Source organism: Strongylocentrotus purpuratus, unplaced genomic scaffold, assembly GCF_000002235.5.
Source record: "Strongylocentrotus purpuratus isolate Spur 01 unplaced genomic scaffold, Spur_5.0 spur5_scaffold_7, whole genome shotgun sequence".
Taxonomy (NCBI): domain Eukaryota; kingdom Metazoa; phylum Echinodermata; class Echinoidea; order Camarodonta; family Strongylocentrotidae; genus Strongylocentrotus; species Strongylocentrotus purpuratus.
The window spans coordinates 14076383-14206382 of NW_022145613.1; the positions used below are offsets into that span (position 1 = coordinate 14076383).

A 130000-nucleotide genomic window follows, 5' to 3' on the forward strand; every position below is an offset into this window, starting at 1 on the left:
TCAAAACAAAATATTTCTCAGTTTCTCTACTCTTTTTCTTCTCATTTTCGCCATGCTAACGGGGGAGGGGCACATGCACCCATGCCCCCATACCCACTCACTGTCAAGCTCAAACATCCATGAACGACATCAGTAAATTAATACCAAACTCTTTTCCTAATGTACAATAATTGTAACGTATTTCTGTTACGAGAAGCAGAAAAGGAGAGCATAAAAACTAAACCCATTGACCGACAGAAGTATTCTTGTTAAACTACAGGATCACTAAAAATTTCATTTTTTTATTTTTTAAATCAAGGTCCATTTCTACATCAATACCATTATTTAGCCTAAAGTTCCACTGACATCAAATACAAAATCTTCAACAACAAAAACAACAAAAATAATTCCCCAAGGCCAAACCTAAATATGAATTGAGTAACGTTAAAACAGGCTAAACAATTTTAAATGCTCATGTGACGTTAAATTGGCGACAAAGTTTCAGTTATTTGACACGACAATTATTATGAAGGGCAGGAAACTGCGATGTTGTATTTCAATTGATTCGAAAATGATTGATTTTTAGCTGTGTGTATCGCGCTGCCTGTCAATTTGTGCGAGGGAATGGACGAATAAAATAGCACAATATTATTCCTTTGTATTTTACACGCCCATCTTTTGCTCCTCTCTTCAATTATTGGTGTTAAGTGTATCATCGATTTTGTTGGCTGACGAAGATGTATTTCCATTTCTACATTTTTTATTTTGGCTCCTAAGGCCATCAGAGAAACGGTTCGGTGTATCCGGTAATGAATTAAATCTATCAAAGAATAAATAAACCATTCTTCTTTTTCTTCAAGGGACTCTGAGGCACCTAATAGAGGATCAATATCTATATCAATGTCATTCATAAGCGAGGAAGTTGTATTTTCAAGATCAATACTCGCTGCTGACAGCGCTGCATCGTTTGCTGTTTCCGTTCAGAAGTTAATACAATAGCAAATTAAGGATCGTTTAAAGAACGTTTATAGACAAAAGGAAAATTATTAAAAGGAGACGTGTACAATATATGAAACGTACAATTAAGTTGCATTTTTTCTCCCTTTTGTTTGGACATGCATTCTTTAATTATTCAGACATTATTTTTATTATTTCTATGTACATCACTCAATTTCGTTTATATTGCTTTCTGCATTTGTACAAAATATTTCATTTATATATTATCATCGTTATTATCATTATTATTATTTAATGATGATGATGATAATGATGATAATAATCATCATTGACACAATCTTCACCATTACCACCATCATCATTATTGTTATCATCATCATCATCATCATCAAAATCACCATCATCATCATAAGTATCATCATTAGGGGGCGATAGCCCGCAAAAAAAGATCTGTGACAAGGAAAAAAACCTGGAGAATATTACTTTTCCAAGTGGCCTTTTGGGGAGCTGACATTGCTGCCAGGTGTAATTTGGGTACATTTTTCTTTTATTTATATTTTATTAATTTGTGTACAGCTAATATGGTTTTCCACATCGACTTTTGCCGGGGCGTGCATTGCTTTCTGCGCCCCCCCCCCCCCCCCCCACCTCCTCCCCAACCCTCCCGCCACTGAATCTGCCAATGAAGTTACATAATATTTACCCATCATAATGCATGGATATAAACTTCATTCTTTTCAACTCTAAAAAGCTTAATGACATCTTTCTTTTCATAGCTTATAAGTCAACTTTAGTTTACATAAGTACAAATAGGAGAAAGTAAAATGATTTCAGCTCAGCTGGTTTGATTAGCGAAGCATCATTAAAACACTCAAATGAAGGGCAAGAAACAAGTCACCCATTTTCAGAAGTCGAAAAGAAACGAAATGTAAAGAGAACAAGACGGAATTAAATATCTAGTCAATATTGAAGAAGTGCCTTCACTTTTGATTTGCTAAGCCATCAAACTTTGATGTAAAGCGACATTTCTTGAGGCGCTAAATCTTTCACTGTCCTGCCCGATTTCCAATCGAAAGCGGCAAAAGAAAATGCAGCGAAAGACAGAGAAAAAAAACCGGGTCGAAAACACGAAATTAAGTTTGCAAACATTACGGAAGATTGAAAGAACAAAATCTCTGTTTACCCACCAAATCAAATTCAACTAAATAAAAATTTTCTCCTAGCGGTACATGCTCGCCCGATCCGTGTGAGTTTTTACGCAGACGACATGCTCTGTCTGACACTTCAAAAAACAGCAAAAGCGCGGGAAAATATGAGGCGGGAATATAGCATCCCTATCTTTCCTTTTTGTCTGTATTTTTATCTAACGATGCGTTCATCCATGAACTGTAAAATATTCGGTAAAAGCGTCGCCTAACACCATCTCAGAAATTGCCGCATAAAAGCATAATGTCAAATCTGTATTTGTTTTAACTATCTCAATGAAGCGCATAAATCTATACCTGGGGCAAGGAACCTTCATATATATCTAATAAAATGATCGCAAGCTCCGGGAGTGATGTTCGTAGAAGTTTTTCTTTTCCCTGCAGCGTTACTGTTTTCTTGAAATGAACTGTTTATTTAGTCTGCGTAAAAGTGCTGTATTGCGATCGATGTATGGAGCTGCTTCGCATCATCTTCAATATTTGGAAGAACTTCCTTTTGTTTTTACAAAATGTTCTCGTCAAAAGAAAACGGAATGGTCTTGAATGTATTCCTCGCATCATTGTTATTCCCTTTAATGATTAATCATAATATTGTGCAAAGGAAATCAAGTACGTTCCCTGACCCATTAATTTCTTTAATCATGTTAATTTTCATAAATAGGAAAACAAAAATACATTATAGAATAAAAGTATTGAACAAACAACGACATAGAATACCATTCAGGCATAAATATGTTGTCTTCTGCAATTATTGTCGTTCAAAATAAGGAAATAATTCGATCGATAAGCTGAACATAATTATTTGTTTCTTTTTTTCTCTCTTCTTCTATAACTTATCAGGGGTTATCCTTGTCTACCAGGCATGAGAACGGCATTGTCGTTTTGCGGGGAATTCTGGCAAGCTATCTTGTATACAATAAGGCTTGAACGAAACATGAGAATTAAATAGGCGAATACCATCCCCCCCCCCCCCACATGCTTTTTCCTTTGATCTTATTTCAATTATTTTGGGAGAATACAAAATAATTGATCTTATTGATCTTATTTCAATTATTTTGTATTCTCCCAAAATAAAATCTCTGTTTTTGGGGGTTTTATTGTTTGTTTGCTAGTTTTGTTTAGTTTTTCCTTTTTTTGTCTTCCTGTAAACTCCTGGTCACGTCTAACCAATAGATGGCGACACCTCCTCTCATATTCTCTTCCTCTCGAATAACCTTTCGGATGACAGGTATAAGTATTAGATCATCTTTCATCCCATCTCCTCTTATCTTGACACTTTCCCCAATTTTTATCCTTCAGTAACAACCCAGCATGATCCCACCACTGAATTTCCAACAAAGCTAATCATTATTTTACCCGGCCATTGACATTGACCTAAATGGATTGTACAAGTAATAAATCAAATTAAGATCAATTCACTGGAAACAGATCTACATTAGAATATCTTCACTTGAAATATGACTTTTGGTTGTATACGCTTGATGGATATGTTTTAATCAATCGAGAAAATATTGGCACGTGCAAGGTTGATCTTACTTTGCGTTCGCACTCGGGTTGTTCACGGATGAGTGCTGTTTCCATTGAGTGTCATACTGTGAAAGTCTCATGGCCACACAGATGTGCAGAAATCAACATTGATAATAACAGCTCACCTCTTCCCTTTTCTCTCTCTCTCTCTCTCCCTCTCCTCTCCCTCTCTCCCTTCTCCTTTTTTTTCTCTCTCTCTTCCTCCCCCCTCTCTCTCTCTCTCTCTCTTTCTCTTTTTTTATTTTGAAAAATCTGCAAGTAAGGGCACCTTTGCATATTAAACATGGTAGTGGTTCGAGAGGGGGGGGGGGGAGGGTGAAACCTCTCACCCCCCCCCCCCCTCCCACCCCCAAAAATAAAATCTCGAGGCACATGGTAGAAAATAAATGTGAGAACTCTCAAGCACCAGCTCCTGACGTTGTGATGTGTATTTTCCAAAACACGAATTAATTTAGCACCAAACTAAAAACACACATATTTTCTACTCGATGAATCATTATTTCAACATAGAAATCAAACGAAGTTGTATACTCACTTCTTTGGCATGATAAGCAGTGTCTCTTTAACCGCGTCGACTGGAGATGCGGGTTATGGGTTCGAACCCCATGCAGTATAACATTTAGGCCTACGTCCTGAAGCACTACGTTTTATCAACATTGCTTCCCTCCACCCAGGTGGCACATGGCTACCCATTAGGATGCGAAATCAATGTAATTATTTTGATCAGCCTTGTGAGTGCCTCAAGATCATCTGTCTGGAATGCTTCCCAGGAAGTGGAGAAAGTGCGGTCAAGCCTGGATCCGATGACTGGGGAAATAATTCAGCGCTTATAGACATCATAGATGTATTAGGCCGATATAAGTCCTTAATCATTGGATGCTAGTTAAAGAGTCATGGGCATTCTATCATCCAAAAGTGAGTCAAAAACATCGCAAAATGTAGACCTTGGAAAACATATAAAAGCCAGTTCATAGTTGCAGTCTTAGCATGAGCAGATAGGCCTATACAGGCCATTGCAGACCAAATTGTGAAATAGACGGAGACAAAATACTGGATACGTAATCATGAAAGTTATGTAATCATAAGCAGTGCGCTCCATGATACACAGGTGGAAGTAGTCTTTGAAAAGGGGAATGTAGCTGTGGCCCATAGCTTTACGCGGGGCCCCTTCTGGTATCGATTGCGTAATGTTGCATATAATAAGCACTAATGATCTTTCGATTTTGCGCTCTTTCTTTGCCGGTGCTCCTTGTTTAAAAAAAAAAAGTTTTTTTTCTTCTTCATTTTATCCCTCTTGATACAGAGAGATGTTGCCTATTATGTTGGGCCCCCTCTCCTGTCAGGCAATGATTTTTTTTTTTCATTCGTTGCCACTTTTCGGTTATTTGTTTTCTTCTGTCACCCCTCTCCTCTCCCGATCTCCATTGTGTCCACTTACTGTCCCCCCCCCCCCCCATCCCCCTGCCAGTGGTAATTTGAATTTCCAAATTTCGAGAACAAAAAGAATAACAATTAGTGCTCACTACCTTTCTTCCCCCCCCCCCCCCCCTTCCCCTTTAGTCTTCTTTCTTTTTGCCCCTTTTCGTTTGTGTTCCCCCAACTCCCGCCGTATATCATAGTGATGATATATCGTAGCTTGTTACACTATTTTTTGTGTGTAATGTCTTTTTTTTCCTTCCCATATCTTGTGATTTCAAGTAGAAAAAAAATATAACAGTAATCATTTCATCTAGTCGGATGCCTAAGGTTCCCATAAACACGGTCGACGCGCAAAGCATGTAACAAGCCCGACCATATAATTTCGAACAGACATGAGAGATATTTCAACTTGCGTTGGGCCTGTAAATAGGATACCCGCCCCAACCTTCAATCTAAAGGGATTCCGCCTACCCTTTTTTTAAATCCATTTCTGAGTAAATGTTCTGTAATTCAATTATTGCCCATGTGTATTTGTCCATTTTTCTTCTCTCATTAGCTGTGTACTTCTTTTTCTCAAATGAATTGAGAGAAGAAAAAAATGAGTAGGACATTATGTAGCTGCCATTTTCCCTTATAAAATTAGTCAAGATCTATCCTTCCGTTTCCAAAGGTTAATCGCTTGATTATACAGTAATCAATTCCATAGATGGCGATTAATTTAATTAAATTGCTCAACTAAAATTTTTCCCCATTTGTCCTTTTATCTTATTTATATTCTTCCAGAACGAGCATTGGTGTTGAGAGAACTGATGGAATCGTTAAAATAAAATTGATTACAGTCGATTACGTTTGACTTGTATGCCATTACTACGAGAAGTCACGATCTTGGATCTTGGATTCTTTTCCTCCTAAATACTCCAAAGAAGAGTTTTGACTGGAGGTGCATGGTGGAGGGTGGACGATTACATTTTAGAAAAAAGTTCTTTAGTAACTGCATTTTTAAATGAGAGCGGGGAGGTTTGGTCGATGGTTGCTTGTTGTAGGTTGTTCCATGTCTTTACAGTCCTTGGGGAAATATGAGTTGGCATAGACGTCCGAGTTGGTGTGGCGAATTTCAAATTGGTTGGAGTGTCCTAGCTCGTCCACACCTATGAAAATGGTTTGAACAAACAAAATAATGAATGACCGAAATTCCCATAATCCTATTTTTAGATGACAATCAGCAATTTATTGTCACCTAAAAGTCGGCTTATTTCTTTCAAACGGAAGACTCAGATAATTATGATTTTTTTTCTTTCTTCTTTTTTTAGCTTCATGAAAATTTTGTTTGAGCGCCACCTATAGTTTACTTTTGTACATAACCATACATGTTTACATAGCAACCCAGCTGCCAAGCTATACCGGTGTTAGCAACGCGTGTGATTGTGAATGAGCGATTCGCTCATGTAGGATTTCCCCTGCGACGACGTGCGTGTTGTGTATTCGATCGTGTGTTGTGTTCGCTTAGGATTTTAATACACAGTCAACCACATAAGAGATAACGCGGAAAAGCAATATGGCTCTCCCATTTTTACCGGGAAATTCGTTCACAGACCCAACGGTAAGTGTTACTTTAGTGTAGAATAATGTGTCTAATGATCTTTCATTCATTTTCTCTACAAGTGTTAATTTTTCAGAATGATTTGGATGAAAGTGGACGATCAAATTGAGAGGGGAAAATGTTGATTGTTGTCATGTTGAGTCTGAAATTCTGAACGATCTCAGATTCACCCGAATCACAAGCACTGTGTTTAAATACCTGCATGTGAATTGTGATGTTTAGTCTCCTCGATGATTGGAATGAAATCATTGTCACATGATTGATGAAGGGTAGTGTGATCGAATAAGTGATGATTACGATAAATTATCAAAACAAGGCTATTTTTGTCTCTTGACGAGTCTTGTGACTGTTGAATGACAGTGTTGTGTGTGCAAATAAAACTTCGCATGTCATGTCAGTTGATCATGTAATTGATGGAACTTGTGAGTAGACCTAGATCTAGATGAAGATGATCTGAATTCTGATCAGCAACAGCAATTTTGTTTTTGTCACCGGTTTGTTAGGGGGTGGTTCGTTCTCCAAATAAGCATCTTTAAATCCCGGCCCCCCCACTCAGAGGTCGAAATGACCGCATGCGTGTTGCCAAAATGTCCGGTAAAGGGGTACTTTTCGTGCGACAAAGTCCGGCCCGAGAATTGTAAAAAAAGGGGTGTATTTGACTTTTCACCCGGAGATTTCTTTAAAAAGGGGGTGTTTTTCTTTTTTTCTCTCATCTCTTTGGACTCCTGAGAAATTATTCCGAATTTAGGGGGGTACATTGAGCATTTTTCCTGATTTAGGGGGGTCTCCAAGGCAGGAAAAGCCCGCGAAAAACCCGCGAAAGGGGGGTTCGGAAATGTTGGCAGTCCTCAGATAGGGGGTGCTTTCAAAAAGAGGGTACGAGCATATGCGTACCCTAAATAACACTGAGTGGGGGGGCCGGGCTTTAAATGTTCCTACAAATCCTATTCCTAGATCTAACTTTAATCCTAGATCTACTTTATATTTAAAGTTTAAACTCGCATCTACAAACAAAGTTTTGATTCATCCAATTCAATTGTGACTGTGTTGTGATCAGACATTTTTTAACTTTGAATTTTGAGATCACATTATAATTGATTCTGAGTCTCAAATTCTAACATGCATGTTGATAGACCTAGATTTTATTTCAAGTTACTCCATCATACAATTGCAAAAAATGCTGGATCAAATATCACATTCCTGCATGTAGTGTGCATGTAAAAGAGCTTTAAATGTGTAGAGTTTGGACGCCATGTGGCTTTACAACTGCAAGCAGCTGTAAGATCAACCAACCTCATTATTTTATTCTCTCCCTTCAATTGCACAGCAACGCAAATTTCACAGATCCCAATCCCTCGGTTACAAGAACGGGTATGCCCTCCCAGCGAGGCCAGAGGTCGGTATCGGAGGTGAACCCCTAGAGGTCAACCAACTCACACTCTCAGAACTTGACGAACTGAACAACAAGAGACCCACACTGACCTACGGCCAAGCCAAGCAAGCACCACCAGAAGATTTTATACCAGCACATGTGGCTTTCGATAAAAAGGTGAGTTTGAGCAGGAGTTATGTTATAGATTCTAAGCAGTTGGGTGTTTCATGGTCCATGTTCAGAGTGAATCTTAATAGGAAGATGAGTGCTTTGCTGTGTTAAGACAAAATTTAGAATTATGCAGATCATATACTCTAATCATGTTTTACATGTTAGATTGTATCTGTTTAGGATGCAAAACTATCAATATAAACACAAAGCACTGTAAACTGTTAAATCTGTTATCTAGTATTTTTGAAGAGTCTCTAGAATTTTTCCAGGTTTTTATCACAGAAGAAAAGGTGTACCGGGTATAAAAAGTTTACCAACATACATGTATATCTCTCTTTCTTTAAAAAAAAAGTATGCTACAAGTGCTCATAATGTTATATGACAGCATGTATCAATTTTTCTTTTGTTTAAGTTTAGCAAATTATCTTTCCCTACATGTCTTCATAAGGACATGAGGTTTTCATGATTTACTTAATGTCATACATGCATATGATTTCTATTCTAGGTACTGAAATTCAATGGATTCTACAAGCAGACCGTCCATGAGTCTCCCAGCGAGTACTTCCGCGTCCGTCCCGTTATCCTCTACTACTACTTGGAAGATGACAGCATCTCCGTCATTGAACCACACGTGGAAAACAGCGGCATGCCTCAGGGCAAGCTCATCAAGCGCATGAGGTTGCCCAAGAACGACCAGGGCGATCACTGGCACTGGAAGGACATCAATCTCAACATCAACGTCACCTTCTATGGCAAGGTCTTCCACATCACAGACTGTGATAGGTGGACATCGGTAAGTCTTCATCCATTTGGGCCATTCAGTACAACATATCTGTTTGAAGCAAAAGATTTCTTTTTCTTCCTCTTCTGGTTTAAGGGATAAGTAGCCCATCACAAAGATGAAATGAGGATTACAAATGGTGTGAGGAAGACAAAATGATTTTTTTTTTTATAGTGGGTTTAATGCCCTCCTAGAAAAATCGACGATATCATCATTTAATGATGTTTTGCTCTGTATCCGTGCAGGTGTCATGACTTCACAAGTAGTGTCTAATGGGATAGGTTTGTTTGTTTGATATCTAATGTATTGTCTGAAAGGATACAGGTTCAAGCCACCTTACCACCAGTAGGAGTTTATTTTTACATGTAGAATGTTGAAAGTGGGCATAAAAAAGGATTTGTTAAGGTGTATTTATAATTGACTTTTTGAAGCCTTAGATAAGTTGTGGTTGTATCCCTTGGAAATATAGATTAATTTATTAGAATTGTCTGCAACTCTTTAAAATATTATATTTGCAGCATGGATTATTATTCACATCTTTGTGGCTGCTAAAGTCTTTAATACAAATTCCCCACAACTTTCCTATAAATTCATGTCATTTATCTATTGGCAAGTCTAAAGTGTGCACCAAATGAACATCTAAATCTCATTTTCAATCTTATATTGAGTATTACATTGTGCATCACATTGTGTAAATACTATGATTCTATAATTAATCTTCTCTATACCATGCCATTTTTCTCTTCTTGTAGGACTTCATGGCCAGTGAAGGAATTGAGCTGAACGCCCCTGTAGGTGCCCCCACCGACCCCTACACGGACTCCCGCAAGGAGAAGTCTGCCGTCGACGCATTCACCACTCCTAGTACTTTTGACAAACTCAAGCAGTTCCTAGATCTAGATCGCAAGGTATGATTGCACCCTGTAGTCCAACTTGTTTTTTATGTCACGTTAGATGCAACATCATAGTCTTGTTTTGAAGGTGCTATTTCATATTTGTTGTTTATGTACATGTATTACCGGTATGCAATATCCATTTAAAGTGCTTGGAACATCAAGATGACCCACAAAAACAAAGATGCAATAACTCTTACACAATTTTTTTTTTTTTTTTTTTGAGGGGGGGGGGGAATATTTTCTTCAAGTGGGTTTGTTATATGCGCTCAGACAGCAAAGAACTACAAAAGAGGCAAATTTCTCTTTTAATTGGCATGATAGTGTTTTTGCATGACACTTTCCACAGCAGTGATAGCAAAACGCTTTGTTGACCCATTGCTTTGAATAGAAGGAGGTGGAAGAATCCTGTGTGTAAGCGAATGAGGAATAGGTAAATTCAGTAGTCAACCGGTTAATAGAAATTAACCTGAGAACATGTGAGAGATGGTTCAGACTGTTTTCAATGCACTAATTCTCAAACTCCATCAAGAGCCTGCCAAGAGCTTCATTCCCTCAAAAAAATCTTTGATCACTCATTTCTACAATTGTCACACATGTATAATCCACAGGTTCTACGGTTCTTCTGCGTGTGGGATGACCGTAGCAGTATGTTCGGTGAGCAGCGCCCATTCATCATTCAGTACTACCTTGTGGACGACACGGTAGAGGTCAGAGAGGTCCACGACCCCAATGACGGCCGAGATCCGTTCCCTCTCTTCCTCAAGCGACAAAGGGTGCCCAAGGACCGTGACAACGTTGACTGTGAGTTTTTCTATTCAGTTTGTCTGTTGATCAAAGGGGTGCTTCAACACAGGCTTAATTTTGTTGATTATAGAGAGGAAGGGTTATGGTTGTGATTTAAGGTTTAGGGTTAGGTATAGTGTTAGGTCCAGGGTTGAAGTTCAGAATTTGATTAGTGTTCAAATTTGACTGCAGTGCAATTGTTGCAGGAGCGTGTGTGATAGACATAAATTATAGAATTCATGCTCAATACTCACTCATCAAGCATTATCCCCCTCCTCATACGTTGAAGTGAGAACATGATAGACATTGAATGTGTTACATGAGATGGTAATATTAGGTACTTATCCATAACACATGGCCAAACTGAGAAGAAATAGGGAAAGATTTGTAGAAATATAATTTTTCAACTGATTCCTGGCCATAGTTTCACCCCTTTTCCTCAGAGTCTGATTGAAAAATGAAGACCTTATCCCCAAAATTCTGGAACATGCATGCATTTTATCAGATTTTTTTTTTTCTACAGCTTTTTATTAACTTCATTTAATGTGGATATGATTTGAGTTTGACATAACACACATTTCCATAGACTTCAGATAAGGTTGTTTCAGGTGTTTCAGATGACTTTGTATCCTTCTTCTTTCCTGCTTTCTCTCCCTCTCGAATGCATATCACATTTCATTCCATTTTCTGTTTTCTCTTCACAGCCTCCTTCCGTGCCGTCGTCATGGAGCTCTCCAACCACGAGATCAAGGACTGGTACAACCCGCCAGACTTTGGTATCGGCAAGACCGTCTTCATCTACAACAGGCCATTCCTCATCTACGATGCCGATAACTTCACCAAGGCCTACATGCAGCAGAACTACGGAGTCCAGGGATCAGGCCCCATCAAGGTCTCTACAGAGGCACGCAATCTCGCCAAGATGGTAAGATCCCTTGATAATGTCTCCCTTGTGACGTCGTGATGTTTATGCAGGGATGCCCGTTTTTCAGGCCATAGCCTAATTTCAGACCCTGAATCCTCCCCATTCACAATTTTTCAGGGTTCATATTGGACAACATATACAGGACTCCAATATTCCAGAGTCACTGTTCATGCCTGGCACATAAATACCGGATATGAACAAATGGTGTCTAAACCTTGCGAAAACATAATCCAGCTGATAACTTGAATATCTTCATCTGATAAAATGATTTTGTACCGTTTCTTTTGCTCAGGATCTGCCGCCGTACAACGGATTTGGTTCGTACGAAGACTCGCTGCAATCCTGCTTGTCCCTGGTACCCCAGCCTCCCAAGAAAGACTTCATCAAGATGCTGGAGAACGATCATAAGATTCTGCGATTCGAAGCCATCATGGTAAGTGAACGTTCATGTACAGTCAAACCTGTCTATAGCGACCGCCCAAGGGAAACACATAAAGTGGTCTTTGTAGACAGGTTCCTTTAGTACATGTCTCAATGAGAAACCATTTTCAAGGGAAACAAATAATGTGGTCTTTGTAGGCAGGTGGTCTTTGTAGACAGGTGGTCACTAAAGCAGGTTTGACTGTATTAAAAATGTCCTTTGGAGAGATTCCTTCATCTACATGTACTTCTACTTAAGAAGTGGCAATGTATTGATGGTCAACCCCGTGATTATCAGATTATCAGATTAAATGAACAAGAAATCTTATCTGGATCATGTGTGGAATTCTATACAAATAGGAAAGAGACTTCTTCCCATGATTCTTTTCCAATTGCTTAATCATTTATTTAATGTAATATAAAAGGGGGAAAAATCCTAGTCTTTCATCACCAAAATTATCATATTATGTCTGCATAAGTCATTTATGAGCTTTTTAAAACTTGTAATCGACCAGATTTCAATGTTTTCTATGACTGTGAACAAGACTTTATTGATAACTTGAAACCAAGGCGATGTACAAAAGAATGTATTCCTTTTGCCATATGTACCTAACTGTGTTGGCTTCAGATTCGATTTTGATCATCGTTTCCTCTTTCCTCTTTGTCAGGATTCTGTGCGGCCCGAAGACAAGGGTCGTCGGTTCATCATCAGTTATCGTCTGGCCGACGACATGATCAAGATCTTTGAGCCTCCCGTCCGTAACTCTGGAATCATCAGCGGGACATTCCTTGAGAGAACGAGAGTGACCATGCCAGGCTCGACACCTGAGAACCCTAAATTCTATGGCCCACAGGTAATTGATTATTGTGTTACAGAAGGCTTCTGATTTAATCTGATGTTTTTGTATTGATGAATTTCATTAAAGACTGCCTGTACTAGTTTGGCCAAGAATTAGGTCTCCCTGTGAGGTCAATGACAGGTGGTTATCTAATCAAATCAGCTTTCAATTAACATTAAAAAAAGGGGATCATGAGGGACTAATGAGTACTGCTTAGGCATTGTTTGTTATATAGAGGGTGCAAGTAGCTACAAGTGTTGCAATTCCGCTTCAAAGTTCAGTAGTTTTATTTGTTGTGTCATTTCTCACATGGCATCTCCTGTCCCCTTTGTCTAACCTATAAGCTGCCTTTGATCTAGATAAATCATAATTTACTGCAACAGTAGGGCAATGTGGTGTAGTGGTTCATTTCTTTCTTTCTATTAATTGGAAGTCCTAGATTTAAACTTGGTGGGTAAGTCTGCTACCGATGCCCCAAGAAGAAATATTTTACGTAGAGTCTTCTCACATAATCTGGGAATAATAAGAGGGGCAGGCAGCGCTGCAACCGCTTTCCTGGAGCCAAGCTGACTCCAAACTGATTGAGAAGTCACAAAATATTGGCACTTTTCTAGGTTTTGCATGGTCTCTTGTCAGCCTCAATGGTGCGACTTGGGATATATACAATCTTTCAATGGATTCCAAACTTAACAGGGCTTCATGTCATCCATGTTAAATAGAAAATCAAGGAATTCTTAAAATTCTTATTCGGAACCATGTCGTCCTAACTAATTTCCATCTCTTTCCATGTTCATCGATCAGGACCTCACTGTCGGCTCCTGCCTTGAGGTATTCAACCACCGGTTCGTCATCACCGACGCCGACGACTACGTACTCAACTACCTGGAGGCTCACAGGCAAGACTTCCCAGGCTGCGAGAAGACCATACACAGTATCCAGGCCACCAGGGCCATGGGCCTGCCCAACAAACCACTCACCTTAGCATCGCAGAAGGGCGCCCCCATGACTGTCCAGAGAACGTAAGTCAACTCCTGGCTTTTTTGCAGGTTTAAACACACTTTTGCCCAAAGGCCTATGAATTTAAAGCCACACTGTACTACTTGTAGCTACTTGCTCCCTCTATATTGAAAACAATTCCTAAGCAGTGCCCTTTGGTTCCCCATTGTCCTCTTCTTCTTATGTTACTGAGAGCTGAGTTGATGAGATAACCACCTATCAGTGATCTTGGTGGGTGGTCTAATCCCTCCTGGCTAAACTAGTATAGATGGGCTTTAAAGTGTCTAATTTTCAAAATAATTGACAAATTGCTAGACATTTTCCCTCGCCAGAATTGCCATATTTTGTTATGTATGAGGAACCCAATGGCCTAAATACTGTGGACTTGCCCATTTCATTATTACCATTCTCATCCTTGTTATAATGGCATGTATACTGAACCTGCACATTATCCTCAAACCCTTTCCAGGCCCAACGACCTGAAACGACTCCTGGCAGAGGTCAAGGGTCAACTCCGCAAGGACAACTACATCAACTTCACCTCCTTGACCGAAGCGTTCCTGCAGTACGACCGTGATCGTTCCGGGAACATCGACGTCAACGAGCTCAAGGCTGCCTGCCACAAGCAGAACCTGCCCCTGGACGATGACGTCATGCAAGCGGTAAGAACCTTTGTCAGGATTGTGGGATGTGGAATCAGTCTTGAATAGTTTTTCATATATCTTTAGTTTACCCTTACCATTAGATTGGGTTTCTATGAGGGAAATTACCTGTCTTGCCACCTTCAAGAGATCCCTCAAAACCGACCTTTTCCCCAGTGATCTATGTGATCTCTTTCCTGTGAGACTGTACATTTTTTGTCCTCTTTTCATATATTTGTATCTGTAAGTGCTTATAATACTTATAATATGGTTATGGTACTTATAATTTTTAGCGCTCCTAGATATTCAATATTGTTATTATTACATTCAGTTGTTGGTGGATCTAAATGATTAAGGGTGATCCTGAAAGTAATTAAGGTATTGTCATTGTGTATGGTGGCCAGTAGTGCACTTGTAGTCATGGAAAATAGCCTAACTGCTATGACTTTCTCTCTGAAGTTTTATTCTTGATGCTATTCATGATTAAATGATTACATGTTTGTCATTCATACTTTTCATGCTAATGGTTGATTATTATTGGTAATAACCAATCATCTTATTCCCTCTCTTTTTCTTCCCAACAGTTGATCGCAGAGTGTGGTGACGAGAACGGCAGAATAAGCCACGCAGAGTTCATGAAGTTCTTAACATGGGACTAAGGGCAACAAGCCAATGGAGAATCCACACTGTCTTGACCGTTGTTCCACAACCCGACAGGTTGATTGCAAACCTTAAGAGAAACACCCCGGGATAGGATTGTGGACAAGCTATGAAAGCTATGAAGCTAGAAACACTTGTACAACACTATTTTAATCCGTTTACAGAAAATGTTGACATAAGAATGGTGACACTAAAACTACATAAAAAAACCACTGGAGTATACAAGAAAATAATTGTGCACAGTGATAAATCAATATACATGTAGGAAAGAAAATGCTCAAACTTAGTTGCATGTTGTTAAATATTGTACAAGATGAACTATTTTTCCTCATGTGTCGTTATATTCCTCACAAAAAAAAGTCATCTGTTGAACCTATCAGAGACAAAATTGTTTTTCTTTGCAGCTGTGAGCTCATGATAGTTTTCTGTTTTTGTGTCTTAGAAAAGAGAGCTATACATTCAAATCAGTGACATTATCTGTGTACAATGAACAGTGGAATTCAAAATCCTATCTTTTTCTGCATGAAATTAAAATCCGTCCTTTGTACTTAAGTTTGTGTGTCTTTTTAGCATTCACAGCATTTTATGTAGCAATAAACACAACCTTTTCCATATGATGCAATGTATGAACTGACTTTTAAGAGTCAGAATTACCATCTATGCTAGCCTTGACAAATTCCATCCATTTCTTCTTCAGCTTGCGTTTTTTTTACTCGCAGTTGTGCCGTAGAAAAGAAAACTATGCATCAAGATATCACTTTCTGCAGACAATGCAAATTAATATATAGTGCAACTTCTACTCCAAATGATGAAAAAGCATGTAAATAAAAAATCTTCTTACATTCTTTCATCAGCACATGGTTTGCTTTTTGTCTTCAGTCAAAAACAAAAGATCTCCAAGAAAGATCACTTTTAGAGCAAGAAAGATCACTTTTAGAGCATGAAATATGTAATATTTGTAAATAAATTCTGAAACTATTGCTATTTACTGTGCAACTTATTGTGCATCCGAGTAAAATTAAAAGCGACCAAGTTTCAGAGTAGTTGTATAGAAAGAAAAGAAACTTCATGTTTGACTATTTATGCAGCACTTAATTTTTCATAAAATATATCTATTCTTATCTATTAGCGTATCAATTTACTTCTTTGTCATAGAAGTGTTAGTAATAAATTCTATTTTGTGAATATTGGAAATGACTGTACATTGAATTTTAAAGATATTGTATCAATAAATTGTACATGATGCTGTATTGTGTAATTCTACCTGTCTTCCCTAGATTTCAATATGCCATGTACCGTGATGTAGAGGAGATTTTGTTCATATAAAATATCATCAGGAGCTTTATACGGAGCCAGTAGAAGACAGAGAGAGAGAGAGAGAGAGAGAGAGAGAAGAAAGGGACAAAAAAAAGAGTGGAAAGACACACACCTGGGGACAGAGAAAAAAAGAAAGGGACACAAAAAAAAGTGGAAAGAGAAGGGGAGAGAGAGACAGAAAAAAAAGAGTGGAAAGAGGAGAGAAACAGGGAAAAAAGGGGACAGAAAAAAAAAGAGTGGAAAGAGAAGAAGAGAGGAAAAGAAAGGGACAGAAAAAATAGTGGAAAGAGAAGGAGAGAGGGAGAGAGAGAGAGAGAGAGAGAGAGAGAGAAAGAAAGAAAGGAACAGAAAACGAGTGGAAGGAGAAATATAAATAATATCAGTTTTCTGAAATGACTAAAAGAATTAACAAATAATGAAAGGAGGGTTGATTCAACTTCACATTGATTATAGGAAAAGACAAAAGAAAAGGGATGAAAAACATAAAAAGGTGGCAGAATACGGTTAGCTCTTGAAGGAGGTAAATAGAAAACAATACAAATTGAGAATGATTATGATACAAGATGGAGAAAGGATGAAAAAGAGACAAAAAACAAGGACAAGGTAGCTAGGTATGGAATAGCTGAGAAAACATTAGAGGGCAGTGTGGGAAAAATGAATGAAGATGACTTGGTACACATGTATTAAGCTGAAAGAAGAGAAGAAAAAGAAAGATGCACTAAATCTATGTACATGCTCAAAATGGTGAATTGGTCATTTGACAATTATATCATACCTGGGGATTGCCGTTTCCTGATTGCATACTAAGTATCAAGTTCATTTTTCTTCTAAGTAACGTCTCCCAAGTGGGCTGTAATCAAGATATGAAGTGGTTATCAGTCGTGTCTTGGTTTTGTTGTGGCTTGGTTGAAAATGTTCATCTACTGTAATTGGGATTCAACTTTGTCCATCATGCTGCCAACCCCCACCCCCTACCCCTTATTCAAACTTCTTGCAAAGTCCCTGCACTCCATTTAACTCTTTTGTACAAGCTGGATTTCATGAACTTCTTTTGAAGGAAGAGAAACAATTATCTGATCATCCACACAAACAGAAACTTCAGGACTCATGAAATTTGATGGAACATTTTTTTGTTTTATTTATGTTTTATTTATGTTTCATTACTCGCCCAATTACAGAATGTAACAGCAAGATATCATTAATAATATTAATAATACATACATACATACATACAGAAATCAAAGAGTAAAATGCATTCACGGTGACAATCTCATTTGTCAAACATAGATTCCATTTTTTCCCCATTTTTTTCATATTTTTTTTCTTCAAAATCATTTGCACTTTGCAAATAAACATAAAATCATGAAAAAAGAAATCAATACAATTATATCGACATATATTTTGATTTCACAAAATGAGTTAGAAGATTCTTGTTCTCAAAAGAACATGATGGGACATAGAAACATTGAACAAACAAAAAACAAAAAACAAAGAAATCTGTATGATACAAATATTTCATATAATTATTCACATAAGTTTCTCTCTGTACAAGTTTTTATATGTGGCCTCTGCCAAAAAACAAAACAAATGTTGTTGTTTTCTTTGATGCAAAATTAAAAATAAACATAAAAAGAAAAGCAAATGAGCAAGTTTTCTCTGCTAATGCAATACATCGAGATGAAAATCTAATTTCCAAAACGCAATTTGCTAATACACGTAGCTTTATACTGATTATCAATGAAAACACAATATACTATAACGGAAGTATGTACAAGCAACACAATGTCTAGCCTAGGCCGTAATTTCCTTAGAGCGCCTTTTTATCTGTGTATATACATAAAAACACACAACACAAATAAAGCCATATCCATGTTGGAGTTTAAAGAGCAAAAGTAACTTTTAAAGCAAGATGTTATCAAATCTTTAAGTGGGACGAAACTTAAATTATTTTTAAAATGAGAGCAGCCGCACTATTGGATTTTTGGGGCACGAACAAAAAAATAATCGTTGATGTCTACATGTAGGAAATTATCAGTTGCTTGATTGCTGTTTTATCACGTTTTCTGGGTTGTAAAAAAAACTTCTAGAAAAAGAAAAGTCATAATGATAATGCACGCACATATAGTCACTATGCAAAAGGAAACATCACAACCTCTGAAACTGTCAGTTATCTCAAAAATAATTCTGTGGGATAAGCATAAGCTCCATCCATTACAAAGATTTTCAGAGTCTGTGCAGCAGTGTGTATTAAAAAAAATTGGCAAATTTCTCCTTGCAGTAAGACAAAATTTGATCATATAACTATTCAGGTTTGAATTGTCATGAACTAAAAACAAATAGTCTCCCGTTATTTTTACTGTCAGTATAAATCACTTCTTTTTACTTGTTATCGAAAAGCAACGACTTCACTGTGGTACAAGATTTTGGTATACCGGTATTAACTCTTCAAAACCAGTTTGAATTTCACCAATTATCGTAACTGATATTATACTTCTACATGTGAGTGCATCCACACAAAACAAGGACACTTAGAAAGAAAAACTTGCTCTCGATTCATACAATACATACTGTTCTTTCAAAGTGATATTTTACAATTTATCAAAATGTGCCCCACTAATTGGTCATATTTGGTGGGAAGCTTCACAAATAATGTCAAATTCGCTCTCTTAGTTGAACATTTTCCATCTTCTAAATTTTCTCTTTTTTTTTTTTCAGCGACAGCATTTCTATAGAAAACGTGTAATGCAGCAGTTTTCAGAATGATGTGAAAATTTTGAATGTCAATTTAAAAAAAGGAAAATTTCTATGAGTCTTGATCAAAAACTTAAAATAAATGAAAATTGGCCATTCTTAGCATGAGATAATTTCTAAAGAGTTGATAGAAATAAATCATGATTTAATACCTACAAAAATAATGTGATAATGTATCTAAAAACTCATGGCAAATCCATAAACAAAATACTCTAATAAACTAATTGAAAAAAAGGAACAGGGGTACTGAATATCATTTCAACGTACATTGTGTCTTGCATGACCGAGTGTTAAAATTGACCAAATTATATAAAATATTATTAAAAAATAGAAGAAATAAAATGGAAAGAGATGTCAAAATCATTCTATTACTTTTAGAACTAAGATCATAGACTCTACCTCCTGATATTTGGAGGAACTTGCACACAAAATTCAGAAGAATCTACTGCTGAATCTTCCGTGATAAATTACACGGATATCTTTACTTCTCGGCAGAGTTTTTGGCATATTTACAAAGTATAGGGTGAAAATAATGACAACAACAAGAACAAAGAGATAACGTTGGAACATCTTGCAAAACAGAGAAAATTAAATAAAGAGGAAGAAATAAAGATCTTTCATCAAATTTCTGCTTCATTTTTTTTTTTTTTTTTTATACTCTGGATAATGCAGGGAAGCAAGTAGGTGGAGGATACATGCAGAACACATAATTAGTTTTGTTTCAGCATTTTAATTCACTCAAAAAAATATCTGAGCATTCAAAAACTCTCTCTATCTCTCTCTCTCTTTCCCTCTCTCTCTCTCTTTCCCCCTCTCTCTCTCTCTCTCACTCTCTCTCTCTCTCTCTCTCTCTCTCCGCTCTCTTTTGACCTATATATTTCTCTCTTCCGTTCATTAGCTCATCCACAATCAGTCTCATATAAAACATTGAAATAATTATATATTCATATATTCATATTTACAACCATGTATATAATCATTCTGTACATCCACCTGTGGAACACAATCTTGGTGCAAGAGAAGAGAAGAGGAAGAAAAAAAAGAGGAAGAGATGTAGAAAGAGCGAGAGGGAGAGATGGGGAGAACAGGAAGGAGTTTACACCATCACTCTCTCTCCTACCGTAATTCATTATCTCTCAAGTTTTTGGAAGAAACTATTCTTCAAGAAATTCATATTCAGGCTTCCCTCCCAAATTAAAACAAAACTTAGTGAATAGAATAATGATCAAGTTTCCCTAAATCAAACCATTCATCCGAAACCAAGACTCCCTTTTAACCGAGACAACAAAGGAAAGACAAAATCAATTTGAAGTCATTCAAAATTGATGGATATTTAAATACCCAAACAAACAAAGAAATATATCTATTTGTTGGTGGGTAATTCCAGCAGATAATGCCCATCTCTTATGGTCTCATAGACTCAAAGAAATGGTCACATTCTACTACATTCCAAACATCATATTGATTTATATCAATCAATGTAATCATGTCTGAATTCAAAAGTGTTCTAAAAGTCCCATAAGTTGAGAATTCAAAACAAAAAAATACAATTTCACAATCTTTTCCACATTTTCTTTTCTCTTTTTGTTTTCATTCCACGAGAGAGAGGGTTATATTTTTGTTCCCTGAGATCATCTAACCTCTCTTCATTAAATTTCATAAACATGTACAACTTTTTCAATCAGCTTTCATGTTTCTTATAAGAGAACTTTTGGGGTTTACATCTTCTTCTTCGATCATTAGTTCATGCCTGTATTACTTTGTAACTCGTATTTTCTCATGTTTTTGAAAAAGGAAGATAGCTGTACAGAAAAGCAGAGGAGAGTAATACGGTACGATAGAATGTACGTGATGTGAATACACAATAAAACCATTTGAACTTGAAACATCTTCAATGCTTAATGTAAAGTGGATTTTGCTTTAACACGCAGTGCTGGATGAAATAAACAACATCCATGGCTCCAAGTCATAACCATCATACTAAACAAATCAAGTTAATATCGAAAGAGTATGATGGTTGTGTTCTGTGTATTGTACTTGGTGGTATAACAGGTTCCTTTTTAAAAGTAGGATTTGTAGGTGATAAGATGAAATGTCATACCCGTTGCCAACCTTCGGAGGTGCGTTCATACACAAATTGCTACTGTGGTGAGAAGTGAGGGACTATGCATCAAAACATTTCACCAAACAGCATGTCGTACTGTTGTGATCTGTGAAACATTTCTTTTTCTCTACTCAAAAGTCTATACATCTGGCTGTTTCCGATATATAGCCTACAGGGTTTGAGAAAATGCAGGAGTCGACGGGTTAAGAACCACAGGATTAGATGAAACAAATCTTGTGAAGAAATCTCCATGTTTTGGATAGATACTGGAGAATTCAGGATATAATGATCGATTCGACTCTTTTCTTTTCTTTTTGTTCATTCAGAAACAGTGGAGAATCTAAAATTTAGTTAGTTTTGTATCCATGCATGGTGAAGGGCAAGTGAAGGTTACAAGCAGCTCATGGTATACGATACACACGTACGACAATGATTGTGGTTTGCAAGTCTTGATGAATGGAATTAGGATGGGTTTAATATCAAAACCATCTGTGGAACGATGAAGCTATTATAGAGCAGTCTCAATCTAAGAGCAGTTTCTGAAGTAGGCTGCCCTTTCCATCCGCATCATGGCCACCCATCTGCAGAGAGAGAGAGAGGCGATGGAGGAAAGGAGAGAGAGAGAGAGGGAGAGAGAGAGAGAGAGAGAGAGGGAAGAGAGAGAGAGAGAAGAGAACAGAGAGAGAGAGAGAGAGAGAGAGAGAGAGGATAGAGGAAGAAGGAAAGAGGGAGGGGAAGATGGTAGAAAGCGAAATGAGAGAAAAAAGGGAATCCTTGATTAGGACATGTTCATCACATGATCTGAATTTTCTAATGTAATTTAATAATAGTTATAACATTGATAATACTCTTAATAATAAGATTTTAATAGAGATTTTTTCAAATATATTTAGAAGGAAAATAATCACAAATAATACAGTACTATTAGAATTCAAAGAGAGTAATAACCCGAAAATGCAATTTTTCAAGTTTTGGAAAATAGCAAAATATCTAAATGCTGGCTCTGCTTTTGATGTAACAGGGATGAGGACAGACAAATTCCCCAAAAGGAGGAAGATTAAATAGGGTCCGCAGAAAACTTAAAGGTAAAGACCAGTATTGGAAACGCCCCAATTTCAAAAAATGAAATGGAAGCTCTTATTACCAATCATGTGAAAGAATATGTTTTGACTAATAAATGATGATAAAAAATTTGCCGGGAAACCGCCTACTAATTGATATATTTGGTAAATTAGTTTATCTATTGGACTGTGAGAAATAAACGCACGTGTCGCGCACGTGTGAGTAGTCCCATTTACATCTTTCTGTGAACAGTGCTTGTAACTTTACAAAGACTGGGCCAAATTTCTTATCATTTTGATGATTCCAGAACCTTGCAGTACACACCAATACGTAAGCTAGATGATCAACCTTTTCTGATCGATTCCACAACATTTCTTTCACAATGCAATTGCATGACCATAACTGGTCTTTATCTTTAAGAATACATATATGTAACACATTTTCCATGCATTTAAATTCTAAATTTGGGATTAACATTGGTCAGTTGAGAGAAAAAAGGTAGTGAGGTCTATGCTAAATGTACAATTAATGATAATCTGATATTTTTTTTTTCCAGTTTTTTTGTCTGTCTTGAAATCTTGAAATAGGCGGAGAAATCTCATCCCTGATGTAATCAGTTGTCTCCCACAAGACAGGACATCAGAGGTTGTAACCATCCTAACTATGCATTCAAAATTGTCGAACAAATAAAGCATCACTGCTCATATAGAGTAACGCATTCATGTATAAGTTGGTGGGTGTGGGTGTGGCATGGCAGGTCATTCAGGGGGGGAGGGGGGCATCATCTTACCTCATCACCTCCGTTTGGGAATCCTCCTGGCCCCTGTCCTGGCATCATACCCCCTGGTCCCCCCGTCCACCGGGGTTGGCCCCTCCTACCCTCTGCCTGAGCTGGTTGCGGAACAGGTTGGAGGCACGGGTGGTGGCGTCAGGTGCGTCCTTGGCATTGGAGATCTCAACAAATTCCTGCTGGAATAGACAGTGGATTTAATGTATCCATCTTCAAAACAATGTATACAGCTTACTTGCTATTCAGCAGAATGAGTATTAGGCCTTTAAAAAAGATGTTGTATTGCCCTTTAGGTGCCAAAACATGGGTCGGTCGGTCAGAAATCTTTTTTTTAAAAACTTTTTTCCTTTCCCTCTTTGGGCTTATATTTCTCAGTTTTGAATGCTTTAAAGTTATCGTTTAACAATGTTAAATCTGAGATGCATGGCCCTAAGTGTTATCAGTGTCTGTGATTTGGTGTTATATTGAAGCCAACAAAAACTTCAAAATGATCAAGAAGTGCCTCAAAAAAGTAAAAATCTTCTAGTGACCTGTTTTAACATACCCGGTACTTGTTTTCCCCAATAGACTGTAGTGTTATAAAACCGTTGGGAGAAGGGTTTTTGAAAATTCTAATTCTAATCATAAATATCTTGATAATCAGACAGGTGATCGGCTTGTAAACGTCATGGGATTCCCGACTGACCTAAAGCTTCATAATTATGATTGAGGCATGAGCTAAATCCAGGACTTTGTTTCAGAATCTGAGACAAAGATACCCAATCCCTTTAAACAAATCCCTGGCAAGAATCCTGAGTGTCATCCTCAATGTCACACTGTTATTACCTGATATCTTTTCCTGGCATCCTGCCTGGCCTGGTTCTCTGCATACGATGAAGAGGGGCCACCTTGACGTACCGGTCCAGTGCTGTCTGGCTGGCTGACGTAGCTATTGGTCTGCTGACCTTGACCGGGACCGGGACCCATACCCTTGCTTGCTTCCATCCCAACGTTCTTCTCATCCTTGTTGTAAGCTGAACAAGGGAAAAGAGAGGAGGAAATATTACTTTTTTTTAAATACCAGTCATGATTCGGTTGGATGTATCAAGCAGTGTTTTATGTGCTAAGTAAGATAATAACCTTCACATTGTTAAAAAAGATAAAGGTAAATAATTTGCAGATAATCAAATGACAGGGCATATGGAGCTATTAATATCCCCCCCCCCCCCCAAAAAAAAGGGTTTTTTTTTGGTATACCTGTTTCTATACAAAAAGTTCACAGGCTAGTATCTAAGAATTTAGTTGTACATTCATTTTCCATTTTAAATACAATTTTTACAAAAATGTTATCACATATTTGATCAAAAGCTATGACAGGTTATTACATTAGTACATTTTTTTCTTCAGATGCTATTACACATCACGTCATATATCATTATCACTGTTACAGTATAGTGTTATATTATTCACTCAAAATCATTTAGGGCAGAGCATGTAATTAAACTTGCAGCATAATTATGTGTGACATGACGTTTTATTCACCAAAATCAAAGGAAATTGAACCTCCCCTGCCCCCCCCCCCTAAAAAAATAATAAAAAAGAAAATGAAACACAATTATTTTGTGTGACATAAGGTTTTATTCACCCAAATAAGATGAAATAAATCCTCCCCAACCCCCTAAAAGAATTCATGAACAAAGTCAGAATCTTTCAAAATATTCCTATAAGTGCGACTTACATGGATCAAGAAGTTCCATGGTAATTCCAAGCATATCGAGGTCTGGTGCGGAGGGTGTCATATTATTAGCCCCTGGTCCAACTGGTCTGCCCATGTTCCCTGTTGTTGCTCCAGCAGGCCCAGGATTCCCCCTGTAAGCCCCAGCACCACCCATGTGACTCGTCTGCTACGAGGAGAGAGAGAGAGAGCAGGTGATAGAATTCATTAAAATGTTTAAAATTACCTTGCCTGGGCCATATTTCTTATCATTTTGATGACTCCAGAACTTTGCAGTACACACCAATACTTCCACACCGTTTCTTTCACAATGCAATCGCATCAACTCTATCTCCAAACACTGAAACATTGAAAGTAGTTTGGTAAACTTGAAGGTTTGAGAAAACAAGAGAGGGGAAGAAGATGAAGAGAGTATAATAAAGGGACAAGGATGGAGAGAGTGTCTATTTCAAAAATTGGGTTTATATTTCTGACCAGATACAGATGAAGGAATAAGAGAGAATAGTAATGAGCACATAACATGCAAAACAGGGAAGGGAAAATAATGAAAGGCACATAAGATGACTTGCAACATTCTTGATCAACTAATAGTAATGGGAAATTTGATAAAACCAAATCGGACACTTCACATTAAAAATGATCACCATTTTCTAGTGTTTCCATCATGAGGATTTGGATTAAGGATATGAAATTAGGATTGTCAACGGGCTTATAGTAAAGTTCAGTTGTTAATTGTACAATGATCCACATTAAAGCCCTTCTGTACTAGTTTGGCCAGGGGGGAATTAGACCTCCCTGCATGGTCACTGACGGTTGATCATCTCATCAAATAAGCTCTCAATTAACATAAGAAAAAGGGGACCATGGGGGACCAACGGACACCGATTTGGCATTGTTTGCTATATAGAGGGCTCAAGTAGTTATAAGTAGTGCAGTGCAGCTTTAATATAGCTCCTACAAAATAAAAGTACTACTAACAAAATAAATAAATACCTGTCCTGGGCCACTGGCAGTCGAGGGGGCGCTGGTCGTCGACGTCACTGCCATAGTCTTCATCACCTGCTGCTGTTGTTGCTGCTGTTGTTGCGGTTGTTGTTGCTGCTGGTTTTGTGTGGTGGGATGTGGGATTTGTTGTTGCTGTGTTTGTTGCTGAGGGTTCGCGGAACTGGTGGTGGTGGGCGGGGTCGGGGTGTTGCCATTGTAGCTCATACTGGCTAGGCTTGGGAGGTTGATTGGGGTGGGAATGGAGGTGGGAACTGGTAATCCCGGCCTTATTCCGCCACCAGCCTGTTATGCAATCACAAGGAAATAGAGCACTTAATAAATTGACAACATCAAGTACATACATTTTCAGGCATATGGACTTTAAAAAAAGGTGCATGTTAATTGGCATTTTGAAAAAAAGCCTACAACTTTGAGTGAGTTGAGATAAAAATAGGATTATTTTGAAATGTAGACAAGTTATTTTTTTACAAAGCACATTCTTTGACATTCCTTGACTGATACACTGGCTAGCTATATGCTCCCTTATTATTCAAATCAATTAATTAAAATTTAAATAAATTTGACCAAAGCCTGGCAATAGACACAGCATTGTAAATGCAATGAACTATATAAAAAATGTTTTAAAAAACTCTGTAACTGAATACATTTGGCCAATGCACATCTTACTGTGTGTATGTGTATGTTTTTAATAAGGTACACACAATAAGTAACACAAAACCAGGTACACAGATAGGAGATGGAAGGGTATGAAAGTCATATTAGCTGTAGCGGCATTGGACAGAAGAGAAAGGCAAGACTAGATCAACATGGCGATCACTTTACCTGAGTTGTAGTCATGTTTCCAACTGGTGTACGCCGATTCCTAGCAGAGCTGGTTAGTTCCATGTTGGGCTGCATACCTCCGAACATGTCAGGTCCCATACTGCCTTGTCCCATCCCCTGTGACATGCCTCCCGGTGCCATGTTTCCCGGTGCACCACTCATCTGCTGCTGGTTCATTCCTGGAGGTACCATTCCCTGGTTACCGGGGGTGCCTTGGTTGGGGTTCATCTGACCATTGTTCCACCTCATGTTGCCTGGTGTTCCCGCCCCGGGACCGGTGGACACCGGCATCTGCCCCCCTCCACCTGCCATCTGGCCCCCCTGCATGCCCGCTATACCGGGAGCCATCCCCATCGAGTTCGCCCGTTGGAGTTGCGGTTGCTGCTGGAAGGGTTGTCCGTACGGCTCTGGTTCCATGTTGCCCGGTTGCGTCATCTGCTGCGGCATGCTCAGGCTTCGGCTCAGCATATGTTGCTTCATCCCCATGGCGCTCATGCCATGCCCCTGGTTCAAGTTCGGACGGGGGATATTGGGGTTGATCCCCGTCGGCCTCATGCCCCCCATGCCGGGATGCTGGTTGGGGTTCATACCCATCGATCCCTGGCCTGGGGGCATCATGTTACCCATGCTACCCATCCCTGCAAAGTCCTGGGGGTAGTTCTGCCCCCCTTGGTAACCCATGTGCTGGCTTTGAGGAGGCATCATCTGGCCAAACGACGGTTGCCGGAAGTCAGCACCTGGTGTTCTGTGGGGGTACTGCTGGGGACCACCACCCATTTGATGCTGCCCCATTCCTGGTCCTCCACTCATAGGATGGTTCATCTGGTTGGGGTACATCATCTTCTGTTTCTGGGGCTGGACATAAAAATGGAGAAAAATGAAATGATCACTTTCAAAACATATTCATATTTATTTCCAACAGGAAGGTAAACAAAGATATTACATTTTTTTTTTCATACATAATTCATTTTTCTGGAAACTATACAAATACACTATGCACATAATAAAATTATTACAAGAAATTCTTTATTTCTGAGGAAATGGGGGGGGGGGGGGTCCACTAAAAAGCAGTGCTTGTAGTTTGTGGATCCCCCAAAAAAAATATATATAATTGTTATAAATTTTGCCCATGAAGACTTAGAAAACACAAGAAAATATTACAACAACAACAAACAACCACGAAACGAGCAAGGAGAAGTAAAACAGATAAGAAGAAAAAGGGAAAAGGGGGAAGAAGGAAGAAGGAAGAAGCAGGACATATCTCTTGATATAAAATAAATATAAAAAATGGTCATAGAACAAGCATGAAGTGCAATGTTCAGTCCTCAAATTGATCTTTTAAAAATCATGCAATAACAAAAATTTGCTGTTGGGCAAACACTCTCCTGAATATAAAATAAGCAGAAAACACGTAAATCCATAGATTTTCATCTCTACAGAATTTTCTTCTTTTCTATTTCTTTCTAAAATCTTCAGTGAACATTCAATTTCAGATATGTATAGGGTCATGCCAAACAACTCTGTTTACATGAAGGCTCCCTGATACAGCTACCTCAATATGAGGGGAAATTGTTCAACAGAAGAGAAAAGTGAGAGATTTGTAACATGCAAAATCTCACCTGAATGCTAACATTAGGTGGAACAATGTTGTTTGAAGAGAATTCACTACTGTACACAGGTGAATCCATCTGAATAGAGTGAAAAAGGAAAAATGAAATGATTGGGTTATAATAGATACTCAAAAATAAATCCCCTGACAGAAAAACATGGAGTTTTAAAGTAGCTGAAATTAAGGATATATTTGAAATCATAGTTAGTGGGGGTTCGATATAACTTGTAAAATGAAGGAAACAAAAAGAGTGGAAATATCATGAAGAACAGGACAATGTAAGAATGATGAGGTTTTTTTAGTAATTGCTCCCAAAGTACAATGATGGATACAGTAAAGAAAGGAAATATAATGAGATTTTCAACAATCCAAGAATTTATCTTTCTCTACTAATGCTTCTCAAATAAGAATGGAAAAAAATAAAATGATTTCCTGAACCCCTAAACCACCATTTTTTAACTTTACCACCACAATTACCTTTAATCCCCCTCTTTTAAATTCTACAAGTTCTTACTTGATAAAGTTCAATGACAAATATTATCATTTTTTTAATTATGAAGCCTCTATGAATTATCGTAAGTTTCTGTGGCTTTTATGTAAGTGTGAAGAGTTATGAAGAAAGATAATAGATGTCCCTAATCCACCAGAATATAGCCCTTCACCACTACCCCTAACTTGACAGAAAATGGCAGAAACTTTTCAGCTCTCAATGCCATCTATAATCACTTTTTTGGTGGTGGTTGCAACTTTTCCCGCGCCACCGACCTGTGGTCCTGAAAAGGTCTGTTGTTGCTGTTGCTGGTGCAGCATGATGAGGTTCTTTTGTTGTTGTTGCTGCTGCTGTTGTTGCTGTTGCTGCTGTTGTTGCAACATCCTTTGTTGTTGTTGTTGCTGTTGCTGCTGTTGGGCCTGTTGCTGCTGAAGCATTTGTTGTTGCCTTTGTTGTTGTAAGTTCCACATCTGCAACAAGAGCATGACATAAAAAGACTTGTTTTTCTCGAAAGACAAATCTTTGCTTCCTTCGCTTTCATTAAAGCCATTTCCAAATAAATTCTTAAGCAGCCTTTCTAGAAAAACAGCAAGTGAGTATACTAGTCCTCGGTTCCTACTTTGCCCTTCAAAGACACTAAGAAATGAATAAACATACACTAAGAAATTCTATTTCTATTGTAGTTTCAAATGAGTCTCTACTCGGTTTAAACTCATTATTCTGGAGCTCAGTCATCAAAGAACATGAATATTATCCAAACAATTTTTTTAAATAATATGAAAACTGTTCTCTAATGAATTAAAAAAATAGCCATGTGTGAATGCAAACACTAATGAACCTTATACAGTCAAACCTGCTTTAGTGACAACTTGTCTACAACAAGTACATTTTTTGTTTCCCTTGAAAATGGTTTCTCATTGAAACATGTACTAGAGGAACCTGTCTACAAAGACCACCTGTCTATAAAGACCACTTTTTGTGTTTCCCTTGGGCAGTCGCTGTAGACAGGTTCGACTGTTGTTTTAAAAGAATCCCCACCACTACCAAACCAAACTAACCTGTTGCTGTTGTGGCTGCTGTGGCTGCATCATCTGGTGCTTCTTGGTCTGCTTGAGCATCAACGCAGCTCTCAGCTGTCTCTGCCTGGATGGATACATCCCTGGTCCCTGCATAGCACCACCAGGTCCACCAATGCCCTGCCCCATGGCATGTTGCTGCTGGCCTTGTTGCGGGGGCATCCCGTAATTCCCCTGCCCCATGTGCGGAATGTTCGTTGGCGTCGGATACCTTGGTCCCTGACCCTGCGGCCCACCCATCATCATCCCTGGCATGTTCTGGCCAGGCATGCCCATTTGTTGTTGGTGCTGTTGCTGTTGTTGCTGCTGCTGCTGTTGCTGCGACATACCCGGTTGTTGTTGCTGCTGGGACTGATACCCTGGCATGCCTGGGTTGGGGCCGCTCATCCCTGGCTGGAAGCCTCCTTGCGGCATGCCTGGACGCCCCACACCCGGCTGAGTCAACAGATCTGTGATAGGTGACACTCTGGTGTCCATGGTGCCTCCTGGACCCTGTCCTTGAGGACCTGGTGTACCATGCTGGCCAGGATGTTGGCCAGGATGTCCCTGCTGATGATGCTGCTGCTGAGGTTGCTGTTGCATTCCTCCAGCTGCATCCGTAGCTCCCATGCCCCCAGGGTTCAGGCCAAAGGCATTCTCAATCTCTGGCAGCGGAATTTGGCTGCTCTTCAAGAACTGCTCAAACTGTTCAAGGAGTTTGACATCATCTTCAGACATGGGTGGCTCTGGTGTCAACTGTTAAAATGAGAAAAAAATGAAACATCATCAATCCACACGTTACATTATATCCAATGGAATATCATAACACAATTCATTTCATAAAGGGAACATACAGGTACATAAAAAGAGAATAGACATAAAATTACAATATAGGCATCGAATTCAAAGAAAACAAAAGATGTTTTCATGGGACAGGTATTAAAAGACCTCCAAAGTAAACATCAGTCACCCTAGCAGACTAGCACCTCCTGTTCCTTCATATTTAATAAAGGAATGTGCCAATAGTAGATAGCTCAAAAAGTACCCCCAAACTGTTCAAGTGTGAACAAAAATTCCTGGAAACCAGTGAACAGGAAGATAGTCACTTACAGCTTGCTGTTGAGAATTTTGGGATTGCTGCTGCTGCTGCTGCTGCTGTTGTTGCTGTTGTCCTCTCAGCATCTGTTGGGCCGCCATGCTCTGAGCAGCTGTCATCCCACTGTCCTGTGGTGCTGTCTGGTTGGGAGGAACCATCACGTTGCTCGTAGACCTAGGCACCTGAGACTGCGGGCCCCCTGATTGGTTGTTTCTTTGATTGGGCCTACCTCCCTGACCAGGCATGCCGGCCATCATGCCCTGCTGCTGCTGTTGACCGGTCATCTGTGGAGGCATACCGGCGCCGCCACTAGATGGCATCTGGTTGCTCTTGCCATCCTTAGTTTGGAACGGTGGTCCAGAGCCACCATGTAAGTTGGGCTTCACTTGAGTGTCGCTTCCCTGCAGGGACTCATTACCAGAGTTTTCAATCTCTCTCAGGAGTTCGTTCATGGCACTGTGCTTGTGCGGGTCGTTGTCTTCGAGCGTCTCAAAGGCCAAGATCAACTGCTTCATGATAGCATCAGGGTCTTCCAAACCCTCCCCAATGTCCCCACTAACACTGAGACCAAGGCCACCATCCTGTGAGGCAGGCATGTGGGGTTTGGTCGTAGTCACCGTTGGGCTGGTTGTGGAGTCCTGAGAACTCTTCCCTTCGACGTCTCCTTTCATGCCCTTAACAATGTTATTCGCAGAGGAATCATCATCCATGAGGAGTTGTTGCAGCAACACATACTGTCCTTTCTTTTTCTTCTGCTGGGTCGCACTACCACCACTACCACCGCCGCCACCTCCCCCACTACCACTGCTGCTTGTACACTGTCCCCCATTATTGTTAGATTCTGGATCTGGATCTCCTTTCTTCCATATCGTCGTCGTGGAAACCACTGTACTACTCACAAACTCTGGCTGCTCTTTGGGCAAGAGTCCGGTGCCAAACATCATCTTTTTGTTTCCTTCTAATAACCCGCCGAGGATCTTGGGGGCTTTCTTTTTATTTCCAGGCTCATCCTCGCCTTCTTCAGATTTGGCCTTCTGCGGAAGCACCTTGACTGCCTTCTCCATCATGTTGCGTAGGGAATTGTTGTCCAGAACTTCATCGTTTTCGGGGAAGCGCTTGGTGGTCTTCTGTGTGCCGGGAATTGCCGATCTGTTTTTGTTGCTGTCAGGATCACCTTTGGTTTCTGTGAGGTAAAGATTTGGTTCGTTATCACATAACAGCCAAGACTCAAAGACTGGTATTACAAAATAAGTATTTGTTGGTTCGTTACCGATTGCAGATAAGAATAAAATGCAAATAAATGACACATGCATAACAAGCAAATATCAAGGGATACAGATATAAATTCTGCATAATTATACTTGTAAAGAAATTTTACTTGCAGACTTTTCAAAAGACTTATCAGCTTTTACAGAAAACTGCTTTAACTTTATAAACCCAAGCCAGACAACATGGAGCAATATTTTGTGTAGATACATTACATGGGAATTTAATGCAATTCTGTTTATTGTTCTTGTTTTACCTAATTGATATATTTTTTCCCTAAGACTTTGAATACGGAGCAATTCAATAAAGTTATATTCATGTTGCCAGACATTTGATTGGGTCAAGTATCTTCTGTCCACTTGTTGTAACAGAATAATTGCAGAAAGGACGCTATCTCTGCTTCATGGCACAACTTACCCTCTTTCTCTTTCAGAAGATCTTGCAGCAAGTTGTTATCCTCCTTGCTATCTCCGTCCTTCTCGTTGGTATCAGGGCTGGGGTTCAGACTACCGGTATCGTCCGGTCTATTATTACCTTGAGCTCCTCTTGAAGGCCCACCGTTATTCATCATCTTGTACACATTCCCTTGGTTATTTTCTGGCAAGAACACGTCATCTGTATTATCCTGGTTGCCTCGAAGGCTACCTGTAGTGGCGGTGGCAGCTGGCGGCATCTTGTTGCGCTTGGTCATGTCGCCAGGACCACCGTTGGTGCCGGGGGTGCCAGCACCTCCACCACTACCGCCTCCTCCTGTGCCTCCGCGATTGAACATCATGTTGGGGTTTGTTCCCCCAGAAATGCCTCCTCGGTTATAGAGAGCATTGTCCGTCATGACCGGGCCCATGCCGCCGGACATTTGATTGGAGTTGTAGTTCATGTTTCCACCACCAAGCATGCCTCCTGCCGCTCCCCCTGCCCCTCCTTGTCCGCCATTCATGGCCATGTTGCCCCGCCCCATCATGTTTCCAGGATTGAGGACACCACCGTTACCACCGACTCCTGCACCTCCTGCTGCACCTCCAGGTCCACCAACTGCCCCTGCGGGACCCCCACCACCAGCGACAACACCCCCAACAGCACCTCCACCACCAGCAACAACTCCAACAGCACCCCCACCACTGCCGTTCCACATGCCGGCCTGGGACTGTTGCTGCTGTTGCTGCTGCTGTTGTTGTTGCTGCTGCTGTTGTTGTTGCTTTTGCTGTACTAAGTTTTTGAGTTGCATCATTTTCTGATGAGACATCCCCTGTCTCTGGGTGGAAAACACTTTTAACAAGTGGTCTGTGTTCATGTTGGACATGTTGTTCATGTTCGTCATATGCGTTGCAGGGTTGTTATTTGTTGAAGGTATCGAAGTCACCGGTGTGCTACGGTTTTGGTCCATCTCTCTGTACACAAGAAAGACAGAAATAAAAATATAATTCAACAGTCCTGTATCACTACACACACATATGAAAAATAAAAAATGATGAAATATTTTATTGTGTGTTTATTGATCGTGATAAAAGTGTTATGATGCTTGGATATTATTGAGCCATCAAGATCACAAAATTTATCAACATAATTCAAATATTAGGCGAATGGAGCTCCCACTTTAGGAAATTTTGGTCCCCTGGTGTTTAATAAATTGTATACTTCCTTATTGTCAATTAAGTTATTTTATTGTTAATATTACTGTATTACAGTGGAGCCACTCCTTGAAGTTGATGAGTTCAGTGTCGGTCTTCTTACATGATATATAACCTTGATGCATGTCAGGGTGAGCCTTAACTGACTAGAGTGAGGCATTTGTGTTGTGCTGTTTTGTGTTGTGTTGTTTACCTTTATTGTTACCTTTACTGATATGATATTATTGTAAATATGTTATGTCATTGAGTTTTATTTTCAATTCAAAAGAAGAAAAAGAAAAATCTCTATCTCACTCACCTCATGATGGTGTGGGCACAGACGATGTACTCAAGCTGACCTGAATGGTGGTGTGTGGTGTAGAAGGACGTCTGGACGTTCACCCAGTTGTCCTTGTACAGCTGGAACTTGTACGTGGTCATCAAGCTCTTCCCTTTCTCCATGGCTACAAGAAAAAAAAATTGAAGGATTAACAGGATTCTGATGCTCTTTGTGGAATGCTTATGCATACCTACCAACCTTTCACGGCAAAAATTAGGAATCTCTCAAGGCAAATTAGGAGTACAGTCTGTAAAAGTATTTTGTATACTTTACTCAGAGAATTTTTGAGAAAAAGATAGGAATCTAGGGTTTAAAACAAAAGCTTGAAGGCCAAAATATAGAAATCACTCCTCCAAAATAGGAATGGTTGGCAGCTTTGCTCATGAACAAACAGAAAACACAGGATTTTAGATCCTAACTAAGAAGATGAATTCTTTTTAAAAATTGCGCTTCAAAATGATAATGAAGTGCCTCAAAAATGTAAAAATCTTTGAGTGACTGGTTCTACCAATAGACTGTAGTGTTATAAAAACCTTCAGGAAAACGAAAAATGAAATTTCGATTTCCAATCATAAATATCTTGATAATCGGTCATGGCATTCCTGACATGACTGACCTAAAGGTTTATAATTTTGATCGCAGCATGAGCTAAATCAAGGATTTTGTCTCAGAATCTGGGGCAATGTTACCGAGTCACCTAAATAGTATTTCCACCAAGTCTGCATGCACATGGAAACCGACGCCCCACTCCCTGCAACCAACCCCACTCACCTTCATCGATGCGGTTCTTGAGTTCCGTCCTTGAGCTTGCGTGGCAGAACTTGAAGATGGTCTGATGGAGCATCTCCTCCTGGGTGAAGGACGGCCCTTTCACACGCGACAGGTCGGCCGACTGGATCACATACTCCAGACTGAGCTTGGTCGTGAACTCCTCGATGTTGTCAGAGATGGAGGCGTTGTGCTCCTCCGGTAAAGCACGTCTTGCGATGCAGAAGAGGTGCACTGTTCCTTCTGTGAAAGAGAAGGAAACAAAACGTTTAATTTTCAAGGAAATAGTACTGTTGCCTCCTCCGATTATATATTTTAATATTATTTTGACCAATTCCCATTCTCTTCATTTCATGGTTCTTAATATTTCATACATTTACAAAAGAGGTGCACTGTTCCTTTTGTAAAAGAGAAGGAAAAGAAAGTTCAATTTAAAGGAAATAATATTGTCGTCTCCTCCAATTATATTATAGCAAAAAAGTTTGACTGTTCCCATTATTTTGCATTATGAATTTGTTGTGAATATTTCATGTACCTGAAAGTTCCTGGTGGTACAGTACTTGCACAGCATATTACAGACATTACAATTACCAGTGTGATTAACACTAGTATGATGGCATCAGAAATACAATATGCCACTCCCCATCTTTTCCCAACACTCCTCCTTCTCCTCCTCCTCCTCCTCCTTCCCCCTCCCTCCCCCTCCTCCTCCCCTTTGCCATGCTTTCCATACATACCTGCATCGTTATTTGACGAGTTGCTCTCCTTATTGATAGCAGGCTTCAAGATGGCAGTACACATCATGGTATCGTAGCGCTCTGCTCCAAGGGACTCGTCGTTCTCCGGTTTCACCTGCATGCGGCACTTGAAAGAGCGGTTGCGGCCACATTGAGGTGTGCTGGCTGCATCTGGAGGCCAGATGCTCGATGTCGCTGTTTTTTACAAGACCAGAATGTCACCAAACGTGAAAATACAATTCAACTACTTTCAAACAATATACAGTCAAACCTGTCTATAGCAACAGCCACAAAAAGTGGTCTTTGAAGACAGGTGGACTTTGTAGACAGGTTCCTTTAGTAAATGTTTTTTCAATGAGAAATCACTTTCAAGGGAAACAAAAATGTGGTCTTTGTAGACAGGTGGTCACTAAAGCAGGTTTGACTGTACTTGATAATGTTTTGATGGTAGCACATTGTTATTCATATATTTATGTATCAGATTCTACAGTTTCAATGACTTAGTATACATGGTTTTAACCATTGTTATCTATCTGTTTGCATTTCTATTTGTATTTGAAATCAAACCACAAAATTTGGTCGCAATAAAGAAATTAAAACAACAGTGTCAACAATTGTTGAATTGCAACTTTGAATCACAACACAGACCTCACTCTTAACGGCAGTGGAGATCCAATGAATTAAGCATGGTTGGGAGATTCCTCTGACTCAAGCATGAAGCATTGTGGTTTGGAAAGTTAATTTACATGGGAAAATCTGACATACTCTATAACAAACTCTCTGTCTGGTCCCAAGCATGAAGCATTAATTGTGGTTTTTGAAAGCTAAACAGGTAAATCTGACAAGCACAAGATTTTTGGTAAACAAACTCACTCACTGCTGTCAGATACACAGAAATATGATGTAATGTGTCTTTTTTTGAGGGTCAACAAGAGGGGAACGCAAAATGCGGAAAGAGAAGGACAACTTCTGGAATACTAATCGTGAGCTAACTCTGGCTGGGGTATTTGTATACATACACATTTACAGGTTGTACCAAAAATCAAATTGAATTGATTGGGTTAGAATCAACGTGGCAGGCATGTACTCACCTGTACTTGTTGAAGGGTGCAGGCACTTGGTAAAGGGATTGTGATCTCCAACATGAACATAGCTGTAGATGGATGTTCCTATCAGGTCCTCCTGTTTAGAGAAATCAGAGGGAAAAAAGAGAAGTAGAAGGGGAAAAGGGCAGTTAATACCATGTATAAAGGTTACAGAACACTGTATCTATACTGCATTTTCACCTCTTCGTTCTAGCAAACTTCTAGCACAGGACGTGTGTGCAAATTTTTAATTCACCCTTGGGCTAGCAATTTCATCTGTTTGAATCCATAAGGGCGTTAATATATATATATACAGTGCGTCCCAGAAAAAACGAAACCAAGAATTATCGATATTTTATCATTACTTAGTCACATCTATAATTAATAAATGACACATATTTGGAAAGCTTAGATCCTCCTCTTTCATTTGATGCAACTCACCTGATGCATATTTCATGCATGAGTGATTAAAATGAATTTGAAGAGAGGAAACCAAAAAGTCATTTGGTGGACGATATCTGAATTTCAAAGGGAAAATCACATTCCTAGAAAGTTGAGTTTCTGCCTTTTCATATGACACCTCAATCACGAAAAATGAGCCAGGAATAACAAAGTTCTGTATGTTTAAAGTAGTGCTTGCATTTCCATAATTGTATCAAACGAATTCGTTTTCACTGGGAAATGTGAAGCGTATTACAATTTATGTTAAATGTATCACAAGAATTTAACACTGCAAATGTAGATCATTGTAGTAAAAAAAAATTAAAAATAATAACACCAAGCGTTCTCTTTAATAACTAACTGTATCACAAGAATTTGACAATACAGATATAGATCACTGTACAATGTAATGCATACATGTATGATATGACATTTGCTTGTTTACAAAAATGATGCCTTATTTCCTGGTGAAACTGGCTCTATTTCAGTTTGTTTTGTCAGGTGATGTCACCTAAAATACCTGCATCAGAGAATCCGGTTTCATTCCCTGCCATTCTCATGTTATAACGTGATACACAAACCAGACTCTCAAGTGGCCAATTGATCTAATTTATGACAAAATAACTTACTGCAATGTACCATGATTACAGGTATGTACATTTAGGTTGTGGATATTCTGTACATGTGTGCATAAAATGAGATCTAAATAGTGCAATATTGAAAAATTCATTAAATGAAAGAAAGAAAGAATGAAGAAAGATAAAGAGAGAGAGAGAGAGAGAGAGAGAGAGAGAGAGAGACTGAATGAATGAAAAAAGTAATGAATGAATTAAACAGATCCTACTGTATGAGACAGAATGTAGTGATTGTTATCATACATTGTTTCTTTATATAGTACTCCTTTCACAGCTACCCCTCCCCCCCCCCCCCTCCTCCACCCTCTCCCCTCCCCCAAAAGGAGGACTTTGAAGTTGTCATTGACGGTGACAGAACCTGTAAAACTATTCTATCCTAGACCCTACCATATTTGATCAGCATTTAATTTCATTGCGGCACGATCAAAATCATCCTCACAATTCCATCATGTCAATAGCGTGCACCGATTCTCTTATGTACCAAGTCTGTGACCTCCATGTACACGTACATGAACATGTACTTGTTAGATAACTGGTGGGCAAAGTTTAGAGATAAAGTACACTTTAGTGCCATTGAACATGGATTCATGTATGCATAGTGAATTATTTATGTGCATAGACAGATTACTCTAAATGCCTCTTCATCATGCGTTTAAGAGTTGATTGATTGTACTGTGAACATGTGAAGGTAAAGGTACCCGCATGATCAGAGAACAGACTTGAAGGTTGATTCAATATCAGAGAACTTATAATATCAATCAATCTCATCGTTCCTTGGCAGACAAAACCAATTGATTATGAAGTAATGAGATAGCCAAGGCTAGACACTTACAGAGTCCCTGGTATTATGGGCCCCTAAATTCGAACTCTGAACCCCTAGAAATGTTTGATTTAATCAAGGGCCCTATGCAATAATGTCAATTCAGTATTAATTTGTTTGTGTCCATATTCAGTAGCCTATACAACATTTCTGAGAGAGGAAAATCATAATTATCATACTAACGAGTATCTGCAATTACATGAAGTACCCACTTGACACAGGCTTCAATATACAATGCCATCATATTATTTCACACTTACATGCATGCACTGTAAAACAGCCAAAATTAAAATTTACAGTTTAAATAATTAATATGAAATATGTAAGCTGGTAATGCAGACAAATGGAATTAGTTTGAGGAAAAAAAGCGATGGAGACGGACAAAATCAGAAAATCCAATCTGACAACTCCCATACTCTGATGAGTAATGTTCATGTATTATGACCACTCCTACACAATAATTACAGCTCTTCAACTTCAATGCAAGATTTAAAGGGAAAGTCCACCCTGACAACATTGAGTTTGTTTCTCGATAAAAGCAGAAAAAAATGAAAGAAACCAATTAATCACAGGACATATGATGATTCTCAGTATAAAGCTAATAAAGAGCTACTTGTACGGGATTACAGACATGGTAAGTTGTTTCAATCTTGAAGAACTCTGAAATTTCATAACTGTTTTTCTTTGATGATTTGCTTGATTGTCGTCCCGGCTTTATTTCGTGTAAGGATATTGCTTCACTTAATGGCTGCTGGGACAACAGCACCACTGCGCCTAGAAACAACGTATTGGGCGCATTATAAATGTGATCTATTATTATAATTAGTATTGTTTTAACCTGACTGCTATCAAAGTAAGTGAAAAACCAGGGGACTGACAGCTTTAAGTCCTCTCAGAGGGAATTGGTGATAAGCATTAACGCTATACCAAAGGGCATTAGTGCATAAACTTGGTTTCAAACCCGGGACCTAATGGTTATGAGACCACTGCTCTCACACTGAGCCCTCGCGCCTTCTTTATCAGGTATTTTCTAAAAACTTTCACTGGTCAAGTTGGACACCAGGGTGGACATTCCCTTTAATTTCTGACCTAGTTTCCAGTATTCAACGATGAGGCCTGCATTCCCCTGTCCGTGCTGTCCATCTAATCCTCCTCCCTCACTATAAATCAATATCGCAAGACTTATGCAATGGCTTTCATTCTACAGAAAATGACAGCTTAATGAATTGCATTATTTCTCATTCTTTCCTCGTTTCGCACAAAATCATTACACAACATTGCAAGACTTATGCAATGGGAATCAAATACCATATTTTTCATTCCATAGAAAATGACAGCTTCATGAGTGTATTAGGTACATGTAATTCTCCTTCTTTCCTCGATCGCAAAAAATATTCGACAATTTGTGCTTTGGCTCCGTAACTTTTAATAATGCATTTCTTTTATGGAAGTGACATTATTTTAAAATGCAGCATGTGGCATTATCCAACTCTGAATGGTAAAGGCCATGGAAATATTGGACGAGAGAGCAGATGTACCCATTTTCAATTCAGCCTTATTTAGATGTAAATAAGGGATCAAGTTTGGAGCTCTTCATCAAATAGGAGCACAAAAATAGTATCATGTTCCACTCCTTTTGGGTCATTTGAAATGAGACCGAAATACTCTTAAACTACACATAGATTTTTATCCTGATGAACATCTGCCTTTTTCAGATAATTGACAACACTCTCTGCACTATGAAGATATGTCTAAAAAAACAACTTTTAACTTCATGAAAGGAAGATGAAATAGTTTATGCTAGGTTATTCAAAATTGTGTTCTTCTTTTGGCTATAGCGTTTCCATCCTTGGATGAAAATCAGTACTGCGGGTCCTCCTTAAAAAAAACAAATTTATCAAACTTGTGCACCCTTTTCAGCCGTGAATCATATTTAGTAATATTGAGGCCATGTTGTCTCCAGAACTCAACGGCTGCGTTCTCATTGCTCTAAGCCACCATTGACAGAGAGCATTTCCTCTCCGCATATGGAGGAGCTAGCCGAGGAGGAAGTCTGCGCAGGGGCCGTTCGTTAGCGCCGCGCAAACTTGGGATGCGGCCCACTACGTGTCAGCAAAAATTACCTTCCCCGATCTAATAAGACTCTTGCTGCACCGACCGACCGGGAAGGTCGACGTGCGGCGGGTATTTTTAGCCCAGAACTTTTCTCCAGGCCACGAAACCCAGGAAGGGGGAGATATACTTCGACTAGTGTCGAGTCAAAATCCTCTGAAAAACACAGTTTCTCCTTTCCCTTGGCTTTGGTATTTACTGAGTAGTGTTCACTGTTTCCTATATCTTGCCCTAGATACAGTTTAAATATAAAAGAAGAAAAGCGATGAATGTCTAGTGCACTTGTTGTCGCCAAAGACAATAAAATTTAAAGAATCTTTTCCAATAAGTTGCATCATCATTCCTGTTTCTCCTTGTAAACAAGCTTTTAATATCATTAAAAATTCCTGCAATGTGTTTACATTATAAAATCTTCAAGAAAATTACAACAGGATATTCCACTCAGTGCTCGAGAGTCTTAAACATAAACCATTTTGGTTCTCTGTATATCACATTCTGACCTTACACCAAAAAAAACATTTAGAACAAAAAAACATCTTGAACAAAACATCCAGGCCACAATAAAACATCTTGAACAAAAAACATTTTGACCTTACACAAGGGACAGTTGTGAAAAAAATATTTACATTTTTGGATTCTTGCCATACGAATAATCTCAAAACTAGAAATTGCAAGTATCGGTTCATGGTTCCTGAACATGCAAAGCTTCTTCCCCAAGCGAGACATTCTTGAGTTTAGCGAAACTTTGTGGGATGTTTTCAAGTGGTTTGAACCTCCTTAAATCACATCCATGTTTATGTTGTTGACCCAATTTTGATTTCTCCTCATAATTAATGACATGTAGTGTTTTGAAACCAACTGAATTGCAGGCTTGACCACTTCAAGCAAACAATATCAAGAGTGTAATAAATCAAAACTGACTAGTTGCAAAACAACACATTTCAATTTCTTAACTTCCTTCATACTTCATGAGTGTAAAACTAACCCACTGTATATTAAGCCATAACTAGACTAGAGTCTATGGAAAATGTGCGTTACACCAAAATCATAAATAATGTATCCACCTATTGACATGCTGATCAGTGCTTCAGTGAAATGGAGGACCAAGTTTACATTGACATACAAATGAGTAAAATCAGTAAGTTTTCTTCCAGGTTAAAGATCGTGATATTTGTTGTAGTGTGAACACGTTTGACAAATGTCTCAATCATGACTTTCTTCCCCCTCCCTTTTGTCACAGGACAGGGGCATCCTGAATAGGTTATTGACCACAGGCTAGTCTACAAATCCATACCTTACTATTATTATGGAAGTGCTTGTACAAGGTGTATAGTCTGTCGTTTTATGTGCAACTGACCTCACCCCCCCCCCCCCCCCCCCCATCTCCCTCTTCAGACAATTTCTAGTTTTTAATCTCTTTCTCATGTTCTGCCTCAGTTTCACTGTGTCCCTGCCCCCCCCCCCCCTCTCTCTCTCTCTCTCTCTCTCTCTCTCTCTCTCTCTCTCTCTCTCTCTCTCTCTCCTCCCCTATCTCCCTCTCTCCTTCCCCTTGCCCTCTGTTCAACTCTTGCCCACTCTCTCTTAAATCCGTCTCTCTCCAAACCTTTCTCCCACTACCATCCATCTATCTCTCACTTTCCCTTGTCCCGTCCTTTCTGTTGCTTCATCAATCTAACCAGTTCCTTAACGTTTAAAATGCCTTTTCTTGTTACTTTGTGAAGTCTTACAAAATGTAGAGTAATTTATTTTTTGCTGTAAATTCTTGGTCATCACGACTGGCCATAATCACTACATGGATTCCAATTTATAAGCTAAACGAAGGACAAAAGAACTTGTATGATTTATGAACGATTAATACTGTTCTAATATCTTTGATATCGAGCAGGTCTGTATTCATAGACTAAACTCTGCAATCTCACTCAAATACCCAAATGCTATGTGATGCAGATCAAAAGTAATCTTTGACAACTGATCTTGAAAGTCAGCATAGACTTCCTGTCAATTCAACAAACAAGGGTTGTATACAAACTCATTTTTGTGGATGATTCAAGATGATCCTCAGTTTCTGAGACCTTAAAAATGAAGATGTTTTCCAACGAGTTTGTATCTCAAATGAAAAAAGGAGGGTATTTCTATTTCAAATAATCAGGTGCTGGATTGCCGTAGGACATGGCAATATCAATATGTATCAAAATACTAGGGATTTTCTATTTCAAATTAATTAGGTGTCATGTTTGATGTTGGGCTTGTATTATCCAAAATGATTGAAAATGATTAAAGACTTTCCTATTTTATACAAATGAGATGTCTTGTTGCCAACAAGGTGTCATAAAATATGAACATGCCAACCTTTTGTTTCCTGTATCATCCCTCTCCCCATTTGAAAAAATAATTTATCATTTTATCTCCCTCCCTCCCTCCCTTTCTCTCTCTTTACACTGTATTGCTATTTATAATACACTCTCCCTCTTGATCTTTTCCTAACTGGAAAACTAATTTTACATTTTATCTATTTCTCTCCTTTTAAAACCCGTAATGCTCTTTTGTTCCTCCCACTTTTTCGCTCTGCACACCTCTGTTGGCATCTCTCCTAGATCTAAAATGATCTGCCATTTTGTCAAGGCAAAGTAAAAGTAGGCAGTTCTAGGCACTAGTGACTAATTCATTTTGTAGATGCTCTTGCATGAGAAAAGATTTTCACGCTGCATGAAAAAATGTAGGCACAAAGAGTTCATATGGAGCAGAATTCAAATTACACAACTATGGCACTTAGATCATGTGCAAATTAAAAGCTTTCACTGAATTGTATCAGAATTGTGACTTTCAAATAAGTGTATTTTAAAAGTTGGGGGTTACACTTAAATGCATCAAAGCCTATCAGCTTAATGACACCCCTCCCCCCCCCCCCCTACCCATCACCACCACCCCACCCATATTCTGTTGTCTATCTATCCATCTATCTATTTCTGTCTGCGTCTCAATTCCTACCCCAGCCTCCATCTCTACCCTTTCTATGTGTGTGTCTGTCTCTCTCCCTATCTCTAGATCGATCTCTCCCTGCTTGTCGTCACCCCCTACCCTCGGGGGGAAGCCCTACAGGTAATGTGTAACCTACTGCCCCAGGCCACAAACACATACACTGGAACACCCAGCAACCACGTTTTTTAATAGACGCTCTTTTAAAAGGTTTCCTTTAGCCTTTTGCATGCTAGCAAAACATACAGGATGAAATATGATTGTACAGTCAAACCTGCTTTAACAACCACCTGCATATGTATATAAAGACCACATTTTTTGGTTTCCTGTGAACATGGTTTCTCGTTCAAACCTAAGAAAATGAACCTATACATAAAGGCCACCTGCCTATAAAGACCACTTTTCATGTTTCCCTTGAGCGATCTTTATATACAGGTTCACTGTACAAGAATGATGTCTGTCTGGTGCTAAGAGGGCATTAACTTGTGTGTCTGTTCTCGTGATGTCCTTGCTACATACATGATTATACAAGTACACTTAAATGTATGCATTGCCTCTTTCGTGGCTTGTGAAAGTCATAGAGTACCTTTAATACTGAAGCCCTAAAAAAAATTGCACTTCAAAATGATCATGAAGTGCCTCAAAAAGTAAAAATGACCAGTTATACCATACTCATTTCCCCCAATAGACTGTAGTGTTATAAAAACCGTTGGGTAAAAGGTTTTTGAAATTTAGAATTCCAATCATAAATATCAATCTTTATAACCAGACAGGCGATAGACTTGAAAAAGTCATGGGATTCCTGACTGACCTAAAGGTTTATAATTATGATTGCAGCATGAGCTAAATCCAGGATTTTGTTTAGAATCTGAGACAAAGATACCCATTACCCAATCCATTTAACATGCATGCCCCATCCAGGGATGCAATTCTACATTTTGTGGTTTGCATTCGTATTGGATTATTGATCAACCATATGCTTTAGGCCCTTTTTTTTTTACTACAAGATAGGAAATGATCTCTGATCTCTCAATGCTAACGGCAGCTGAGCTAAAGCCACAGCATTGTCTTTTATAAACAGTCAAGTACAGCTAAATAAAAATTACATGAATTTCATCGTGTTTATAGGGTTTCTGGACAATATTCTTATTGGCAATTCAGGCATTTTCAGTAATAATGATAACATGCTAAAGTTTACGACAAAATATAACATTTGCACAAATCTAGCAAGAATGAACTTGTTGCAAATATGCATCACTTTGGCTGCGTTTATGCTTGATTTTGAAGGTAGAATGAGCAATCTGAAACGCTCATCGTAAACGCTCATCGTAATCGCAGTTCCACGGTGTACTGTTTATGCTCACTTCTCTGGCTCCTCCAGGCAGTTCTCCCTGTGTGGCCTTAATTGGCCTTGCAGCTGGATTCGCAACCTGCACTGTGCATGCTACGTAGACCCACTAGAGGTCAGTGCGTTGACCCCATTTAAATGCGTTTACAAATCGTAAACGCATCTATTTGTGAGTTTACGATCGGCGATCATGATCGCCGTTTTTTCGGTGATTCTACAAAAGTGAGCATGGACGCAACCGTGTTTTAAACTAAACGCGTAACAGATGCCTGATTCTGGCCAGAAAAATTTAAGCATAAACATGCCCTTAGACTATCATTCAAAATTATTTTCTTTTCTTTACAAGAAGAGATTGTACATGTACATGTAGATGGGTAGGGCAATGATGAAGGGAACCACGAGGATGATGATGTCAATGATAATGATAATGATGATAATAAGGATGATGAGGATGATGGAGAAGATTCCACCAAGAAAGAAATGAAAACAAGAGTGGGAAACTTTTTTTTCTCTCACTTCTATTGAAGACATACCAAATGAGAAAGTGCTTTAGAAAAATGGTAAGAAAGATTACCTGTTGATAATTGAGATAACTGTTGACATTCTCCGTCACATACTCAATCTCTCCCTGGCTGTTAACCACAAACAGGAACCCATCTAGTGTCTAAAGATAAGATAAAGATAAAAAGTACACTTTCAATTGCAATTTTACATCAGAAGTAAAAGCACAGATATAAAAGCTGAAGACATAAGATCAATAGTAAGATGGTACATTGTAATTCAAAGCTATATCTAAGAATACAAAGATTAAACAATTTAAAAGACAGATTTTGAAAATCAGACAGTTATTGAAATGTAAAGCCACATCTCAAAAATAAAACACAGATATGGAAGTGCATGTCAGATTGTCCAATATTTCATTAATCAATAGTTATAAATTTGCACAGATCACTTCAGGTGTTAAAACACGTCGCTCAGTTCAAGCACAGGACTTTGCAGCGTAATCAATTCACCTGGTAAAGGTCATTACTAACTTCCCCCCCCCCCCCCCTCTCCAGGCACTCCTTACACAATGGCAAGCAATGTTTTTGGCAGATGTACCTTACATAAACATGATACAGTTGAAATCTAATTTAGTGACCATCTGAATACAAAGACCACAAGTCCACCATGACCAGTGGTCTTTATATTCCCCTTGAAAAAGTATCAAATTAAGAAGTTTTGCCTGGGGAAGCTCATTAACAATTCTACCCTCCCCCTAACACAATGGTAAAGCAATACTACTGGTACAAGTATATGTATCCTATGAAGACTTAACACACTGAATTCTCCTTTAGCAAAGCACCTTTTCAGAAAGACCACCTTTCCAGAAAGATCATTTTCGTGTTTCCTATGAAAAATGTTCATTATTGAAAACAGACTGGACATAAAGACCATCTACTACTAGCCTGTAAAGACCATCTACTACTAGCCTGTTAAGACCACCTGCCTACAAAGACCACTTTCTTATCTCCTTAGTGTGGTCTTTATAAACAGGTTTTCTTGTACAGTCAAAGCTGCTTTAGTGACCACCTGTCTACAAAGACCACCTGTATATAAGGACTACATTTTTTGTTTTCCTTGCAAATGGTTTCTCATTGAAACATGTACTAAAGGAACCTGTCTACAAAGACCACCTGCCTACAAAGACTGTTTTCTTATCTCCTTAGAGCGGTCTTTAAAAACAGGTTTTTGCTGTAGTACCTACCTCTAGTAGAACACTGCCCAGTGAGTCCCCTGAAGGAACGCCTGGCTTGCTGGAGGATACATGGCTATGCTGTACCTCTTCTCCATGTTCAGCATCTACAAATTAAAAACATTGATACAGTGAACAAAACTGAATTTACAAACTTTGTAACAAAAATTACAAAATCAAATAAAAAAAAATATGTAAAAACAAAACATTACAAATTAATTATGGTTAATTTCTTTCTATGTCATAGGCAGAAAATCGGGCCTGAAATGCGGGCCTGAAATGCTATACTAAGCAGGTCTCATGGGGCCCCCTCAACCCTGTCACACCACACTATCTACTGGATCTTCATCACCACGATGGCAAGGTGTGGCCTTCAAGGTATATCAAGGTATCAAAGTGTAGATAAGATGGCAATTTTATTTTGGTCTTTGGAGAAGTTTGTATGAATTGTCATATTTAATCCAATACAATATGTGCCCAAGCAGCCCAACTTTAAAGTGACTCTGTAACATTGTTGAAGGTTGATGAAAAAAAATTGCTGAATTTTTGTATAAAATGTTACTTACTATATTCGTTCTACCATACTATCCCTCTGACATGCAAAAAAAAAAAAAAATCTCAAACCACAAAGATATCTATGGTTTTCTTTGAAGGCATCGATGTGAGGCACCCTCTAACAGTGATTAACAGTAAATTCTTCCAACCATTTTTGAATTTTCCCAAACGTTTTTCCATGAGAAAAATACATAAAACAGGCTATAAAAATCTGTCAGCACTTAACTGTCTGGAATGGAATGTAGAGCCATTTTATTGCTTTTTGACAATTTACATTCACCTAAAATATAATTAAATTGTCCTTGTCTTGATGCTGAACAGGCTTTGACAAGTAGCAGAATAGAAGTAGAATAATATAGTTGGGAGAATTAAGGAATCGATCAGATCAGTTTTTCCCAATTTGTACCACGAATAATGATCCGTTTTCACTCAAATTTTCAGATTATCTTTAATTGTACGTCTAGCATTGAAGTCACTACCTTAGCACCACTATCTCTCATCTGAACAATGTTACAAAGTCCCTTTAACATTTGGAAGCAGTGCACTAAAAAATGTAACTGTTGAAAGTGAACTAATAGCAATGTCTGTAAATTTGGTGAGAGTATCAAATGTCCATACAACACAAAGCACACATGTATACCATGTCGCCGTTCTTTCTTAAGTTTTTAAATAACATGATAGGATTCATTTCATCTCTAAGTAATCACTACTACTATCGTCTCACCCTGTTGCTGCTTGATGCGTTTAATCTGACTGAGCGTTTCCTGTAAGAGGGCGCACTTGTCTGGCTTCATATTCAGCGACTCCGGGTTGCTGAGGCTCGCCGTGATGAGCTCGTACAGCTCCTCTATGTATGAGCTCCGCTTCTCGCATCGCCGCTTGTTTCCAGGAAATCTGTCACTGACAAAAACGGACTTAACATCAAAATATGCTCCCATGGTTTTTAAACGAAATGGTCCTCATTCATGACGGATGTTTATCTTTATTCATGATTTTAGTCTTTGTACGCTTAGAATTTAAAGTCATCGAGCCCAATGATACTGTATATACTGCATATGCTCATTCCATTCCACAGTGGGGGTTGGAACCAGATTTAAACCATGGCTTAGACTATATTGAAATTTAAACCTCCTTTGTAAAGTCTGGCCAAAGACTTATCAACTGAACTTGATAATACTATTCAAGAGTACAAAAGTATTTAAAAGAGATACATCAATATCACTCTTTCAAATGTTATGATCTTAGAAAATACAAATTTAATTTTTACCTGTTTATAACAGATTTCCATTATAATTTTGGGCACGGTTCTAATTTAAATATGGAAGGTTCTCAAATCTATAGAAATATATTTGTTTGATGGCATCTATTCTTGTGAACAGATTTCCTCCTATTTACATGTACACCACCCCATTTCAATAGCCAAGAGTGGAAAGGGCTAATATCAGTTGTTGTTGTTGTGTCCAACAAACTTTTAACGAGATTTATGGTTGCGACTAGTAATCTATTAGGTAGAAGCATGCATAAAAATATGAATTCATTTGTGAACTGGCCTCTTACATGAACATATGTTACAGCCTATGCAGTAACCAACGCCAGATGGAGAGATACTGGTGCCCTTTAATAGCCTTGACCACTTTCAACATCGCTACAACAGATTGTTAGAAATGATTGTCACCACCATCAACACCTTCCCCCCCCCCCTCCCCCACCTGCCTCCATCACCATCATCACCTGCATAACCACTACCATTCATCGCTATGGCGACCAACATCCAGCCTCCTAACTCACCTGGAGCCCTTTTCAGGGTGCTTGCGTTTGACTGACGAGTTGTTCATCTTGCTTCCGGGGGTTTAACTTGCGCCTCCGGAATCAGCTAGGCAACGGTGGATTGCGAGAGAATAAGATTTGTATCGACCAAGAATGGTACAGACCTGCAGGGTGATGGGAAGATGGGAGTGGGAAAAGAAAGAGAACATGGATGACTTCATGTGACAGAATATTCAAATTGCTTGTTGAAAGATGAACAAAGAACCTACGGTAGGGATAAAGGATTCAACATCAGCACAAACATTTTATTAGGAGACACTCCTGACAAGGAAAGAGATATAAAGTGGACACTTGTTGAAAATTTCAAAGAAATATTAACAAAGAGAGCAGCTGTCACAAAAAGTATCATTTTGGCTTTTATTTAATGCACTTTGCATTTTTTTTTTAAAGATATAGAAAAATAAACACATATAGCTCTGTTAAAGTACTATTGCATACATGTAGAATTAAACTTATTATCATCATAAATATAAAGGAATGTATCAAATACATGTACATATACATGTCTAGGTGCATGGATGCTGCAAAACCAAGTGTGAGAAACTATGAAGCAGTTGATCAGTTAAAGTTTGGCCTCGATCTTAAATTCATAAGGAATAAAGAAAGAGAGAGTGATTTTTGCAACGTTTGCAGAATTGTTCTACCTTCCATTTACATGATGATCTATCTAGCAGCTATATGCACTGTATCCTTATTGCCCTAATAAAGATTCACCCAGTATTCAAGTTACATCAAAATTAAGCAACCACATCTCACATAGAACATCTCACATAGTGCACTCACATTACCGCAAAACCACAAGAGTGATTTACACCCAATAATTCCGTGGGCACGCTTAGAATGACTGACATTTGACATTACTAGCAAAAGGAGAAAATAATAGAAGATGCTTGATTCTGTTCGTGATGACAACCCTCCCCATCTCACAATCCCAAATCTGTCAACCGTTTTTTAAAGTGACGGAGATAGAAGTATTTACTCAAATATGGAGTCTACAGATGTTTCCTACATAGTTCATGTCACAAGGGTCTCAACAGATTTGCAAGTTAATAACACAACTCAAGAAAGAACGCTCTTCATATGTAGTGTACTGAACAGTACTACAAACTTCCTTGATTTACACCCAATAATTCCATGGGCACACTTAGAACAACTGACATTTGACATGACTAGCAAAAGGAGAACATAACAGAAGATGCTCGATTCTCTCTCTGATGACATCCCTCCCCATCTCACAATGCACACATCCCAACTCTCAGAACCCTCTCTTTGCAGTTTTTTAAAGCGACAGAGATGAAACACATCTTGGGGGAAAGTGGAAGTATATATACAGTATGTATAAATATGGAGTCTACGGATGTATCCTACATTGTTCATGTCACAAGGTTCTCAAAAAAACACTCTTTACGTTTATGGTTTCAAAGTTCCCGGAAATACATTTTTTTTTTTTTTTTTAAGTATCTAATATTTGAAGATTTCATGACCATACTCTTTTATCATCTTCATACTGATAGTTGGGTCTAAAGCATGTTTTCAGCAATTGCTACCAACTGCACTGCAATAATAAAGGTCGCCAAACCATATCATGGAGATCTTTTATAAAGCATGCGTTGCCATGGTATTAGGCCAAGGTCATGCCTCATTTCAATGCTTTTCACATATTTTTCACAAATCAATATTTTTGATCTGCATCAAGTAGTGCAGATACCAATCAAACTATCAATAGAGTATCCACCTCCAGTGCAGAATCGCACAACTCTCCTCATGAAGCCTGGACAAGGTGCAGAGTGCAAAAATGATGTCAATGCCATTCTCATGAACATGTAAAATAAGTCCAGACTCAACCATCTTCCATGGTGAATGTGAAAGGGGCCATTTTTTGGGATGTCCATTTGGAGCCAGAAGGGCATTATCTCATATATGTTTATACTTCAATACAGAGTTAACACTTCTCTCGCTCTGAAAAGTTGATTTGATATTCCTGTATATATCATTGTGTGGCTGGTAGAAGGGCTTACAGGCACAAGATGGGCGTAAGGACGTTGTGTTGTTCTGCCAACTAAATATACAATAGTATACAATAGCATACAGTATGCACCATCTCCACTCCCTGGGGAGTATTCCTACCATATGCTCACTGTGAGGGCATATGGCAATTACAAACAGAAAGGGGCTTTCATTGTTATCCTACCAGGTCCGCACTTCTTCCCTGGGTATGGAGTGGCAATTGTAGATTAATGCCTTGCCAAAGGGCATTAGTGCCTTTTCGGGGGTCGAACCCACGACCTTTGCATTTCAAGTCAAGTGCTTAAACCACTCGACTACGACACCTCTACGTGCATGCATTTGCAATGGAAGCGAGCCCGAGTATATATCCTCACGCCCAGCCAATTTTCAACGACCAATGAAACGATCGGTATCGAGTAGGAATATGAACGATTATTCTGCACTTTCAGGGTAAACATTTGAAGAGCTACTGTGGTGGAAATGTTGCCCAGTTACAGGCTTGTCATGCATTCTTGATGGGTTTTATATATATCACAGTCATGGCGTCAGCCGGTGAACTAGATCACCTAATGGGATTTGGCATGGGGCAATATCCAGCGTTACAGATGATATAGGCTCCTCCTACACTTCTGCATAAATTAAAACCCTCTTCACATCCTATGGGACTGGAAACATATGTGCTGGCTAGCCTGAGACAACTCAAGCCTGGAGCACACTCCACGATCTGACTGCGCTCCGGTTATGGAAGAATTTGTGATTGCATTATATGTACATTCAAACATGTAAAATCTTGCTCCCAAAACCTGGAACTCCTATATTTGGGGGCTATTTTCTCTATATTTGTATAGTATTTCCTAGAAAAATAGACTTTTTCCCCTATGAAATATGAAACATAAGTGATGCTAGAATTCTTACTCCATGTACAAGGTATTCATATAATAAATGAATGACTGAACATTTATTTTCTCCATACATCATTTTTTATCACTTTTCTTTAAACTTTTCCTCAGACTTTTCCCCTTAATTTCTAATCTGAAGTAATAAAGAATAAAACTATTTCAACCATGTCAAAATATCAAAATATTCCTTTGATAAAACCACACAGATACAGAGGTGGGTAGCATCCCTTGCAAGTATGGAGGTATTTGCCCCCATTTTCACGATGACAACACAAAACTAAAAACTGCTACCACTGCTGACGTCAATGGCAGTGAGTGAAACTACTGAAGGCAACGGTTAACGTAGCCCTCCAAACATTGACCTCACTGTCGGTATCAAAGCTATTACAAGGCACTCGATCACTTGCCCTGTAGATGCTAAACCCAATGCCAACGAAGCCTTGCAATTGACATTTGAACTACTTCTGCTATTTTTGTAATTTGTGTGGGGAAGAGCCATGCAGGAACCATGAAGCCGTGAAGGATGGTACTCGTACTACAAACAAACGTCTGCTTGACAGTCTTGTGTAATGATATGAAAGTCACTAGGACCGATTTGGTTTCGCCCTGTCTTGAACTAGAACTGAGCATCATTTTTTAAATTTATTTATTGACCTTATTTTGTTAAAATGCATCACTGTACATATAATTTTCCATAATTACCGGTACTATCATATTTCTTCATGAGGTTTTACTTTTAATCTATTTACATGAAGCTTTGTGCTGTCATATTCAATACACATACATGTATATGTACATGTAACTAAAACCCCCAAATCAGCTTTTTGCATTGATTTATTGTACATACAGGTCTGACATCTATTGTACATACCATGTACATCATTTCAAGTTATCAACTGCCACTAGTATTTTGGTAGAATTCTTCTTAACCTAATGCCTCCTGGAACCAATTTGTTCCTGTATTAAACCTATGGGCAACATGAGAATTCAGTAGTCAATAGAGTGGTGGAGTGTGACATCATCAAAATCTAATTTTAGAATTTCTCAATTTTTTCTTCATTTTCCGAAAGAGCATCAAACATAATGTCCAGATGTCGAAAACCAATTGAATATGTTAAGTATTGGCTGAGATATGACCATCTGAATAAATATATGTCCTATGGGAACTCAGTGTTATATGCTCTGGCTCCTAATGGTAAGGAGCCAGAGCATATAACACTGAGTTCCTATAGGCAATCTGGTTTTCGACATCTGGACATTATGTTTGATGCTCTTTCGGAAAATGAAGAAAAAAATGAGAAATTCTAAAAATAGATTTTTATGACGTCACAGCTTTGGTACTCTATGGGTTGAAACACTTACATTAATGACGGCAACCTTTACTGGCAATGAATTAAAAATATTGTTGGGAACTCAAACATACATCCTACACAATTGGGCAGGATATAAACATGTACGATATTAATGACCGACTTCCAAAGACTTCCAAACAAACGTGTGATTATTTCCTGATTAGCAGGAACACATCCTTCCAAGAAGATTTACAAGGATGAACCAACAATGTATGGTTTCATATTTCATTATGTATTCATAAATAATATTCTTGGCCCAATTCTAGAAACTAGGTACTATCAATGTACAAGCATGTTTTGTAACATACATCATAAACTGTCATACAATTAGTCTTCTGATTTGCACAATCACACACACGGTGATCTACCTCAACCAAACGTGGACATCGAATCCAGCGCAGCCTTCAAATCTGCAAACCAAAAATTAAACCAAACAGCATAACCCCTGAATTACACAAATTTATATACTCTCGTCGAGCCCCAAGTTATACTTCCAGTCATAGTTTCCAGCGGACCATTCTGAAGTGATCAACACAATTTACTAGAAAATTCATACAACAAACTGTACTTCACATACCAAAGCTGCACTCTGATCATAATAATAATTACAGCAAAATAGATACTAAAATAAATTTAGACGCAGGAATCCTCCTGCCCTCTCTGTCGACACGGCACGTTATCATGATTACTATCCACGGGAGGCTCAATTAACCGACATTCTCACTCCTCAAGCCAAAACCCATCCCCCTATGTCGTTGCGGCCGCATTTCATTGACACCATTTATTTTCACCTCTCTTGCAGCTCGACGACGTAACGGTCTCTTCACAAATGGAAATTATGTCATCAAGCTGGAAACCTAGAAACCTAATTTCCTCAAAAAGGGAACGATGATCGCTTTCAACAATTGCATAAGTCGCAAATATTGTTGATAGCAGTGGATTGGCTTGGTACTAAATGAATGCGTCATACTATGAATCTTCTTGTTACAGATTTGTTTTTATTTTTGATCGTGTAATTTAAAAAAATTATAATAATTTGAGAAATAACAGAGAGAGAAAGCATGCACACAATCATTCATAAATATTAAAAGATCGTCCAAATTTCATGAAATAAAATCACAACATTTATGAAATGTTGAGAGGATACTTGTTCTGAGGTATCCATTAATATGATGTACAAAGCATATTTACAGGGGCTTCTCACATACAAAATTATTTCATCTATTTTATTAATTGGCCTTTGTTGAATTGCAAGAGATTGAAGATGTTTTAAAGATACAGGGCTGACATGTCCTGTGCTAATATACCTGACAAGTCAAAATGTCTCCATCCAAACAAGTTCAGGTTTGCTTTATTTAGGCCCAGTTCTAAAGCTACTTCTATTTGGTAGGACGATTGCGCAAAGAGATTTTGTTTTCATTACAACTGATTGACAGAAATGTTATTGAAATTGCCATTTTATGTTATCATTACTTATGAGAGCCCTAACAAAGTACAGGTCTAATTGCACTTGAGTATGGATGTCATGTATACACCAACAGATTCGTTTTTGTTTTATGCATGTGGGACACCATACATGTAGTTCCCAGTGGTGCAGAGTTAGTATTACAAGTATGAAGAGGAAGTTAGACTCTGGGTATGGAAGGAAACTAGCTATTTCCGCTCCAAGTGCCAAATCGATAGCCAAAATGAAATAAACACAAAATCCAAGTAATTCTGACAGTTTCCACAAATCCACCCATTTCTCATAATACCACTTTCATTTTCATTAATGCCCTATACTACTATTAAAAGTACAAAAGTTAATGCCCTCCACTATTAAAAAATAAACAGTGCAAATACATGTACTTCTCAAATTATCAATGAAGTATTGAAGGAAATATGCAATGTACCTCTATTAATAATAGATTTTTTCAAGTAATTTAATATACTGAAATAGTAGTTGAAAGGACTCTGGGAAAATTACAGGGCTGACAATTTGCTCTGAATATGATGCATGAAATAATTCTCACTTTTATTTTACCACAAGGACACACTATTACCTTTATTACATTTAAGTTTTTTTTATGATCAGAGAAAAGTATGAGGTAAAAAAGGAAAGGGAAACCAGTACTATAATTTTTTTCTTTCCTATACATGTAAGTACTATAACTGCTATAATTATACCGGTGCGCATGACGATTCATGTAGTTTCAGATTCTGTAAGGTTTCAATGTTGAATCCAAAATACATTCTATCTTTTTTATATTTGAATGTGCCTCCTACATCACCCTCTTGAGACCATCAGTACTATGACAATTTTCTATACCAAGCATTTGCATGTTCATCTGCAATGAAATGCAATGAAATGTATCTGAGGAAGTTCATTTCAGGCCATGAAAGGAAGTGGTTTATTTCCTCCTCCCCTGTGTGGAGCTGTTTATATCATGAGCCAAAGTTACCTTACAGCAAAACAATTTTAAGAGCTTTTCAGTTTTTATTGAAGTAAATTTCAAAAGATGGGTTTGAGAGGTTAGGCCTATTGTATCTGTTCAGATCCAGAAGGGCGTTAACTATGTGTGTACAAAAATATTATTACCGTAATTAACGGTGTATAAACCGCACCTTTTTGCCGGCGAAAAAAATTCAAAGTCGGGGGTGCGGTTTATACACGGTATAAGTTTTGATTTATGCCCCTCCACCTGGCGCTATGCCTGGCAATGTCTCCCAGCTCAGTTATTGATGTGTTGACTCACCACTCGGAAACTAGAAAAACAATCAAATTTGTCTGTCATCTTGGTTTGAAAGTAATCTTTCTGATAGATCTCAATATGTAGTTTATAATAATAATTCCTCCAATTTTTCTTCTATTACACGGTGTACCACAAGGTTCTATCCTAGGTCCTCTGTTTTTTAATTTACATTAATGATCTTACATATTCAGCTGCACCTCGCAGTTAAATGAAAGGCCTTTTTTTTTTCTTTTCTTTTTTAAGGGCGAAAAAGAGGGGTGCGGTCAATACACGTGGGCGGTTTATACACCGTTAATTACGGTAATAATTAAATAAATAAAAAAATTAATGAATAAATCAAAATCAAAATGAGCTGACGCCCTTGTGACTCCAAACAGATGATTTATGAATGTGAACTGGGAAGACAACTGTATATTCCCTTGAAGTATCCCCCGAAACAATTTGTCTTTTACAACTGAACACATTCAAGGATGGTACATGTAGCATTGAAAACTTGAAACCCCCCCAACCCCCCCCCCCCCCCCCCCCCCCCCCCCGAAAGAATATTCCAGTTCATTGCAACAAGAAGATTAAAAGCTTAGGGATACATGTATGTAGGGGTACAGTATATTGTAGCCTACACAGTTGATGAAGGGTAATGGTAGCCTTGAAATAGTACTAATGTAGTAGTGCCAAACCACAGAATGAATTGCCTGGTTTACCCATGTCAGTATAATATGGTTAACGAACTGAGTCAACCGACATGGCAAAACATTTAAAACGTCACAGGCGCCCTCTACTTACAGTAACATGAGGGTTATCATAAATCCAGAAACTTTTGCATTCTCAAAACTTCTGTGAATACATGTTGTCACTTGTAAACAGTTTTGAAATTCCATGCCACAAACTAATTGCCTCGTAAATGTTGGACACAAAAGTCCCTTCCGTAAAAATAGCCATTATTCATGCTTCAAGAAATTTCAGGTCACTAAAAGTTATGATAAATACAGTAGTTATGTAGGCCTACATCTCCAACATAAACTCATTTATTATGGCTTAAATTGGAATAATGATAACACAGCTACCCGTGTGACAACACTACTCCATCTGAAATTCTATGTTTGGGCTTATTTTGAGATGATGTTAACAGAGCTACAGTACCTGTGTAACTTGATGCAATATACAGGATCCATGACATGACCATGAATGCAAGCAAGAAGAGGTGCATGGCAATACAGACACAATATATGTTTAGGATCAAGAAAATAGTGTGAATAATCGTACATGGCGTAGAACATCATTTAGCTACTTTATTTTTAAGCAGCATATCAAATCATTAGCAATTGATTAACCAATATATTTATACACTATAAGGCACCCGGGACACATTGGTGCCCGAAAGTCTGGATCCCCTTAAATTTTGAGGATTTTTTTTTTACATAGGGCTCATTCATACAGACTCTAAAAAGTGTAATATGTGCCCCCCCCCCCTCCCTACAAAAGAATAAGTGTGAAGCTATCCTGCAAGCACAGACTCTAAGGCCAAATTATTAAAAAAAACATAGGAAGGAGGAGGCCCTTTTTTTTTCTTTTCTTTTTTCTTCAAAATGGCTGCTCAAAATGGCCACTCGGTACTTTTTCCCTGACAGTCGGGCTATTTTTCAAGATGGCCGCCGACATTATTTTTTTTTTTTTTAAATCAGATATAGATCCATTTTCGCAGTGTTTTTCATGTTTGTTTTTCTTTAAAAAAAAAAATTAAAAAAAAATTAAAAAAAATAAATAAAAAAATAGGAGGCGGCCCCCAAAAAGGAAGCCGGCGGGGACGCTAAACATGTATATATTTTTTAATGGCCTAATTTGACACTTCACTGCAATTCCTCAATCCTTGAGCAGAGCCTAACTCTGTCAGTTTCTGGATTTGTCAGGAGCTGCTAAAGTACAGAGCCTATATCGTAGTCTCAAATTGCTGACCCCGATACGTACAACCACAGACAAGGGTCGTGTGCCTGCAAACTGGTTAATGTGGAACCCTGATTTATATCACAGCGCTGAAAAGAGCAATGATCACTGCAACAGTGATATCAATTTTGTTCATCTTTTGTCTTTTACTGGGGGGGGGGGGGGGAGATTGTGGATGATAAATTCTGAACAATGCAGAAGCACGCGGAAGGGAGGGTGATATCATCACACGCAGGGAAATGCTTTCTTTATAAAGTGGATGTAGAATCTATAATCAGTCAAACAGAGATAAAGTAAAGCAAATATGTACATATATCATGCATAGATATTCCTACAAGGCTACATCGATGTATTGAACCATGTAACCATGCATAACAAGATAACAGATATTATATATACATCTGTTATCTTTATTCTTATGATGTGCAACTAACTGTATCTTGTTGACTTACATTGTACAGTATATGCTTCGTCACCATGTTTACATTTTTTGTTTTTTTTCATTTAATTTTTTTTTCTTTTTTTTTCTCTCAACTTTTTTCTATTTTTTTGTTGGGGGCGGGGGGGTTCTTAATCTTGCTTGGCATCATCTGTGGTTCTTGTTCTATCATAATGCTTTATATAATAGAGTGTTTTAAGCACTTAACAATTTCATTGACTACTAACCAATTATTATTTTGTGCAGCACTAAGCAACTTTTGAATTAAGCAATGAAATTAAATTAATAAATGTCATCACTATCACTACATTGTAGTAATGATCAAGGACGTTCAGGCAAATATTATAATGAGGCTGGCCCTTTTTTTGCTTGAAATTGTGATAATTAATCCTCCCCTTCACACCACCATCCCAAGGAAAGAAATGAAACTCAGAGAATATGTGTTATGTGGTTATATTGGTTTAGAACCTAAAAAGCCAAAAGGGGCCTTATTTGGCAGGCAATGTAAAGCTTTGCACACCTCAGTAATATTTGTTTATTTATCCAACAATACACATCGCAGCCAGATCGGGGGCTGAATTAAACAATTTCTTTTCAAAATTATTCACATGGTAAAAACATACACTATATAGAATCGTAATTATACAAGTAAACAGTATGCAATTGTAAATCTTTCATGAGTGTATATTACTATTTGTTGTTGTTTACACATGTATTGTACATGTATAATGCATGACTATTTGTTGTATTCAATGGATACTGTAATCTACAAGGACTGTAAAACATTGTACAAGTACTGTAGTTTGATTGACACGGAGCCAAAATGCATGACTAACTCACTAAAAACTGTGATGTGCAACTGTTTTTGTTTCCGCATGTCTTACACTCCTACACTCAATATAGAATATTTAGCATCCGTTAAGAACTATATTTGTGGCTATAATATGACATACATGTACAGTTATGACAAAATGGTTAGCATTGTACTTTATTTATTTCAATATCATTATTTTATTTCATTATTTTGTATTTAGGTAATATCTTTAATTTATATCATTTTTATTGATTTTTTATTTCATTTTATTTTTTACTCTTCATTTTATTCATTCTTCTATTTTTTCCTATCTTTTTGGGGGCTGTTTACCTTCCTTTTGGGGGGCTGTTTACCATGATAGACAGATTTCCAAATGTTGTCTTGTTAAACAAGCCTTTTTGTTCTTTTTTTTTTTATCTAACTAGCCTGAAGTCATGGATAGCTACAAAAAAAAAAGGTGCAAAAGTGCAAAAAAACAACACCAAAAAACAAATGAAATTGGCCGCGAACACAGGCTGATTACTTGAAATCAAGCACTACAGAACTTGTTTGAAATCTACATTGCCAATTTTCCATGTCAGAAATGGTAGCTTTGCTTGCTAAATAACAATTCAATTATTTTGTTTATTTGTTGTATCAAGAAATATCAACAACACACCTACATGTACATGTACATGTTAAGTGTTCATATATATATATATATATATATCATATCATTGTACGGATTCGTCAGTTCATGATTTTGATGCTGGTATTAGCAGTGATTCATGATACCCTACAAGTGTTTGTAAACTATTTTTCTCTCTCTCTCTCCTGATTCCAAATTTTTCAGATTACAGACAGCAGTAATGACCATGAAAGAACAATTAGCAATGACACACAAACTAGGCAGGATTTGCATAGCTGTACAATACAGACTGATCTTAAACCAGTACAAACGGCCTTCACAATCCACACAAATATCCCAAACAAATATGTGGTTTTGGAATGTATCATAAAAACAACTCTGCCAGGAAGTGGCGACATACTATAAGCAGGGAAGCGAAGAAAAGTAGAAATTGGCAGCAACCGTAATACTACTGATTGCCTACATATGTATCTCCTACAAAATACATTCTTTGAAGAAAGAAAAAGGGTTCCGTACTCTGCAATCATGCATTGTATGCAAATTATGAGTAAAATAAAATAAAATTAAGAATACTCCTGGATGCTGATTGATTGACATGCAAGAAAAGGTAACAAATATAACATACACCCTGTAAGTCATGCAGCTAGTGCCAAAACCATCAAGGTTTTCATTTTTATCAAGAAAATCTTCTACTAGTCTTGTCCTAAAACGTTACAACCTTTGTCAGGCTCTTTTGAAAAGTTCTTTAACTTCCTCATATTGTCCTTTTTTTTTTCTCTATTATACAAGAAAGTGGATAAAACTGGATACCAAACAAATCAAAAAGTGAAAGAGATCTTGTAGGAAAGAAAAATTACATAAAAATATAACATGTAGCATTAAAGGTAAAGACCAGTTATGGTCATGCGATTGCATTGTGAAAGAAACGTTGTGGAATCGATCAGAAAAGGTTGATCTTCTAGTATCTAGCATTTGCAAGGTTCTGGAATCATCAAAATGATAAGAAATTTGGCCCATTCTTCGTATAGTTACAAGCACTATACAGAGAAAGATGTATATGGGACTACCCTATATCTCTCACAGACCATGAGAGAAACAAATTTACCAAATATATGAATTAGTAGGCAGTTTCCCGGCAAATTTTTTATCATCATGTATTAGTCAAAACATATTCTTTCACATGATTGGTAATAGTGCTGTAACATCACGGATATCTCCAATTCCGTTTAACCGCCTGTCAAAACCGGACGGTTTTCGGTTAAACGATTTATTATTTAAAAAAAAAAAAAAAAAAAAAAAAAAAAAAAAAAAAAAAAAAAAAAAAAATCGTTTTTTTTTTTTTTTTTTTTTTTTTTTTTTTTTGGCCGTGTGAAAAAGCAGGAAGGTGATTTAACTGAAGGCGCCGATTTGTGCTTGTGAACTAGTCACAAATAATAGTAACAATGTCGTTTTAGAATAATGTGTAAGATCATTAAAGTAAATTAAAAACAGTAGAGGACCTAGGATAGAACCTTGTGGTACACCATGTGTTAAACTTGGATGAATATATATTGAGATCTATTACAAAGATTACTTTCAAACCAAGATGACAGACAAATTGGAGTGTTGTTCTAGTTTCCAAGTGGTAAGTCATCACACCGATTACTGAGTTGGGAGACATTGCCAGGCATAGTGCCAGGTGGAGGGGCATAAATCGAAACTTTAAAAAAAATAAAAAATAAAATAAAAAAAAAAAAAAAAATTATTAAAAAAAAAAAAAAAAAAAAAAAAAAAAACGGGAAAACGAAACCGTCCAATTGAAAACGGAATCCGCCATGGGCGGTCGGATACCGGACGGTTAAACGTTTGACTACAGCACTAATTGGTAATGAGAGCTTCCATTTCATTTTTTGAAATTGGGGCGTTTCCAATACTGGTCTTTACCTTTAACTATTTTCTTTATGTGGTACCACACAAATCAAACAAGGAATGAATGAGACAATGTAATGTATAAGACCAAGGGGGTTGTTTTAAAACCTATTTTGTTAAACCAGAATTTTGTGATACCATACAAATCACATTAGACAGAGAGGGAAAACATATCAAGTATATAGAATCATTTACTTTTTTGTTATTGATAGTTTGAAACCATACAAAGATCGTGTAAGTCAGAGAGAGAGAAAATATATGAGGTGAATTAAACGTTTTCTTATATTTTGTGATACCATACAAATCAAACAAAATCGCCTACATAACGCAATTCAATATGATAAACCAGAACGTCAATGACATAGCGCTCATCCGCATCTCGCAACAACAAATATCGTAAATTTCATGTGGTACACTTTTGAACTGGTCAAAAATAAAAGTTTGATGCCCTGGAAGGGACATAATTTCATTTCGTTTGCATAAAGTACCATAAATAATCAATGCAGCAAAATCTCACAATTCTGTGTAGAAGTTTAGTGTTCCAAATTTAGCTCTACCAGATAAGGCAAACCAAATCAAAATCGTTCAAGAAATGAGGGAAATGAAGTAATTTTTGTTATTTTTGGAATAAATTTGCATAAATTACCATAATTAATTAATGGAGAACAATTTCAAAATTATGTGTAGAAGTTTAGTGTACCAAAGTTAGCTCTATGATATAAAGCAAACCAAATCAAAATTGATAAAGAAATGAAGAAGAAATGAAGGAGAAGAAGCCTTTTTTGTGATTTCGAATAAATTTGCATAATTTAGCATAGATAATGAATTTCACAATTCTGTGTAGAAATTTTAAATCCCCCTCCTAGCCCTATCATATGAAACAATCAGAATCATAATCGGTTGAAAAATAACGAAGAAGGAGCATTTTGAAAATCTTGATGTTGATGCCACAACAAAGTCTAAGTTTGTTGACCTTAAATGACCTTTGACCTTAGCTTAGTGACCTGAAATTCTACTCACATGATTGGGGAGACTTGATTACCCTTTAGTCCAAGTTTCATTGACTAAGGGCGCGTTCATGCTTGATTTTGACGGCCAGAATCAGGCATCTGTTACGCGTTTAGTTTAAAACACGGTTGCGTCTTAGCTCACTTTTGTAGAATCACCGAAAAACGGCGATCACGATCGCCGATCGTAAACTCACAAAAAGATGCGTTTACAATTTGTAAACGCGTTTAAATGGGGTCAACGCACTGACCTCTAGTGGGTCTACGTAGCATGCACAGTGAAGGTTTGCGAATCCAGCTGGAAGACCAATTAAGGCCACACACTGAGAATTGCCTGGGGGAGCCAGAGAAGTAAGCATGAACACTACATCGTGGAACTGCGATCACGATGAGCGTTTACGATGAGCGTTTCAGATCGCTCATTCTGCCTTCAAAATTTAAGCATGAACGCAGCCTAAGAACTTATACTTTCAAAATTATATCAAAAATTCAAAAACTTAACCTAAGGTTAAGTTTTCAATGATGATGCTACAACATAGTCCAAGTCTGTTGACCTGAAATGACCTTTGACCTTGACTTTGTGATCTGAAATTCTACTCACATGATTGGGGATAATACCCTATAGTCAAAGTTTCATTGACTAAGAACTTATACTTTCAAAATTATATCAAAAATTCAAAAACTTAACCTTAGGTTAAGTTTTTGATGTTGACGCCGTTGCCGTCACCGGAAAAGCGGCGCCTATGTCTCGCTTTTTGCTACGCAGGCGAGACAAAAATCAAGCAATCTGAAATAGTTTGTTTCTTCAAGCACAAATTTTCTACATGTAGTTGTATTTTGTTAAAGTAACTATATTTGTACATGTAGGACGAGTATGTATGAGAAACTTTGTTACAGTATATTATGACTCTATGATGCATCATCCAGCTGACTGTGTATATTCTCTTTTCTATTAAACTTCCTCTCTCTCTCCCCCTCTCTTCTGTGCAATTTTAAAGCCCCCCCCCCCCCTTCTCTCGTTCTCCTGTCATGAGGAAATAATAAATTTGTGATGGCAAAATTGTTTCACATTATCAGAGAGTGAAGTTTTGACACAACTGTATGCACTTATGCAGGATATGCTCGGCACCAAAATATAATCCTGAACATGTGATGAATTTTTCTCGGGCAGGGAGATAGGGAGTGAAGAGGAGGAGGAGTAGTTTGCGCAGGCACGATCCCTTGCCAGTTGTTGGGCGTGTAACAGTGTCTGCACGGTGAGACTAGGCTGAGAGCATACTGCATTGAGTGTGTACTGTAGCAGCTGACACGGCCAGCACAAGAGACTGGCAGAGCGAGGCTCTGCTCAAGGCTTTTAGGAATTGTGGTGAAGTGTCAAAGTAGGGTCAAATGATAAGTCTGTGCCAGGAGACTTGATGGGTAGGGTGGAGCAGATAAGAGGGTACATACTGTATGCAAGTGAACAGAGCCAGAAGGACGTTACCTGGTAGCATTGTAAATCTATAGAGTAAGCAACCTTCTACATGTCGCTCTCAATCAGAAGATGATGTTCAAAATAAAGTATGTACAGACTAGTGTATGAAAGTGAATGCAATTGAAAAACAGAATGCCAGGGAGAAGATAAAGAACAGGCAAAAGAGGAAAGAGAAAGAGAAGGAGAAGATAGAGGGGGGGGGGAAGAAAGAAAAAAAAGGGGGTAGTGTATTGCCTCACAAATGGATACCAAGAAAGAAAAAGGAAAGGAAGAGAAAAATGCTGCAAAAAAATAATTAAAAACGAGGGCATAGAAACAGAGGACAGGAGTCACAACAGAAGAAAAAAACGGTACGGAAAGACATTCACAAATGGGACTAAGACGGAGATGCAGTTAAAGGTACAGACAGACAGACAGACTGACTGACTGACATAGAAGATGGGGATACAGAGAGAGGGGGATGAGAATGGAAGAGCGCGATGGAGAACAGATAAGATACCAAGTTTACTCATTTGAGTTTCCTATGATGTTCCAGCTCGACGCATGGTTAACATATCAAAACCGTGTGAATCATCAATTATGCACACAGCATGTGACATCAATTTCAATACAACACATTGGTTGCGTTCTTTGAAGAAGGAAAAAGTCATCTGGTTACAGCCGATAATTCTGTTCAGTATGAACATGGTTTAGTTTCACTTTTATATTAAAGTTTCAAAACACATACTGTACATTATGTGCAGAACTAAGATTCAATTACTTTGACCATCTACATGTAGTTCTAGCCAAATAAGAAGACCTTTCACTTATAGCGTAACTTCTAAATGTAAGGGGTTAATCGATTAAATCTCTTTACAGAAAACAATTGGAAAACAACCATATCTGCACAATTTCTATGACAGATAGGTTAGAAAATGTACAAAACCAACATGTCCTTTGTCATTGTTTAGTACATGTAGGTAGTCGTACCTAACCTACATGTATGGTGTAAGAATATCACAAATGTGTGAAATAGCACACCAGCGCTCCCAAATACAATTAAAGCAGAAGCTAGAAATTGTTGCCAAGTTCAGACCAGACCTTTCTGAGAATTTTAATCTTTTTTCCCCCTCCATCTTCTTACTCTTTTAGCAGCTAACAGACCCTAAACTACACACTGTTGGGAAAAACAACTTTTCGCATTTCTCAGAAGTCACAACTGAATTCTATGGCCATATAGAGTTGACCTCGTATACAACAGATACAAAGTATTGTACCTTGATGGCCTTACACTACAATAAGACTATGCACCTAGCATCTAACATGTTTTCAATATGGAGAAATGTGAATGAGATTTCATGTACTATTACGCTAAAAAGCTAATCGGTCCTTCCAGGGACAATTCTTGGCAACCAGTGAAAAACTGAAATATCATACGTCTGCTACCAAAAATAATAAGCGAGGTGGTTTTTTTTAAATTCATTGTTCATGAAAAGAGGAAGGGGAGGATAATTTGTATGATGTCGATTTTGTACAAGCGGTACCATTTGTTACGATTTTGTTGAATTGCAATATTTGATAGAGAAATCAGACATTAGTTGTGGTTTTTGCACAAGACGTTACATGTAGTACTAGTAGTATCAAGGCCTTACGCTGGCATAAAACTTAGAAAGTTGGAGGGCTCGGAGCAGGAGAAGTACATGTGAGCCTACCCGTATTTCATTTGCAAAATCGTTATAGCGGGTAAACAGGTACTCCACTGAAAAAGTGTCTTGGTACACTGCAGTGTTATAAATAGTGTGTGGTAATTTTCTCACAGTGATATTTTAAATATTTTATTGTGATATTATCAGAGTTCTTTTTTGGTTTACCAAAGCTATTTTGAAGCTTTCCAAAAAAAAAATTCTCATTGCTCCTATATCTTGGGGCTGTTGTTTTGTTGTTGTTGCTGGTACAGGGGTACCAAAAATGGGCCTAGTGTCCAGGAGAGCATTTTAAAGTGATTTGACACATAAGTATGGTGTAATCCAATGAAAGGGTTTTGTACCTGGTTTTAACATGAAGTGTGTTGTCCAAAGTAATGTTGCCATTGTGCTCTAAAGGGCAATTCTAAACAGCCTCAGGGCCATCTTGTAACTAGCTTGATTCGTCTTCAACGCTCATTAATCATCAAGCAAGTGTGTACGCTCAAAGATTGTTTGCACTTGCATGGCTACGTTGTAGGTAAATGTATGCAAGGTTCTGAAAGTGCCTCTAGCAGCCTCACAATACCATCACTTTTTAAGTTTTGTGTATGCCTGATGAAAACAAAAATACTGTACTATATTCATCACAGTGTTCAATGTATGTTTGACTACCAGTACCTTTACACCAATCTGTGTGAAATGAAGAAGGTTATAATTCAATTTTTGATAGTAAATATTGTTTAACAAAATTTGTTGTATACCAGTAACTTCCTTTGTTATGATATACATGTATCATACAACATCATTTAAGTTTCCTTATAGTTAAATTATTTCCTAAATTGTGTGTACATGTACATTGTATTAGAAAGCATGACATTTTTTTAAATTCTTCGTAAGAAAAGGGGGAGGGGGAGTGAATTTAACATGTACATGATGTAGCACCTTGTATTGGTAGGAATGTAATTGGAATGCTTACCGAATTATTCCGGCCACAACATAGTGAAATGAGGGTTGCGCTCAGCTTCCCCGATTATACAGCACTGCTAGCTCCACTCTCAGCAATCTGGAGTCAGGACAGAGATGAGAAAGAGGATGAAGGGGGGGGGAGAGAGGAGGAGAGAGAGGAGGGGAGATAGGAGAGGGAGAGGAGGGGAGAGAGGAGGGGAGAGAGGAGGGGAGAGAGGAGGGGAGATAGGAGAGGGAGAGGAGGGGAGAGAGGAGGGGAGAGAGGAGGGGAGAGAAAAGGATAGGAGGGGAGAGAGGAGGGGGAGAGGAGGAAGGAGGGGGGAGAGAGGAGGGGAGAGAGGAGGGGGAGGGGAGGGGAGGGGAGAGAGAGAGAGAGAGAAGGAGGTGTGAGGGACAGCAGATGCCAGATGAGGAAAGGAGGAGAGAGAAGGGGAGGGGGATAGAAGGGGAGGGGAGGGGATAGAAGGGGAGGGGAGGGGATAGAAGGGGAGGGGAGAGAGGGGGAGGGGAGAAAAGGGGAGTGGGAGAGAAGGGGGGAGAGAAGAGGAGGGAGAGGGGGAGGGGGGAAGAGTGAGGAGGGGGAGGAGGGTGCAGTAAAGTGAAGAGGCAGGAGATGAAGGCCAGAAGGGAAAGAAATATGGAACAACAGAGAAGTGAAAAGGGTCACAGGAGGACAGAGGTGGGAGGAGTGGAAAGATTATTTAACAGTAGATACCAAGAGAGAGAAAGAGAGAGGGGGAGGGCGATGATGGAATGAAGAGGAAGAGCAGGCAGGAAGAGCAAGGACGCAAAGAGAGAGAGAGAGAGAGTACAAACAAGTGATGAGGGGATGGTAGAAATAAGAAAGAAATAGATAAGTCAGGAAATTATTGAAAGCAAAATAGAGTAGAAAAAAGTTTAAGATTCAAAGAAATAGAGAATTGGCATAGAATTCAAAGAGAATTGGCATAGGACAGCAATAGCAGGACATGGATCAAAAAAGGGTATAGGGAAGAAAACAAAAACAAACAGAATATGTTAATGTTAAGATCTCAATGCACATATCAAAACATACAGAATACATGTATCACAACATACAGAATCCCAAGTAAGCTTGAACCCTTGAAGAATTCAATACGATTCCTGGCCTTGACATCTAACTGCAGCGCAATGCACAAGTCAGGGCCTGCATACACTGGCGTAGGGCAAACAAATCCCAAACGACTCGCAAACTATGAGGCCTTGGAAAAAGCCAAATTCCCCCTCGATCTACAGAAACTGTGCACAATCACCATCCTGCGATAGATAACATGAACTACAGTGGCACGCTAACATGATACAGTTATTCACTGATTGTCCGGCTGGCGAGTAACGGCAGCATAGGGCAGTATATCGTTACACAATGGCACAGATAACCCACAGATAAAAATCATAAATATATATGAGCTTGGATATGCAAACACCAGCACAGCACTGTAGCTACCACCAGCACTCCAGCAGCCAAAAAGAGAGAAAATGCTTACATTATTCACAATATCTTCCAACTTGGGTGTCCAGAAGTTGAGGATTATTCCTTAGAGGTAGGCCTACACTGTTGGTAGTGGAACAGTAACAGATTAGGCTGGCTAAATCCACACAAGAGCATGTTCTTTAGAAATGCTGCACTGAGCTGAAGAAGCGCTGCCAGTGAATGTGACTATTTTTCTTTTTTGATAGGGGCTGAAAAGAACAAGCCACCTCCACTGCAGAGAGTGTTGTAAATGATAGCGCATGTAGTCAGTTTACACACAACACAGGCAGAGCAGCGCTAGGCAGTACGATTCTCTGGCTGGCTGGGCTGGCAAACGCTCAACTCTATGAACGCTTTCCCCTTATGAGTCGAGTGTACAGCGTAAATACAAAAGAGCATAGCATAATGTCTGCTTATGCTGTGTGTGTATGTGTGTATAGAGTTTGTGTGTGTGCTGTGTGTGTTCGTACGATATTGGCCATAGTTCGGGGGCAATAGAACGTTCCTGCCATAGATTTGCTTAGTGTGTGTCCTCTATTTTCTTGGCCTGCTCAATATATTTCTGTGGGGGTAGCCAGCCAGCCATGCACGCTTCGCCAGGCTTGCTTGGCTTTTTCTCTTTTTTTCTTCAGAGTTCAGATCCTCGCCTGCCAATCCACGCTTAGCATAGGAAGAGAGCACTGCATGCTCTGTTTCGGACTCTGTACATCTAGTGTAATGCCATGGATTTGGCCTCCCCCTGTAACGTGTTTGAACATGGGGGAGCATAAAACAGGAGCTAGATAAACATTCTTCAACTGTTTCACTAGATCACAAGCCCTGGGAATCATGAGTAATGGGTCAACTGGTTCTGAGTGCTTCTGATTAGAAACATCCCACTAAACTAATCTAGAATGACACTGGTCAGGCATTACACCATTATTATACACACTCATGTCGCTCTGAAGTTAATAGCAGATATTCAATTACTACTTAAACAGCTAGTCGTAAATCTTGCCCACCAGTCAATTTCAAAACAGAGAATCTAGTTCCTGTTCCCAAGCACTTGTAAAAAATATGCAAAACGATACATAGGCCTGTATTCTAAAAATGAGAAGAAAAGTATGTGAAAAAATCCTCTATCAGTTCTGATGAGGGCCTTTAATTGTACGAAACGTGATATAAAATTACAAAAACAAGCTTCTGGTGTAAAATAAAATGGACAATGAGCAAGATATTCCCAATACATAGTTTGAATAATATTTCTAAATATTGTTTGTAAAACTCTGAAATTCACTATCATCGTCCACATCCTTTCCATTCTCACCAACTAATAAGACCAGAGATGTGTTACATTAGACACGTCTCGGATTACACTACAACACTACATTTCTGCCCGGTGAATAAAACTTACCATTGATGGTAACTTTGCCATCAATGGCAACTACCATTGTAACAGGGCTCAACAGCCAATCAAAATCAAGGTTTCCATGGTAGTTACCATCAATGGTCAGTTTCGTGCAAGGGGCCCTGGTCTTTTCATGCTTTTTAAATGTTCATATGTAAGATCACTAAATCAATAATTTGGGCTTCCAATTGATTTGCATTCAAATGAGGTGACTTCATCTGGCATAGAAAAAAGAAACAAGAATAACCCCCTTGAAGGAATACATTTGTTTTCAAATGTTGTTGTTGTTGCAAATAATCAACACCTTTAGAAGAGACAACTTTAACAACATTACCTGCAATAATTGGTCATTGGTAAGAGCAGCCATTATCAAATTTACTCTGATCTTAAGCATTTATGCATAATTTACTTACGCTCAAACTGAAATTTTCCCCGATCTAACATTTAACCAACAGATTTGCATATTATAATTTATGCTAAATAAAAATGAGCAGCAACTTCTTTATATTCATGTTTGGAAAAGCTCCTCTTTATCTTATTGTAGTTTAAATGGATCATGCACTGAGCCTGCTTTAGCAGCTTTATACCCGTTATTGTGTAATCCTCCTTTAGTCAAAGCAAACCTGCTTTAAAGTTAATCCTATTCTTATATTAGAATTAGTGCTTACACCTATTGCCTTTGCCCCTCCTTGCATTACACATACATGTAGTACAGCATGATCTCCGATGGGCACAATGCACGGGTATTGAGTATCAAATGCAGCAATCTAAAAGCTATTGATATTGATCTACATGTACATGGGGCATCATTGGTTTTTATCCACCCCCCCCCCCCCCCCTACCAGTAGAAATGTCACAAGCACACTTCATTAATACTTGGAAAACCTGTACTGACAGCTATTCTATCTTGGTCAGTACTATGGTACTGTCATTTCTGCTCATGAATGGTAATAAACTAATAAACAAAGTTTCCTCAGGTTTATCACTATTAAGTATTCACTTTTAAAGGTAATTCATAAATGATCAATTCAAAAAGTTATTATTATTAATAGCCTCCTGCTGTACCATAAATAATATGAAAAGATGAGGCATTAGCTGCTTCTAATTGTTCTATTTAAAAGTTTACAGTGTCAGATGAAACAAAATAAACAAAATTGCTCTTTCGACTTTCAGGATGAAATAAAATTGCTCTTTGGACTAACAATACATACAATGAAATGCAATCTTGAATATTTTTAATGCAGGTACTATTTTCCTCAAGCTTTAGATGCTTTTATTTCAATTTTCGCTTAAACTGGTGATGGGCTTGCACGAAACATTTTTTTTTTTTGGGGGGGGGGCACTAGGAGAGGGTTGTACATGTACGGGTGCATTTACTGATTGGATTTAGCTGTGATATAAAATCCTATGGTGGTATTCTAAAATATCTTTCATCCCCAGTAAAAGGTCTTTAATTCGTCATAAGTAGCATAAGAGAGAAACCCAATCCCAAAACCTAACCCAAACCCAAACCCAAACCCAAACCAAAATCCATGTTTCGTCAAAGACTTAGGGATAAGGTTAGGATTTGGATAGTGTATAAGGTGGTGTTAATTTTAAGTGAGATTTTAGGTGAGTTTTTAGGTTGGATTTTGGGTTTGGGTTAGAGTAAGGATAACATTTGGTCCAAGGTTGAAGTAAGAAAATTCTGTTGGTACAGAAAAATGACCGGGTAGCAAAAGTCACCTGAGCATGTGTTGGAGAACCCACTGGATATTAATACTGTGTGCAAACATTGTATCAGCATCGGGGAGTGCATATTGCAGGGAATAATATGTGCTTAGTTCTTTCCCAGTACTGGGTAACTAGAATCAACTGGATTGGGCTAATAATATCACTAGTCTCATCCCAAGGCTGAGAGTGTTTAAAGCTTTCCAACATATTTCTGCATAAAAGCAATAAATAAAGGTATCTTGTAAATGATAAGTTTCTGTGGCTAACCCCCCCCCCCCCCCATGCCTCTCTAACTATTTCTCTCGCTACCTCTCTCTCTCTCTCTCTCTCTCTCTCTCTCTATTGTTTGCTATCTCTCTCTCCAGTATTACAAATTTGTATTCCAATGCTTATAGAGACTAAGAAAAGAAGAGAAAACATGTTAAATTCAAACCTTTCGGGAAAATCTGTAGCTAAAATGTACATGTCAATTTTGTGTTTTTAACTTTGGAGCTTTGAAACTATTCTTATCTGTTTGGAAACTAAAGACAAAAAAGTTAAGGGAAAAATATTCAAATGATTTTGTACTTCTTTGTTTTCTGAGGTGTCATAAACACACCGGAGGGGGGGGGGGCAATATAATTACTTTAGAAAGCTTGTTTTTAGACATAAAATATTCATTTCCAGTAGATAAATTGATGTTTTCATCAATGGGTGGTTGTTTTAGAATAGCCAAAACACCCAAAGACCTGGATTATCTGTGATTTTGGCTGGATCTATTAATACCGTAATTACTTCCACATAATTTATACCGAGAATCTGTATTACTCTGGGTACACTTTGAGTTGCAAATGCATGTAGTGTTTTATCTGTAAAAGAAAGAAAACACATAAAGCTCTCTATAAATAAAATTTGTACAAGTCTAATCCTATCACAGTGTGATTTTCCACATGAAATTGAGATTGATTTTCACAATCATAACTTTTTCAAACTGGAAAGAAATATATATGAAGAAAGGGATTCTGACTTTTTTCAGATAATTCCTTTTACATGATTTTAACAATGAACTATAACTTTCCAGCACTGGAATGTACATTGCACTAGGATGCGGATTGTGAATGTTCCTGTATACGGTTAGCAACCGTCAACCATTCTTCAACTATTGTCAAACACGCCAATAAAACCTAACAACCATTCAAAGAAGGGGCGCCCACGAGCATCCCAAAGAAAAGGAGAGGTAGCTAGGGGAAAAAAATAAGGGTCGGCTCCACAGCGCTTAACGGAGTATCATACAAAAAGTTAGTGAACCTGTGCACAAGATAAAATTCATGACAATTGCTGTACCGGCCATACAAAAGAACAGTAGACTTGGCAACAGTTCACTTTGATATTGGCGACGCTATGCAGATACAATTGCCAGACAACGACAATGGAGATTTTCAAAATCCAACTCGACTTTTTTCTTTCTCTTTTTCCACGCTTCTGTTTACTACACTTGCTTATAGTTATATCATAACATTTTGAAGGTATTTGCTTAAATCACAGATCTTTATGATCAGATTGATGAAAAAACTCCCCTCCCCATATCAATAAAAAGGAAAATCAACTGTTCTCTTGATGCTTGAGTGGAAAGGGTAACAGTATGTGAGAGGTTCATGCAGAGGTTAAGTTTTTGGAATGATAAATGTTGAAAGAAAATTTAAGAAAAAAATCTCAATGCGCGGATGCATACCGGCAGTGGGATTGACACAGTAAAATAGCAAAAACCAAAGCAAAAATACACCACCCTTTAATCAAACTGACCCCTTTACTCAGTCTTTGCTGCGAAAGTCATCACAAAATGATGAGATATAAATATGACCCATAATATTCATAACGCATGTAGTAAGAATTGAGAGGAAAAAATAGCAGTTCCTTACACTCCCAAAACTAACGACAACCAAAGCAAAAATACACCACTCCTTTATCTAACTGAACCCCTTTATTCAGTTGATCTTTGCTGCGAAAGTCATTACAAAATGATGAGATATAAATATGACCTATAATATTCATAACAGCACTGTAAGAAATAAGAGAAAAATAGCAGTTCCTTACACTCACTCGCGGGGTTAATTGGAGATGCCAAAGCAAGGCGAACCTTACTGGAATGTACACAAAGGCTTACAATACTTTGACCTCCCCATCCATCCATACATGTAGGACTGACTGTGTACACACTCAGGCCTGCTAAACAGCTGTTGTGGTGGTGAAAACTGGGCTAACACTATTCAGATGACTGTAAAACCCCCCTCCTGATACCCCGTAGTCTCGGAGCTCTGAGCGTTTTGACGTCGGGAACGTGAAAACTGGGCTAAATGCCATTGGACTTCTCATACAAGGGAGGTGGCATTTTGGGCCTCACCAAAAACGAATTAATATATTGCACTATGTTTTGAGCCTAGTCCAATTCAGACTACCAGGATTCATCACATACAATACAATTAATTTTCCCCAGTCTGAACGTGGTATAAAGAAACGGCGCATAACAAAACATCACATAACAAAACTTCATAATTATACAGAAACGTCATATAACAAAACGTCATATAACAAAAAGCCATATTAAGAAGCGTCATATAACGAAACATCATATAACGAAACGTCATATACCGTAATGTCATATACCGTAATGTCATATACCAAAATGGCACATAACAAAACATCATATACCTTAACGTCATATACCGGACCGCCATATAACAAAATGCCATATAACAAAATGCCATATAACAAAACGTCATTTACCGAAATGTCGTATAGCAAAATGCAAACAAAAATTATGAAAATTGTAAAACCGGCCAGGACTTACTGCAGTGAGCTTGCACTCAACACCTGTCATGTCAATTGATTATCTTCAAATTTGTTTCTTATATGTTTTTTCTTTATTTGTTTTGCTAGTCTATATGCTCCTTCACCTATACCATGAATCTTTTAACAGTGTTTCTTTAAACAATGTTTCTTTATGCAAGTTTCATATAAATTTCCTTCCGTCTGATGAGGCTGCGGCAAGGGGTTGTGCATACACACATATATAAATATGCCCTCCTCATAATATTATGGCAAAATGCTGGTTGCAAGCACATTGATATTAAAGACCTCCACATCAAACCAATGGTCATATCACCATCTATAGGATCTACATATTATACATAGCATATGGATGCTACCATCTTTTCAATGTTCTGCATTTCACTATCAAACATGGAATGCTTGACTATCATATGCTTACATTTCTGATAGATCCACATATTTTTCTTTCTTTTTTAATCAAGAAACCACTAAGATAAAGAAGATGTTACCCTTCTCTTAACTTAAACAGCTAGTCTATAAGACCCTCTTGAAGTAGTGTAAAAATACATGTTCTGTTCATGGGAACTATTTCAGGATTTGGTAAAAGTGTGATTTTCTCAGTGATGTTTAAATATTTTGTTTTATTATGAGAGCTCTTTTTACAAGTTACTGGAGCTATTTTGAGGCTTTCCAGACGTAAACTGCTCACCACTTTCGTGTCTTTCTGGTTTCTAATAGTCTAAACTGTTTTTTTCTGCAGCCCATGATGATTGCCGCTTTAATTCAAAATGAATGTTTCCAATCTAGAAACTCTATTTAAGGAGCATTTTGAAAAGAAAATAAAACATCTGCTTGTGCTAGTTATTAAACATCAATTACCAGCTAGAACCAATTCTGTGCCCATTTAATCACATTGTCACAACTTCTATAGCAATTAGATAAGCTTTCATGACCACTCTTTACAAATTTCAATCATTTCCATGAGCTTTGTTATGGATCGTCATACATTCAATAACTACAATAACAATAACTACATCTCAGTCGCAATGACCTGAATAAAAAAGGAGTTGATATTAAACAAGCAATTACCATACTCTAGTGTACAAACAATTAATGACAATAGCTAAAGGTAGCTACCTCATTGTTACTTGAGTCTAGGCCTTGATTACAGGTATACATTGCATTTTTCAAGCCATGCAAAATGATGTATAAATATTTTTTTTCTCCAGGCAGGCATAGAACAAACAGACTTGCTTTGCACGAGAAGAGCCATTCAGTCAGTCCTTGAATGCGGATAATTATGTTCCACATGATAAAAAAAAATACATGAATAGTGGCATACAGGGATCACTTTCAGTCAAGAAAAATCAATTAAAATCAAGGATTAAAGAATAACATGATTTTCTTGTAACAGAGAAAGATTAGAGAAGCATTTAAAACTAGTTTTGAAGAAAGGTAATGTAAGACAGACAAATATTGTTGTCACAATTATGTGGTTTTGATGCCATAACATGTTGCAACAAAGAGATTTAAACAAATTGTTCTAATCAAAAGTGGGGCACAGTGAAAAAACCTTTGTTACAATTATACAATTTGTTAAGAGCTCTTTCCTTTCGGTTGACATCCACTTAAATGTGTCCTGAATACAAAAGGAGAAGCCTTATGAAAAATTAGCACAACAATTCTCATGCCTCTAGAAGATCATTACACTTTCTTAGATTTCAATAAAGATAAACAATTCTTAATTCTACTAGAACGAAAGGTTATATCGAGGACCAAAAAAGGGGAAAATTGAATATGAGTATAATGCATGAGAGTTACTTCATACAAACCATTTTAATATGAAATTAATTTTATTAAATAACTTCTTTAACTAATTTAATATGAAATTAATGTAATTAAATAATCTATTTAACCATTTTAATAAGAAATTAACTTTATTAAATATTTTATTCAATCACTTTAATAAGAAACCAATCGTATCAAATCATTTAATGTTATCTTGACTCTGATGTCTATGATCAAATCAAATTGTTACATAAAATGCAATAAAGTAATATTTTGCTCCTCCGAGTTACATAGGTAAAGATTCACAGCAATTTTTGTTAATGTGTTTCTACATAGTCTTTTTTTAAAGTTCATAGAAATTAAAATTACTTACTTTTTAATTTTACATACAGGTACACAAAATGATTATCCTTTTGATTGAATATTTTCAGGCTGGCCTGGTGAGTAAATATCATTGAGGTAATCAGAGAAAACAAAATGCTACTTTTTCGTTGGGGGGGGGGGGGGGGGGGGGGGGGGGGAAGGTGCATTAAGCAAGTAAATCTGCCCACTCCTTTTTCTTTTACATATCGTGTTCTTGCCGCATATCATATCGGGCGGGGAGCAGCACCCACTCTGCATTATCCCACACAATCTGGGTTAGGCAAATGCCAAATATATATTCATCTATTCTACATTGAATATGGTCTACGGCTGGCTGGCTGGCAGGCAGGCAGGCCGTGTATACATGTTTTGCACAATGTGTGAAAAGTGTCACATCGCATCTCCCCCTGGTTTCCCCGCACAATAGCCTGACAATCGAAAAATGTGTGCTTGCTATCCAAACTAGGCCTTACACCATCTCTCTCTCTCTTTGCTTAGCCTGTTTGACATTTACATCTGGCTTGCAAATATCACAAATCCGAAAGGAAAAAAAAGAAAAAATATGTAGCATGCTGGTAAATTATTTCCTTCATGATCATATATTAATAATGATAATACTTTGTTCTTTTATCGCGCATTTCATGTCATTTGCTTGCTATCCAAACTAGGCCTTACAACATCTCTCTCTCTCTCTCTCTCTCTCTCTTTGCTTGGCCTGCTTGACATTTACATCTACGGTAGCTTGCAAATATCACAAATCCAAAAGGAAATAAAGAAAAAATACCTAGCATGCTGGTGAATTATTCATGATCATCCTTACTTACTTCTACCATGATCATATAATAAAATTAGTTCTTTGTTCTTTTATAGCACATTTCATGTCGGTTGACATTTCAATGTGCTTTACAATATGCATGTAATTTTATAAAATATAACAAGATCATAAAAGGAAGATGAGTAAACATTAATCTTATCCTTGTTTTTCTTATCTTTTCATTCTCTTTGCTCTTTCCTTATATGTGTACATTACATAACTAGACTTTACTCCAGCTGTTCATAAAGCTGCTTAGTACATGCTCATTCCATTTTTGATGACCACCCCCCCCCCCTAATTAAGAGGGGGGGGGGTATCTTCTTTCTTTTTTTCTTTCATTCTTTTTTTAAAACCTGTAAACAATTTGTACAATGCAGCTTTACAGCTCCAAGACAGGTTTTTAATAAATATACCATATTACGATGATCATAAACTAATAGCTGGAAAATTATGCCTTTATGGAATTACATATGAAATTTGTAATTATATAATTGTTTTCTTGCATCTCCTTGCTTCTACACATCATCAACTTTAAATACTCTTTTCCTATTCATTGGTTTCACTGGCTTTCTTTTCCTTGCATCTCCTCTCCTTAAACAACTTAATTATTCATACCCCTTGTAATTTGGGTTTTTTCGTAAGTCAAACATTAAAGGTGGACTGGATGAATTTAGGGCCTTTGCTGAATGCTGTTAGATGTAAGCTATAATACCGGTATGTCACATTCTCAAGTAATCAGGACAAAGCAATTTTTCACACACTTAAAGTTACAAAACTTGGAATAATTCAATTGTTAACTGTATATCCATTTTAGTTGAAGCCCCACTGCACTACTTATAGATACTTGCGCCCTCTATATGCAAACAATGCCTAATCGGTGCCTGTTGGTCCCCCATGATCCCCTTTTTCTTATGTTAATTGAGAGCTGATTTGATGAGATAACCACCTGTCAGTGACCTTGCAGGTTGGTCTAATCCCCCCTTACCAAACTAGTGCAGACAGGCTTTAAGCTATAGCTTTCTAAAGCCATTGAATGTCCATGTTGATTTAAAATCCTGATAATAATATAAACATATTTTCATCAAAACATGCAAGAGTTGCTCACCATGTGCATGCAGTGAGAAACACACATTTTCTTTAAATTGTGCTATACTCTGTTAGGAACCAGAATGCCATTACCTCTGTGCAAAGTGATAGGAGTTAATGCCCTTCTGGCTCCAAACAGACAAAAATGCACTCTACCCTTTTCTCTGCTCCTCTTCAGCCATTATTATTAGCAAACAAGATGGATTCCACAAATATCTAACTGACATATTATAGCTTCCATGACCCACGCATCTTGTTCTAAATATATCAAGCACAGATTACCATTAATATACAACCCTTCAAAACAGCTACATGTAGTACCCACTCCTGGCTGAAATGCATGACCTCAAGTAACCTTTTTAATATCCAACCCACTTACGCACCTCCAAGCAATAATTCCATGGGCTGCTACTGGTCAAATGGTAGTACCTGATTAAAGGGAGAAAGTTTCTGTGCCATAAATAAGAGTCGTTTGTTCTAATCCTATTCTGTCATTAACAGGAGTACCATACCCGGTCATTATCTGTCATCCTATTATGCAAAGACTACTGCACTCCATCAGTCCATGCAATGGGCAGATAATCAACTGAGCCCATTTTCATGAAACCTTCCAAAGCTAGCTGTCAACTGATTGCATACATGTAGGCTGCATTACATAGTACATGTAAGTTGACAACTAGTCACACATGTATAGTAAAGAAAACTTAACAGGAAAGTTATTTTTATGCTCTATTAAAAAAAACTTTTTGAAACTCCATTTCAATAGCTATAAATTGACACAAAATTCAAAATATTATTATAAAAATAATCCCTGTAAATTAATTTGTTCTTCAAGTGGGTTTGTATCTCATTAGGTCCTTCATTAAATGCTCCATGCTGAATTTCCATCTCAATCTTTAAAGTCAACAACCGCTTTCTACACTGGTGATAAAATCACAAGACACTTCTGATCATAATTCTTTAAATATTATTATCTGCCACCACATTCTTTTATTAATTTTTATATTGTTTTACACTTCTTTCTAGTCCATCCTCCGTATTCCTCCCCCATTTTCACCATTCTTTGTAAAAACATGATTTTATATTTTTACATATTTTTACATTTACCCTAAATACTACTACCTTCCCCGGCATTTGCGGCTGCAAACTGCCACATCGTTATTCATGATGATAAGACCAAGTAAATGCACCGCCGCACTCTCTTCGGCTCTTCTCACTGTTGCTACTGACAGTAAATCATCAATTCAAATATTGCAGTCGGTTCCAGAAATGTGAGAGTTCATGATAACAGAGACACAGCCAAAGCGCTTCATTTTCCTTCAGCCATTGGGGGTTTGTTTGCAACAAGTCTACACACCAAAGAAACAGGCAGTTTTCCTCTTTTTTTTATTAAGAATCCTCTTCTTTTTTCTTTTGAAGAATCCTCCTCATCTTCATCCTCATTTCTTATTTCCCTATGAGAGGATAATGCAAGATGCACAACACATGCATCTATGCAAATTCTCACTATGGATCTATGCAAATTCTCACTAGATCTTGGTTTTAAAATTTTCAAATACACAGCAGTTCACATCTAGGTACCAAACTTTATCCATAAAAAGTATTGACTACAAATAAAAGAGTAATAATTCCTGAAAGAAATGTGGTTTGGATGTTGATTTAAATTGTGTTAATTAATAAAATGTTGTGTTTTTTTTAAATTTAATGAATGTTCAACATTTTCAAAATTGTAAAATTGCTGAAAAAGGGTTTTAAAGATACTATGTCCCTTTTGCAGACAACCTCAAATTCTGTAGAACTTTGCAGGAATTATGAATATGTCATGTATGTCCTATCTGTGAAATTTAAATGTTAGTGCTGTCCTAATATTTAAATTATGCAAGGAAACCCGTTTACTTGCTAGACTTCACTGTCAGACACTATTGAGTGACCGATAGGTTTTTTTCTTCTTTGGTAATAACATACATAATATGAGCTGTACAGGATTTGTCTACATCCATAATCCACTTCTTGTGATGGCCAAGATTAAACTGATTGAATCTTTGCGCAGCATAAAACGTATGACCATTCGGTACAATTGTCTGAAAATCAAGACTATTACTTTTGGGCTCTATAGCCCTAAAGTCGATTTGACAACTAATAGTTGTTATTTTCCCACTTGAAGACATTTTCAAGCCCCACCTTTTTTAGGGAAGTTCTAAATTAGTATTATCTTTCAAATGCAGTTGGAATTTAACTTTTTCATTTTTTTGGCCTGCAAATGGGACATAGTACCTTTAAAAAAGGGTTTGGTTTTAATTCTAACTTACCACAGACCTGAAATGAAAGTGACATTGTACATGATATCAATATCAATTAATGACAAATCAAAATTTAAATGTGCTATATATCTTGATTGTGTAATGCATGATTCTTGGACTTTGTCTGGCATTACTCATACATTGCCAGGAAAAAAACTCATGAAAATTATCTTTTCACAAACAAAAGGTCAAAAAGTCAATGATACTGAAGATTGTGAAGTAATCGTCAACATATGGTTCCAGCTACTCTTAATGAAATGCTCTTCTAAAAATAGAAAATAATAAAATGCAAACAGATAGTATGATTGATATATCCTCCTCATCTACTGGTACATACCATATGATGTGTTGATGCCTAAAAACATGTCATTTTTTATTTTTATAATTATTAATTATTACAATTTAGGTTGGTCTGTTTGATTGTCTGTTTGTTTGTTTGTTTGTCTGTTTGTTTGTTTGTTCGTTTGTTTGTTTGTTTGTTTGTTTGCTCGCTTTCTTGATTTGTTTGTTCTGTTGTTTTGTTCAGGGGGGATTCAGCATCAACACTGAAACAGTAATATCAGCATTTTGTACTCCACTAAAGTAGTCACTTGGTCATCTTAATAGCTGCCTGAACAAGTTCTAATCATAAAGCACCAACAAAATACTACAAAAGTTCTAAATGTCCAATTCAAATTAGTTGAAAGTCTAGTTGAATTTGATTTTGGAGTCATATTCAAGCACAACAAACATCAACTGCAGAGGCTTCTGGCAAAACCCACTTTATGACAGTTTCTTTTCTTTATGCACTATGTATACTGCATACATTGCCATGTACGTAAGAACATTTCTGTATAGCAATGTTCTGAAGAATTTCTATGTCAAGGTATATGATATATGATGTATGTAAATTTATTTTGATTCTTTGTACGTTTGTAAAATGTGAGCAAAACAAGTTTCCAATATTGGAAAATAAATTGAAGTTGAATTGAAATTGTATTGAATTGAATGTTACAAAGTTCATCCATGAGATGAATAGCGTCTGAATCTGTAGACCAACAAGCTACGTGATCACATTGGCAAGATCAAGGTCTTGCCGATAAACTTTGCTCTCGACATGGCCAATGTACAAATTCACAGTAGTGGAATTAAATTCCAATACATTATACACTTGGCTACATGAATGAATACAAAATATTATGCCACCCATTTCCTCCACATACAAAATTGACGCTCACATTTACATGCATTTTATTATCCCCTTATTTTTCTCCATTGCCTGTATGGGATTTCTAGGTATGTGAGAATGTGTTAGTACTATCAGAACCTAAATATATTTTAAAATAAAAAAGAAATATGAGATACTAGATCAGCCATTCCAAACTGTTATGATACCTTTGGCTTTGTATGGGACTTGATCCCTTCACTTTTAGCTACCAAAGGAAATTAACTTCATGCCATTTATCACCAGAAGGAATTGCTCTCTATTTTCATGTCAGACTTTTCAGTTTATTTTGTCGATTCTCCACTCTGTGTATCTTATATTTCTGCTTTCGTACAAATTAACTTATTACAACTTACAAGGGTTGGATTGCGCCTTAACTGTATGAACCGCAATATCTAAAGAGCTGCACAAATAAAAATTCATACTAATTCAGAACCTTTCATGTGAGGTATTCAAAGCAACTACCTCTGTAATGCACAAAACCACAGATTTCCAGAATATCTGATTATCCTGTTAGAACTCAATATTGGTTTTATTACCACACAAACACAAGGTTGTAGAATACCTTGCATCAGGGATTTCCTTTTATCAACTGCTCTGGCTAGTATGCTGTATTTGTTTTTCGCTATATATATATATATATATACAAACTGTACAAGTTTCCTGTTTTCAATGGAAGACTTGCTATATCAAGACAGGATGACTTCAAGATCAAGATCAAGAGAGAGAGAGAGATTAAGAGTGAGAGACAGAGACAGAGAGACAGAGATAGACAGAGATACAGAGACATAGAGAGGGAGAGAGAGGGAAAGAGAGAGACACAGAGAGAGAGACAGAGAGACAGAGAGAGGGGCAGACAGAGAGAGTGAGAGAAAGAGAGAAAGAGAGAAAGAGAGAAAGAGAGAGAGAGAGAGAAGCCAGTAATTCATATTACTATGGAAGGTATCTATCGTATTCCAGTTTCAGTTTTCATCCTCGATTGATCGAGCGTCTTCCATCCTTGCATGCCTTACCGAAACTTTTTCTACTCCGCATTCACAATGCCACCTGCATCTATTCAAAATCCGATGCTGGTTGCTAGGATAATTAAGTGTAATAATTCATATCCTTGTTCTCCTTTACAAATCTGATGGAGTAAGACATACATGCAGTTTCGTAAAGCTACAGTCCCGGCAGCAGCTGCAGATGCCTTGGCAAGTATCTGAACATATCAGAAACAAGAGTAATTAAGGGTCCGACTTTTCATGGGTCATTAATACCATATGCAGCAAAATCAATGATAAAAAGTTTCATTTCCCTGCTATACTCATCATAGCTTGATACACGAATGCATTACATTAAAGGAAACAGCAGATTTGATTAGTATATCAAAGAGAACACATTTAAAAAATGTACCAACACATGGAACATAAATGTATTGTATACTACAAATTGTAAAGTGTAAAAGAAGGGTCATGCATCAGTGCTTCAAATTTTGTATCTGACAAATACTTACAGTCTTACATAGGCTAGATATTAAACTCTACAACTATTGATCTGAACTACAAACTTGGACATATCTTTAATGATGGAGTAAACATGGAGCAAACAACACACCCCATCCTTTACGATAAGAAATATTATGTACTGAGAGCCGAAAGGGCATAAATAATGAGTGGATGCTTTCTGCCACTCAACAGAAGTATAATAATTATGGGTTATACCAAAATAGTGCCTACATACTGTACTTATGGCCATTTCTTTCAGGTCAATACCAGGCAGATGTTTGCTGATGAAGCCATTACAAGAAAAAGCAACACACCTCTGCGTATCTTCTTTATCCACACACAAAAAACAACTGTGAAGCGTTTTTGATTCAGCCCTGAAGATGCATTTAACGAGTGCCCGTAAAGTGACCCTCAGTATCAGGAGATAATGACTTCTAGATTATTAGGGGACCTATCATAAAGCCATTAATCTAAGCAGTGAGGTGAGAAGGCTACTTCACACCTACTGTGACAGGCCATCAGGACGAGGAGTCAACCGTAGGATGACGGTCGGAGAAGCACAGGGTCTACATGAACCAATCATTGCAAACTTAACCCCATCCCTCGAACCCCACCAACCCCCCCCCCCCCCCCCACCCCTGAAAAAGGCCAACATCAGTACAGGAAGTCATCTTCAGGATTAGTGGTTGGGAGAAGCACTGGCCCATCACACCAACTCATATCCCCCCCCCCTTCAACCAACTCCCCCCCCCCCTCTCTCTCTCTCTCTCTCTTTCTCTCTCTTCTCCCTTAACCTACAGTGACAGGCCTTCATAAGGAGTGAACAGTAGAATGGTGGTTGGAGCAGCACAGGAGGTTTAATCATTGCAAACGTTACCTCATCTCCCTTCCCTATGCCCTTTCCTATGCCCTTCCTCCCCCTCCCCCCCCCCCCTCCCCCTCTCCCTCCTCTCTCTCTCTCTCTCTCTCTCTCTCTCTTTCTTTATTTCTATCTCTCTTCCTCCCCCCAAAAAGACACCATCAGGACAGAGAGTCATCCACAGGACAGTGGTCGAGGGAAGCACAAAGCTGGCCTGGCCCATCACGTCTGCCCCCAACCTACTGTGACAGGACATCAACACATGGCGTCAACCATACAATGGTAGTCGGTAGTCAGATATGCTGGCCTAATCCATCACTGTCATTCAAAAACCAGCCCCATCCCCCCCCCTAAAAAAAAAGAACAAGAAGACAAAAATACTGGGATAGGCCATCACTAAATGGAGTGAACCATAGGATGAAGACTGGTGCAGCACAGGGTCTGACCTAAAAAGTGCCAACGAGAGAAAAAATCTTCAGAATCTTCTCAACGCCTGAAAAAATAATAGATCACGATGAACTTTCTTGTTACTAAAATACTTGCAAGTTATCTTCATTTCCTTTAATTCTTGGAAATTACTTTGGCACATTTCAAGGTCTGCCAAAAGGATGGTAAGTGATAGGATTTTCATAGAAACAACTGAAGATGAGGATTGTTGTCATTTTTCTGATATCTTTAAGTATTAAAATTCATGGTGACTTTAAGCAAGTCTATACCAGGATAAGGATGTTAAAACAATTCTTTTGCATTTATAAGCCATTCCAAGATGAGAAAACGTCCAGAGAATTGAAGTACAAGATAGTTGCTATCTATATGTTACTCTTCCCAACCTTTGTCCCCAATTGCTGACAGACTCCTGGAGCTGCCTCTGGTTTGCATGTACAAACTCATAAAATGTTGCCTATTGCCTAGGACAATTAAGACCTCAACATGCCACAGTCTTTAAGGATGTGTGTCTGCACACTTGCATGTCCCCTACATTAACATCTTATGAAGATAACATTCAATAGATACACCATCACAAAAACGTCTGTTTGGGACTACATATAATTTGACATTGAACTAAAGCCCTTCTATCTCTCAGTTTACTGTCTCTATAGGTGAATTTGAGAACTAAAGTAGTACATTAAAGCACACAAAGCTTAATTGAAGCAAGCAAATATGAATTGGGTATACACTGGACCTATAACTGTAAAGGCCCGGTCACACAGGGAGGACGCATGGGGAACGCACGGCCAGCGCATTGGAAATTTGCAATTTGGGCCAGTGCGTTGTCGTTCGCTAGGCGTGCGTCATCATTCGTTACTCGTTCGTCGAGCGCGCCTGACCAGCGCTATGCATGCGTCGTCATTCGCTGTGTGCGTCAGGATTTTTTGAGCATGCTCAAAAACGTGCGCCGAGCTCGACGCATGAATATACACGCCAAAGGCACGCCAGACATGCGCCGGAGCGCGCTAGACCAGCGCCAGACATGCGTGGAGCGCGCTAGACCAGCGCCAGACAAACGCGGAGCACACGCCCTGTATACGCACAGCGCGCTAGCTACACGCCGTGCATTTTGTGTCAGCTCGCTAGCTTTTCCAAAATTATGACAAAAGTTAGGCACACGTTCTTTTCCGATTTCCAATGCGCTGGCCGTGCGTCGTAGAACGCGGTGCATGCGTGGACCATTCGTCCAGCGCGCTAGCAACACGCTGTGCATTCGTGGAAGTTGTTTTCATGTGCGCTCTGTGTGCGCCCTGTGTGCGCCCTGTGTGCGCCCTGTGTGCGCCCTGTATACGCCCTGTATGCGTCCAGCGCGCTAAGCATTTGGTGTCAGCTAGCTGTATAGCTTCGACAAAAGTTGGGCGCACGACAACGCACTGGCCAAAATTGCAAATTTTCCATGCGCCGGCCGTGCGTCCCCCATGCGTCCCCTCTGTGTGACCGGGCCTTTAAGAATGATTCTAACACTAACCAAATATAAACACTGGACCTAACACTGGACCTAACACTGAGTTTAATGATTTTAACACTGACCTGCACTTAACACAAATCAAATCGCTTACCTAACCGTAAACCCCACCTTACCCGAACCGAGAGCAAATACTGCCAGAACATGTGTCAGATCAGTAGACTTACAAGTACACAACTGCAAGACTTTGAAATATCTTGAACATAATGTAATGAATGTTTCAGGGTAATCGATGCATGTAGAATCATATCCTCATGAGTGCTGTAATACATAATAAGCAAGTGAATACAGAAGTTAACTTGAACTCTGTTTGTACTTTTCCCATGATCTTTTTGCCTCTCCTGTGCCGTAGCAACACTGGAGAGTAAATAATCAATGTATTCAAATATTCATCAGAGTTAGAATAGCCAACGGGTGCGGTCCCCATGATGTTTGTGGTTCTGTAGTTCCATCTGTACATGGCTTAGCCAATAGATATAAAGCAAATCTATATTTCATGAATTTTGTTCACTGCAGCAAATTTAATTACTATTGAAAGTAAGCACAATATAATTCCTGCACGTAAATAATAATTTCTGATTATAGATTAAGACCATATGGTACGTTTGTCCTTTCTCTTTCCCTCTCTCTCTCTTATCTCTATCTAAACTCTCTCTCTCTCTCTCTCTCTCTCTCTCTCTCTATCTCTCTCTTTCTCTATCTCTATCTCTCTGTCTCTCTATCTAAATCTCTATCTCTCCCCTCCCTCTCTTTCTATCTCTCTCCCTCCCTTTCTCTCCCTCTCTCTCTCTCTCTCTCTCTCTCTCTCTCTGTTTCTCTCACTCTCTCTTTCTCTTCATAACATACTTTGTGCTCTAGTTATGCTCAATATGCAGCTTACAGTGCTTGGAGTATATTAATGCATGCCAACAACTAAAAAGGTCGAGATTTGAACTCGGGGAAGAGTGGAGCTATACACATCTGGCAAATTTTATGAAGAGTAATTGAAATGCATAATTAAACTTTAATTTTCACAGGCAGGGCTTATCACTGCCATAAATTTGGAAAACCACTGGATCTGGTTAATGGAAACAGAGATCCCTTTCATATACAAGTAGGTGTTTTTTTCCCCTACAAAAATGTAAATGTTTTCTTAAAGAGGATAAATCCTGCAGGAAATTGGATTTTTTATCAAGAAGAAAACATTCTGTATATAGCTGTAGCCTGAGGGTAACACAAACTGACAGTATGGGAAATTTACATGAGTCTGTTTGTTCTTTTGTTTTGTTTTCCTTTTTTTTACTTACCGGTACAACTCTTTTCTATTTGATTACAATCAAGATTTCAAAGCAGTTTGTATTGCTAAATTACCAAAATTGCTAAAAGATAAAAAATAAAAAAAAATTACCAAAATGAAGTGAGATGAAATGCGACCCAGAGATTCCTCATTTTGAATAGAATCATAAAGACAATTACAGGTATAGTAAACTACTCATTCCATTTTTCATTTTTCTTTTGTTTAAATGAAAACGCTCATAATAAGCATTCGATCATTCGTACAGAAAACCTTCCCATGAAAACAGCATTCTCAGGCAGGCCTTATGGAAACCGTCAATGATGATATGAATTCCTGGTTTCCCAGCGCTGGCTCGCTCGCTCCCCATCAGCTAGTAATTGGCAGCCCTTATGGTACCGCGAGGTATGCCCCCGTTAGCCCATCACCCCGCACCACGCACGCAGGCATTCATCCGCTTTCCTTTCTCCCCCTTCCAATAGCCGAGAATGCCGGTGATGCATTTCCAATATTAAATATGGCAGGCATGTACTTTGTGCGGCGACTCATCTTTTGCCGGGGCCCCCGCGTGTTTGTCGGGCACTGTCTACATCAATTTACCCGTTGCACAAGAGGAGAAGGAAGAAAATGGGAGAGGAATGCCAAAGAGGTGTCTGAGCAAGGGAGATGAAAATGGCTAAATAATGTATGAAGATTCGGAATGCACTTTCCTGGTGCGGCGCATTTGAAAAGCACACTGACTGAAATCTAGCAATCTGTCGCTAAAAAGCACTGCTGTCCATGTATAGTCAAATGCATCATATTATAAGTTCATAAAAAGAAAAGGTATTATTAAAATATGTAACAAAAACTCAATCCATTGGAGATGTACTGGTGATACAAATTTTGAATGTTCTTCAAATTAATGACCTTTACATTAACAAACATGTATCATTTAGAATGAAGGCTCAAGTACCGGTACTTATTTAGATAGTATTTAGCACATCTGAAATCTTAATTATTCTTGCATTGTCTTACCTTGTACTTGTAGGAAAAAAACTTGATGTGATTTGTAGAACAGCTTTCTTTACAGTTTCCTGCAAATAAAGAAACAGAGGGAAAACGAGATTTGTAATGATTTTGTGAATAGTGTGTGAGGGCATACAAAAGACGCACCATAGGCCCATTTACACAGCCAAAAAAAACCTAAAATATGTTGGTATTTGCTCATTCCGATATTTAAGAAGTGCGCATGCCTGACTTATCGCTGCTCTGCATGCAATCACACAGAAGCGAAGAGAATCACATGACCAAAAAATGGAATCACTAACTGATATTTCGAGAGAGGGCATTTACACTGCAAAAATTTGTAAAATTTCTGCCCTCGTCTCCAAAAACCACACACCAGAGGCGTATTTTATTTAATTTTGATTTTTCTTCCTGTTTGCCCGTAGTTGTTAGGTGACTGACAGATTGGTTGATCATTTATGAATTTATACTACCATCATAAGATTACTATAAATATTTGCTAATTCAATTGGCTTGACATACAACATCGTCCGTTGAAAGCCACAAGGTTGTTATATCATTGTGTTGAAAAATACCAGCTATAATGCCCTTTTGGTTCTGAGCGATGACATAGCCACATCTTTCAGGCTCTATATAGGCAAATGGAATATTAAGTTAGTTACCATGAATCCCTTTCTTATGCCAATGCAATTGATTAATTTGAAAGTGAATATTGTACATATAAAGCATCGTTCAGATAAATTTCTGTATCAATTATGTAACACAGAGCCAAGTGAATACATATACATGTAAATATATATAGGACCTTTGTCACATGCAGTGGTCATTCATCTACCGATACACGTTTTTTTTTTAATGCTGTGGTTTGGAGGGCTGTTTAACCATTGCATGTCATATCTGAACATACCAGTATTTATACAGTTTTTTCATTATTTCTAGCAATCTTATGATTGTAGTATAAACTCATTAATATTTATCCACTTTGTCATGGTCAAACGCAGCTTGTGTTATTAAGAAGTGACCTTCGAGAAGAAAAAATCAATTACTCCACAAAGGGTTCGCACACCACTCCTCAAGCACCACCTTATAGTCATGTACATGTTGGTGAATAGATTCTGTTTTCTCTCTGAAATCATGTTTATTTCACTAAATAATTGAATTTTAATATAAAATATAGCGCCATTTCCATTCGAAAGGATCCAAATTTAAGTCGAATTCTAGTCTTGTTCTGCAGTTATTTGTCAAGTGTTCCCTTTACTAATGAAATAGAATCAGACAAAGTGTCTGAACTTGCAGACTAGGTCTACAAAGCTTGGAGAAGGGTAGTCGGTAATGGAAACGTCCTGATTCCATACCGACTTTGACTAGCTCTCACTGAAAAGTGAATGTAAATGAGTAATCTCTATTTCTTCCATGCTATTTTCTACTCCGAGCTGTTAATACTGAGAAAAGTTGGCTACATAACAGAGCATTGAGTGGGGGGAAATATATCTAGGTTATCTGGAGAGCAGCGCAATTCGTAGAGGAAACACATGGGGCTACGAGGAGTGGATATCTTGTTCACGCTTTTCCGTTACTTCAGACGGATAACACTTTCCGAAATGGAACAAGGGCCTTCCTTAATGAGATGTCTCTGATTGAAAGAAACTATTTCAAAAGGCTTGATATTTGCTAGCTCAGAGAGAAATGTAAAAGCAGAATATAATGTAATATAGTAATGTTAATTCCATCAGTAATATTGATTTTTCTTGAAGTAGTCTTGATTTGTGTAAAGTGCTTTGAAACTTTTATGTCACAAGCACTATATAAATTGTTCATATTATTATTATTTATTATAATTGGTACAAGTCAAATATCAAGCATAATTATATTTCTAGTGTGCAACGATACATTCATCTAGAGCTTGAATGGCTATAACCTATGCATTTCTCTTGCATATCCGACTAGAAAATGACACTCCCTGTTACCAGGGACATAACTTACCGGTAGATATTTTTTTACATATGATAACCCCAAGTTTGATTTGACTTTTTCAGTTATCTGAGGGCTACAAATCAATGGCAATTTGCAAGTAGACATGAGTTTAACTGTTGTAATCATAAACATTATATTAAAGCCAGTCAATCAATCAGAAATTAGTTTTTTCTTCATGAACATCTCTACAAAGTATGAAATGTCTGTTTGGAACCAGGAAGACGTTAAGTCTGTGTATATGAGTTAATAATAATGTTAATAATATTGGGTTCTTGTATAGCGCTTGTATCTGTCCGACTTGACACCGAAGGCGCTCCTGATTATTACCCTGGCTTTAGCACGGTTGCCATTACGGCCCTCTAGCAATTCAAGGAATTAATTCCTGCCAGGTACCCATTTAAATCACCTGGGTTGAGTGTGGCAAATGTAGATCAATGTCTTGCCAAAGGATATTAGTGCCGGGGCGGGACTTGAACCACGGACCTTGTGATTGGCAGTCCGGTGATGTATCCACTCGTCCACAACACTTCTACATTTGATGTCCTTCTGGCTCTTAACAGATGTATTAATGCTTGTTTCGTTATTAAACTGGGACACATAAAGGCAAGAAGAAAGGGCAAGGTTTTTGCCCACTTTGACAAAATGCAAGTTTATGTACGACAGGTGCGAGATACACAAAATACATATGATCAATAAAATTAACAAATTATAAACACATGAATGAATAATCAATATCATCGCAGTATCAGGTGTTATCTCGAAATAGGAGCACAGGCTAAATGTAAAATAATGTGTTTTCACTGGGCAGCACTTGCAAGCATGTCTATGATGATATTCAGCTTGAATTGAATGCTGTGAGGGAATTACAACAGAGCAAAACGGGGCCCGTATCATAATCAGTTGCGATTAATCGCAACTTATTTGCAATTGATATCAATCGCAAATATGTACATGAGAGATAGGGGACTACAAACTTGCAATTGATTGGAAGACTTGTGATTGATTCTGATCAATTGCAACTCTTTTTAAGACGGGGGGCCCTGAAGAGCTGTGGGGGGCAGAGAAAGTGAGAAGTTGATGTACAATACAGTAGATCTCCAAAAAGACTCCCCTGGAACTGAATGAAATAAAAACAAGTCACTGTGCGAATGTAGGTACTGTTTAATTTTGCTGCACAATCTTGTTGAGGGATAATTTTCAACCATTTTCTGACGAGGATTGTCTTGCCAATTTGCTCCAAGATGTGGGCAAAAACAATGTAGGGATGTAAGGTGCGACTAAATGAATGGCACATGGAGATAATTCAATTGAGATAGAAATGTCCATCTGGCCCCTGATATCACTCAGCTTCTGTACCTCTTGTATGCAGGGTCGTAACAAGCATGTCTGGCATCCAAACTAATTTTCCAATTAGGGGCACACTTTCTTGGGGTACAAGAGATAAGAATACTTCACATCTATTACTTCTAAATAATTGTTATTATCATTACTTCTAAATAACAATTATAATAACAATGTTCAATTCTCATAGAGTGTATATTACAAAATTGTTTCTATGCACTTTAACAAGAGAGAGAGAGAGAGAGAGAGAAGAGGAAGGCCATGAAAAATATTGAGCTTTCATCGTTTATCACCTTTTCTACATTGTACAATTACCTAATCAATTACAAAATTCACATGTTTACTTTATGATTTAAGACTGGCATGATCAAACAGATAAGTTTTTAAGTCGGATTTAAACTGATGTAGTGAAGGACGACATTTTAGAGACTCTGGGAGATTGTTCCATAGTTCTGGTATGACATACTGGAAAGCACGGTGCCCATATGTTTTGGTATATGTAACTAAGGGCACGAATTAATGTTTTGAAGATGAAAAAAGATTGGGAGTTGGTCGATGACTTGAAATACTATTTGGCAAATATTTGGGAGCATCATTGTGTTTACATTGTATGCAATAGTTGCAGGTACTTTCAGGTAGTCGATGTAAATCATACAACACAGGAGTTATGTGATCTTGTTTACGTTTTTGTGAGACAAGTCTAGCTGCAGAATTTTCTACACTTTGGACCTTGTCTATAGGTGTGTCTTGATCAGCTCGAGATCGCCAAATAGCGTCTTCATCAGCTTGAGATTCGACCTCGAAACTTGAAACTCAACCATGAGAAATTAGCTCGAGATATTTTGCTCAGCTTTCGCGCAAAGTGCGAGTCCGGACCGGACAAATAGCGGGATATGTTGCAAACTATCCCAAGATATCTTGGGATGATTATCCCGACCAAATATCCCACCAATTATAACCAAATATCCCACCAATTGCAACCTCGGGCTGATGAAGACGCAAACTAATTGGATAATTTGCGATCAGGATAGTTGAAATAGCGGTATATTTGGCAATCTTGAGCTGATGAAGACATGCCTTATGAGAGACCCTGGCAAACCAAACAACAAACTGTTACAATTGTCAAACGACTCATAACAAATGCATGAACTGGTTTTTCTGTTGTGGCTTGATCAAGGTAAAGTCTCAAGGGGTGAGCACACTGGTAATGAATATAATTATTGCCTGAATTTGTTGATCCTTCTTCCAAAAACACTCAGGTCTGTCATCATACAAACTACTGGACTGCTGTTTTTCATAATATCAAACGTCATAGAAAATCTCAGAGTTAGAAAAGCAAATCAATACTTTTCAGATTTTGATTCATTTTTCCATAATTCACAGTGAATTGAATATTACTTGTTAACATGAATTTGTATTATATGTCCTATACCTTCTTAATTATATACCACCTTGCAAAGTAAATCTTGGCCTATAAATCCATCACGTACTTTGTTTCACAGGTGTCAGCGATGTTCATGGATAGGACAAATAAGAAAAGGGGTCAGCGTATATGTAAACACCATGAATAAGTTAGTTTTTAAGGAGGCGCATTGGTTCAGTGGTAGAGCATTGGTCCGTAACCAGAAGGTTCCAGGTTCAAAACTAAGTTAATGCGCTAGTGCCCTTTGATAGGGCATTAATCCTAATTATCAAGACCCGGAGAGGACTTAAAGTCATTGGTCCCCTGGCTGCTTACTTACAAGCATACAATGCTTTCTTAGCATTCAGGTAAAACAAATAAACAAGGTATTCATAAGTTTGTCATTTTTTAATTCTTTTTGAGGTCCAAACTTGTTTCCATCTAGATGATAATGGTTTACAACCTGTTTTCAGTGGTCAGGAATAAGAAGAAAAATCTGTGGTGGTTGCCAAGGAGATAACAGGTGAATAGCCAAAGAACATCTGCTGTAAATGAAAGATGTAGGCTACTCGATACCAAAAAAGAGTACATCTGCACTGTGTATGAAGGACAGGATAGTACTAGGTAACAAGATTCTTAATTAATAGAATCAAATTGATAAATTGAGATTGAGCCTTCTTTTGAAATACATACATGAACATCTAGACATGGAGGTGCAACCTTTCAGAGCTTCTACATAATGTGTGATATGTCACATTTCACTCACACCAGAGAGAAAAGAAATTCATACAACGCTGCAAGCACCAAAATAAGCAGTCTTGCAAAGCAGTGTATTATCGGAGTGCCATTGAACCGTAGAGGTGTTGTGGTCTAGTAGTAGTGGACACGCCACTGGTTCTAGTCCCACATTAATCTGCATTAGCCACTCTCCACCCAGGTGAAGTAAAAGGGTACCCGGTAGGAAAAAACTCCCTGAATGCCATGGTGCCTTATCATGGCAGCTCAGCTACAGCTGGGGTAATAATATAATACCTTGTATCAAGCCCAGTAGAAAATATTCATATAGTAGCTGCTCTATAAATAAATGGACCTATTATTATTATTATCATTATTATTATTATTACTGAACATCAAATATTGTGGATGTGAACAGTATAGACACAAGAAGCTTTAACATCATGAATTTCAAAAAACATTTTCACTATTTTTTTCTCCATACGACTCATTTATGCGAAATTTCAAAGCAAATCAGAGACTACTAAATCAATGCTACTGCCTTTGAACAGACACAAACAGCATCCAATTTCTGAGCGAAATATTTTGCTAGACACTATTTTTTTTCCTTCCTGCCGACATCTCTGCATGCTATCTATCTGCTGCTACTGCTTTGGCTGGGTTTTGGGAAGGGAGCTAGGAAGCCGAACAAGCTAGCAGTGGGGGAATACAAAGGGACATTCCTCTGATTTTAACGTGACCCAGATACATGGATTAAGTGAGATGACGAAGGGGGGGGGGGGGGGAGGGGGGGTAAGTTAGCCCCTCTCTGACACGGCCACAAAGGGCTTTCACACTCCTCAAAATCATTGAGCATCAAAAGCAAATTCAGAAATAGATACTTGTAAATTTAGTTTCTTAGAATTTCCATATGTTGTACAGGTCAAGAAATAGATCCATATGTCGGCCTGGAAAGATTGATAAGTTATAAATACTTTTAATTCAATAATAATCCTTTTCATCCCTCAAAATTAGCAGAAAATATTAACAGTATAAATCTGAGGTTGGGGTTGTGGTCTTGGATTGAGTATATCCTAGGTTCAAACCATGGACCTAACACAAAGGTTCATGTTCAAACCAATAAAGAAAGCATGTGTCAATTAATTAACCCTATAATCTTAATTCTCTCAGATAGGACATAAATGAAGGTTTGATGGTTACTCGAAAAGAAGGTTGTGTGCATGAAACAGAAAAACAATTAAATATATGATAAACATTCTTCCAATTTTTGGTTCCATATGAAACAACTTCCCATTTGTAACATATGTTGCATTTGACAGACCATGCACATGTCAATATGGATTTACCACAAATAGTCTGTCTCATTTCATAACCTTTAGTCCAATTTTTCGTGCATTCATCCCATTTTTTTTTTTTTTTTGTGGTATTACCATGTACATGTATATGGGGGTGTGGAATGCAGTGTGCATCCTTATGTACTCTGCATGGACTGGAGTGCTACGATAATAGACCAGTTGACTAACATATTCATTTGTGTGCATACTTTTTAACCACTTATTTTTTAAACAAAGGTTGTTCTCGACAACCTGAAAGCTTGCCCAACATAGCAACACATAATGTAGGCAGACTGGATTTCAAGTTTTGTAGTTCATTCATTTATAACAGGGTAATGGAATAACCCGTCACTATGTCCCCAGGAAAGAAACATCCATCAATCATAAACTTGAATATGTTGGCCAAAACATCACATGATCGACTGATCGACGCATGATTCCAACAAACATTTATTTGCCCTAAATCCATAGAAATTTAGACAAACGGTAAAGGTATTTTGCACATTGCTGTTCACTGATATGAAACAAATGTAATTCTAAGTATTAATTCAGTTTCATTCCAATGCATTTTGCATTACAGGAATTCTTCTTGATCCCTTATAGATATGCATAAGATTTGCATTCTAAGCATCATAAAGGTTGAATAAAAAGCCATCAAGTCATCAATCAAAATAATATGTTTCCTGGTACCCTTCATAATGAAAAGACCGTTCTCCATAAACTTGATTGCAATGAAAATATCTCATCATATATGGCCTATAAGCCTTCTGCATATATACATATGAGACCATTATTCTTCCTTCTTGTGATGTAGTTTTTATCTGTGTCTTAACAATGTACCCTGTATATTCCACTGTTGCAACACTGAACATACCTTGGGCAAGTTGACAGTTGACTCTGTTGTTGTTGTTTTAATTTTTATGGAAGGGTATCATTCATTTATTCTCTTGTTGGTCTCCCTAGTTTTGTTCAAGTCTGAAGATTTTTAATATTCCCTTGTTTAAGTAAAGTTATTGGGGATGAATTTCATTACATATTTTTGTGTGCCCATATTTTGCATAGGCAACAAAATGTGCTAGAAATGCAAATTTTGGATCTCGATGTTCTCAGAATGTTGCTCCACATTCGAGTGTACAGTGCCTCCTTACAACATTTCATACGCACGAATGTTTCTGCTTTTACAGCATTCAGGGTGGAACATTTTGTTGGCACTACATTATTCATGATATTTCTGACTACTGGGGGTGTTTCACAAAGATCCTAAGTTGAACTTATCTCTAAGTTGGACTTAACAATTATGAAAAGCCGTTATTTTTTTTATTTGAAAATATTTTGTAAAAGTTATTTCAAAAGGCATAAAATGTTGATTCAAATCATTTATATTTTCGGTTATCAAGGAGATTTCATGTTCTGGATGTGGAATTTATAAAAAGTCTAAAATACTTGATTTTTTTCGCTTTTTTAATATTTTTTTTTTATTGCTACAAATGGCTCTCCATAACTTTTAAGTCCAACTTAGAGTTAAGTTCAACTTAGGATCTTTGTGAAACACGCCCCTGGACTAACAGGAATACTAGTGTTACTTTTACACTGAATATTGAGTATATGTATATTCAACCAACAAATTCAGTCAATCTACCCTCATAAAATCATCTTAATATGAAGAAATGAAAAGGATTTTACTGCTGAAACATGTGATTTTTATAAGTTATATATCGTCTGTAGGAAACATGGGGCATTAAATCTTGATTATAGGACATTATAATAATGCCCTTCTAGTTCTGAAAAGACAATCAGCTAGATACAAGTAATTAATACCATGTCTAGACACTGAACTACGTTGATTCCAAATGCTTTGCAGAAAGCCATATTTCATGCCAAGATTCAATAGGCAAGTGATCTCCTTGTAATAGACTTCAATTTGTTGTCATTAATCAGTCTTCCTAGTTTATATGTCTACATTTTTCAAATTTCGCAAACAATTAATGAACAGTAAATGATTTCATAAAGTCATAGCCCTTTTTATTGGTTTCATTAAGAAGCCATATAATTCTACTTGTTTTTCAACTCATCATCTTAAAAAAAAAAAAAATTATTTTACTCCTATGTTATTTCGATACTTCACCAGTTTTTTATGTTTGATATTATATATAACTTACAATCATGTATTCAAAAGTATCTCGTCAGCTCATATTCTCATTCCCCTTACATGTACAAGATCTAAACAAAAGCAGCATACTTTTTGCATCCACATTTTAGATGATTAACTACAAGTGTTTTGTTATTGTTATCATGGTTTTTTTTTTTATTGCTGCATGTATTTCATAACAATTCATGGTCTTTTTCGTATTCTTAATTTCTTTCTTGATGTTATATTCAAACAAAAATATTAACATCATGTCAATGTATATATGTAGGTCAATGAAGAAATGCAAAATAGGCATTTTAATAAACAGTAGCTAGACACACGTAAAGAAGATGTAGCCATTAGACAGAGACGGACAGAAAAAACAGTGGGAATGGCTAAACCAGGAGTCCATGCACTGCTTAAATTGGGTACTCCAATTTGGAGGTTGTGTGAAATCATCAACCGTGTTCTGATTCCCCTGTGATGACAACCCTTAGGCTTCCTCCAGGCCGCTGCAATGAATTTAATATGTTTGGATGCCGCTAGAGCAAAAGGCAGCTTCATAAGGCCTGTCTTCACTAGCTCGGATTGCCAATTATCTCTCTATTTGAACTATCCAGCTAATTTACATCTTCATCAGCCCGAAATTGCAATTAGCAGGATATCTTGGGATAGTTTGCAAAATATCCCACTATTTGGCAAAATATCCAGCTATTTGTCCGGTGCGTCCTCACCAGACAGAAGACTTGCACTATGCACGAATGGTGAGCAAATTATCTGGAGCTAATTTCTCAAGGTCGTGTTTCAAGTTTCGAGGTCAAATCTCGAGCTGATGAGGACGTGATTTGTAACTTCAGGATTATTTCCCAAATCAGAAATAGCGGGCTATTTGGCAATCTCAAGATGATGAGGACGCACCTATTGGAACGCTCTTCTACAACTTATAACTCTGGTTTGCGGTAATTCACGATCCGAGCATTATTAAGCATAGAAGGAAACTGAAACAGAGCCACCAAAGTCAGGAAAACAAATAACTTGGTTCATAATATACTGGTACATATTCACTGCCATCTAACATTCATGTACACTTGTACCCAGTATGAATTATAATTATCATTTAGGAAAAAATGAATTGATGGTGATAATAATGACTGGCTCATTTTTGTCTAGTGACATGAGACTACAGTGTGTACATTGTATATCAATCTTTGAGCATGAATTGTAGGGGAGGGAGGCGGCTATTTCAAGCCTTTCCTGGTGCTACAATTGCTTTATATTGATAGACAGCACATACAATGGTTTTCAGTAACCATGCATAAAAATAAACGATTTTTATCTAATGTAGTAGGAGGCACTGTACACTCGTATGTGGATCGGCGTTCTTAGAACATCCAGATCCAAGATTGGCACTTCTAGCAGCACACTTGGTTATCTAACAAAATGACGTTTTCAGATACATTCGTCTTTCTTTTGCAAAATATGGGGGCACACAAAAATATATAATGGAATTCATCCCGAATGACTTGACTTAAACAAAGGGAACATTAAAAATCGTCAGACTTGAACAAAACTAGAGGGACCAACAAGAGAGTCGGTTGATATCTAGGTTATTGGTTCATGTGTGCACAGGTCAGGCAGCGGCAGCGAATCACCTTTCAGCGCACTGGGGGTACATCTACTAGTCTCCCGGTACAGCCACTATTCATAATTAATTGCGTTGGACAAGCCCATAAGTCACCCGCCATACTATAACCTAGAAACGATACAGGGTTGAGGTATTAAATGCGTTTCACAGGCAAAAGTGTAACACCTGCATCGTGCTAGAGATTTTACGTATTAAAGGTTAGAACATGAATTATCAAAGTGATGAAAGTGGCTGTGCTGCATCCCAATTTACCAATATGATAATATATAATTTACAATGACTATGAACAACGTTATACAGAAAATTATAATTTTCATCAAAACCTGTGTTGCAAGGAAATTAGAGTTATATTACCCACTACATTTCATGGATCCACCATAAAAAGAGTCATTTATCAAGTATTTCTGTCTTAATAAATCAAATTATAAGTAGTTTTATCAGCTCATCCAAATGAAAGATGAATTTGCAAAATAGCTGCATTTCCACGATATGAAAAATGTGCAGATAAGGGAGGAGCTAACAATCCTTGACGTCAAAGCAATATATTAGTACATACATAAAAGTGCAGCTCATAAAAGAAGTTTGCGCTCATTTCTTGGTTCAAGCTTTGTGTGGTGCACATTATCTGAAGCGATGCGAGTAATGCTACATGTACAAGTTTAGCATTGAATGTATTGTAGGATTATCTAGTTAAATGTATGGAAGAGATGAACACAATAGGAATGTTTGCAGCCGTTGCACCATACAGCCACAATCAAAGAAAAGGGGAAATCCCTCCCGAGTACCAATCAATGATAACGTGCTACATGTATCTATTAACAGATGCTCAAAGTACATTCAGAATACAGCATATAAGACTCTCAAATTTGCACTTGTGGATAGCATTCGAGACAGTATGTTATTAAGCAAATGATGTACTTCTCTGCCCTATATATTTGTATAATTAATACACTTTCGAAAAGTAACAAAAGTACTTCAGTTCACCTTTAGTCGTTTCCTGCCTCGATCCACCCCTCATGTTTATGTGAAATCATATACATGTATGTTTGATCGTTTCCCTTTGTCAGGTAGACATGTATATATGTAGGTTTATGTTGTGCCACAGAAATAACTGGGTTTCGAGGACATGCATATGTACACTGTCAGGAGAACGGGGTGTTAGTAAATTACAAATACAGTTGCCAAACAATGCCAGAGATGGAGTAGGGGGAGGTTGAAAAGGGAAGAAGTAGGTCTGACACCAAGAGAATGAGAGCAAGAGTGCAGAGCACAAGAAGAAAAGAGCAAGGATGACTGTTTTTCGTCCAGCAAACGCAAGCTGTATTTGGCCCTGCAAATACAGAAGGTTGGATTCATAGAAATGGAGTGAAAAGGTGCAAATTGGATTGGATTCATGACACATGCCCCCATCAACAATTGCTCCACAGTCAATATCCTACAATGACCAAATTCCTACCTTCAATCTTTGTTTGGATGCAACAGATATGTCACCTGCATAACCCTAACCCAAAATCAATTGCAACCATATCGCCATATCTGTAACTTGCTGTCATCTTTTGAAAAATAAAACCACTTGTAAGTAATACTTACCAGAACCTATGGAGGAGCACCATATAGTGCCCCCTGATGAACAGTATATAGGTTGTTATTTGATTTTTTGTTTGTTTGTTTGTTTTTCTTTTGTTGTTCTTTTATATATATCTATATATTGGAGAGGATTTCTTCCTCTAAAAGTATTATTCTTTATAAAGTCCAAGAGCAAAATCATTACAATAGCGACTCAATTTGTGGATCACGATTCATTTGCATATTACTGCATCAGCATGTGTAGACATAAATGCATACATGAATATAGACGGTAGAGATCATCTGTTTGATCGAAGCCAAAAGGAGGTGAACTCATTCAACAGACAAGATATTATACAGCTCGTGCCGGTCTCATTCTCGTGCCGGTCTCATTCTCGTGCCGGTCTCATTCTCATGCCGGTCTCATTCTCGTGCCGGTCTCATTCTCGTGCCGGTCTCGTTCACATTTTTTTCAGTGAAAATGAGAAGGGCCTTACTCCCTGGGGATATTAAGCGTTCATAGCAACGCCCCCACTTTACGCGCAAGAGTCACACCATAAACACAAATATTTTTGAACTGAGAATGAGAGGGGGCCCTAAGTATTAGCATGCACTCCGCGGCTGTTAAGTGCTAGCGGACACTTGAAGGCCCTAAAGCGGGCAATTAAAAACACATATTGTTAAAATAAGAAGGTGCTTTTTCAGCTACAAAATGAAAATTAATACATCTATTTGGCCAGTTTTTCATTATTTTATATAACTAGCCATTGGTATACATAACATCTTGCATAAGTCTCAAAACTTCTTAAAACACTGCGAAGTTAGGATTTTACAAGGTTCAAACTTTAAATGCAATTATCTTGGAAAAATATATGCAAAGTGACTTGGGGCCCTTCTCATTTTCAATTGATGATTCAACATTGGAAAGATCAATGTTTCATTGAAAAAAATCTTAAAAACAAAGAACATTTCGAAAACGAAAACAAATCTATGCTACAAGATAAGATAACCCAGATTGTTTTGTCCTCTCAAAGCTTGAGAGGCTATATGAAGAAGATTTAATATCAATTTCATCTCATAGATTGTCCGCTAAGGGGCATTTACACTGCAAAGCAAAAGCCATGAGATTTTCTTATATATTCCAGAGTTTCATCAAAAGTTGCTAGGCAACTCCCCATAGGAGTGTTGGCTCAGTCAGTAGAGCGTCCGCCTCACAAACGGGAGGTCGTGGGTTCGAACCCCGGCCGCGTCATACCAAAAGACGTTAAAAGATGGAAGTTGTTGCTACCTTGTTAGGCGTTCAACATTAAGGGATAGAGCAACGTCGATCTAGCGCTGCTCAGTGGCTGCCGGGCTCACGATCAATCGGGCAAAAAGAATTTCCGTTTCGGTTTAATAAAATTTGGAGTGGACTATTAGGCTATTATTATTATTATTATAAATAAGATGAAAATCAAGAATTGAAAAACCCATCCACAGCTCAGCGGGTTTTGCAGTATAAATGCTCGCTCTCAAACATTGGTGAATTGTTCCAGTTGCTGATCACATGACCCTTCTCACTTCTGTCCTATCGCATCCCATTGCGATTGATCCAAATCAATCACATGTCCTCCAATCAATCGCAAGTTTGCAGTCTCCTATCTCTTATGTACATAATTGCGATTGATAGTGTAAAAGGTATTTAAAAAACCAATGGTTTTTTCAAATTATTTTTTTTCTGCTGTGTGAACGCCCTTATTTCTCTCAAAGAAATGTATTATCACCTTGGCATTGACTAGTTCTAATTCATTTTTTAAACGCCATGTATCGCTCGCTCGCTCTGAAGCCCCTCAATATAATATTCCTCATAAATTTGAAGAAGCCATTTCATAAGCCTTTCATCCTTTCTCAGGGACATATTTCAAGGATTCTGCACGATGAATAGCTGAAAGGCAAGTTCGAACACCTACTATGCAAATAATACTATCCCCGATGAGATTGGAAACTCATTTCCATTTATTGTGCAGAAAAGGGATGATTTTTAAAGGAGGGATTTGTCTTTGTCAAATTTTTATAACTCCGTGAGGAATTTTAAAAGAGAAGGTAAGAATGATTTTTAGATTCATACATGACTATAAAAGATAATGAAAAGTTATATGTATCCTTTCAAATGCTTTCTTAAATCCCTACTTGAATATAATCAGAAGTTTCAAGAGATCAGAATCCCTGCATGGATGAATGTAATGAGGAGTTTCAAAGATCATAATTCACGATAGGAAATCAGGAGAAGCAGTGTACATGCAAATATGAGGGATTATGGATAAATATCTTGTTTAAATCTCCTTCTGAATAAAAATTTTCAAGAGATTATGTAAACTTCTTACTTAAATCAATATATGAATATATCAAGAAAGGATGGAATCATGTAAAGGTGTTCTCAAATTACTGTACAAACATGATATCAGGTTCAACTCTAAGGAGTCCTGATTCTCTTAAGATTTTCTGATTTTCTCAATCTTTCACTACCCGTTTCCTTAAATTTTCTGAAAGAAAAAAAATGTTTACACGTAAAATAGATTGTCCAAATTATCTCCAACTCCCTACCGGTAATCAGATTTGTGTGCTGTTTCTCATTTATCAAGATATCTCCATACTGTTGATGGTGAAATTTTTTTTATTTTCTTTCAAAACTTAAATGGTCAAGGGATTAGCACAGCAGTTGCCCAGCTTACAAGGACAAGATGTGGTGCTATATAAGAAGGCTAAGACAAGCCCCTCCCCCCCCCCCCAAAAAAAAAAATATATATATATATATATATATATAAAATAATAATAATAAGATGGGGTGGGGCTCAACATCCCACTGCCTGAGCCCTACCTGCAAGTCCTAAGCCTATCAAGTTTTCTATGAAATAGAAACAAACTGTTCTCAAGACTTAGATTTTCCTTGCTACTTTGCTAAACAATAATCCCATCTGTTTGAAGCCAAAAGGGTGTTAACTCTTAGTGGTGGTGGTTATTTTACCCGACTGCTAAGAAAGCATAAATGCTTGTAAGTAAGCAACTAGATGGCCGAGGGACCTGGTAAATGAGGATTAATGCCTTACCAAAGGACACTAGCGTATTGACTTGGTTTCGAACCCGGGTCACCGGATTACGAGACCACTACTCTACCAATTGAGCTATCGCGCCTCCAACTCTGTGTTACATGGTATGAGTGAACGTCCTTCTGGCTCCAAACCGACAATATGAATAGGTGTGAATGAAGCTTGTGTCACATGATCACATCCTCTCACCTTCCAGGCTGTTGAACACCACTCTGCTTTTCACCCATTCTTCTCTCTAATGACCCTTCCCCCGCCCCGCCCCTCACATTGCACTAATCCTCTTTCACGAAGGAAGGGGTCAATGACCAGAGTAGATCGGGGGGGGGGGGGGGTGTGGACTTAGCCTTGTTTGGACCCTTGCTCAAACAAAAGGGGAAAGGTGAAAGGGAAAGGTCAAATTGGAAGGATAAGGGGTGAAAAGTCTGCAACTCTCAGTTTTACCAGGTGAGAATAAAGACTTTGTCTCGCCTCCCTGGTTTTACACTCACATCCTTGGCAATATGCATAATTGCATACAACAAGTCAATCCAATATACAGGTGCCCTGCAGGTAACATGTGATTGATTTGGTTTTCTTTCTCATTAACATATTTACATGTTTCATATTGAGATTCGGAGCAGGCTGGTAGGAACAAAGCCTTAATTAGATCTAGAATAATGTTATAAATAATGTCTGATTTAAAGATAAACTCCAGTACTGGTAAAAAAAAAAAAAAAATTCTCACAGAATCAAACAAAACTTACACTGAATGTTCAAGATTACAAATAAATGACATGTGCCAAACAATTTTGGAAGAAAATGTATACTGGCTGAGTAATGAGCATAGAAAGACAAGAAAATCAAGGTAGTACTAGCCCCGACACCATGTGTGTTGTCCCATATATAGCTTTCTATGTGAGTGCTTGTTACTTTACCAAGACTCGGTCAAATTTATTTTGATTTTGATGACTCCAGAACCTTGCAGTGCACACCAATACTTATATGCTACATGATCAACTGTTTCTGATCCTTTCCACACCTTTTCTTTCACAATGCAATCGCATTACCAGTACTAAAGTTTAGCTTTAATTTATCAGCGATAGTGTCAATGTACCCACAAGGCGGACAGCATTTTTTTTAAATATCATAGTCATGTACAATAGTTAAATTACATATTAGCTAAAATGCAATTAGTAACAAAAATGTTCCACAATTCATACTTCAGCTGGGAGCATTAATTGTGAAGTACTAACATTCTTGATAAAAGCTAGTATGTCTAATTGTATCTACCAGCAGTAGTGTCAATGTACCTAAAATGCAGACAGCTTTTTTTTTTAATATCATAGTCATGTACAATAGTTAAATTACATATTAGCTAAAATGCAATTAGTAACAAAAAATTTCCACTATTCATACTTCAGCTGGGAGCATTAATTGTGAAGTACTAACATTCTTGGTAAAAGCTAGTATGTCTAATCTAATTGTATCTACCAGCAATAGTGTACAATAGTTAAATTACATAGCTAAAATGCAATTAGTAACAGGGAAAAAATTATTAGAAAAATTTTGGGGGCTACTTTTCAAGCTTGGTTGCATTAAAATTACACTCTTTAAATTGTTTTGCATTGAACTCTATGCAAAGTTTTGGGGGCTCTTTTTTGGCATTTTCGGGGCTAATTCGCCCTGAGCCCTGTGTATTTTTTCCCCTGATTAGTAACAAAAATGTTCCACAATTCATACTTCAGCTGGGAGCATTAGTTATGAAGTACTAACAACATTCTTGGTAAAAACTGTCTGCTCTCAAGATGTCCTTTACGAACTTTGAAATTATTAGGTAGTATCCTTGAATGCATTTTTTAGCTCAAATCATTTCATACAGAGTTAATTAACACACTTCTGGCTCCAGATGATATTTTTTCTTTAAACAAGAGTCTGAAGATGAAGACTAAGGTATCATCCTGATCAAGGTGGGCTAGCTCCTTGCATTGTTTAGAGTGGGGACAGGTAGAGGGATAAAAGATTGTTTGAGGGGGTCTTCAGAAAGTCCTACTACCTGTCAACACGTTCACACCATAGACCAACTCAAGGATCAAGATCTAGCACACCGAGTATACACACTCCCACTTTCGCAAATTCACCAAATGCCATGATCATGCAACTGGCAGCAAAGATTCCATCGTAAATATCGTCCCTGTTTTCACGAAGTGACGGTAGTAAAAACAAATTGCATTCACTTTGCGTTACGATTTTCCTCACTACCGTCACTTCGTGAAAACAAGGACGATAGGTCTGTTTTGAGCCATAAGGGCATTACTGTACATTAACTCAATGTAAATTATATGAGGTTCATGCCCTGACGCCCTTCTTGCTCAAGACAGATGAAGTGTAGCTATCATAATTATAATACCTTTCAAACTTGATCTTCAAACACACCTTTCGTCATCGTTATGATCACTAGAGTTCATTCGTTATCATTAACGATAAAGACCAGTTATGGTCTTGCGATTGCATTGTGAAAGAAACGTTGTGGAATCAATCAGAAAAGTTTGATCATCTAGCATATAAGTATTGGTGTGTACTGCAAGGTTCTGGAATCATCAAAATTATAAGAAATTTGGCCCAGTCTTCGTAAAGTTACAAGCACTGTACACAGAAAGATGTATATGGTACTACGCACACGTGTGTGACAAGTGCGTTTATCTCTCACACACCAATAGATAAACTAATTTACCATATATATCAATTAGTAGGCGGTTTCTCAGCAAAATTTTTATCATCATGTATTAGTCAAAACATATTCTTTCACATGATTGGTAATGAGAGCTTCCATTTCATTTTTTGAAATTGGGGCGTTTCCAATATTGGTCTTTACCTTTAATACACCAGAGTACAATGTCTATTGTCCAATCATATGCACTACATGCACGATGACAAACCGAAGCACTTCTCTTTCATATTTCCTATCAAAGACCTTGTTTTAGACAGAAGTGTTCATGTATTGTAATACTAAAATGTACACGAGCTGACCCTGATACTTCATCAAGACTTCATTTGTAATAATACTCAAACCTCTGTTTCATTGTGTTTCTTTATATACGACGTTTCAATATGCAATACTTCCTGTACTGACACACATAAATCAATTACTCATCATAGGGGGGCTAGACACTAAAATACGCCAATAATCTATCCGGACACTAACATTCAAAATGTCTACATAGGGCTCAACGCATATGTACCCAAAAATCTCAATCCGGACTCCCAACGAAATAGTCAGTGTGGAGTCCTGTTTATATACTGATCTAGAGCTTTATAGTTTTAAAAAACGTCTTGCAAAACGTATCGTTTTTTAAGTCTGAATGAGGGGGGGGGGGGTCTGTCCAGTGAAGTTCATGATGTGGAAGCTGCCAACATTGTGTGATATGAGTGACTCACTTTGTTGCAATAGTTGGCAGAAGAAGTCATACAGAAGCCAATGATTGGGATACATTGCTATTTGTATCAGACTTCAAGCCTCGAGGCAGGACAGCTAGAAAAGCAAGTGAAAGAGAAAAGTTCAATAGGCCTGTCATCATCAGCTCGAGATTGCCAAAAATCCTGCTATTTCAACTATCCAAATCGCAAATTATCCAGTTAGTTTGCGTCTTCATCAGCCCGAAGTTGCAATTAGCGGGATATTTGGTCGGGATGATCATCCCAAGATATCTTCAGATAGTTTGCAAAATATCCCGCTATTTGTCCGGTGCGTCTTCACCAGGCCCGAAGACTCGCACTATGCGCAAATGCTGAGTAAAATACCTCGGGCTAATTTCTCAAGGTCGAGTTTCAAGTTTCGAGGTCGCGAATCTCAAGCTGATGAAGACGCGATTGGTAACTTCAGGATATTTCCCAAATCAGAAATAGCGGGCTATTTGGCAATCTCGAGCTGATGAGGACAGGCCTACTGATTCGGTTCAAGTTCAATGTGTCACTGATTCTGGAGAAATATCCCCATGCATACTCTCAGAGGCATGCCACAGTGAATTGAATGTGGAAAACCGCATCAGGACCTACTGCTGATTTCTGACAATTCTATGAAGTCAGAGGTTCCATACCCCCCATGACCCTCAATTCTTACTCATTTGAGGGCTGTGTTCACGTTTACATATTTTTTGTTTTTGAGCCAGAAAGGCATCAACTCATACCGGTACTTTAAAGCTAATCTTGAGCTCTGGTATGGGAATTGTATGTCGAGAGAACATGGCTATAATTCATTCTGGATTGTTTATCCTGCAGTAGATTGATTGTTTGAATCAGTAAAATAAAACCAAACTCACATAAAACTTGCTGAAAATCATCTTCAATAAAAACCACAACTCTCATTTGCACATAGTGACCTGTGTTATGCACGTGGTGTCTGGCCCAAATGGGAGAGTTATCCACGTCCTACGTCACAATCCACCTACCAAACTACCAATTTGAGATTTGCATAGACTTAGTGATCTCATATTTCAAACATTCATAACTTCCTTACTATTGGTCCGATTTCATTTCAAACTTTTGTCATTCTGTTTCTGTTATATTGTTCTGCTTTCATGCAAATCAACTTATCACAAGGGTTGGATTGCTCTTTGACACCTTCCTGGCTTATAGTTTGAAACTATGAATACTAGTTCTCATCCCATGTGAACTTCCGCCATTAACTTACGTATTAAAACTATGGTGGCCCTGTGTGAACAGTGCTTATGTAGCACAGAAATTTGACACTGATAAAACTTGAGCAGCAGCAATAGCAGCAACAGCAGGACATCGTGCCATACTGTGTGCTACTCATTACTACTCACTACCCTACATACAGACATATCAATGGGACTTACGGTCTGAAGCATCAGACTAGTAGTTAGCACGCATAGGGATATTCCTAGGCTATATTCAAGCAGTCGCAGCAGTAGCAGTAGCAGTAGTAGCAGTAGTAGTAGTAGTAGTAGTAGTAGTAGTAGAAGTAGTAGAAGTAGTAGAAGTAGTAGAAGTAGTAGAAGTAGTAGTACCACCAGTAGTAGTACTACTACAAGTAGCACCACCACCACCACCACCGCAACCAGTAGTAGTAGATGTGGTAGCAATAGCAGTAGATGTGATAGCAATAGCAGTAGCAGTAGCAGCAGATATACAGGTGTAGTAGCAGTAGTAGCAAATATAGTAGGATAAGTAGCAGCAGTAGCATTAGATGTAGTAGCATCATTAGCAGTAGCTAAAGTGAATGTAATATTAGAAGTAGTAGTAGTAGTAGTAGTAGTAGTAGTAGTAGTAGTAGTAGTAGTAGTAGTAGTAGTAGAATTGGTAGTAGTAGTAGTAGCCTACAGAAGTAGTAGAAGTGGTAGCCTACAGAAGTAGTAAAAGTAGTAGCCTACAGAAGTAGTAGAAGTAGTAGCCAACAGAAGTAGTAGAAGTAGTAGCCTACAGAAGTAGTACTAGAAGTAATAGAAGTAGTAGCCTACAGAAGTAGTAGAAGTAGTAGCCTACAGAAGTAGTAGAAGTAGTAGCCTACAGAAGTGGTAGAAGTAGCCTACAGTAGTAGAAGTACTATCTGTAGTTTGTATTATCAGAATTTTTCATTATGAACTTCCACAAAAGAAATGCTCAAGTTCATTTCATATCAAAAGCACAGCAGCACTGTGACCTCAAATGTCAGCTCGTGCTATCCGTGTGTGGTCCACGCATCCCACCATTGACTCACTATACCCAAGTTGTCACAAGTGTGTCTTGTCCCAAGCAGCAGAGCATACATGTATGTAGCTGCACACTAGATACAAAGTGCTGATACAAAGTGCTTCTGGCACCACGTAAGTTGGTGGATTGAGCAGATGATATGAACTTGCTCGCTCGCTAGACGAGGGATGACATTCCCTGACTATAGCGCAAGCAGATAGAAGAAAGTATGTCTGGTTACATGCATGTACCGCAATGCATATTCCATTAATAGCTTTGTCAATCAAGCTGGTATGTTCTAGACAAAGATTTAAGTGCCGTTCCCATATTGCTGGTAACTATAATGGTAATGGTAATTATAATATAATATCAACCACGCACATGTAGCAAAGGTGTTTGATACAAGAAAAACAGTGTTGAAGGCTCATTAGCATAAATTGACGAGCAACACCATGCAATATCCAATAACTTTTCTACAGATCTTACCATTATAGTTTTTATCGAAAAATGTTCTTGTTATAGTGATACAGGAATATGTAAATTGATGCATTTAATTCTTAAATTACTCTACATCTTCACTTATGAGATTGCAAATGTTGCTTGATTTTATAATGAGCAGTAACAATAAATTCATAATTACAGATCTGCATTTTAACTTTTCTGAAAATGTGCATGAATATTTCCTACTCAAACCAAGTCCAGTTGGTGCGCAATGTAGTGCTAAATCATGCTCATTTCATTTCTAATCAATTATTAAGCAAATTTAAGGAAAATGAAACCAATGATGGGTACTTTAAAATATTATGTCTTTCTAACGAGAGGAAATCATTACTCTGAACTGACAGGGGAGGAAATAATTCACCGATCACGGTAACCAATCAAACTGACATACTTGCTAAACCGTTAACCACAATTTGGTTTACAAATACCTTCATACATGTAGGCAACCCTTCTTCAAATTAGACCACCACCCCCCCCCCCCCCCCCCCCCTACTATGAAATTAATTATTATAGTATAAATAAAATGTTGCTCATAGTTCATGGGGAAGATAAAACATGCACCAGATAACTTTAAATGTTTTTACATTGAGAAGGCTTCAAGTCAGAGTTTAGTGAGATATTGAAGTTTCCTGCATATGTATCAAGTGTTCATTCATCAAAGGCACAAATGGTACCAGTACATTTTGTTTTCAATGACAATTAAAGGAAAGCATTCTTTTTACTTGATAAACTGAGAGAAAATAGTGTATTTGATATAAAATGCTTCACAAATAAAAGAAATATGATACTCATATATTTCTTCCTGTATGTCACTGGTAACCTTTCAAGTGACATTTGATATGTTGTTTGTTTTTCCAATTCTGGAAGAGTAAAACAAGACACACCTAGTATTTGCCCAGTTTCTATTCATTAAGACAAATTGGATACTAATTGATACTGGAGATTGAAAGGTTTCAACTGTAACCTTACAGAAACCTTTAGAACCCATTTTTTTTTCTAGAAGAGGGCTTAACTTTTTCAACCCTTTTAAAGTGTATTTTCATAAATATAGTAACTAATATGTCTATTTAAACTGGTATGAATCATGACTGATTAATTGCCATAACATCAAAACATATTTGTCTATTTTTTGTATAATAAATTTCAGGAAGGTCTTGTTTTTTTTGTTTTTTTTTGTTGTTAATTTCAAATTTGATATCAAAGTTTTCAAAAAATATATAGATAAAAAAAGTATTAAAAATACTGTAGTTCTATCAAAATTAAGTAAAATCAATTTAGTATTCCATCATGACTAGTGTAATAAACAACTTTTAATGAAATGTACTTTACGCAGAAAATGTAAATATCTGCACGCTCTTGTAAAATTGAAATCCTTACATAACCTTCATACATGTAATTCACTAGGGTTGCGTTTATCTAGGAAATTTTTGGCTAGAATCAGGTTTCTCAAACGTCTTTCAGGCAAATTTAGAAGTAGATAAACGCAAAGCCTTTTTCAAACGTCTTTAGATATGGGCATATCAAAAGACGCAAAAAGGTGCGTTTTGTATGTGACATACAGCCAGAATCACGTTTCTGAGAGGTCGATAAACGCAAAGCTGTTTTGAACGTCACATACAAATAGGACCACACAGGTGTTGTGTACAAGCATGTGTGTGAATTTGACCTCCGAGAAACTGTCTGCTTCCCGGGTCAAAACAGCTGGGCAGACACAAGGCCTTTATTTTGAATCGTGAAGAGTAGATAAACGCGACATCCCGCAAATCACGATCGTATAGTGGGGTATGATAGTGGGGTTCGATAGTGGGGTACGATATGTACATATCTAGTGGCAAGCCTAGATAAACGCGCTCAAAGGTTGGATCCTTGATTATCAAGAGGGGGTAAATCCCTCACCACCCCCCCCCCCCCCACATACACACCACAGAACATGATTTGGGGAATCGGAAATCCCAAAGGCCCAAAAGGGGTGGGGAAATATTGTTTCTGGAAATTCAATAATCTGAATCCTTGCTTCTCTCAAAATGTCCTTGATTGGCGAATCTTTTATTGTTGAATGCATACTTCAAGTACATGTTACCTGCAAACATGTATTTTCGAATGTAATACGATTACAACACTAATTTCAAGATCATTGTAGGAACCCACATTCATGGATCATCATGGTCTCGTGATTCAGACTTTTTTACCAAATTGATCCACACCCTGCAGCTATATACTTTGTACTCTTGACCAAAAAAAGGACAACAGAAAGTATTCTCCAAAACTTTGTGTAGCAAAGAGTGGTGCAATGTCAGAGAAAAGAAATAGTCAACGTCCTTTATGGTGATATGTTAATGTAAGATTCCTACAAAATGCAACAATATATTTCATGAAAGTGCATTATGTATTCAATTACATGCAACTACATGTACATTGTAACATTATAAATCTAAGATCTTAATTACCTTTTTTTCATTACTAATTATTCTTACTTTGACATTGGTTCCAAAATGTAGAAGAAAAAAAATCCAAACTTGAACAACTGGAATAATCAAAGCATGATTAGGACACCATTGTAATACCATTTACAGGTTTCCACATACTGGGCATACTGGAGTAAAGTTCCGCCCATGCTTTTAGAGGTCTGATATTACACCCTACACTTGCTGGGGGCTGCACCAGTGCAATGATTGTCAAGACTTATTGCCAGAAAATTGGATGGTTGTGCAATGGCGAATTCAGAGTCTGAAGGTTTCGGCCTTGGCACAATGTGTCGGAATGATGGGGAGAGTCACGTAGCCAGCTATATTAGTTGGCTGGCGTACAGCCACCAACCACACAAGAACTGCTCTGGATCGGTTACTTCACACTCATACACAAACATCACACCCTCAGCCAGCGCTGGAAGTATATTATGCTTGATCGCATCAATATGAAAAACGTAATGAGCGTTTTATTCAGATAATTGCATTCAGGTTGTAAGAAATGAGTTGTGAACAGCTTGCTCAACATTGTAAGGTACATGTAATGCAAACAGCAGCTTTAGGAATCAATCAACATGATAGGAATACATTACACACATTCATTCATTTCTATGTGCCTTTGGGGTATGTTCTAACCTCACAGCTTTAGTTACAGTTACACTGTACATTCATTAATTGAGATTCGTGTCATAATCAACCAAACAATAGACCAAACTATGGATTACTTCTAACATACCATAGTTTTTTTTTATTGTAAGATTACAAACTTTTATGATTTTGAAGATTGTTGAAGGAGAATAAAGATTGGTACTGAACTGAAAAAGATTCAAGTTATTAACCTGTGTTGTTGAACAAAAACAAAAATCAGTATTCAAAGCATCTCTGATAATTAAAACCTGAACGTGCACCATTTTGAGGCTATCTGAATTATTGGTTTCATGGTCAAGGGTAAATCCCTGAAGTCTGATGCAAAATAAAATATTCACAAACGTCAACAGTTTGCTTGTAGTCTACTGGGGAGATTTTTTCTTCTTCATTTATAAAACAAGATCAGAAACAGTAATGAATTCCATGGACGAGCTAGTTGTGCTTCTGTTCCAGCTCCCCCCCCCCCCCCACCACCACCTCCCCCTCCCCTTGGAACAGAACAGACAATGATTTCTCAATTTCACAGTCTATCGTTTCAAATTTTATGAACATAAATCAAGCCCTGATAATGCATAAAGCAGATAAGAATACATTCATTAACGAGAACACATAATACATTGTCAAACTAAGAACAGATTTGAAGAAATTTTGCTGGGAACTTGGGAAGGACATCTCATAAAATATTATTGCAAGCTTTACCGGCATTACAGACTGGTTCCATATTTTGAACGATTATTAAGATAATTCTGAATAACGGTAGGAATCATTTCCATGTTGTTCTATACATGTGTACATGTGTAGCTGCAGCTGATATGGAAAAGGTATTGAAATACAAGTTCCGGTATTGCAATGCAATTGATCCAAGAAAAATCAGCACAGAAGGCTAATTAGCATAAATCGGTGAAATGGAATCTGCAATACTGATACCCAATAACTTTGTTCACATTATCTCAATTTACCATTCATGCAGACAGATACCTTACATATATTGTCTAACAGGGGTAATTTTGGCTACTTTTGAGAAAGAATTCCTTTTTTGAAGTTTTATAACTCATCAACGAAATTCGTATTTGGCACTTAACTGCACCTCAAGCAAATAGGAACACTCAAAATCACATTACGTAAATTTTGACTGAATCAAATATTAACACTTTGTATATTGAATAATTGTGCACCAATGTATCTGTCTGTGCTTCTACATACTCCTCCTAGACTTCAATACAACCTCCGCTCTTCTAACGACCCCACGCTCCTCCGATTACCACGTATCAATTCAAGATATTATGGCCCCAAAATTTGGAATACCCTCCCTTTCGACCTCCGTACCTCTCCCTCAGTTGAAATTTTCAAGAAAAAACTAAAAACGTACCTCTTCAATAAGTAAATTGTAATTCTAATATTTTTGTTTGTTATTATAATTACTCTTTTATACATGTATTATCTTGTGTTTACTATGTCATTATTTCTGTAAAGCGCTTCGAGCAATTCGTTGGATGTTGCGCTATATAAAAGACAATTGTATGTATGTATGTATATTGGTGGCAAAGTTTTGCCAAAGGTCACTTAGAGGAGTTGTTTTTTCTTTGATAAAAGAATAAGTCCTTGTCTTACTTTTTGTTCATGTTTTAATAGACATACCTCTTCCTCCCATTGGTCAATGTGATTTAAAGGGAACTATTGATCACAATTATTAGAAAGCATTTGAAAACCCATCACAATGAAAAAAGATTGTAAGCTTTGTTTGTTTTTTGTGTCTTTTTAGTATGTCTAGTCATACTACTTCCTACTGACAATTTTTGGTTCATGGGGTAGATGGGGTGATGTCAACCCAACTTTGGGGTCTGTTTTGGAGGCTCTGGGAGCTACTCCGACAGCAAGAGTCAGACGGACAACCTTCTTGTCAATCTTGTGAAAGACTTTAATGGTCTCAGTAACTTTACCCGGGCCAAATCTTATATACATGTACATGTAAGTAAAATGGACTATTTGCAGACTGGCTCATGGCCTGCTAAATTGTTTCATTATAATTAATGCAGAAGAAAATCAAATCAAATCAAATCAAATTGTATCAGTTTTAATAATGCAGTATAATTAAAAAAGATTATTTTGTAGCTTTACCTAGGTTCATTTCAACAGCTTTCTGTTGCACTGCTGTTGTTGTTTTTCATACTCAGTCAGCTCTTAAGTATTATTGTCCATATTGAAGCAACATGATAAACCTAATCACACACCTACATGTATATCTCAAGACAACATATTGCATAATTGTCCAACTGAAACAAACCACTAGGTAACTATTATCCCGAGGCCTGACTAATACCTAATTTGTGAGGGACCAAGTCATTCATGAATTTGAGAATCACATATGACAAGAAGTGTTCATGTATGAAGCAGGAAGAATAAGAAAAGGGCAGTTACCCTCGGCAACTTAGTTCAACGCACTGACTGCCTTCCCTTCTCAATCGGCTGTACTTTTGGGTGCCATTGTCTACCCTGATGGTCAATTCAGCGGTGGAAAGGGAGTGAGCGAGCAAGAAGAGAAAAGGGAGAGGAGAGCAGGGCAGAGGAAAAATGAGCGCAGCCCTCAAAAGAAGATGTGTGCACACGTCTTGTGAATGTATATTTGCCTTCATTCTGTGGTAATATGCAGATGCCGCTGTAAACAAGAGAGGGGGAGGGATGTGGACAGCTAGCAGCGGATCGAGCGGGTATTCAGAGCATAGCGCCAAAATGGTCGGACAGCAAGAGGGGAGAGAAAAGTACAAGTGTTTGTTGGCGGCAGAGGATGGTTGTGGACCTAATTGCCAAATTGATACATCTATGGCCTTGCACTATCATGTGTAGGCCCTATGTTATTTCATGTAGGCATGCATTTACATACTATATGCTCCAGCACAAACTTACATGTACATGACCACGAAAAACAAAGTAACCAACCTTAAAAAAAAGGAGGTTTGATTAAAAAGAAAAAGCCATTTTCTGAAATCGCATCAAAGCAAAGATAAAAGACCATCCCTCAAAACGTATTTACAATGATTATTGTATCAAGTTATAAAACACAGTGATCAAAAGACCAATCTCTGTATTTTAAACACTCTGTTTATCCCAGATCACGTTGAAACCCATGCGTGAGCACCACCGCACTCAGCCTCCCAGCAACATCTAAAAATGGTAAAGGTCATGAGAAAAACTGTGATGGATAGAGATCAGGGGAGGGAGAGAGAGTTTAATGCCATCCCATGGCTGGCATTGCCAGGACCTGCCTATAACATCATTATGTATGAGTGTACTAACATTACCAATGGGCTCTGCCTGGAGATCAGTGGTTGGCATGGCAACCCAAATTGATGTGTATCCCATTCATCGGTGTAGTCTGCTCTTCCAGACACTGGTTGGGTACTACCACGTTATTAAAATAAAAGCATCACACTTTTTTCAAGTATTTATATGTCTTGTAGAAATGTACGGTACACGTATAGACAAGATATTGCAGTTCTGGCCCAAGTTTTCCAAATTTCCCAGCAGATAAAACTTTGAATTGAATTTGTAGTTAAACCTTGACGGCATAAAACTATGTTTGGTACAAAAAAGAGATAAAAAGAAAACAATCTATAATTTCATATTTGTGATTTTGATTTTTGCTCATTCATCTCAGGTACATATAAATGGATGGAAAAAATCTACTAAAACTGATGCAAAAAGAAATTATTTCATAATTCAAATATATACCTTTGTTCTTTTAGCTTTATTTCTTCCATTACTATCTTTGAAATATGTTGGCAGTTTGTGGTGTTAAGTTTATTTTTATGCATTATCCCCCTTTTAATATACAAGAGAGGGGGAGAGAGAAGGGTACTGCAGTCTCGAATGAATTCCTTTTTAATGAAAAGGAAGGGGGAAAAAAAATCATTTCACCTTTAAGCTAGACTAGGAGTTCATATGGAAGTGTGTCAGCTGCCTTATAATAATAATATGCAGGGATCTGCTGAACCACAAGCGTTGGAAATGTTAACACAGAAATCAAAAATGAAAAAAAAAACCCTCAAACTTGATTCAAATATTGTGCATCTTACACATTATCAGGTATTAAAAGAGGTACATAAAAATAACTTGAAGGTAAAGTTTGATTACTCTTTCTTTTCTTTTTTTCTTAATTAAGCCATAAGGGAGGTTACGTACAACAAAGGGGAATTATAAACTGTTATAGTACATGTACATTAGGTTAACTAAGAAAACCATATGATTTCACTTCAAATGCATGAAAACAGAACATGACGTTTAGAAAGGTACGCGACCTTTATAAAGGTAAAGGTGGCGTTCTGTTTTCATGCATTTTGCACATGCACTTTGAGAACAAAAACAAAACAACATTAAATTTCTCATGTAAACTTAATCAAGAAAATTATACTTCCAGCTACTATTGTCTTCATATTTCAAAATATACAAAGTCATGTAGAACTCCTGACGATTCCAAAGTTTAAAACTATTATTAAACTGTAGTGTCACAGGACGATGGCCAATAACCTAATACTGTAATAGCCATGATAGAAAGATCATTTCCATGCTAATTGCTATAGGTACATGTGCATTAGGTCATTAGAAAAGTGTACATGTCATGATAACAAAAGCCTGTCAAAATATCAACCAAAGGCATTTTCAATAGCCTCATCCATCAACTATTGAAATGTACGAACATTACAAAGACGTGTTACATAATCCAAACATAAATTTCTATGGGATTTACAATAGGGCACTAAATTTTCATTAAACTTATTGTTTTAAGTCATGGAAATTATAAAAAATTATCATCTAAAGCCATGCCATTTACCATCACTAATACGAGAGTCAGTAAATTTTGATGAAATATACAAAAAGTGCATTATTAGGGCATCTTGAGCAACTTGATACATCAGCATACAGGTACATGTTTATGAGTTTGGCCCATGCGGGAGAAGTTTGTTGGCCTATAACTTGACACACCTCTGCGCAACCTCCTCTTTCTCTCTCACTAGGCCTGTCTTCATCAGCTCGAGATTGCCAAATATCCCGCTATTTGAACTATCCCGATCTCAAATTATCCAGTTAATTTGCGTCTTCATCAGCCTGAAGTTGCAATTAGCGGGATATTTGGTCGAGACAATCATCCCAAGATATCTTGGGCTAGTTTGCAATATATCCCGCTATTTGGCAAAATATTCAGCTATTTGTCCGTTGCGTCTTGACCAGCCCAAAGACTTGCACTATGCTCAAACGCTGAGCAAAATATCTCGAGCTAATTTCTCAAGCTCAAGTTTCAAGGTCAAATCTTGAGCTGATGAAGACGCAATTTGTAACTTCTGGATTATTTCCCAAAGCAGAAATAGCGGGCTATTTAGCAATCTCGAGATGATGAAGACAGGCCTTCTCTCTCTCTCTCTCCCTCTCTCTCCTCCTCACCAGACACACCTCTCTCTCTCACATAAATCATCACCTCCCTGGGAGCAGCCATACATGTAGGCGCAAATAAATAAATAAATAAAATAGCACCAAGATCTATTACAGGAATACACGGAACCTGGAAGTCAATGGAAGACAGAGACATGCAGGTATATGTATGTATGTCCATGACTAAGTATGTCATCTGCTTAAAGCGACTCTGTAACATTGCCTCAGATTCTGAAATAAAATCTGGATTAGCTCATGCTGCAATCATAATCATAAACCTTTAGGTCAGTCAGGAATCCCATGACTTTTACAAGCCAATCGCCTGTCTGATTATCAAGATATTTATGATTGGAAATAAAAAAATTGTTTTTTGAATTCCTAACAGTTTTTATAACACTCCAGTCTATTTGGGAAAATGAGTATCGTAAAACCACTCACTCAAAGATTTTTACTTTTTTGAGGCACTTCATGATAACATTGAAGTGCAATTTTGTTAGGGCTTCAAAATTACACCATACTACATACACTGATAACACGCAGGGCCATGCATCTCAAATTTATTTTAACATTGTTGAACGATGCCTTTAAAAACTGATAAAGAATCACATCAGTTGTGCAGACATCAAACTGTGAGATATAGAGAAAGACATGCCTAAAGAGATGAACACGAGGGAGATTTGAGAGAGAGAGAGAGAGAGACAAAGAAGCCCAGGAAAAGAGATTCAGTCTAGAGGATTAGAGATGCAGGGATCTAGAAAAAGAAATAAAAGAGCGGTAGAGATATAAACCTGACATAAGAAATCCATAAAAAGGGTTTCTGAGGTACTTTTGTAAAAGGAAAGAAAAAGAGAAGATTAAAGAGATAGAAACAAAAAGAGAGACAAGACTGTACACAGTACACACATGAAGGAGATACAGAGAGATGCACTGCAAGAGGCTAGAAAAAGAGACGAGAAACAGAAGGCCTGTTTTCATCAGCTCGAAATTACCAAAAAGCCCGCTATTTCTGATTTGGGAAATAATCCGGAAGTTACAAATCACCTCTTCATCTGCTCGAGACTTGACCTCAAAACTTGAAACTCAAGCTCGAGATATTTTGCTCAGCATTCACGTATAGTGCGAGTCTTCGGGCTGGTGAAAACGCACTAGACAAATAGCGGGATATTTTGCGAACTAGCCCAAGATATCTTGGGATGATTATCTCGACCAAATATCCCGCTAATTGCAGCTTTGGGCTGATGAAGACGCAAAATAACTGGATAATTTGTGATCGGGATAGTTCAAATAACGGGATATTTGGCAATCTCGAGCTGATGAGGACAGGCCTAGAGAGAGAGAGGCTTCACCAGTTCACCGTCACCATAAATCTCACCAACAAATAGACATACCTGCAGGCACTCTGCTTTCTTGCCTTTCTAACCTTTGCCAACCAGTTGTGATGGATGAGCGCGGCTTGTTGAGTTTTATGTCTCTGGGAAGAAAGAAAAGTGGTATAGGGAAGAAAAAAAACATTGGATTTGTTAGTTTTTTACTATTCACATCGAGTTCATTGAACCTGAATTTGAAGAGGAATAGCCCAGATCCCTAGCAGTTCAGCTTCTTTTTTGTCTATCTTTATTTTCCTACATTTTTTCTCTCATTTGGTTGTTGCCGTGACCCTGTGACTGTTACAAGGTACCTTGCAAATTTAGAGCCCTCTCAGTATGCAAGATACTAAATTTAGATACAAGGGGTGAAGAAGGAGTGTCGTGGCCGAGTGGTTTAAGGCGCTTGACTGGAGATGCGAAGGTCGAGGGTTCGAATCTCGACACGGCACAAATATCCTTTGGCAAGATATTAACCTGCGCTTGCTACTCTCCGCCCAGGTTTTAAATGGGTACCCAGTAGGATGCGACCGCCATTGTTGGTGAAACAGTTTTTGAGCGTCAAGTAATGCCTGGTTGGAATACTCCCCAGGGAGTGAAGATTGTGCACACAGTAATAGTATCTGTAAAGCCCTTAGAGACATCGTACTGATCGTAGATGTATTAAGCGCTATATACATGTAAAAGCAGAATATTATTAACGACACACTTTCCAATAATGTGTTATTATTTAAATTTGCATGCAAATCAGTTTCATGAAAGTTTAATTTTATGACAAAATGAAATCACAGCACTAATTTTTTTATTATACACAATAGGTTCTTGCCATGAAAATAGATGTCCTTAAAGGTATTACAAAGTTTTGGGAAATTTTGAAAAATGGGTGGATAGTGATTCTTTACAATGTTGATATATTTGGATGCCTCTGGGGATGAATTAAAAGGACTAGAAATTTTAGCCTCTAAAACACTTCTGCTTTCGAGAAAAATTGAATATAAAGATTTACTGGTGCTCCCGGTAAATTTTGAAAAATTTCAAATAGCTCCTACGGCCGTACAATGGTAGCTGCGACCATGAAAATCTCAGAATATGTAGTTGTGGTATATAATTTCCGAACGGGAATAGCTAATCGGTCGATTTTAGTCAAGAAACATTGTTTTACAGCTTAATGAATATTTGACCTTGAGAGGGAGCTATACAACATAAAGTTTTTATTATTTACAATTTCATAGCTTAAGAGTCGATTTCGACCGCGACAACGATCAGTGAATATTGTAGGATCGCATATGCTTCCAATATGTTCATTTGAACCAAATTCACGACCCCATACCAAAACTTTGTATTACCTTTAACAATAATAATTTGTATATTGCAAAAAAATTCTGGTCGGTAAGGACCACTGTTGCCTGCACAAGCTACATGTCCATGTTTGTTTGTTTGTTTGTTTGTTTTTTACCCCCTTTCCAATTCATTTATGGAATGTTTTACCACTGTCGTTTTGTGAAAGGTTACATTGGGTGATAATGGTTTCTACAACCAATGTGAATACATGGACTTTAAAAGCAGAACTTTCAACTCCTTGCTACTCAAATGCAACACCCTTCCACAATTCAAAGCTTTTCAAATATTTGTGTTTCCTGCTTTAGCAGCTAGTCTTCCGTTCACCTTTCTAGCTGAGTGTGGACATCACTTCCCCAATCACTTCCGCCACCAACCAAACCTTGGGAAGTTAGGACATTCTAGTGATTCTACCTAAGTCAAGTTCATTCCAACTTCACCGTATTAAGCTGTCTTCAATATACAGTGTACTTGCTTGCACATTAAAATATTTGTTTTTTAAAATTATATATTTAAAGTACTAATTTTGTCAAAAATGTTTGTTTTTATCTACCACAAAGTTTTCAGCCGTGATGATTATTATCTGTGGTAAGCCATTATGTATGGAAATTATTTCTTTAATTATTTGTATATGATATATGGATATACTGTATATGATGGAATTTGTTTTGAAAATAAAGAACCCTGTGGAAGGGGGAAAAAAAATATTTGTTCTTACTTTGAGAAAAAAATTATGATGCTGCGCAAAGATAAAATCTTCTGTGTACCAATAAAAAATAGTGATTCATCTGTAAATTGTTTTTATGTTTCAAGTCACGAAATAACTGAATCACAATTGCAACAACGGTAAGCTTTTGAAATATGCTGAATATTTCGTCAAAACAAATAGTTTTAGATCCACGTAACAATTCACTATTGACCTGGGCCCTGTTGCGTAAAATTTACCTTTGTTTATCAACTACCATGGCAACATCACTCTACAGGCAATCAATTCAAGGTTTCAATGAAATTTACCATTAAAGGTAAAGACCAGTATTGGAAACGCCCTAATTTCAAAAAGTGAAATGGAAGCTCTCATTACCAGTCATGTGAAAGAATGTGTTTTGACTAATACATGATGATAACAAATTTGCCGGGAAACCGCCTACTAATTCATATATTTGGTAAATTTGTTTCTCTCATGGTCTGTGAGAGATATAGGGTAGTCCCATATACATCTTTCTGTGTATAGTGCTTGTAACTTTACGAAGAATGGGCCAAATTTCTTATCATTTTGATGATTCCAGAACCTTGCAGATGCTACATGTAGATGCTAGATGATCAACCTTTTCTGATCGATTCCACAACTTTTCTTTCACAATGCAATCGCATGACCATAACTGGTCTTTACCTTTAATGGCAAAGTTACCATCGATGGTAAGTTCTATACGGCAGGGTCCTATAAGTAATCGGAAACATGAAAAAAACATGAAACAATGCATGACATACATATTTTGACCCTCTCACAACAGTGCGTCTACAAATTATCTTGTATGCCTTCTTTCCACATAAAACTAAACAAATACCCAGTACTACTATCCTTAAGTCGTGTACATTGTATTCTATTGTCACGACCATTGAAAGGTCACGCTTTTGTGCATGCTTTTTTTGCACAAATACAGGTACAGCATATGATTATGATTCATACACACGTACCTGCACAATATCTGTGGAATAGATCAGATACTGCAGGGTTCAGATACTAACGAGTCCTCACAAATTGGCTCTCCTGGCTCAAGAGAGGGCAGTTTATTTATTCAACAACCAATTGACCTTTTTTCCCTACTTGAGAAGCAATAGAGCAAGAGCCGTGATGGCTCTTCTAGTGCTGCAGTATCCACACAGACTGTGCTGTAATGCAGTGTCTGAAACATTTTACAGTTGTAGGGCCTGTTTGTCCCGATTAGTACATGTAGATTGTAGTTTCCCTTGATTATTAAATTCAGCTGATACTAAAAATGTTGAGTTCATTATAGTATAAAATAAGAGACAGTACTTGAAAATATTTGGTCTCTCGACTAAATGCAATTCCCTACAGCATTTTTCTATTCTTTTTTTCCTGGTAATAATTATAGCAATAATATGGTATTATTTCATAGCAGGTCATAGGAGGTGCACACCATTTTATTCCTTGTTTGATGTTATGTTTGATCTCATTTTTATTTGTATTTGTATTATTATATACGCATGATTTATTAAATAAAGAAAAGATTAATATTTTGTATGTTTCTTATAAGTTTTGGTTGTTAATTTTAAGTCAGACAATGGTGCGCTTAGAAACACCCATAATAAGCGCCTAATAAATGTTATGTATTATTATTATTATTTTTTACCCAGGGACAGGTTATCCATATCAGTGCTTTCTCTCTGGCTCTGCAATCATTATTACCCCAACATTCCAAGGTACAATACCACAGTGCTCCTAAAATAAAATGTGTACTTTACATGTTTGTACATGTCTATAAAAAAAACTTTTTTAAAGACGTTACTACAAACCTAACGACCTTGTGACTGTATCATGGTAAAAGCGCAACTATAGATGTCCATGTATAGCTCTGGGAAGGTACAATGGATCATGTAATGATTCATAAATCATATCATATCCAAGGGTGTATCTAAATTATTTTCTCAAAAATGGAAAAAGAAGTTTAAGAATACACTCTTAATATTTCAGCCATTTTCAGGCCATGCCAAGCTGTTAATACTAATACATGTACATTTGTACAGTAGTTGCAAGACCAAAGTTCAAATGTACATGTACAGTGTACACCCCTCAAGTAAAGAATTCCACATTTGCTACATGTACAAGTATATGGGAGAAAATAAGAAATTTTATCACCAGAAGTTGATAATGCTGATACATCAAATGTTTGCATGATTTTTTAACACATTAAATATGCTACTTAGAGTAAATAATAATCTTTTCTGTAAGATATCTGTATGTCTACTGAATATGTCTCCATTCTTTTTCCAATCTGTCAGAAAAAGTAAATCTTTCACATGTACTTCATATATCTTACACATGTACTTAGTATATCTTACAACGAATCACTGCATTTTCACTGTGGTGACGATCTTTAAGAAATTCATCCTAGGGAACTTTTTGTTGTTGATATCCTTTCCTTAATATTTTTTGGCCATGTACATCTGAAATGTACAACATCAAGTGGAATATCACGGCCGTACCATTGGCCACACCGGACATTGCATTAGTATATTCCCCCGACCCCCCCCCCCCCCCTTCCCCCACTCCAGGGTCGGAGGGACCGCAATGTTCCCAAAATCTCTGGTAAAGAGTACTTTTTATGCAACAAAGTTGAGGTACCTGTAGGGGTGCTTTCAAAGGGAGGGAACATGCTAGCTATTATTATTATTATGCATACCATATTTGCCCGCGATAAGGCCGCACCCCCAACTTTGACACTTCAAAGAGGGGAAGAAAGAAGAAGAAAAAAAGGGGAAAAAAACAAGCGGACAGGCAAATTTGGTGTCCGATATATACCCCTACCACAATGTACGGTGTAATGCGAAATTGCATGAAATAGATACAAAATGGCGACTTCTGTAACGGTCCTTACTTTTACTTTTGCAATGCTTTGGCACGAACTTAGATTAAGATCTATCGGCAGATGTTGTTTTAGGAAGTTTATTTTCGTCTTCATATCAACAATGCAAGATAAAATTGTTGGTAAGATGTGTGGAAATGTCCTGTACCATAGTGGTATAGTTATTGTAGTCCCATAAATACAAATTTGTACTGTTTTTTCATGGTTTTGACTTGCGAATTTTCTTCTTTTTTTTACTCTTTCGCCGCAAAGGCCGCTTCCCGACTTTTTGATATTTTCTCTTCCAAAAATACTGCGACCTTTACGTCGGCAAATACGGTACCCTAAATAACACTGAATAAGGGGCCGGGTATATTCCCAGCTAATGGCACAACTTACATTGAAACTCGGTATTCATAATATTCAAACTTTTTAATACTTGTTTGCACAAATATTCAAAAAGTTAAAATGGCATTCGTCCCAGGCCTATTTTCAGGAGGATTGCTGCGATCAACAACAAGTCCAAGCCATACTTATAGGATTACATGATGAGGCAAGTTAATCCAAAGTCAGACAATTTTCAACTCTCCCATTTTAAATATGATTTTCATTTTGCATTTTCATAATTACGACAACCACTGGCCTGTATTATAAGGGAGGAAGAAAGACACTTTAAAATGTTATTTCCTAAAGTAATGAAATTTAATACTCTTGCCGTTTCTAATATTTGGATTTCACAAAAATCGACTTTCTTCCAAAATAATAACAAATTTGGTTAAATTACTCAAATTCTCTTGCGACACCCCAGTTGAAAAACATTGATCTGGACAGATCACTTCAAATTTAAGTTTTGAGTGCCCATGTCCATACGGTGCCCTAAAAATGTATGCGTAAATGTGTGATTTTTTTTTTTTTTTTAATTTAAGGGTAATTCTACAGATTCTGGTCACATTAGTAAAAACTTCCAGAGTTCCAGAACATCCTAAAAATGCTTTGAAAGATGCTAAAATATACCTTCTTGAATAACCGGTCAAAGGTCAAAGGTTATAAGTAAGGCGGTGCTAGTTCACAAGTCACATAGAACTTTAGCTCCCATCCAGCGCATTCCCTTTACTTTCGACCGTTTTCAGCCTCATTTTCAAACATTAGCACTTTTTGGCCCTACAAGGGCCCTTTCTGATTGGCTATTGCTGGCTGCCATTCGCTTAACGTTATAATATATTAGTGTGAGGAGAAAGTTTACAATTTTCTGTTTGATTCGATACCAAAATCATGATATTCCAGTCAAACCTTCTATTTTGAACGATTTTTTTCACCATCCTTAAATAGTTAAATATTTTACTTAAGTTTAAGCCTTACTTATTTTTTTCTTTGGAATTCATATATTTAAGGTACAACTTTGCAAGTTGTACTGAAATGTTCGTTGATTTTTCTATTTTATGTGTGAACCTACATGTATGCAGAGTGAGCGTCAGTTATGTGTGAAGTGCGTCACATGTATAAAGCATGACATGTCAGTGTGTTCTGTAAAATTACGTATTGGCATTGTCATTGCGCTCTCTGCTAAAGTGAGCCCTCTCTCACTTAAATTCGAAACCGCTCAAGTGGATTAGCCAATGGGAGCGCGTTAACTCACTGTACAGCACTCAATGTGAAAGTTCTATGTGCAAGTGTGCCCATACTTTGGCGCTGGCAGCCTAACGGCTAGCTACCCGGGACCTTCTCATACGCCGTACATACACACTGTTAGAAAATAAGATTGCATTGTCCTGAAAAACGCCTAAATTTAGACCGAACATCTTCAATATAGACCTTGTACTAGTTTCTGCATCATGAACGTATGTTTGATCATAATTAATATTAGTACCTTTTTTAGTCATTTTAGTCGTATCTAAAATATTCTGGAAGTATATCTGGCCAGAATCTGTAGAATGAACAAAAAAAGGTTTTTTTAAAGCTCTCCAGTCTCCACACAGGCAAAGCCCTTTCCTTCTTTCATGAAATCTTCCACACACGAAAATGTACGGTAGGGTAGAGTGCCCAGTATTCGGTCAGTTAAGGGGAAATCACTAATATTTTAAATTCTTACCTCTTTTATTTTACAATCTACCCATCAAAAGAAAGGAAAATTATTCCTCTAACAGGATTTTATAGTCACTTAAAATAAAGAATGATGATAAGAAAAATATTTCCGAAAGAAGACGGAGCATTTTTCTGCCCAGAATTCGGTCGCACCGATTAGAATTCGGTCACGCGATTTGTGCGTGGTATCTCCGTTGCCAAGGAGCTAAGCGTATTTGCGCACTATTTTCACACAATCGCGCGATAAAGCACTGATTGTCAATGCATTGACCGAATACTGGACGAGCGATACCGCATGGCAAGGGTATCGTATAAATACCTCTCGCACATCGGCAAGTGCATCATTTGCAAATTCGCTGTGATGAAGCAAACACGGAAGTGATTCTCTTCACACACATACTAAATTCATTGCGACAGCACACGTAGTTGTTTCGCAATAGACTTCTACATATGGCTATGCATCTTAGCGCATGTGCTAAGAGAACGAGGAAGTGCAGAAAGTTGTGCGACACTGACCAATTTCGAGCTAAGTTGGAGATCTTTCCGGGGCCCTATATCTGATTTAATTTTGAGAGTTAAGAAAAGTTGTTCAGCTGCGTGATTTGCGCAAGTTTCACGGCTCATTAATTATTTTTTAAATTGTTACAGCTGTTGAAACGGCTATCTGACCGAATACTTGGAGTGGACCGAATACTGGGCGTGCTACCCTAGACTAAATTTAATCTGAGTAGCTCCCTCAGCTCAGTCTCAGACAAATTTAAAAACTGTTTATCATGAAAAATATCCATGCTAGTAAATAATATACCTCTATGGCTCTAGCCTACTTGACCAACATTTTTTTTCAAATTAATGTGCAAACAAGCCGCTGTAATTTCAAATGTCCGGGACTCACACACACTGTACATGTACCTGTGTACTAGACTACAGGGGTAACAATTCACATGATCAGATTCAGAGATGATTGGGGTTATCATCAGTCACAAACAGACAACCATGCACTCACACTCAGCTCAGCTCCGAGTCCGACTTATTACTCTTCTTTAAATCACATACACTGATCTCACAAACAAATCATTCTGAAAAATGCATGGTGCTTCTTAAGCAAAAGTGATTTATACATACTTGTTATGCAGAAATATAATGAAATGGTGCCTTACAAGGGGATTTCGGCTTCCGTCAGTTGTCGAAAGAAGTCAGCTGTGCTGTGTGTTTGACGATAACCAAAATGACCGACTCGTTATGATAGCCTGGCTATGAAGCGAAATAAATTATTTTTCTTGAAGGAAAATAGCGAATAAAACATTTAGTATAAATAATCTGATTTGATATCTAGGTCTGCTGCATATTTTAGATTTTGTTTTCACTATTTTGCTTTTTTTAATTAAATCTGTATAGGGTCTATTTTGCCTAATATACGCCATTACTGACTCCGGCATCAGGTAATGTTGCTTGGAATCAGACTATTATACCTGGAGAAAACAAAGCATGATTGTTATGCAAATACAAACGAAATATCCAGGGTGGTTGTTGTTGACTAGTCCGTCTCAATTATTGGGGATGTCTATCTTCAGCAAGGGGGCTTGGATCACGCTTTATTATTGAAGGCGCCCGCGTCTTGCTTGCACACAGCTATCGAGCATCATCTTCTGAAGATAACACTTCAGCAGCAATACAGGGGCCTAGGGCCCCTCCCCAGGCCCCCAGCACCCCCCCCCCCCCCTCGTCAACCGCATCAAACTTTTCTATCTGCAATCTTTATATTTGTAAAACTTTGATTGTTGTTGTTGTTGTTGTTGCTGTCGTTTCACTTCAAAGACATTTTCGATACAAACAAATGTGGGCTAAATGGGCACGAACTGACCACCCCTCCCCATTTGCACTGATAACTAAACCCTCACAATTAATGAAGGCCGGCCAGCGAAATTGTCGGTCTCGATCGAGGGCTGCAAGCCTGCAACCTTCCGAACTTTATCTATAGGTCAGCCATTTATGTTTGTGTATCCATCGTGAACTTCAAAAACTTCAAGGATGAGGCTAAATGGGTTCATAATCGTGAATACAAAATGACTACTAATGAAGTTGCACATACTTAGCTCCTTTATTGAATTTTCAAAATAGAAATATATCTTTTCTGTAGGTATATTTTAAATGTATACTTTTTTTTTTTTAAGGACTCTATATCAAACCTATTAGAAAAATCATATTCCCCGCCTTTGAAGAAAGAAAGAGATGTCGTTTTTTTTGTTGTCACCGTTTGGTTTACTTAGTTAGTAATTACCATCGGATCGGCTTGAGAGACATAATTTTTGAAGGCATTGACGTGAAAACTAACTCAAGGATCTCGCTATTTCTTGGAAGATAGAAACTGCATCAAACAAGTACTGTTTCTAAAAAAAAAAGCCTAGTCAATGTCATAAAATAATACTTGTCAATTTGTGTTTCTAATTTTTGACAACGGGGGGGGGGGGTACTTATATTTGCCATAAATGTGTGACAAATAACGCTTTGTTATGCAGCGAGGAAACGATATTAAAGGGGGACGAACTGATATTGAAATCGGTGGATTGAAAGCAAGCAAATGTTTTGAGACTTGAGACATGTCGTATCAAGTATTGAAAGTTTATTGTGCACTCATCATTCACCCACATCTGCTAATAATCTTAGGATATGACTACTGGTATATACTGGTATTCTGATGATATCTTCGTTTACTTGGATTCTTAGAATAGGGACGTCTAACTATATAACTGTTACTATAATGTTATTTGGGATTTTTTTTTTTATCTGGAGATAATGGACGTAAAGAATATAGTGGTGCTCCGACAGTTCCTCTGGCGACAAAAAGAAATATTGCTTCGAGCTTTCTGGTCCTATAGTATAGATGTTGGGTTGGGTTAAGGGCTGAAATTGGTATTGAGTTTAAGGCTCGGTTTTAAGTAGTTAAGTCACTTTAAAAGCGTATAGTTATGTATGACCCTATAGCTTGTTCGAGAGTTAAAGCTTTGATAATTGGTAAATTTTGTAGGAAATTAACGATCGGCGGCATAATTTTATCGCCGGACTCCGATGTCGTACAACCTTGGAGAGGTAAATACATCCGCTGACTCCATTACC

General features: G+C 37.7%; 2 protein-coding genes and 1 long non-coding RNA gene across 3 annotated transcripts; 1 reads left to right on the forward strand and 2 right to left on the reverse strand.

Annotated features, from left to right (window-relative positions):
- Window positions 1-6443: 6443 nt before the first annotated feature.
- On the forward strand, window positions 6444-16019 carry rib74 (flagellar protofilament ribbon protein rib74). Its single transcript, NM_214663.2, has 11 exons — window positions 6444-6687; window positions 8015-8236; window positions 8736-9023; window positions 9764-9919; window positions 10516-10708; window positions 11395-11615; window positions 11908-12048; window positions 12704-12889; window positions 13676-13893; window positions 14340-14532; window positions 15096-16019. Exons 1-11 carry the CDS (start codon window positions 6643-6645, stop codon window positions 15168-15170), a joined length of 1938 nt encoding a protein of 645 aa, NP_999828.1. The 5' UTR covers window positions 6444-6642; the 3' UTR covers window positions 15171-16019.
- Window positions 16020-17601: 1582 nt separating this feature from the next.
- On the reverse strand, window positions 17602-88682 carry LOC576243 (neurogenic protein mastermind). The gene is given in 22 exon segments (XM_030974321.1): window positions 17602-21924; window positions 23196-23260; window positions 23263-23371; window positions 24021-24208; window positions 24913-25078; window positions 25903-26196; window positions 26737-27591; window positions 28356-28424; window positions 29072-29305; window positions 29894-30646; window positions 31001-32169; window positions 32670-33640; window positions 34179-34323; window positions 34971-35210; window positions 35705-35899; window positions 36796-36886; window positions 45696-45785; window positions 46869-46963; window positions 48136-48311; window positions 49200-49342; window positions 67080-67166; window positions 88612-88682. Coding segments are annotated over 20 exon segments (6012 nt in total). The 5' UTR covers window positions 49247-49342; window positions 67080-67166; window positions 88612-88682; the 3' UTR covers window positions 17602-21864.
- A 31168-nt stretch (window positions 88683-119850) lies between these two features.
- LOC115920059 lies at window positions 119851-128145 on the reverse strand. Its single transcript, XR_004062153.1, has 2 exons — window positions 128044-128145; window positions 119851-119989 (listed from the first exon to the last, which is right to left on the reverse strand). It is a non-coding gene; the product is annotated as an uncharacterized LOC115920059 (long non-coding RNA).
- Window positions 128146-130000: the final 1855 nt, after the last annotated feature.

Bases quoted from the DNA above. Each gene is read 5' to 3' on its own strand.
- rib74 (NM_214663.2), top strand. From the start codon at position 6,643: ATGGCTCTCCCATTTTTACCGGGAAATTCGTTCACAGACCCAACG. The intron at 10,709-11,394 runs GTGAGTTTTTCT...TTCTCTTCACAG, and splicing joins GGACCGTGACAACGTTGACT to CCTCCTTCCGTGCCGTCGTC. The intron at 12,049-12,703 runs GTAAGTGAACGT...CCTCTTTGTCAG, and splicing joins TGCGATTCGAAGCCATCATG to GATTCTGTGCGGCCCGAAGA.